The sequence below is a fragment of the Gadus morhua genome, chromosome 11 (assembly GCF_902167405.1).
Source record: "Gadus morhua chromosome 11, gadMor3.0, whole genome shotgun sequence".
NCBI lineage: Eukaryota > Metazoa > Chordata > Actinopteri > Gadiformes > Gadidae > Gadus > Gadus morhua.
Window position 1 is genome coordinate 13780722 of NC_044058.1, and position 143019 is coordinate 13923740.

The 143019-nt window shown below is 44.7% G+C and overlaps 6 protein-coding genes and 1 long non-coding RNA gene across 13 annotated transcripts in view; 5 read left to right on the forward strand and 2 right to left on the reverse strand.

The window, feature by feature from the left end:
- Positions 1–1342: 1342 nt before the first annotated feature.
- On the forward strand, positions 1343–2949 carry LOC115554567 (uncharacterized). Its single transcript, XR_003978615.1, has 3 exons — positions 1343–1420; positions 2140–2646; positions 2774–2949. It is a non-coding gene; the product is annotated as an uncharacterized LOC115554567 (long non-coding RNA).
- Positions 2950–10573: 7624 nt separating this feature from the next.
- On the forward strand, positions 10574–61026 carry ncalda (neurocalcin delta a). Of its 4 annotated transcripts, XM_030369790.1 has the most exons (6): positions 10578–10735; positions 23301–23370; positions 49776–50173; positions 55653–55758; positions 57624–57743; positions 58367–58504. In XM_030369790.1, exons 3-5 carry the CDS (start codon positions 49796–49798, stop codon positions 57719–57721), a joined length of 582 nt encoding a protein of 193 aa, XP_030225650.1. In that variant the 5' UTR covers positions 10578–10735; positions 23301–23370; positions 49776–49795; the 3' UTR covers positions 57722–57743; positions 58367–58504. The 4 variants fall into 4 exon arrangements, with proteins under 4 accessions (XP_030225654.1, XP_030225650.1, XP_030225653.1 ...); XM_030369794.1 differs by lacking the exon at positions 23301–23370 and having other exon boundaries at positions 10574–10735; XM_030369793.1 differs by lacking the exons at positions 10578–10735; positions 23301–23370 and adding an exon at positions 30405–30765.
- On the reverse strand, positions 60677–70472 carry LOC115553488 (grainyhead-like protein 2 homolog). 2 transcript variants are annotated; one of them, XM_030369789.1, is made up of 15 exons: positions 70162–70472; positions 69402–69588; positions 68607–69116; positions 68375–68430; positions 67775–68009; positions 67427–67538; positions 66552–66646; positions 63996–64154; positions 63747–63804; positions 63311–63450; positions 63160–63197; positions 62643–62731; positions 62438–62523; positions 62221–62285; positions 60677–62107 (listed from the first exon to the last, which is right to left on the reverse strand). In XM_030369789.1, exons 1-15 carry the CDS (start codon positions 70173–70175, stop codon positions 61993–61995), a joined length of 1959 nt encoding a protein of 652 aa, XP_030225649.1. In that variant the 5' UTR covers positions 70176–70472; the 3' UTR covers positions 60677–61992. The 2 variants fall into 2 exon arrangements, with proteins under 2 accessions (XP_030225649.1, XP_030225648.1); XM_030369788.1 differs by having other exon boundaries at positions 62643–62734; positions 70162–70471.
- A 2853-nt stretch (positions 70473–73325) lies between these two features.
- On the forward strand, positions 73326–80880 carry LOC115554286 (14-3-3 protein beta/alpha-A). 2 transcript variants are annotated; one of them, XM_030370949.1, is made up of 6 exons: positions 73326–73609; positions 75352–75695; positions 77944–78067; positions 78935–79098; positions 79406–79501; positions 79622–80880. In XM_030370949.1, the coding sequence occupies exons 2-6, from the start codon at positions 75381–75383 to the stop codon at positions 79676–79678; spliced, it is 756 nt and encodes a 251-aa protein (XP_030226809.1). In that variant the 5' UTR covers positions 73326–73609; positions 75352–75380; the 3' UTR covers positions 79679–80880. The 2 variants fall into 2 exon arrangements, with proteins under 2 accessions (XP_030226809.1, XP_030226808.1); XM_030370948.1 differs by lacking the exon at positions 73326–73609 and adding an exon at positions 73776–73832.
- A 1055-nt stretch (positions 80881–81935) lies between these two features.
- LOC115553815 (polyadenylate-binding protein 1) lies at positions 81936–87994 on the forward strand. Its single transcript, XM_030370342.1, has 15 exons — positions 81936–82745; positions 83095–83288; positions 83436–83551; positions 83824–83963; positions 84337–84437; positions 84825–84962; positions 85071–85166; positions 85349–85621; positions 85723–85813; positions 85936–86049; positions 86386–86531; positions 86711–86795; positions 86932–87062; positions 87464–87556; positions 87647–87994. Exons 1-14 carry the CDS (start codon positions 82553–82555, stop codon positions 87551–87553), a joined length of 1908 nt encoding a protein of 635 aa, XP_030226202.1. The 5' UTR covers positions 81936–82552; the 3' UTR covers positions 87554–87556; positions 87647–87994.
- Positions 87995–90604: 2610 nt separating this feature from the next.
- Positions 90605–118234, forward strand: LOC115553609 (E3 ubiquitin-protein ligase RNF19A). 2 transcript variants are annotated; one of them, XM_030370012.1, is made up of 10 exons: positions 90605–90728; positions 102551–103512; positions 109424–109632; positions 110417–110561; positions 111632–111794; positions 112820–112934; positions 113460–113621; positions 114317–114530; positions 114890–115033; positions 115256–118234. In XM_030370012.1, the coding sequence occupies exons 2-10, from the start codon at positions 102833–102835 to the stop codon at positions 116130–116132; spliced, it is 2709 nt and encodes a 902-aa protein (XP_030225872.1). In that variant the 5' UTR covers positions 90605–90728; positions 102551–102832; the 3' UTR covers positions 116133–118234. The 2 variants fall into 2 exon arrangements, with proteins under 2 accessions (XP_030225872.1, XP_030225871.1); XM_030370011.1 differs by having other exon boundaries at positions 90617–90834.
- A 55-nt stretch (positions 118235–118289) lies between these two features.
- The window catches only part of LOC115553608 (sperm-associated antigen 1), a 25326-nt gene continuing 596 nt past the window's right edge, over positions 118290–143019 (reverse strand). The window contains exons 2-18 of the mRNA XM_030370010.1: positions 142963–143019; positions 142745–142867; positions 142583–142653; positions 142259–142371; positions 142033–142138; positions 141613–141743; positions 140955–141061; positions 140602–140719; positions 138475–138924; positions 135791–135890; positions 134988–135140; positions 132337–132494; positions 127125–127266; positions 125618–125744; positions 123357–123509; positions 122130–122447; positions 118290–120436 (exon numbers count right to left, since the gene is read on the reverse strand). The exon at positions 142963–143019 is cut by the window's right edge and continues 103 nt beyond it. Of these exons, the coding sequence (XP_030225870.1) occupies positions 120305–120436; positions 122130–122447; positions 123357–123509; positions 125618–125744; positions 127125–127266; positions 132337–132494; positions 134988–135140; positions 135791–135890; positions 138475–138924; positions 140602–140719; positions 140955–141061; positions 141613–141743; positions 142033–142138; positions 142259–142371; positions 142583–142653; positions 142745–142867; positions 142963–143019 (2559 nt within the window). The 3' untranslated portion in view covers positions 118290–120304. The remainder of the gene's footprint in view (positions 120437–122129; positions 122448–123356; positions 123510–125617; positions 125745–127124; positions 127267–132336; positions 132495–134987; positions 135141–135790; positions 135891–138474; positions 138925–140601; positions 140720–140954; positions 141062–141612; positions 141744–142032; positions 142139–142258; positions 142372–142582; positions 142654–142744; positions 142868–142962) is intronic.

The following is a 143019-nucleotide window of genomic DNA, read 5'->3' on the forward strand; positions in this document are numbered from 1 at the left end:
TTTTGGATTAATAAACTGTCTTTGTTCAAGACAATAAAGGGGGGGGAAAGTGTGCTTGAGAAAGCAGTTTTCTCCTCACGCTCACGGCTCCATTGTGGAGATTTCTGAAGAGAAGAAATGTAAGAATTGAAGACGGCATAGCAGACAGACAGCACAATTTCAGCTTGTATTAAAGATATGTGTGTGTCTGTGTGTGTGTGTTTTCAGTGTTTCTTTGCTTGTGTGGGTAAGAGTGTGTGTGTGTGTTTGCGTGTGTTGGTGTATGCGTGCTTTTTCAGTGTCTCTATGCCTATGAGTGTACGAGTGTGTGTGTGTGTGTGTGTGTGTCTGTGTGTGCTTTTGTGGGTTGGAGTGTTTGTGTGTGTGCGTGTACGTCTGTGGGTTTCAGTGCTTGTGTCTTTGTATGTGTCTGTGCGGGTGTGGGAGTGTGTCTGTCTGTCCCATACTGATGAGTCTTAGGAAAATGGATGCAAAGAACAATAGATTAAAATCTATTAGTTAAGTAATGAGAAGGTCCGATACAGTCGCCGTATGGTAATTTGGTCTCCGAAATGAAATATGTAAATATGGTAGGGGAGAGGGGGGTGTGGGATTTAGGGAGTTTGGGGCTGAGATGTGAATGAGTATGAGAAACTAGGAGGACTCTTAACTTATCTAAAGAGATTTTTCGTTTCCCAGTGCACTGAGCAATCGGTACTGTGGGAGCTGCACTGGGCAAAGTTCAACAAACAATTTGTTCTGTTGGTCGTAAATGTAGAAACCTTGGGATGACAGCGGAGTTAGGTGCTCCGATAAGAAATGGATGATGGGGAGATGCACTTTGGAGTTGCTTCTCCGCCTCTGCACTTGTCGTTTAAGAGCAGAAAAAGGGTAGCTCATGAAAAATTCCAATATCAATATAAGTCAAATAATGTATCATTAATATTATTTGATTCATTAATAATTTCATCATGCTTTCTTATCCTCACTGTGTTGTTTAAATCTCGGATTGAAAAAAACGACATTTCTTATTCATGGTATTTCCTCTTTTTATGGTGGAAGAGGGGATGCAATTTCAACACAGGGGAAAAAGATTATATATGGTTTATTTTTCCCCCAAACTGATCTTTCTCTCGACACTCCCTAATTCCCTCATCTCCTCTGCCCTGCCTTCCAGCTAACACTTTCCATCCCTCTCTCCAACTCCCTCTCTTTCTCTCACTCTCTCTATCTCACTCACTCTTTTTGTCTCTCTTTGTTACTCTCTCTCTCTCTCTCTCTCTCTCTCTCTCTCTCTCTCTCTCTCTCTCTCTCTCTCTCTCTCTCTCTCTCTCTTTCTCCATCTCTCTCTCTGTCCTCCATCACAGACACTTCTGAGGAAGATGGCTCTCATACTCCAGGGCTGTTTTCCAATTACTGCACAGCCTTTCTTCATGGCCAGGTCATTATAATTAGAGCCCCATTTAGCTTTTCTCTGAGAGTGTTTGCTTGTGTGTGTGTGTGTGTGTGTGTGTGTGTGTGTGTGTGTGTGTGTGTGTGTTTGCTTGTGTGTGTGTGTGTGTGTGTGTGTGTGTGTGTGTGTGTGTGTGTGTGTGTGTGTGTGTGTGTGTGTGTGTGCGTGGGTGCGTGTGTATGTGTGTGTGTGTGTGTGTGTGTGTGTGTGTGTGTGTGTGTGCGTGGGTGCGTGTATACGTGTGTGTGTGTGTGTGTGTGTGTGTGTGTGTGTGTGCGTGCAGGCGCGCACGCGTGTTTGATTGGGTGTGTGTCTGTGCGTATATATACTGTATATATTTATTTATTTTGTTTCCTCCATTTATTGTGGTGCATTGGAAAAATAATAAATAAGTGAGGAAGGGCACTGTGGAGAGTGGCTCCATTATGACGTCTGGGTGGACTTGGGGTGGTGGGCATTAATGGCTGCAGTTGGGGGAGAGATGGGTCTTCACACATTACTGCTGCACGGATGGAGAGAGACATCTTGGAAATGGCTTTTCTAAATCGATAGCAGGGCCACTCCGTGTGTTTCTGCGTGTCTCTCCTTTGCCGGTGGATCCCTGCAGCACAAGAGGGACGTAATGAGTGCAAAGGAGGTTCACTCTGTGGTGGGTGAGGGGGGGTCTGCCTGGTGCAACTTGTTTGACGTGAACGTATTCTTCTCAGGTTTAGGGGTGGACGCTGCGGAGGAGAGTTCTGCTTTTCTCTCTCTGTGTCCGTGTAAGGCCTTCACCCGTAGGACGCCTGGGTCGATGCAGGAGGACGACGCTTTGATGCAGATGTTGTATCATGCGACGGGTAGTATGGTGTCTGGTGTGTGTACGTGTGTGTGTGGGGATGTGTGTGTCCGTTTGTCCGCATGTGTGTCCTTGTACGTTGTAAACGTCTGCATATTTCCATATCTCCATATCGCAGCTTGTGTGCCAACTTATCTTTTTGACAATGACAAACTCCTATCTGCTAACTCGCAGCCATAAATCCTGATTTCAGATATCCTCCATTGTTCCACTGACATAGGAAGTAGGGCTGCTCGACATACAGTACATCCACCTTAACATTATACTCCCTCTCTCTTTTTCTCTTTCTCTCTCTCTCGCCCTCTCTCTCCACGCTAGAAACAGATGGCTGGGGACGATCTTCCAATGTGGTAGAAAACCAACTAATTGCTTTGAGGTAAATCGATACGGTGCTTGCAGCGAAACCCCTCCTCTTCCCTCACAGTCCATCAGTTTCGCTCTGCAATTACCCCATTGATTGGCCGGCGTTAATTGCGGGTCTCATTATTGCCTCCTGCAACCAGTTGCCACAGTCGCTGCTGCTGTGAAAGACGTGAGGGCGGAAGAGTGGGAGAGGAGGACCTACTGGATCTGCAGCCATCACGCCTTCCCTAGCTTGAAACAGTGGTTCATAGAATAAGTTTGGAAAAATGTGAAATGCTAGCACATAACCTCTCCATGTACTGTAGATTGCCCTATGATTCAAAATGATTGTAATTCTATTAATATGAAGAATAAATGATAATAGAGTTTTCTGTTTGATGAGAGTCAGCTTCACTCTTATCAAACTGTCTCATCAGTTTTTTTGTAATACCTGTATGGGTCTTTGTAGAGGAGAGCGAAGAGAGGCAGGGGGGTGTGTTGATGAGGAGAGGGTAGGACTGAGACGTGAGTCTCTCCAAGACTTATCCCCAACATGGTGAACGGCGCCACTGTGCCAACACTCTCATTCCCTGAGTTGAATTCATACAAAAATATGTTCTTTTTTAAAGTCGGACAGCCTTGTATTCCTTACAACAAGAAGCAAAGGCACATAAACGCTACTGGCATTTACTGGCTGTCATACTACGCATGGCTGTTTCATAGTATGTACGCAGACAACTGGAAGCATAACATGCAGGATGTGTTATTATGATATTATGGCTTGTAGTTATGGTATATTACACTTCTCATTTTAAGCATACAGCTACAGTAAAGGTGTGTTCTTTTACAGCAATGTGTGTGCTTGAGTGGAACACAGGGATGTAAAATAAATGCACCAAATAGGGGGAGAAGGGTTGCTTGTTAAACCCAAGTCTGGAGAACACAAAGACACCAGCTTGAGCACATACCAGCTAGCTGATTAATGAACAACCTATTGACCAGACAAGACATAAGACATAAGACACAAGACGCAAGATGTAAGACAAGATACTTAAGGCACCAGGCAGCAGGCACAAGACACAAGACACAAGACACAAGACACAAGACACAAGACACAAGACATAAGACGTAATAAGGAAGGGCAGGTGTATTTCTATCGCAGCATCTAAACACCAAGCCATTTATAGTGCTTTCAAAAGGAAGCAATCACATGAAAAACATTAAATGGGACAATCATTAAAGGATCACAGTAATATAAAAAAAGGAGAAAAATAAGACATAAGAGCTCCTTTCCATCAGAAGGGTTGCATTTAGATTAAAGCATTTAAAGACTGAAATCTGAACATAATTATATATGAATATATATTGAAAGTCTAGTTTAAGATTTCATGGATGATGGAATAGAAAAGTTTTGCATGATAATTTTCTTATGGAACCTTCAAAACAATAATGACTTTGTTCTTTTTCTTTTCATCTCTGCTTTCTGACGTTCATCAGCCTAAAGTTAAGACCAAGAATCAAACTAAATGAGCCAACCAGGCTGTCTGACTATCATCCACCCACCACCTCTCTTTCTCTTCCCTAAAACAAACTAAACAAACAAAATAAAAAGTTCCAAATGGGAAAGGACGTTCCACTTTCCGGAGGAAGAAAAATAATTTGGTGGAAATGATTGATGATCGTGTATTTACAAAAATACACACAGAAAGCCTCAAAAACACGCACAGACACACACACACACAGATTCACACACACACACACACACACACACACACACACACACACACACACACACACACACACACACACACACACACACACACACACACACACACACACAAACACACCCACACGCACAGATACACACACGTGCACATACACACACATGCACGCACACATGCATGCTCACAAACACCCTCTGTCCCATGGGGTCTCTGTTAAAATTGACCTTTCCTCGTCTTTCATCAGAGGAAAATATCACCCTCAGAGAATAATGAGGACGCCAGACACATTCATTAGAGAGCATCTATCTGGATAAACTAAGACGTAGGGGTTGCTATTAAAATGTTTCTCTAAATGTTGCCGTGTAAAATTCTTTACAATGCCGATTATAATTACGATTTGAATAATAAATATCTGAAGATATTAGCAACAATATCTCATCTGCGGGGGCCTATGTTGGGCTCATCTCAATGCAGTTTCTCAGGTTCGATGTTCCATTTTTTGTCATTATTTCAAGTCACTTCCCTCAATAAAATGATGAACAGGCTACAGAGCATATATACGCCGTGAAGTAACTAAGGATTCAGATATCCAATTCGTTGACGCCTTCCACATTTTACCAAATCAATGATGTTAATCCAATACAATCCATCAATTAAAAATTGTCCAGAATTAGAAATGTATCCTTATTTCTGTGACTATTTCACCCAGGCTTCTGATCTGCCCTGGTTTCCGTGGCGCCAGGTTCACACATCTCCATGCCTCCTGTGCAGTTGATTGGGTCGGGCCCACAGCTGGGGGTGAGTCTGACGGAAATGATGTTAATTAAGAATCTGACAGTTCTGAAGACGGACGCGGTGCACGCCTCTCTCCACTCGTCTGTAGAGGTGGTGTGTGTGTGTGTGTGTGTGTGTGTGTGTGTGTGTGTGTGTGTGTGTGGGTGGGTGGGTGGTGAGTAGGTGTGCTTTTGAATTAAAGCGCATGCATACACACGTCTGTGCATTATTGAATAAGTGTGGTGCGTGCGTGTGCGTGCATGGGTGCTTGCGTGCACGTGTGTGTTAGAGTGTGTGAGTGTGTGTGTTTGTGCGTGCGTGCCTTGCATGGTGTGTGTGCTCTCTCAGAAGTCACCTCATGGTGTGACCCTGTGCAAATAGGATTGTGTGATATATCTGGTCTCAGTCAGAACAGTTGGAAGCTGACTATGGCTCAATCAGTCCCGGTGATTGGTGTTGTTGGTGCCACACCTGTCCTTCCCCTTTAAATGTAATGTCCTGTCCCTTTAAATGTAATGTACTGTGTACAAAGACAGAGGAGCTAGAACAGAAAACACACAGATACACACAGGAACACACACACTTCCCAAGGCAAGCGTAGTCGCCTGCCCACGTCTCATTTGCCTTTGTTTTACTTAATGTTTAAACTCTGTGTTGATTTTGCATCCAGCAAATTTGCTTACAGTTACAATAAAGGGGAATTCCATTGTAGATGCAAAATGAAGCTGAACAAAAGGAAAAACATTTTTAGTGTACGATTCCAAGCCTGGGCCCATTCACAGATTCAACAACAAAACACACAGCATACTATTCAGACTGGTGAATACAGAGTGCTTCTGAGCTAGTGTTGACCTTATGGGCAAGGTGAAGGCTGCAAGTGTTCTATTATTTATGATTATTTATTATTTCTTGTCTATTTCTTGCCTGCCAGTATAAAGAATGTTCTCAAATAACATATATTTAAATGTTTAATTGGTCAAAATAATTGTATTTATTAGTTTTAGATACTTGCATTATCCATCCCTTAAAGATAAATAATGTAACCAAAATTAAATTTCTAAAGAGTGACAGAGTGAGCAGGCTTTCTGACAAGAGTTGTTCTCCAAAATGAATAAACGCCTCTAGAAACACCCTTTGACCTGTGCCTCTGCTGTATTTCATTTCAGACACACTGTGAATACAGTCTGGTCCCATATATGTTTGCTCTAATGGTGGTTAGCCATCAGAATGATCCCCGTCTATGGATATATACACAAACGTTAGTATTTCAATGTGTGTGTATGTGCGGGTGTGTGTCTGTGCGTTTGCGTGCATGTGTTTGTGCGTGTGTGAGTGTGTGCGTGTCTGAGACAGAGAGAGAGAGTGAGACAGAGAGAAAGTGTGTGTGTGTGTTTGAGTGGATTAGACTGAGTCAGTGTGCGCACGAGTGAGTAAGCGTGTGCAGGGGGGCGGGTGCTTGCAGTGAGGTGTGTGGGAGGAGGGGGCAACATGGTTGCCAAGGTGACGGAAGATTCCATCCTTTCCGTTCTGTTTCAGCCTCCCGGGAGACAGCAGGCAGCCTCCATCAACTTTGGGTGACCCCTCCCATCACCCCCACCCCAACCGCCCAGAAACACAGGTGCAACATTGTCCCTCTATATATTTATTTATTTGTTGGTACATCCCTTTGACACACACCAGCCACATGTAAACAAATGCACACAAAGACCCCCATTCCACACACACACACACACACACACACACACACACACACACACACACACACACACACACATACACACACTCAACACTCAAACACCATTTTTACGTATCACCCCGGGCAGCACCTTGACAAGCTGAATTAGCCCTTTGACATCTGCAGCGCTATTAGGTGACGCCGGGTGCTCGAAGGGGTGAGGGGGATGGAAGGTTGGGAGAGGGAGGGAGGCGGAAAGAGGGACAGAATATGATTAAAACAGAAAATGGAAACGGAGGAATATGACACTGAGACATTTGGCTTTTAAGGAATTAAAACCGAAGGCTACAATGTGTATCAAGGATGGTAATGTGTTGTTATAGGAATCATATATAAGAATACATCATGGGATTTTTTGATGGCGATGGCCATATTGAGAGGACTGAAATCCAAAAACCAACGTAAATCTAAGCCTTCTGTAACCGAGGCTATTGAGAACTTAATTTTTGCCACTTCTCGCATTAGAAATGCTGGTTCAGTTTCAAACACAGCGATGACTTTTCATAATGACTAATCCTTTTACGATTATTTCATAAACAATGACCAAAACACCATTAGGCCTACTACAAACATAGCAACCATTATTCCAGTGCTCCTATGCTTTCAGAAAACGTTGGGGCATAAAAGCCCTATAGGCTGAACTGTAAAGTGCTTTGACCCTCACTCGGACAGTGAACTATCATACAGCTAAATTTGCTGCTGGCCTGGCATTCGTTTTTTTATTGATATAACAAAGGAACAACAACAGGGGAGAGATCTTTGTATAAGCGGTGTCCTCTTCAGAGTGGAATTTGATTCAGAAGCCCCCGGATGGGATGAGGAATGATAGGCTGACATGTCACATTGCATTTATAATAAGACCTTTCCGGTTGCCACCTATCACGTCTGATACCTTCCGCCTGTGACAAAAACACAAGTTAGATAGGCGTCACCTTGTAAATGTCACATGCGCCTGACAGACAGAAAGGGCCAATCTGAGATGGATGCAAAATGACAAAAGAATAACAAAATGGGAGAAGGAATAGAGAGAAAAAAACAGTTCATGAAAAATGACACATTGTGATGTGAGAACGGCTACATAGATAAGAGGAAGTTAGCACACTCCATTTCTCTTCCTGGTCTCGATCTCTTCCGCAGGAAGTCGCTGAATGTTTAACGCGCTGCCCTCAGGTTTGGACCTTTTCTTGGCTCGGTGCCTCATGAGTGTAATTTGGATGAGTGCAGTTCGCTTGCCTTTGGGCTCATTAACAACCACATAAACAGTAATTACTGTGATCGGCTAATTAATTCATTTAAAAATGCTGCACGGTTTAAAAGGCATGAGCAATTCTTTTCTGGAGATAACAATTTTACGGAATCATTGTTGACATAATTAGCAATTTCATGTTCCAAAATACAACTAGAATAATTTAAAACATATTTTCTTCTGACTTAATTTCATTTGTTCACTCTTTTATTCATTTTTTTCCACCACATTCCCTGTGTCTTGCCTTTTTTTCTATTTCTATGACAGCTTTCTCTCAATGATCCTTCGTTCTGAGGCCGACTCTCTCTGTATAGCAGCTCGGCTGTCCTCCTTATTAATGTAATTTTGTCCCCTGGATGCATCCTTTTGTTGGTTGGCCCTTGCAACACTCTGCCCTGGTCCTCAAGCCCATAATAGAATGCTCTGGCATCATCCAGTGTGTTTTGTGAAGGTAAAGAATGGTAACTTGGAACCCGATTCTCCATTAATCATATCAAACAGGTCAGGTAATTGGAATTAAGGACAATAAAGATGCATCAGAACACTACTACTATGGCTAATACTACTACTACAATATTGTAGAATATAATAATACAGAACAACAACAACAAATTAGTATATACAATAATGATGAGATAATAATAAAAATAATAATAACAATAATATTATTGCCAATATGATAATACTAAATATAATATACAATTTAAAAAAATACTATAATACTTATAATAGTAGTAATAATATAATACCAGTACTTATGGGGATTTTCTGCAGCACATTAAATGTATCCATTGCTGATTTTCTCTCAAAGGAGGTTTGATTAGATACGTTGGAGTATGCAGTCAATAAAGTGTCTATCTATCTATCTATCTGTCTGTCTGTCTGTCTGTCTGTCTGTCTGTCTGTCTGTCTGTCTGTCTGTCTGTCTGTCTGTCTGTCTGTCTGTCTGTCTATCTATCTATCTATCTATCTGTACTTTTACCCAGTTGTTAATGTGATAAGGGTATCCACCGGTTCACTAAAGCCTACAATATAGGTCTGCATAAGGTGCATTAACTATAGAGATGGAAAATTGACAGATTTGAGGACTATTGGGTAGCATATGACAGTATGTTTTATGTCCCAGGCTTGGCTCCCTGACCCTCTAACACCCCAATTAGTATTCCTGCAGAATTTATGACCACGTCAAGCATCACTTCTGGTTGATTGCCCCTCTTCTTATTAAAGTGTGGATAAATTTATGGATGGGATGACAAGCATGGAGTAGGTTGAAGGGATTTCATTTTGATCCGCTGTCATTCTGGGGTGTTTACAAAGATACTGAACATCCTAGGTTTATTACTATGATCATATTAAGAATAATAACATTCTATATTAATATAGTGACACACTAATCACCATGAACCATAGAGAAGAAGAACTCCATCCTTGTGAAACTCTATCATAGTAAAGTTACACACACACACACACACACACACACACACACACACACACACACACACACACACACACACACACACACACACACACACACACACACACACAAGTGTTTTTATGAATATGCATAGTGGTAAGATGGCTTACTAACTCTCGATAATATAAAATAGCTAGAGAGGTAGTGTGTATAGCGCATGTACAGAATTCATAATGGACTTTCTTGTTAGCAATTCTCCGCCATCTTGTGATGACTTGATAGAGTTGTAGTACAGTGTTCCTTAATAAATATAAATATACCGTAAGCTAGGCTAAACCAAACTTTGTTTTGCCACATTTCTAATGAGAAAAGCTGTGGTTGCTATAAACACAACAACGTCACCCCATAATGACAAATAATCGCAAGATTAATTTCTAAATGATTACCAAATCACAATTAATACCAATGACATTCCAATGCTCCCCAACTTCCCAAATGGCAGAGGTTATTGTGATGTGACGTCACGATGTTAAAGCCATTCTGTACTCAGGTGCCCAGTCTTTAATCGGTAGTTGCTGATATTATAACTCTGGCTGAGCATGTTCGTCATCTAGCGGCCATCACGTGTATGACTACATCAAAAACGGTTCAACCATAGACTGTAAAAAGCTCCAAACAGACAGACGGACCTACAAATAGTCAGACAGATGTATAAATATATATACTATTATTATCCTTATAGGCCTACCTATATTTGTGGAAATAATAATCATAGAATGAACCTCACTTTTTGATGCCACTTTTCCTGTTTCTTATTATTTGCCACAAGGTGGCGCGGAACCTCTTCTTATGAACTTTATAGGCTATGATCACAGATTCCATTTTGTTTGATATCGGCTTTATCTAACGAGATGATGATTGTTAATAATTATTTGTTGTACTTGGCAATGATTCTGCGTTTAGAAGGTTGGACCATTTTTAAATGTTCAGTTAATTGTTTAGCAGAGAGAAGGACGTGCTTGCCGGATCCCCGGTCCCTTCTGTACCATGACGCTCCTCCCTCAGTGTTATGTTTACTTTACATTTGACAGCGTACACCGGTAATGAAGCATCCACCTTCCCACAAACACTGAGACCTTATGGTGGTGATACATGTGCTCAACTTCCCCGACAAGAACAGGGGCCAGCGACCGGTGGTTGAAAACCCATCACTGCTGTTGGCGTAGTTGTGTGAGTTTCCAAATACTTTTGAATTAAATTTGGAGTTGAATGTAATACCTTGGTTCCTCCCATCGAGGATAACCTGTCAGGACAAGAAGCGTGTATATGTTGTTAGGACCTTTGTCATATGATTTGATTTATCTTCTGAATGCAATGTATTTATGTGTTACGGGGTTAGTCTAACTTAGTTAGAGTTAGTTAGTTAATAATAATAGTAAAATTGGAACCGGCCATTGGTTCCCTCTAGCCTGGGCCTAATCAACACCAAGTACCAAGTACCCATATGTTAGAAAAAACGATATTAATGTGATGAACCTTGTCCCCATGCGTTCTCGTCACGCCTGGAACGGGATGCTCCCAATTATCGTTATTGAAGAGAGGGTGGCGGTTCTTTCAGTTACATCGACTAGCGACGAGCGAGAGGGAATCCTATAAAGGGATATCCGTTTCCGTTACATGTTTAGGATATTGCTCATTCAGAAGTTTCGTCAAAACACAATATTTCCCTCCTTTTCGTTGTTGTTGTTGTTGTTCTTCTTCTACTTGTAGTGTTGTTATTCTGCTGGCTCCAAAGACTGTTAACGGGTTTACACAGTTCAAAATAAGTTTGAGACCGGATATAGATCGAAATAACGCTCCAATCCAGGATCCTCTCGCAGCCTACTAATAGATAATGTTATACCGTTGGCAACTTACACTGCGGCATAATATAGCTCAGTAGGTGTATGCCCCAACATTAATGATGTGTAGTACCCTGATAGCTGACTGTTATAACGTCTTAACCGGCCTAGTTCAACTCCTTAACCAAGTTTCTCAGACGCTAACTACAGCCCTGTGAGCTAGTCATTGGATAAGCTACATAGTAGCTAACTATAACAGCCGTTTGCAATCTCGTTTTGTTTACACAGTCTTTATGCACTCCTGTTACCCAGCAGACTGAGTGCTAGACTGGAGGAGCCAACTCATTGGGAAAATAATTTTCTACACACTTGGAACATTTCTCACCTTGTCTACTTGTTGTGTTACTTGTACAAAGACAGACGAGGCAACATCTGGAGAAGGTCACACATCATCAGGCAAAGTGATGCTCCTGTCAAATCTAGTCAGTGTCAACAGGCCTGGTAGGCTTTTACACTTGAATCGTTTTACTACTGGTAAGAGTCTTCTGAAACATGCCACTCGATGACAATGGCAAAACTCTATTTCCTTAATGAAAGCATTTATAATTAAATAAATAGGTAATTTCATTACTTCACACTATTCACAGTAAAGCAATCCAATGATGGGATTTGCACTTACTTGCTAACATTACCTAGAATTTCCATGTGTCCTGTTTTCTACTTCTCAGCTTGTATTGTAGACTTCTCTTTGAAGAGGCTTATAAATCCATATCTTTTTGTTGACAGGGACAATGAGATTCAACATTGGTCAAATTTTTGTGAATAGCCCTCGCATGCAGCAGTAGGAACCGTTTTAACCTTTCACAAACCTTTGGTGTTGCTCATGTCATCAGACAAATGAATATGGTCTTCAGCTGATGAATCACTACTCAGCATTGGAGTAGAACTGACTGCTGGGATGAGTGATCATTGTATGTTACGGGCAGCCATGTCGTTATTCTGGCCCTTCTTTGGTCGGTGACTCAGCCGTCAGTGTTTTAATAGTTTTTCAAAGATTTGACTTATACTATTATACTTTTGTTCAGTTCAACAGCCTACAACTTCAAATAATGTACTTTATCCATCCATTTTTCTCCAGTCCTTTGGGAACTCTGTGCACTGGGCTTGATTCTGCAGCAAACATCACTAGAGTGTACAGAAGCCTCAACAGCTGGTTGAACCACATAACATGGTTCAGCTTTAGCATTGGCACAAGTTGTCCTGGAATGGCTCAGAGCTTTTTTTGGGCCATGTGCTAAGAGAATCATTGTAACACCAGAGCCTTCCATAAGATCAGGGGGGCACTGATCCTGAGGGGCACTCAAGGAGTTTACAAATGGATTGAAACAGCCTTACTTAATCACTGGCCTTTAGAAACCAAGATACATAAGATAACAGATGCAAAGAGACACAAAGAGGAATGTTGTTCTAAAGGTCTGTTGTAGGCCATGTTAAAAGGCTGCTGCAGCCAGGTGGCTAATGCTTTATGGTTATCATTATTTGCATAGTTATTCATATAAGTAAAGTCATACATACTCCATATGAGCGTCCATATAATTGTACTGATACTACCGATTTTTTGTGTCACATTAATGTGTCACATTTTTTGAATCCTAAAAACAAAAAGCCTGACAGGAAGCATTATGTGAGGCATGAAATATAGTCTTTACAGGTAATACTACCATTTTCCCAAATGTATTGTTGCCATCTAAAATTGTTTATTGTGAGTGAGCAGAGCAATATTCTAGTCCTGTGTTATATTGGTGATTATAGTACAATGTCTACACCCATCTGTTCTAGGTGGCGTTCAAATTAAGGTAGGCCTTAACAGCCCATCATTTCCATATCCAAATAATTCCATCATTTTGGATTTTAAGCTTTAAAACTACGTGCAGACGACCGTAAGGGGCTTGTGAAGTGAAGTCACTTCTCAACGTGTCAAGCTGCTACTCTCATCTTTTTTCTGGACTTTGTCTCAACAATGTGTATAGTAACGATGACGCATTGGGGTGTGCCTTGCAAGAAAGAATGGAGGCGTGTGTTTTTACAGTAAAAAATAAATAAATAAATCCCTTTACAGTAAAGCAAAGAGACCCCAGCTTAAGCGGAGAGATGCATCTATTTAACACCACAGAGCGATCAACCTGCAGGTGTCCTGCTACATGCTCAGTGAATGGAGCTCATGGGAAATTCATGAGCTTTTTTTTTTTTAAACCCTCTTGTAGGGGCTTCAATAAAAAACACACAATGTATTGGATTTGTATGTCAGCACAATCGTGTCGTAATTGACTGAAATTAAACTGCAAAATGGGACAGCTGCGTTTCAGTTTATGTATGAAACCCAAAACCCATGACGTAATTGGAATTCAAAAGCCCTGAATATTATTATTCAAGTTTAAATAAAAGTGCATTGTCTTCTACCTGTAAAATGGAAGTGTAATTGCCATGCTTTCAATGGCACAAGCATTTAAATAATTGTTATAAAATGCTGAAATTGTTTGAAACTGCACGCTCTTTGTAACTGTATGTACAGTGACACAAATAGAATGCTAATTCGGTTGGGCATTATTTCGCTTATTTCACTTCAATGATTCTTTGACCTTTGGCTGACAGGCTTTCAGTTACCCTGACAGAGTTTAAAGTCTTAAATTTTTTTTGAGCACACAGCAGCTAAATCAACAAATCAGCAAGCTAAGGGTGAATGTGTCTGTTGTGATTTAACAATAAGTTGCTTCATAATGGTGGTGTGACTACAGCCTTCTTTTCCGCTAGTCTGTGTGTTACTCAATATGCTGTTGCTATTAATATGCCAAAGCAACAGCTGATAATGGTTGCTAAATATCAGTAATTGTGGTAAGCAAGATAATGCAATTGATGGATCAGCTGAATCTATTTTAATTCAGCAAAAATGCAAACATTCAAATGCTATTGACTGCAAATGCAATGCAAGAGGTCACTGTATCCTAGTTATATTTTAATAGTAATTATGATGAAACTAAATCAGCACTGAATACTGATTTAGGCCCCGTCCACACGGAGCCAATTTTTGGTGAAACCACATAGTCTTGTGCGTTTGGGCCGACCCTCCACGGATCCAGCGGATCCAGTGCCCGAAAACGCACTTTTCTGACACCAGGTCCCAGGGTGGATTCAAATGTAAACGCGACGTTAGGGATGCGTTGACTTTTTTGTATTATTTTTGCAGCTTTAAATACTGACCCTTGGTACATTTAATTACTAACTTTACTTTATAAAGTATTTCTGCTTGATTTAAAGGTTTAATCTCCTCCTCGACTGAATGTTTGTATACAGCGCGCAGGCTGGATGCGTGCAGGCTTGATGCGCTCCACTTTTTGTTGTGGAGAACAAGCGCCTTGAATATTTACTACAGCATTTCTACAGCTCGATGCGTTTTCGCAATGAGTCCGTCTTTACGGAGATATTCCCTGAAACGCATCAAAAGAAAACGGAGGGCAAAGATCTTTTTCGTCCGTGTGGACAGGGCCTCAGTTTCAGAATAGAGTACTGTGCTCTATTGGCTGCCTGGCTGTACGGTGAAATTAAAAGTATGCTAGCATGTTATGTTAGCTATCACCAGCAGAGGTGTTGATGGTAGATGATTTCACACTGATTGGAGCTGTGTGTGAGGTAATATGGACATCCTATCATTGATGTCTGCCTTTTTCATTCAAACTATTCAGTCGTTATTATTATTTTCGTCATATATTTCTAGAAGGATTCGATTACTTTTGAAGATGCTGTAGGTAAGATGATATTCAAGAGCTTTAATTGAGGGTAATTTCACAGAAATACCATAGCCATCCATCGGCTATTAGTGAGTTAAGTCCTCGGTGAGAAATTAAAATACGAATTCTGCTATTTTCTGCTCACTCTTTGCAACTCAAACCACAGTTGCTTTAATGAATGAATGAATGATAAAGCAAAGCATGCAGTACCATCTATTGTTTTTATCCTGCAACTTTACCATCATCTATTTTAGGGAACTAAAAAAAAACATGCTCCAATCCAAACGATACCTTCAGCATTCTAAAAACAGACCTCACACGAGGTTACCCCCTGGGGGTTGACCACCCTGTTCCCCGCTTCCACCACCCCACCCCAGCCCTCTCAGCTCAGAGTGAACTCCGAGACTTGGATCAAACGGGATCATCAGCTGTCAGCCTCATGCTTCCCCCGATGGAGACGTACGCCGCTTCCCCCCACCCACTCACACACAGCCATTGATGGCACATGTGAGCCTCGTATAGTGCACGCACACGCACGCACACGTATCACACTACTCTGTTTCCCCCATGTTTTTATATCAGCAAGTCCAACAGATATCTCCCTCATTTTAAACCTGCATGACAGAATGTGTCCCACTTCTGTATTTTGTTGTTTTCAATGCGGTCATTCATTCAGTGTGTAATTTTTGAGCTGTGGACTCACACTTGCACGCAGGCAAGTACACTTTTAGAATTTAGAAAAACGGCTGTTGGAAAACAAGCCCTAACCCTAGTTGAATTGCCTCAGAGCTGAAGGTGGTCAGAGAACCAAGAGGAGTATAAATGGGTGGAGGATTAGACAAAGATTAGACGACACGTGTGCGCTTCTCCTGTAACATGTTGTGGACTTGGTCTTTTTTTGAGGTTGACATACTCTATCATATAGGGTTTAAGCTGACTGTGTCAAACCTGCATTTATTAGGCGGGTAATATTATGGTTAGAGCTGAGGCCGGCCTTTATGTTATACTGATAGAATGGATTATGCAAGACATATTTTAAAATAGAAGTGTGTACCAGGTCTTTATCGTAAACGAGATCATGCAATACAAAAATCTGGATTATAGTGTGACAAAATGTTTTAGCAAAAGTTAATAACTATCAACGTGTGTTAAGCAAGCTTCTGTTGCATTCTAGGTCATAGTAAACTAATAGCACACCTGTCATTTTGCATATGGGGTTAGGTTACCCATCTGTGGCTTTGCTCCATCAGGAGGTATCAGCCTGTTTTTCCATGTGCTGACCATGTGCATGTCCCTTCATCCCACATGAGCAGCTACTTCTCACGCGCCTCGTTCCATATGTCGGGAATGGATGAGGAACAGAGGCAGCGCCAGGAAGGGGCTTGGGTTCCTGTAGCTAGTAGCTACCTCTAGGATAGCCATAGCAACCCCCTGGCACCCCCCATAAATAAATACATAAATAAACCAGCAATTTAGACTAACATGGGCTGATATGGGCTGACTTGTGAACCTTACATCAAAATATACCATGAGCTGATTATCTGACTTGTGTTTAACACAGAAGGGCATTGCAACTGTCGTGGAGCGGCCCGCTGGAACTGCGTATGTGTAAGTGTGTATGCTCGCGTGAATGCTCCCGTGTGTGTACGCGTGTGTGCACTTGGGCCAGGATGTTGCAGTAGAAATTACACATATGGCAACTGCCACATTAATGGGAAACCCTACATTTCAGAGCACCCTCACTGAAAAAGTCTAGCAACCACAAAGCACCAACAGAAAAAGATCTGCTGCCTCCCCTGAACAAGGGAGTAGAGGACTGTCTGTCTCTCTGTCTGTCTGTCTGTCTGTCTGTCTGTCTGTCTGTCTGTCTGTCTGTCTGTCTAGCGATCTATCTGTCTGTCTAGCGATCTATCTGTCTGTCTGTCTGTCTGTCTCCCTTGTTTTCTTTCTCCGTCTTCATTTGTTTGTCTCCATTAATGTTTTTAGATGTCTGCCTTTAAGAAAAGATGAGATGTTCTTTATTAATCCCAGATTGAAAAGGTCTAGTTGAACATTTTTAAAACTCAAATCTCAGTGAACGGGCTAGATCCACCTGTCCATGTGATTAGTCAGACTCTATTCTTCTACCCATGAGTCATGATGGCAACATGTTTCTGACCAATCAGCCACCAGGCTTTGTCATCGGTCTATAAACCTGTCCAAGAAATCAAGTTGGAACTCCTTGCACTCCAGCTAGGGCGCTGAGTGTGTTTAGCAATCTTAGGGCCATGTACAGCATAACGTCCTGTCTTGTTTATGGCATACAACCATATGAGGAACACTATTGAAATGAGCTCCTTTGGTGTGTTGGTTGTTTGATATACAGGGGTGTATTCTAAGCCTTTTCTTGACGATCAAGTCTTCAAATAGCAGTCACAATTTAGCAGTTTCACAGTCAGGACTGGGCCTCTCCACTAATTCCATGCTGTGTTCTGCCACTTTGTGTTTACCAGACAGGGTATTTGTATTGTAAAGTAAAATAGATGGAGAAAGTCCATTGATGCTATGCGTGCTAAACTGCACGGCGCGCCACACTGCTAGTAGGCCTGAAAACCCACATCCTCACTGTGGCCTAGTAGGATGCTTAAACTCAAGTTCATGTTGGTGTGGGTAGGCATTTGCGTGTGTGTGTGTGGGTGTGTGTGTGTGGGTGTGTGTGGGTGTGTGCGTGCGTGCGCGCGCATGTGCGCGCGCACACGCACATGAACTAGCTCTCTGGGATGACTTTCCACTTTTCCCAGAAGGTCAGAGAGAGACCAACTGCCAGTGTTTGACAGCTAAGCTTCATGGTCCGATACTAAAAAGAGTCATCATCATACGGCTAGGCATCGGGTTGAGTTCTCTGCTGCCTCAAGCAGTGGCGCTCAAAGTCTTAACGTTTCATGACAAAGTCGATTCAGAGTTAAAGATGATTCAGAGAATTGTGCCGAGCAACAGATTAGCTTATGCACCAGAAAGGGATTTTCTTTATTAAAAGGAAAAAAAAGGAATAACCCACTCTACCAAAAGTCGCATACACTGGGTGATGGGCTGTGGAAGTGAACTATGAAAGTACCCTGTGACTGCTGGCGTCACGGACACCTCTGTCAACATCGGTCAGGTGCCAAAAGACATTATGGAACATCTACCCTTGGGACAAAGATTCCACTGTCGTTGTTTCCTTTTTATCTTCAAAGGGGGTCGGAGAGGGGCACACAACCATCTATATATAAAGCCAAACCGCCCTTTTAACGTCAGTGTTTCCCATCAAAAGGGGGATCAGTGTACTGTGCAGTGTGCAGTATAGAATAGCCTAATGAAATTTTGATTACACATTCCTCCTGGCGTCCATGGTAAAGCGGGTTTAAAGAGAATGTTTCAGCTCATTCCCCCTATAGTGCAAATCACTGTGCACTACAGTCATTTGAACTACTAAAGAAATTTGCGATCCTGCCTCACAGTTAGAAGCCATTCTGCCGACCCAGTCCCGTTTTGCCTACCAGCTACTTGGTATGAAAGACCTAACTGAAGCTTGTCGAGTATGTCCGCAATCAACAAATGCCGCCAGTGTGATTAAGTAAATATCAGCAGCAGTTGTTTTCGCTGGCTGCTGTTGCTAATGTCCGATATGTGAGTCATTTTGTATAACAGCTGCTGGGCACAGTGTGAGGCCTGTTTGGTCCGCACCCAATCCCAACAGAATCTCCAGTCCAGACATAGGTGTTCACTAACACAGAACATGAACATACGCGACACACACACACACACACACACACACACACACACACACACACACACACACACACACACACACACACACACACACACACACACACACACCCCTAGTTGTCGCCTCACACAAAGATGGTCAACAATGTTTTTCTGGATCATCATACAAAGATAGTTTGAACACATGCATGAATAAATACCACCATATCATATAGAATTGCCCTTTTCTATTCTGGCAGTATGGTAATAACATATTTATTGAATGGCCCATAAGTGATTGGAAGAAAAAATTGTTTAGGTACTCACCTCTAGCCTTTGAGCAGCCCCTGCCTAACCGAGGGCCTAAAGCCGGCTAAACACACAGCTGGGTTAGAGTAGACTATGTAATGTTTTGGAATTTTCAAAGTTAAAGCAAACCTGATCCCCATACGAAGTAAGTGGCAAAATACAGTCCCGCTACGTTAGCACTCCTTATACTTTGCTCCTTTTACAACGATATGATTATATTTTATTTTATTTCAGGTTCGTGATACTATACAAAGCGGAATCTACGCCATGTGTGCGTTGGGCTTAACCTTCAGAGATGTCGGCGTGTAAAGCAACAGTAGGGGTGTTGGGGAGCTAAGAGGACGAACTAAGCTGCTATGACAGGCATCGTCTTCACACCCTTTCCGAGCGATGCAGGACATGAGTCCACAACTATGTCCTGATTTAGCCCAGGGCTTCCCCAGTGTGGGGAATGCTTGCTTGGCTGCAGCAAGGCCTGGTGCCTCTTTCCTATATGGAAAGTTCATCACAGAGAACGTATGTTACAGAGCGTTACCTTGCCTCTTATATTCAGGTACCGGTAATAGAATCCTCAATTAGCATCCAATCATAGTAAGTAATTGAGCCTGTTGGCAGAAATAGCGAGGGCTCAATGAAAGCAGTCCAATATGGAACGAGTTAAATGGCAACAATAACTACTGTCATTGAAATGCAATCGCTACAAATATGTACTGAGTGGCTTTTAAAGAGTGCTTTGGAAGTGGTTGAAAATTACACACACTGAAGTTCTCCGGAGCTATGCACTTGATCCCTAACCTTAACCACATGTAAATGTACTTTTAAAAGTCCATTCTACGGAGATGCAAAGACATGCAGTGCATTGTTTATTATAGAAGACAGAGTTATATTATTGAATTCAAACACCCAGGGCGATTCACTCGGAATATCTGCAACAACCCAACTCTAAATCATTAAGTTTGATGTTAAAAACAACTTGAAAGCCAATATAATTCCATTTTTTTTACTATTAAAATGCTCTGTATACCAGAGAAAAATAACATCATATTTTTACATTCCGGAGGTGAATGGAGAAGACCGCACACACGTGCGTGCATCTGTTACACCTACACTCTGCTTTTTATATAATGCTCCAGTTTGTCACCTGGCGAACGGCTGAAGAGAGGCGGGATGAAAGCATCTCGGAGTGACGTCTGCATCGGCGGTGTGCTGATGAGTGGGCATGGAATCGTGACAGCCGGTGTACCGCGAGGAGGAGAGATAAAACACAAGGACGGAGAGAACGAGGAGGTGGGGAAGGCTGTTGCATGCAGAGTTAAGGATGCAGTAGGCGGGCCCACGTTGAAGAGGCACGTGTGAATGTCGGTGCTGGAGTTAGTGTCTCTTGTAGGGGTTTAGTTCTGTTGGGAGCAATGGTGACTTGGAAATGTCTTCTCAAGGACTAATTGAATCCACTGGCCAGTTCTAACAGAGGCTTTGGGGAGGCTGGTTCTATGTGAGATAAGATGTGTTTTTTGAGACTTCTGTGTGAACGAATATATCAATATGATTATAAAATGATACTGTGGTTTGATTTATTGTTTATTGAAAAAACTCAAAGAGCAGTCCCTACACTGAGGATGAAAGGGTTTTATGTCTCTCTAAAATCCAACTTAAAATGTTTCAATTCCCCAATAGTAAGAATATGAATATATGAATTCCCCTCCATGATTGGACTGTGTTTGGTAATCTGATGGTGGGCCTGATCCAAGAGCTGAAACTTTTAAATTAGCCTTCTATAGGGAACAGTTTTTCTCACGCAAATCACGGAAATATTACTGCTATATAATAATAATATTGCTTTTTGTGTATTTCTGATTGCATAAATGCAGTGTCCAATGGAAAAGGTTTAGGGTTGAATAGTTCCTGGTGGACTTTTAGAATCTTTGCTTTCCAGACCCAGTGGAAGAGTTTCTACTGGCTTTCTATTTGCATCCCTTTTCAATTGTGGTCAGCTCAGTGAAACGTATTTGAGATCCTAACTCACTTTCCCTACATGGTGGCCCATACTAGGGCCCGACCGATTCATTGGCCTGCCGATTTAATCGGCTGATTATAGCCTTTTTGAAAATAATCAACATCTGCCAAAAAGACACCGATTACAACCGATTTTTATTTCTTTTTTTAGAAATGTTAGCGCGCTTAGTATCCTGCAGATTGCGCTCCTACTCGCCTTGCTAACTAACAACTTTAGCTGGAGTAAAAAAGAGGAGATTGAATTTTACCGTACAACATGAAAGCACGCTCGCTCAGGCAGCTGCGCACTCACCTCACCAATGTACACAAGATGCGTTGTTTGAGCATGTTGTGCCTGTTTTTCTTTAGGTCCCAGATCATGTTAATTTGTTATACTGTAGACTCTAACGGTGAGACCATACTGCTCAGCACGCACGTGTTAGTCACTGCTCACGAGCGCAGCACATTGGGAGTAAGTTATTTATTTTACATTTTACATTACACTCATTTTTGACTGTAAATGTATTCTAAAACACTCAAAGGTTCTGCATTCAATTCACATATTCTTCAAAAATGTTTAAAGTATATTTAAGGTGTCAAAAACTACGTTTTATGTGCTTTTTTTTGTTTTGTTTTTAATCGGCCGATTAAATCGTAATCGTAATTTTTCTCTGAAAATAATCAGCATCGGCACTCAAAAATCAATATCGGTCGGGCCCTAGCCCATACTATAAGATAAACTGACTACTAGTCTTACAGTAACAGATAATATGGGCAGGGTAATGTAATACCTGGGCCCCAGTTACTGAGGTCAAGCCTTATAAACATTAGAGTGACTGTGAGTGTTTTACAATACAGCCAAAGGTTACACTCCATATTGGGATGTGAAACTAGGAGACTTCCCATAAAAAGGGTGTTAAATATGGTTAAGCCAAGGATTTGCAAAAGCTGTATATACATGCAAGCGGTACTGCACAGCCTCGTCTCATGCTAGTAACTACAAGCCAATCTAGGGAAACCATTGCCAATCGGCCAACGTAGTTGGTGCAGCTGAATTCAGGGTTGGAATTGCATTTGTCAGAATTTACTTTTAAACTAATTACTTTTTTACCTAAAGTTAAATTGGTGCAACAGGCTGTAGAGATCCCACGAGGGAGCAGGGTAGTGATGGAGCGCAACAGAGGTAGGGCACAGGAACAGATACCTTTGCTGCTAAGTCTTTAGAACAGGAAAAATAAGACATTACTGATATTAATGTGTACATTAATGTGTAATGTGCATTACTGAATTGGTTGTAATGGATGGGCGGTAAGGGGACCTGTATTCCCACTGCATTCAGAAGAGAGCCTAATGACATGGTGAGTCATTGTTAACGGCTCGGGCAAGGATAGGCTTGAAGAGGTAGTGTGAGTCCTGGAATCAGGTTGGTTTATTGTCAACAGGCATTTGTTTGCGAAACAAAAAGTGTGTTCTCCTGTGCAGCCATTGTAGATGTGTAGTGTACGTCAAATGTGATTTCTTCCCTATTTGCAGTGTTAACAGTTTCATTACCTTAAAATGTTACTCAGAAGCAGCACACTCACATGATTGAGTTGACCCGGCAAAATCCAAAAACGTATTTTCCGTTGGTTTGGATTCACCAACTGTTCTTCAGCAGTGCATTTTAATTATTTTGTAATGTCTTTATCACATTGATATTTCAACATAGGGGGTACATGGATACAGGGATATGCAGAGCTGTGAATTCAGCCTCTAAGTGTCAAGGGGCTTGACTCTGGATCTAGGCCCTGACCCACCTAACTGCTGCTGATGAGCTGCTTGTCACATGATGGTTTGGCACTGATGTGTGAGCCGTGTGTGCATGTGCGTCTGCTTGCAGGCACACACGTGTAATGGAAAGTGTCACTAGAATTTCCTAAATGCAGTCCCTTTAGTTGCCATTCAATCGTGGATCAACTATTGAAAGTTGTGAAAATGTGAGCTCAAATGTACAGTGGCTTACAAGTAATACATCAATCAAAGTAAATCACATGGTTGGAATAGATTTCAATCGTTTTGGCAATAATGATTCACTGCATTGACAAAATCACTTACGAATGAAAAGTATTTAATTTCATCATTTTATTCTTTCCTTTTTTCCAGTTCACATTGCCGATCTGAAAGCATAGAAATTGGTCCTCCTTTCAAGAAGCAGCCGTAGTTCAACCTACAGGTTGGTGACCGGAATCCTATTCATTTTAATACTGCGTATAATTCTTCTATTACATTGCTGCATTTACCTGAACAGGGAATTCATCTAATCCAGTAAAAATATAGTTTTATTGTCTGATCGAGCATTACTGTTGTATATTTATACAACACATAGTTGTAACTGCCTATTCAGCTGAAGCCTGCGAGTTCTCAACTCTCCTGGGGACATCTACTTTTTCCATTTCAGCAAAGTCAATTTGACCCTCTTTGCGAATACAGGCCAGAGTGTGTAGGAGTTGCTCGGGATGTGTGCTACTGAGATAGAGAGAGTTACTCCTTGGAATTTCTGTAGCCTGGCTGTGACTTTGGAGAAAGTTGAACTTAGCACACTCTTCCCAGGCTCTCTGGGTCTCATAAGCATAGCAAATACACACATACATCGACCCTCCCAGCCCCAAACCAAGCAAGTCCACAGAGCCACACACGCATGGTCCTGCAGTACTTGGTACTGCATTACTTGGGCTGATGCTTCAGGAGTTTCTCTGAATGTGCAGTTCACCTCCTGTGTCTGAATAAGGAACAAATGGCAGCCCACACACACACACACACACACACACACACACACACACACACACACACACACACACACACACACACACACACACACACACACACACACACACACACACACACGTATTATATTTTATTCCGTTAAATATTGGATAAGATTATACCATTATACAATTTTTCTGTGTTTTTTCAACTTGGGACCAAAAAGTCTTTCCCAGACGTCAGTCTGAGCACTCTGGGACTGGTGAGCCCTTCGTGTTCTAGATGCTGTAAGGCCGCAACCCACCTCCATTAAAGCTTTGGTGCTTCACAAGGGTTTAGAATAAGTCTTGTGCCAACCAATACTTCTGAACAGATCTTTAGTATGTTTCCTTGGACTTGTCTATTGGCTCTCTGTCTGTTCATTTGTTTCTCCATCTTTCTTAAGATTCCGGTTTTCTTTCTTTCTAAGAACTGTAATTGACGGGAGACACAAAATGAAAACAAACAAATAAGGACTCAAAATAATAGAGTGCTTCAGTTTAATCTAGGTGAAACTGTTAATGCATCCTTTGCATATTGGTTTTTTATGCTGTTGAATAATATAATTGTCGTTTTGGTAAAATGCAATTGTCCCAATGATGCATTCATGGCCTTGTTACCTTTTTTCGAAATAATAATAAGGATGTGATTTAAAAGGGACATTTATATTTTATGTCTCAGCAGAGGGTCTTTAAACATCTTTCTTCTCATCATTTAATATATCTCCATAAAAAATAAGTGCAAAGTGACGGCGGATGAGTGTTAATTTGACCGGCACAGAATGCGATGTATGAGACTCTCTGACCGGTCAGCCAATGATCTGTCAACCGTCCAACTCAGGTCACCGGCCGATATATCGGCCCATCTATACTCCCTTCCTCTGACAGGCTGCAGGGATTCACAATTGTAAAGTCTGCTGTTCCCCGGGTGTTTTTTGAGGGGATAAAGAGCTGGAATGGCACCTTTTCTCAAGTAGTGAGCAGTGGAAAAATCCTCCTCCATTCTATTTTAAGTGCCATTAAGTTTTTTGCTTTTACTATCACGATTAAGTCATTAAGCAGCTGGTTTGATCCAGCGATTTTATTAAATTACAGATACACTGCAGGAAATGAACCACCACAATCACCTTTAGCTACCATGTCTCACTCTGGCTCAGTTAAGGTTACAGTTTGCAAATAGACAACGATATCGAAACATCGAAGGTCCTACAAGATGTAAATTGCCTACTCATTACCCAGGAGTGTATTTATTTTTTTATGAATCCATATTATCAGGTTTCCGATTCCCTTGTTTCTCAATAACTTATTACTTATTTATTAAACTTGTTCAGTGCCCATGTTTTTGCCGAACTAGAGATATGGCTACCGCCTTTCTCTGTGGTATTAGAAGAAGAAGGAAGAGGCAATGATCTGTGTGTGGTCTGTAATAGAATTTATTAATGAGCTTGTGTATATTTCACTGTGTGTGTGTGTGTGTGTGTGTGTGTGTGTGTGTGTGTGTGTGTGTGTGTGTGTGTGTGTGTGTGTGTGTGTGTGTGTGTGTGTGTGTGTGTGTGTGTGTGTGTGTGTGTGTGTGTGTGTGTGTGGTTGGTTTAGAAGAAGGAACAGGCCACCATGACTCATCGATGGGGTCTTTCGCTCCATCTCCCAATCTGCTCCTTGTGATAAGGGAGACACTGAGACGGTTGGCCGTGGCTAATCCTTGCTCCACATTGGACCTGTTGCCGAACACCGAGACAGACACAGTGAAGTGTGATGGGGTGAGGGGGGGGGGGGGCTCATCCTTCTGCCTTGGCATCTGTTCATAACTTCTGAATCATGGAGGGAAATCGCGAAAGCCACCGAGACAATCTTGAGACCTTTAATAAAATACACAGAACCCCTTTCATGGGCTTCATTTCCGAAAAATCCCAAAATACATCACTGCCGCCATGGAAACATTTGTTAAGTAAATATGGTGCTCAGGCAAGACAACAGGAACCTATGAACCCGTAAACAGTTCACCGTTGCATACTTTATATGGGTCTGTGTTCACCGTTGTCGTGGTTCGGTCCATTTTCCACAACGACAATGAAAACATAGAGCTACTTTTTTAGCAATTGGAAGGATTTAGCTTGTTTATATTTTCAACCGTCATCCACATCTAACTGTTGCCTCTGCCAGAGGAGTATAGTTTGTTTCTAGAATGATAATCGATCTTCCCGCTGGTTGGCATTATGTGTGGCAGCCCTCATCATGTCAAACCAGTCGGAGCCACAGTGTTGTTGTGTTGTTGTGGGAGTTGTTTGATGTGGAAGAATCTCCACTGTGCACCTGTTCCAACCATATGGACTGCAGTGTTGCCGATCTCACACACACACACACACACACACACACAAACACAAACACAAACACAAACAAAATCAAAGGGATCTTTGGCCACTGCATGATACATTCGATCAGCGTTCTTGGCCGCTCGTGCAATATTCATCTACCTTATGAATTGCAAAAGCACAATACACAGCAGGCCAGAGATTTCATCGTTACTTGGTCTACTATTTTGAGAAACGAATGAGTCAACCGAGTGCAATAATGAACGTTTGGAGATTTGATGGCACCATGTGTGTGAATTTATATCCTAGTGAAAAATGGCTACAGCAGTGAGCCTGAGAACAGAGATCAGTCATGATACATTTCTGTTCTTTGTAGCATACATGGTAGGCTTGAGGTTTCCTAAAGCATGTGAATGAGCCAATAACAGCGTGTGTGGGTAAATGACCATGCACTCTTGTGATGTGATTTAATGTGGCCATTTGCATACTGTGCAACTTTCTCTCTCTCTTGCTCTGGCTCTCACTCTAGTTCTGGCTCTCACCCTCACTCTTTCTCTCCTCTTCTCACGGGCCCTCTGGGCAGAACATTGGTTACCATACGGCGTGTGGGTGGTGAATTTAATTCTCTGTCTGCCTGCCATCTTCCTGCTGATTCTGTGCATGCAGTCAGACATTACATTGCACTCCCCTGCCTAATTGTTTAGCACTGCATCACACGCACTGAGAGGGACTATCGTGCAGTGTCTAGACAGTGTTCCACATGCTGCATTTGAAGCATTGCAGCAGCAGAGGACATCAACCTGTCTGTCTGTGCACATTGTTTGTGCACTACACTAAAGTCCTGGTCGATGCCTCATGGTGTGTGTGTGTGTGTGTGTGTGTGTGTGTGTGTGTGTGTGTGTGTGTGTGTGTGTGTGTGTGTGTGTGTGTGTGTGTGTGTGTGTGTGTGTGTGTGTGTGATTGTGTAGCTGCAATGGTTAGGGGATAATGAAAGTCCCTGTGGAAGTGTATTACCTCCAAGCCTATAATCTATTATTATCTAATACATCACTCCAGACCCACATAGAAGCTCTTTGAAGTGAGGGAAACCTCAGAGCTCTGCGGTCTGATCCTGTATTCGACTACAGCTGCACACATTCGTAAACAAAGCTGTTGAATTGTTAATGTTGCCAGCAGAACATGATCCATTGGCTTTACAGCAAGTGTTAATAACGTAAATGATGAATGGTTCGCCGACTAAATCATTAAATATTTTTGAGATAGGGCTACGCTGACACACACACACACATACACACACACATACACATACACATACACACACACACACACTTCATTGTGTTGATTAGGCCTTCTTTCAATACAGTGTTGTTTACATGATAAATTAATTTTACCTCGATAGAATCAGTTGAACAGAGTTCAAAGACAATGACCAGAGAAGACCTTACTGTGTGGCCCGCTGTTTATTCCTCTTTGAATGTGCCACACTGTGTTCTAGTAGTTTGTTTGTCGCCAAAAATATTTTAGGGTGTGGTTTTTCATGAATAATTTGCATAATTGTGCACAGAATTAAACATTAATCCATCAAAATACCTCCCCTGGTATATTGTACTTTTTCTGTAGTTTATTATTAAGCTGCTGTTAAGGAGCATTGTAAAACCTACCGTCGCTAGTGATTAAACAGGTTTTCTGTGTTCACCACCGTACTTGCAGGCAAAATGTTGAGTAACTTCCACTCCAAACTATTTATACGAATACCTACTTCACCTGTTCTAACCTCACAAATATACTTTACAATCTGCATTCGGAAATACATCTCATAGCTGAACCATCCACTGGCTGTTCTCTAGGAATGCAGCTGGATATGATTAGTTCTGTGTCTAGACGGAACTTTACAAATCTAAACCAAATCCTGGAATGTTTTGATGTGTCGTAGTGTCTTGGCTGAGCCTTTGCGAATTAAGCCATGTGATGTATTCAAATGTGACTTAATATTGCCCGTAACAGAAGTGCAGGCAACAAGTCAAGTACCAAATGTACACACAGAATGGAAGGTATTTCCTTTTCAAGAAGGAATGATGACAACTCTAAACAGCTTTATTGCCTGGGAAAGCAGACCTTGTTTTCTCATCTGAGTTTTCAGCAGAAAACAGCCGTTTCCCGCAGTGCCTGTTGCAGATCCTCCCCTCCAGTCTCTGTATACCACACCTACACATACATGCACCCCGCACACATGTGTATGAGCACCCAGGCACACCCAAATACACTGGAACCCTCGCGAGGCGGTATGAAAGCCAGCTGTTTTTCCGAGCCTAATGTCATAGACTAAATTATTTACTTTTCATCTAACCATCCGGCAGGCAGTAGCTACTCTGTCCAACTTGTTCTCTTACAGAGCTCTAGGCCCTGAACTGGGTCCCTGGCATCTCTGCACCTTGAGTTGTGTTCTTTGCTTGTCAATAGGAATCATGGTCTGCCAGTATTTCGACACTTTAGCTCCTTGTTAAATTCCTTCACCCACGGCAGTGTGTCTTTCACCTGTTTTCCTGCTTCTCCAAGACTTTCGGCTTTGAATTTTTGAAACCCTCTTTAGTCTCTTTCGCTGTTCCTCTTTCCTTGGGTAGTTATTTCATGATGTCCTCAACTGCCCTTCCCCCCCCCCCCCCTCCCTGCATCAATCCAGCCGTAATAGCTCTAGTGAAAGGGGCTCGACCACCTCTTTCACTTGAATCCTCCCCTTTTCCTTTCCTCAGCCTTATTCTTCTACTTCTCTTCTTCTCTGGGCTCCACCCTACCCCACCCTGTGGTGTTCAGCCCCCCTCCGGCCCCACCATTTATCGGGGGCCAGCCCACGATATTCAAATGGCCGTGTTGAGTTTGAAGTTGGACATACTTCCAGCTTCAGTTAGCGGGGGATGGAACACTGGAGCCCCCACCCCGGCCCCCTCTGCACAAAACAAAATGGTTCCCTTCCTCCATGAACCCCCACCCCCTCCCTGTTGAGTCTTCTTGTATGCTGTTGGGCAGGAAGAATGGTTATGTTTCCTTTCAACATCTGAGCTTGTAGAATAGGGCCAAACTGCGCTGCCCAGCCTTTGTGGGTGTGTTAACACAGACAAGCGCATCTGGATAACTGAGAGGGAACCCATCAGTGGCTGTCAAACAGTGTGAACATTAAGATAGTTAGTTAGCTTTGGGTTTGAGGAGATCTGTCCCATCTCAACTTGAGGGGCACCCAGTGTGTTCCTCTCGTAATTTGGGTGGCAGCAATGAGAGCGGGGACACATTATCAAGATCTCATTTGTGTCAGATTCTTTAGTCCCTCGCCTGCGTGTAGATTATAGATTATAGCGTCTGCTCCTTCTTAGATCTGAATCTAATCTTCTGTGCGTTTGGAGTCATCAACTCAGATGTCCCCAAGTTGTAATGCTCAGACAGAACATCTTGTACCATCAAAGTCATCTTAAAGTCTAATTTGAGTTTTGACACTCGGTGGCCTGCTCCATGCTGTTTGTGTGGCTGTTGTGTAACTCTGCTCTATAGCCGCTAATTAGACCCGGGAAGAAGCTTGGTCTAGTCATAGTTTCTTGAGGCTATTTGAATAGAGGTATGGATACTAGTCAGGCCAGTATACTGGACATACATTGGTCCTATATAATATTGAATTTAGCCTCTGTGAGAAGGGTCATGGAATAGAACCGAAACGGGTTGCTCATTTTGTTTGTGCATGTTATTTTCTTTACTTTCTCACATTCATTCATTGTCTGTAGCCCTAAGCTCTCAAGCTTGTATTGAACAAGTAATGCTTGTGTGTGTGTGTGTGTGGGTATGTTTGAGTGAATGTGTTTGTGTGCGTGCACGCAAATGCTCTCGCATGAGTGTCTCTGTGTGTCAGATGACCTATTGAAAATAATTTCGGCGCAGTGTGGCCGTTTCCAAGGCAACGTAGGCTTCACTCTCTTTTCGTCTCTACTTCTCTCCCCCTCGTTCATTCTCTATCTCTCGCACACAAACACACACACACACACGCTCACACTCACTGGCTCTCTGTCTCCGCTACCCTCCCCTCCGTTGCCGGAGAGAGGTCATGTGACTGTGCTGACGTCAAGCCGGGGAGGCGGCTGGGGGGAGTGGGTTAGTTTGTTACTCAGCAGCTGAGAGCAAAAACCTCCTCGTTGGCTGGGAGTCGCCGGGAGTAGCTCAGTCTCTGCTCGCTTCTGCCTGAACCAGTCGTTCAGCCAGTCAGTCAATCCAGTGCCTGTTGCTTCCTTTCTTATCTCATCTCCTGCTGGGGTTTTCCCTCTTGTTCCCTCCCTCCCTCTCTCTCTCCCTCTCTCTCTCTCTCTCTTTCTCTCTCTCGCTCTCTTTTCTCTTTTCTCTCTCTCTCTCCTCCTTCATCGGTTGCTGCTGCGTCTGAGCCGTTGCTCGCCTGTTGCTTGTCACGTTGGTGCTCAGACTTTAGAGGGAGCGAGTGTCGGGTGATGGGCTGCTGAGACTCCTATTAGACAGAGCCAACAAGTAAGGTAAGCTCTCTCTCTCTCTCTCTCTCTCTCTCTCTCTCTCTCTCTCTCTCTCTCTCTCTCTCTCTCTCTCTCTCTCTCTCTCTCTCTCTCTCTCTCTCTCTCTCTCTCTCTCTCTCTCTCTCTCTCTCTCTCTCTCTCTCTCTCTCTCTCTCTCTCTCATATATGCTCGTTTTCCTGTTGTGCACTGGGGCTGTAGCTGTTAGGTTTCTCGTGCTGCCGTTTCTCTGTGAGCTTTCGCCTTCTGCTGCTTTTCCTTTCACATTGTTGCGAGAGTCACCGGCTTGTGCCAAAGGGAAGTGGGGTCCGTGCAAGATTCCGTGACTTGTGTGTGTGTGTGTCCTGGTAAGGTCAGGGGAAAAGTGAACACTAATGACTTTATTGATTCACAGCAATGACAACAAGAAGCTAATACAAGCAGTCTCATCTACCTTTTGCTACCCTTTTCACAGAAGAAAAACACACGTTTAGTTCTTGACATTAATTATGGGTCTGTTAATTATTGGCTGAATTGGATGCAGTGCATCCAACTAGTCGCGCAAATATACATATATATGACCATGATAATGCTGTGACATTCATGAATAAAAGCGACCATATGTTAAAATGACAGAAACAGCAAGTAACTTTCCCCTAATGATGACCTGTGGAAGGGGTCCATCACAGACTCATCTAAGTTAAATGTCCTCACCGTGTGAAGTAGGTGAACGCTAAGAGAGATCTTGAGATAGAGCAGGCACTGTAGACAGTGTAGGCTTGCTTAAGGGGGAGTGTTGTGTGGGTGTTGGAGTGATGGGCAGCTCTGCATCCACACAGCCCCGAACACACACATACTCACATAGCCAAAAGCATTGGTAATGTGTGGGGTGGAGTTGTGGGTTAGGTTTGGTGGTGGTGTTGGTAATGTTAGGGTGGAGGTGTGGGTTATGTTGGGGTGGTGTTGTGGGGTAATGTAGGTGTTGTCGTGTGGGTTATGTTAGGATGGAGGTGTGGGTTATGTTTGGAGAGTTGGTGGTGTTGGTTAAGTAGGGGTGGTGGAGGTGTAGCTGGACAAAGCAAAGCCACAGCAGTTGATAAGACGTCTAAGACGATGGAGTGATGACTGCATATATGAGTGGGAGGGAGCATGGGGTCAGAGAGTGTGGGTGTTTTACTGGTGGTGGCTTTGGAAGATGGAGTGGGCTGGACCTCCCCCCTCGCGTCCTGCATGCGTCAGACAGTATGCTATTCCACATATGTGCCAAGCATTGTGGAGGCTATGCTTTGGGTTCTGAAATATTAATCAAATATCTTTGTCTGTTTCTCTGTCTCTGTCTGTCAATCTTCTCTCTCCGTCATCTCTCTCTGGCTCTGTCTTCTTTCTCTTTCTCTCTTTCTCTCTCTCTCCCTCTTTGTATATTTCCCTAGCTATCTCTGTATCCCTGAGGGCTCTCCTTCCCCCTCTAACTTAATGATGCTCAGACCAGCCAAGAGCCTGGTCCCTATCATGACAGCCCATTACTTTTTTATTGCCTGCTAGTTACTTTGTACTACAGAGCAACCAACCATCCTAGCAGTAGTGGTAATGTACTGTATCAGTCAGTTGGTCTCAAGGCCAGATTACTTGCTTGTTTATTATTGAGTTTCCAGTGGTGCGTCAACGCATCATCACAGACCTTTTAAAATCATGTAAACACCGGGTCAGATACAAAGGTCAGGAAGTTATGTAATGCAAGAAGCCAAGAAAGTTTCTCATCAGTGGTCATTAACGTTACCCATGTGTGGAGTGACCGTTGTAAATAGTGCTTTGGCACGGTACATATTCTGCCGGTTACACATGAGCCCCGAAGTATTAAACGCTTAAAGTGCATCTCCCAGGTTTTTATGCTCCTGTCAACCCATCTATTAGCCGAAGCTACAGAAGAAAGCAATTGAGTTGTGTGTATCTAAAGGAATGGCATGCTTCCTGTTGGGAAATGACTTGCATACAAACCACAAAAGGCTATTTTGGTAAAAGAGAAAGGGTGGAGCATTATAGAGCTTATGTCTGTCTTTCCTTTTTATATAAATTAAACTGGATATGCATTATATGCATCTACGTTTTGCTTGTATTTCTCTGTTTTTGTGTGAGGATTAACGTGTGTGTTTATGTGTCCATACTCACCAGTGACCATATCCCTAGCTCCTTGTTTTTGTCACTGTGGACCGGCTGTGTACAGACACCATCTGCTGTGAGGAACACAGCTCTCCGACGTTACAGCTCATCCAATAACCGAGCATACAGCACTTTTGTCCATGTTTGTGTTTCTTGTCCACTTCTAAAGTTGTTTTGTTTGGTCCGGGCCGAGTCTGATACGGAGAGGAGTAGCATTTAAACCAAGCTTTGGTTGCTGTTGACCTCTCACTCTTCTGCTTTCATACTGACATTTTTCCTTGATCAGGCGTGCAGTTTGGTTTGCAGCATTCCATCAGTGTTGCATAAGTCTCTGTGAATGGTGGCGTTGAAATGCGTGTTTTTACCAGGATTAATTCATTTAACTCGAATCCAGATGGTGACTAATCCTGGCCTATCAGCAATAATCCTTGTTAGTTATTAGTGTTACTGTAGTGTATACGACGTCATGCCCACATTTTATGAATACAACTTCTAAAATGTTGGCTCCAACCATAGCTAGCGATTGGCTATACACTCCAAAACATGTCTTGTGTTTGGTCTGGGGCCGATGCGTCTGCATTGACATTTAAAATCAAACCAGGTGTGAAACCAACGCTTTGCATCCGAACCCTTGGGCGGCAATTGTCGTTGCTAGAGGAGTCTGATTTGCAGCGTTCACACCGGCCCTCACAAAAACAGATCACAACCAAACTATGCCGTGTTTGTGTGTGTGTTTGTGTGTTCTGATACTGATGGTGATGTGTGTGTTTTCTGTGTATTTCCCCATGTAATGTGTTTTCTGATACTGGTTGTAGGTTATGTGTTCTGCTGGTAACGGTAAGTGTGTGTGTGTGTGTGTGTGTGTGTGTGTCTGTGTGTGTTATTCTCATGGTGTGTGTTCTGGTTCTGGTGATAGTGTGTGTGTGTGTGCTTGTGTTATTCTCATGGTGTGTGTTCTGGTTCTGGTGATTGTGTGTGTGTGTGTGTGTGTGTGTGTGTGTGTGTGTGTGTGTGTGTGTGTGTGTGTGTGTGTGTGTGTGTGTGTGTGTGTGTGTGTGTGTGTGTGTGTGTGTGTGTGTGCTTGTGTTATTCTCATGGTGTGTGTTCTGGTGGTAGTGTTTGTGTGTGTGTCCAGGCAGGAGCGGATCAGCCAGTAGTGAAAGAGCGCTGTAGCAGCGTGTGTGTGGGTGGGAGGTGATTAGCTGTGCTGTGCTGCTGCCATTGTGTTTTATCTGCTCTGCTCTTAGTACAGAGAAAAAAAAACGCTGCTTGTAGATCAGCTCTGTTCAGACGGTACTCGTGCACGCATGTGCATATATGTGTGTGTTTGTGTGTTGGATAGAAATCTTGTGTGTGTATATGTGTATGCCAAGTCTCAAGGTGGGCGGACGGGTGGGTGGCACAAGTGCGTGAGTGTGTGCTTTTCTATGTGGGCACAGTACTGAATGTGTGTGTCCCTGGGATATTTTTTCATATCTATACAGCAATAGGACATTTAGTAATGAGTGGGTTTGAATACCTTTAAAGCCAATTTACTGAGTCAACGTTCTTGCAGATTTTGAATTAGGAGTTCACATGTTGACGTATTATCGGCAGTGTATCAGGGAAGGGACGCTGAAACGGCTTCATCTTAAGATTGTGCTGTGCCTCTGCATGTGTGTGACAACGTCAGCTCCAGCATCTGTACGTTCTACTGCCAATCACACACAGACACCTAAGCAACTGAGTCCGGGTTTGCTGTATCAATGATAAGCATACTCTGGTATGTACCAGCAGCGTTCCCTGGTAGGTACCAGCAGCGTACCCTGCTGTGTACTAGGGTTGGGAAATTTTAATTTTAAAATTATTGAATTTATCTTCAGTGTGTATTGGCCAATCTGATTTGTCTTGACACGATTGAGATTCAGCCTACGTATAACATGCGCGCAAACTCACAGCCAGACACAAAAACTCCTTCTAATTCAAGAGCAGCTTTTCCTTTAATGACATAGAAAAGAAAGATTAGAAAGAAAATAAAACTGAAACCTATATTTCGCATGCTTCCATATTGTGTTATAATGCAAGCTGCATTGATTATTGCATTGTTCATAGAAAGTCATATTTGTGACAAAAGCTTTCTCTCTTATGAAATATTAGATAAGTTAATTCATCTGTTGATGTCTTTAATGATCATTACAAAAGTAGGAAGTGATTAGCAAACTCTGAGTAGCAAACCCAGATCTAAACCCAAAAAATCACGCATGGAAATGTACATAAAAAAATTGTTGCATCGATAATCGCTTCAGAATCGAATCGTTGACCTCATAATCGGAATCAAATCGAATCGTGAGGTGCCAAGAGATTCCCACCCGTACTGTGTACCAATACATATCCTGGTAGGTACAAGCAGCGCACCCTGGTATGCACCAGCAGTGAACCCTGGTGTGTACCAGCAACATACTCTGATATGTACCAGCAGCATGTGTGTACCAGCAGCGTACCCAGGTCATCATGGTCCTTTAACATCCTGTGCTATTCTGTGTTATGAGAGTCTCATGGAACCCCAATGGAAAATGAACTGAAGGCAGTTTATGTAACTCCTGATTGATGACATTACTTTCAGGGGATTGCTGGTACAAAATGAGGAGGGAGAAAGCAATGTTCTTTTTTAGGTTCTGACTGTGGAAACTTATTTTATCAGGTGCAAATAGCTGCCCTTCCTTCTGTTACATTTTCAGTGCCTGCTAATCTATATCAAGGGGAGAGTGTTGTCCATCTCCCTTTGATGTAAAGGATTCTTCTTTTTTTTTCAGAACTATTTGTATTACAGTTCAAACAACATAGAATACAGTCCGTCTCGCTCATACAGTATGAAGTACAATCTTACATTAATGCAATGAATCAGAATCAGAATCTGAAAGGATTTAATTGCCAAGAAGGGTTTTACACCAACCAGGAATTTGGCTTGGTGAATAAGGTGCATACATTAAGACAATAACAATGAACAATGAACAAACAGTGATATATATATATATATATATATATATATATATATATATATATATATATATATATATATATATATATATATATATATAAACGAGCAGGGATATAAGTAATCAATTAAAAATAGGATAAAATAGAATTTTACAATTACTTACTTGATCCTCTGTTAAATCTTTAACATAGTTCATGACCAGTCTCCAGATATTTTCAAATTGTTTCTGTTTAGCTTTCAATATGTAAGTTATCCTTTCTAAAGGGAGGCATGACAACGTCCGTCTGATCCATTGAGTTGTTTGGTTTATTAACCTTTTTCCATAACATTGCAATACATGTTTTGGCATACAGCAAGCCGAGGTCTATGAATGCTCGTTCATTTTTACTATAGTTGTGTTTTTCTGGGTAGAAACCTAACAGAAAAAGCTTAGGGTCTAGTCAATTTTGTTTTGAAATGATCTTCTCAAGTATTTCTCGTACCTCTTCCCAGAACGTTTTGATCTTTCTGCATTGCCATATACAATGAAACAATGTTCCTTCAAATTCCATTAAAATCAACAGGTGTCACATATGTCCATTTATACTGTATCAGTTTAAGACGTACATTTATAGACTTAATGTGAGCACCAGCACAAGCTACAATCCGATCTTGATCGGAAAGATGCAAAAATCCCCCCCCAGGCATTCAACTTATACTGTGAACTTTCAGGTGAGTAAGATATCATCAATTTGTGATACTCTGATATAATACCCTTTTTCAAACTGTCTTTTGTCTTATTTTTTGCCAAATCTGTGTGTAGGGGTCTAGTAAGTGCAATGTCTTGATTTACTTTAACAAAGCTTCTTAGTTGTTGGTACTTGAGAAAGTGTTTTCTATCAAGATTAAATTTAGACCTCAACTCATCAAAAGACGTCATGACACCGACTCTGTCAAATAAAGATCTTTTATCGTTTTGAGTCCCTTAGAGTTCCATAATTGAAATGTTGCATCGGATCTAGCTCGTATAAAGAACTGGTAACCCCATATTGGACTATATAATGATAATGATTTTGGTTCTTTTAAATATTTTTTTACATCATACCATATCATATGTTTTACAATTGGATTTTTTTGTTTGTTCTGTAGTTTTTTTCTGTGTCTGAGTATATGTATAAGGGAACAGGTACTTTTAGACCTTCGGATTCCATTTTCGCTCCAATGAGGGGTATCATTTGTTGAAAAATAGAGCATAATAGACCTCAGCTGCACAGCCCAGTAGTACCATAGTACCCCTCGATCAAATGTTAAATATAACAAAGACAAACAAAGTCTTGCCCTTCTATTGTTCCATATGAATCCAACAAATATTTGTTAAATCTTTGAAAAAATCCAAGATCTTGTCCTCCAGCGTTTTATTTTGTGACTCGAGCGTGTGCACTTTAGCTTGCAAGTCAACGACATCATCCTCAGCACTTGATATACGCAGCTCAACCTGCAACACCCGTTCGGTACAGTCACTTATCTCCTTCATCATATTTTCTATCGCCTTCAAAACTGCATCAAATCTTGACGAAAACTAATTTTTAATAGAGCTTAAAACACTCCGTACTGCGCCTTCATTTTCTCCAACAAGTTCACCTTCTCCGCTGGCCTCCTCCGCCGCCATGTTGTCTTTGTTAGCTTGCTTTGCTTCGCTACGAACACGGTAGTCCGTTAATTTTGGCTGCGTAGGAGACACTTGGCCCATGTTTTTGTCACCCCTCGGCATCGCGGCATACACTTCAACACTGTTCGATAAAATGTTGTTGCAATGAGAGAGGTTTCAGTAGAAATTATAGTAGCAAAAGCAGAGCACTGTGAAACGCATCTTCCTACATGGCTGCCATAACCGGGGGTCCGATGTAAAGGATTCTACTCTGTATTTTATACAAACCTATTAATTCCATATACATAATTTCTGCACCGGCTCTCCACACATAGTGGCCCACTGCAGACACATTTGGGTTGGTTTTAAGTTGGAAGATGTGTTAGCTGAGGGGCTCTAGTCTCTAGAACATATATCCGTCGTTGAAGGCTAAGGGCTCTTTAAACAAATGTTTAAGTCGTGCTTCAGGAGGTGATTAACAGTGTGACTCTATGGACCTCGAGTTGTGAGGTAGAGTGTGAGGAGTGGAAGGCTCGGAGGGAGCAGGACCAGGATCTATCATTACACAAACAGCTATCCACCAGATGACCGTTACCTGGAGTTGAAGTGAAGCACCCGACCGGTCTGCACCGGGGTTCAGAAGGCTTTGCTCGCTCGGGTTCAGGACAGTCACCACAGGGGGTTGTGATTGCTGTTTTTGAGAACCACAATGGGATTTCCTTTTTTGGGTAGTCATAACAACGTCTTAGTTGCTGCGTTAGTATCGGGAATTTTGCATTCATTCAACATGAGAGCCTGTCTTGATTGTGGGGGAAACGGTTGAATGACTGAATGATTTCTGAGGTTATAAACGGCGCTCAAGCAGCAGCAGCAGCAGTGTCTGAGAGGTCGGGCCCCACGTGGCTCTCGCTGATGTGAAGCAGAGCGGAGCCCCGCATGGCGCACAAAGACATTAGCCCTGTTTCAGAAGAAATACGTCAGACATAATTCTTGACTGGACATTGAACACATTGTACAGCTGCCCTTTTACCCTGTTTAAATCAGAGTTAACACGCCTTCACGTGACCCTGGACCAGGAGTGTTCCCTGCCTGGTGGCGTGCGGTTTATGCAGATGGATAGATGGGACTTGCGCTGGTTCTTCAAACTATATTTTACTCAAACCTTTATTTCCTGTGTGCCGGAATAAATTGAGAGGCAGGAGAGATGTTTGTCGGTATGCATAGACGAGGTCCAGGCCAGAAGAGTGGGGCGGTGCCTCGGTCTGGGGGGATAAGCCCAGCTAGGGAGCGATTCGCAGGGCCTGTCATTGGCAGGGCCTGTCACTGGCAGTTTGAGTGGACAGCTGGTCGGCCAGACTCATTGTCATCCCCCCATTGGCCATTTCTATGTGAGGGTCAAAGGTCCCCCAACTCAGCCCCAACCCCACCGGGGTGAACCGGACTCTTAAAGGATTGCCTCTATTGTGACTATAGGGTTTCATAAATAGTAGGGCACACACACACACACACACACACACACACACACACACACACACACACACACACACACACACACACACACACACACACACACACACACACACACACACACACACACACACACACACACACATTGGGCAGCGTTGTGAGGAGCAGCTCCCATGCATTGGTTTGGGAAGCAGTGGGAAACAGATGTTTTATTTTTAGCCTACACAGAGGAATGCACTTTCGCAGTGATGTCATGGAGCTTTTATGTGCCCTGGACTATGAACCCACAGAATGTTCAAAATGAAATATAATATCGGACAAAGAAAAATTGTTTATTGGTGCATCCCATGAAAATGACAAACAAAGTTATTATCATGAGCAATATATAACAGAAACGTGGATGGCTAATGTGAGTTGCCTTTCTCGCCAGTAGGAATTATGCTCTGTTACTAATTCCCATGAATTCGCATGTATTTTTTATGTTTTTGGGATACATACAGATGTGGTGATAAAAAAGGGTAAAAAGCATCAAATCCAAACATTGTTTTCAGCAGTTATAGTCTGAATACCGTATTCAATATACCTGTAGCAGTGTGTTTGAGGAATACACCAGCTCTGCAGGTATGCTAACTTCATCACTTAACACTCCTTAATAACCTGCTCATATGGGCCCAGAGGGATTTCCTATTCGGATTTTAATCTTCAGATTGTAAGGGGCGGTTAACTATTTGTAGTAGCATATATATTTTAGCACTTTTTTTTCCATCATTCTCTTCATCACTTTTTTATTCAGTGGCAAATGAATATCTTGTTACTAATGTGTGTGTGTGTGTGTGTGTGTGTGTGTGTGTGTGTATCGGTGAATGCATGTTTTTTTGTTCGGTTGCATCTTTCAAAGCTATGTTGCTCTCCATTTAGGGAACACTGATCTCGTTTATCTTTGCGTATTTCCGTAAGGAAATCGTACTTGTTACGTTTTCATCAGTATTCATTCAAACTACAAAACTATTTATAAATTCCTGCCTTCCTGCAGTTTCCCTTACTCTCGATTCAAGCATAAATATCCTTCTTTTTATGTTTCTCCTAAGAAAAAACACATGGCAGCTATCACCACGCTTGCTGCGACCAGAGCATCTCTTATAGTGTGGGTTCAGCTTTGAACCGGTCCTCTGAAGCTGTCCTGAGAGCTGTCGTTAATGAAGAGGGTATCTGCGGGAGAACAAGTGCTGTGTCTCATACCTCCAAGTTTTGCCGTTGTTGTGCTCTCTTGTGGTACTGTACTTGCTGTGCGCTGGGGATCCATGCATAGAGCCGCCCGTGATGTGGGCTTTAAATAGCTCTGCTGGCTGGGTTTGCAATGATGCAGGCGGATGGAGAATAATGTAGGCATGCTTTACACAAACAAAAATAAAAGCGTGTACATGCTCGTACAAGGCAGCATATGAGATGTAAGTGTAATACTCCTACGAGCGTATGCTTCAATACTGCCACCCTCCCGTTTCCTCCCCCCAGACGCGCCTCATCCACAACTTTTTTTTAATTACGATTTATTTTTGCATATTTATGCTTTATTATAGAGTGAGATTGAGAGGAAGGGATGGGAGATAAAGGGGAGGACATGCAGCAAATGGCCACGGGCAGGACTCGAACCCGGGTCGCTGCGTTCAAGACTGAGCCTATATGGAACGCGATCTACCCGGGGAGCCACCGGAGCGCACACATCCACAACTTTTTAACTGTTGGAATCAGGATTTCTTAACCCTGCTTGGCAGTTGGTAGACGATACGTTCGTCAGACCAATGCCATGTCAGTTTCGCTTGTGTTGCCATGTGTTCCAAATGTGATGCAACTAAGGTTAAACTTGGTCAGCTGATTTGTATGGTTCACCTTTTGACACCCCCGTAAAATCACAGTTTCATAAAACATTGCGGAGAAGCAGCATCCATGCATGCCAAAAAAACATATATTCTTTTCTAAGAAAAACAAACTGAAGGGACTGAATGTGAAGAGTGTGAAGGATGATGAAAGTTATATAGTGTTTCCTCTCTCACTCACTCTCTCTCTCTGTAATGTTACCATCATCACGTGAATACAGAACGCATCGTACATGAGCCTGGCTTGCTAACAACTATGGTTTGAAGAAAACAAACCTGAATGTATGAGTGCAGCCGTGAGCACTCTATCTGGAAACACGACCCAAGTTCTCATGAAGACAGAATGCTTTGATCATAAAACGTTGAGCTTAAATTAAATTGCATCGCAGCACTAGCTTAGTTCAAGAGCATACGAATAAAAGCAATATTCTGGATGTCGTGATCACCAGAAATGAAAAGAATCAGTCGTTATCAGTAGGTAACCTGTTTGTACCAGTGGGGGATCACGGCAATGTTGTTTGTGTAAGAATTTGCGATTTTGGTCGCGAATTATCACTTTTGTCCACACTCGTATAAAGACCATACTTTGTCTGATAAATGTGTATAAAGCCTGCGGTCTGTACTTGGGTAATTACGGTAATATCTCTCTGGGGTGGGTTCGGAGTCGCGGAGGGGGGAGCGGATCATCACCTCGTCTCTCATATTCACCCCGGCTAGGGATGTGCTGTCGCAACGCCCGGGGGGCCAAGAGACGGTTCTGACGTGGGAGAGACGCTGGGATTACTTGAATTGAGAGTGCGGGGGATGGGGGAGAAACTGTAGGAAAACAGCAATAAAGCTACTGAAGGAGAGGAAAGATGAATGGCTGGCAGATGGAGGTGAGAGAGGGGGAGGATGTGAGAGGGATGGAAGTGTGAGGAGTATGCACGGTTACAGAGGCTGTAATCAGCCAGTTAAGTGAGACTTCTACACACTAATGAGGTGTCATCGCTCTCCTACAGAGAAACAACGAAACGCATCCAAAGTGTGTGTGTGCGTGTGTAATGTGTGCGTGTATAATGTGTGTGTGTGTATGTGTGTGTGTGTGTGTGTGTGTGCAACTAATATATTCTTGCTACGTCGGCAACATTTCTGGGATATTGAAGACAAGACCAGGGTCTTCATGCAGCACATCTAATCGGAAAAATCTAGAAAATCCTACTGTGGTCGATGATGATTTTGTTTGTCACTCTCCACCTGCACATGGGACAGTTTCACGTTGAGCACTGGAGGGCAGCTTGGGGGTTCACCATGTAAGTCCCCACGTTTCAAAACCCTCGATTCCATCCTGTGGTCATTTGCCTCATGTCATTCCCCCTCTCAACCCACTGTGCATCTAAGCATTTCTGTCCATGAGGGCAAAAAAAACACACATTAATTCCCCTCACAAGTTTCATCATAGAACCAGGTTGCTTGTCGAGGGTGATCAGCAGAATGACAAGTGACAACTTGTTCCTTTTTGTTGTTTGTTCCAGTATGCCATTTCCTGTTTCTAAATGTCTCTCTGGCCACAGGATGCAGAGTTGGTTTGTGCACATCCCCTGGGGCTCTACTTACGTCTTTGAAACTATCTGGAGTCTGCCCTGAAACTTATTTTTTTATTCAGTATTCCACTTTATCTCTTTCTCACACTATTATTACTGGCTTCCTGACTGTTATCCTATATTGCTATATTTAATTCTCTGTAAGCTACCATCGGTGCTCCCTGCAAAAATGTGTTCAGCCCACAGGAAGCTCTGGTCTAGGTATCAGACGTAATGATGTCATCTTCCTAGTAACCCGAGTTTACGGAACACTCGATTTCCTTCATTTGGAGCCAGGTCGGCACGTCAGTTTGGCAAAAGAGTTGTAAGTGATCATGCTGATGCTGATAACTTCAACAAGCAACGGCTACAACAACAGACCCAGATATATGTCTCCTTCCTCCTGTGCAGTTCTATTTTACACTGCCTGGCCCCGGGTAGTGTGTGTGTGTGTGTGTGTGTGTGTGTGGTGGGTGGTTAGCCGTCCGTCCAATTAGCGTGGTCCAATGATACGATTCCAGGCCGGCAGAGGCTCCACCCACCCAGGAGCAAGACAGACGGGGAGCCAAACAAATTTGTCACGACCCAGGAGTACAAACCCGGGGTCACATCCTGTTGGACAGAGAGAGAGGGAGGGGAAGAAGAGCAGAGACTCCACACAGGAATGCACCCAGGGCCTGGTTCTCACATACATCCACCAAAATAGCTGTCGCATTTGCATCGGTTGAATGGAAAAAATAACATACAGAGCGTTTATCGGAAATTACGACTTCAAGGGGATTAATGGCCCTTCTCTGCTCCCTGAGCCTCATGCATTGGATGATTAACAGTTAGGTTGGATTATACAACTGCTGCACCGATAACGCAAAACTTTGGTCGGGGAGAGCCAAGCCTTTGGTGGCTTGGTCTGACAACTCGTAGCCTTTTTCTTGCGGGGGATTTTGATGGTTTGTTGGTCTCGAAGGATCGTCATGCACGGCTACGGCCCTCATCCTATCGGCTCTGTTTCCATGGTAACCTAACGAAGCGATACGCCGGGCGGTTATAAAAAACCCTGCATGCGCTTAATATGTAAGATAGATTTATACTGCTACCACGGCCATGGCAGAGGCTCGTCTGTCGCAAGAAGCAGACAATAACATAATAAATAACTACAAAACACCCTCTAGTGGACGTTTCTATGGAAACGTGCTACTCTGCGTATTTTACTTCATCTTGTTAGTCTATTGGGAACGGCTTAAAAGGTTGATGTAAAAAAGGGTCTGGGAGATGAATGACGGAGCACTGGAGCAGTGTCCTGTCGGGCGGCCTGTGGTCTGCAGGCTGTCAATGTGGTACCGCATGTGGATCCGTTTAGAAGCTCGGACCAGGGAGAATCAGCACGGTCGTTGTGCATTCATAACATCTCACCTCTTTTATGTCTATTATGTCAGGGCTTTCTTTCTTTATTGTTGCTCTCATGCACAAACTCCTTCCTCGGTCCACTACTCCGTTTTTGCTCCTCTTTTGTTGTCCCTGGGCTCCATTGTTCTAGAGACAATAGACACCAGCCAAGCTGCGCCACACAAAGAATACTAATAGGAGGACGGATTCCTCACGCACAGAGAGGAGAAGAACACGGCACAAACCCTTAGGTTACCCTCACATACTTAAAACTGGTGTTATTTGTGCCCGGTGCAACTTCCACCATGGCCCCTGATCCAATCCACTTAAACATTTTTGCTTCAATTTCTTGTATTGCAACGTCGAGAAGCAATGCGCCACACAATGACAAACGCTAGGCTATTTTTAGCATTCATTGGAGAGCCAAGGCTGTCCTCCTCAGTCTCATGTCAGTGAGGAGGAAGGATCTTGTCCCACATCTGGAGCAGCCCACAGCCCTGCAGGAGTGTTCAGCACTGTGCTAATGACAGAGGGCCGGCCCAAGCACTGGTGTGTTGCCCTCTAAGCCGGGTTACTGCTCATGGTTCATCACCAAGGGGAGCCCGGTTGGTCAGGGGCCAGTAAGAAGTCACTGTCCCGATCGGGCTGGCGCTTAAACATTTTATATATATTTAAAAACGAAAAAAATGTGCATGATAAAATCAAAGACCTCCAGTGTTCATCCATTGGAACAAAGCCTGTGCCAATGATGGCTTGTCATTGGCACGTGCCATAATATTGTGACACAGGCAGCTACAGAGATGGCTGTCAGCATGGGAGAGAGTCTGTCGTGTTGGTTTGAATAATGATTAAACATATCAGTCAAAAAGTATTTGGTTTTGTGTTCTGACGCTGATAAGAATTACTTTGAACGGTGTCAGTCAAAATGGTGGTCACATTTTTTACTAAGATCCCTGCTACCCATCAATGCCTGGGGCTTGGAAACAGGGAACCATTCTCTGGTACAGCACAACTGTAGTCACCACAGAGGGGTTTTGAACCCTTGCTGGATTAGCTGTGCTGGCTGTGATGTTTCTTCATCACAAAGAAAGGACTATTGGATAGATCCTGCCTTGCCCATAGAGAAATACACTAGAGGCTAGAGGAGGGGAGGAAACCCGTCTGGGGTGGGGATCCTTCCCCAGAAAATGTTGCGTGTAAGATTTTGATTCTTCTTTCCAATCCGCAACCACTGCCGTGTCTCTGTGGGCATCACAAGTGTTCACAGGTGTTGGAGCTCTTGATGCTATTTCTTCCAGTAGAAATACGGGAGGATTATTTACTTCATTATAATGAATGATCACAATGATAGTTATGCAGTGCATATGTATAGGGTTTATATTTATTTATATATATATATATATATATGTGTGTGTATATATATGTATATGTGTATATATATATATATATATATATTAGAGCTGTCAAGCGATTAAAATATTTAATCGTGATTAATCGCATTAATGTCATAGTTAACTATAATTAATCGCGATTAATCGCAAATTATTTTTCTATGCAAGGCAAGGCAAGGCAACTTTATTTATATAGCACTTTTCATACACAAGGCAGACTCAAAGTGCTTCACATATAAACATTGTTATACAATAAAATAAAATAAAATAATAGATAAGTAAAAGAAAAACATATGCAAAGAAATGGTTAATATAGAAAAAGGCATTTTAGTATTAAAAAAAAAATGCTAAATGCTAAATATCCCTTGATTTTTTTGTCCCATAATTCTTCATTTTAATTCTCTTATCAACATGGTGAAGTGCATCGGCTTGCCTTGTGCAAATGATTTCTTATTGATAACAACATTGGCATATACACTGATCAAAACAGGACGATACAAAAAAAGAGCCTATAGTGCAATTAAACGACTGCTTTGAACAAATGTCATTTGAACATAGCAGTCAGGCTACTGCTTCTTTGTTTTGAGCCAAAGAAAAAAAATAATAATAATTGCGTTAATCGCGCGATAAAAAATTTAACGCCATTAAATTTGGTTTGCGTTAACGCCGTTAATAACGCGTTTAACTGATAGCTCTAATATATATATATATATATATATATATATATATATATATATATATATATATATATATATATATATATATATATATATAAAAAAAAAATCACAAGAAAACGAGACAGTGGGCTGTTCATCCACAGGTATACATGTGTTCAATGTACAATGTTCTCTGAAGAGTGCATTCACACGCGTTTGTGAGTGCTCGCAAACAGACAAGCTCATCAATGGACCAGAGAGTCTTTGCAGGCGGTTTCCATGGTAACTCTCGTTTCAATGTCCTGACTTGAGACTGAATTGGTTGTCAGTGGGTGCTGCAGGAGGAATGGGGAGGGAAGGTTGAAGGAAAATGTAGAAAAAAAAAAAAAGCATACAGGGTATAATTTAGGTTGGCCTTGGTTTGTTGATTTGGCAAATTATGATGCAGAAGGAAGCCGGTATCTTGAAATAAATACAAGAAGCAAGAGGAAGTGTTAAGCCTTGGCGCCGACGTGTGTGTGTGTGTGTGTGTGTGTGTGTGTGTGTGTGTGTGTGTGTGTGTGTGTGTGTGTGTGTGTGTGTGTGTGTGTGTGTGTGTGTGTGTGTGTGTGTGTGTTACAAATAACTGACTTAAAGCTCATTTTCTATTGTAATTTCTATTGCTGAGATAAGGTAGGTGTTTGTGTGGGTGTATTCTGTGCAGAGGACAGCTTCATGTTAAAGGTTTAAAATGCTTGGCTGGTGTTGAAAGGACTCATGGAAATACAAATCGGTCACTGGGATTGGACAGCTTCAGCATCGACGGGACAGTGGTCCAGTCTGAACAACATTGTACAGCGGGTCTCTTTGGTTAACAGATTTATGAATCGACCATGACGCTTCCAAATAGGCAACCAGTTCTGTGATTTACTTTCGGTCATGATTTCATGTTCAGGATTGAAAAAAAAAATAGCCATATATTAAGATATGTATGTGTATGTGTGTGTATATATATATTGATAGATGTATTTATTTTTAGGATTTTGTTTCCCGTATCTCATGTTCGTTATTGAAGATCGTGAAACTGTTGGAAAAGTAGAGGCTTGTTGCGTGGGGATATTTGAGAACCAATACTTCTACCTTATTGCCTCTTCTCAAGAACTGAAGTGCCTTAGGGGCTCCGTTATTATGTGTCTACCATTCCTCTGCCGACGGTTGAGCAAGCTGTGCCTACGCAGCTCAACTTAATGAACCCATTTCTTCGTCTTCTCATCCTCACTTTATTGGCCCTGGAATGAAGGTTGCCCGCAGATTAAAAGCTTTCACGTCTCATGTTCTCGGCAGCTTTTCAAAGAATCCAAACCGTCCCAAATCTAGAATCTGTCCTCTCATCTCATTTCGGGCCCCGTAGTTAATATTTGATATCGTCATATCTCCTCAGAATGTTTCCACAGACAATTGGCAGCAATGTGGCTTTTATGTTTAGTTTACGCAGATAAAGACAAGGCCGTTCATCGTTCTTGGATAGGAGATAGCGGCCTATAATTTGATCCAAATAAACAAAATAAGAAGGATTCCTCCCATTCGTCCTGTGAGTGTATACAGACAGTACCCTCCCCTCCTCGCAGTGACGCTGATCCTCCACGTGGTTGCACTCAGGGCTTCCTCTGTTACCATTGTTTACCAGGGCTAAAAATGGACCGGTCATGTGGCATTAAGCTCAGCTGCCTGCTATGTGTTTTGTGTCTCTCAGGTTTTTCTGTACTGATTTCAGATGCAACCCCATTGATAAGCTGTAGCGGGTCCTCTGATCACTGCAGGGTGTCTGTCGTCTCTCTTTCCAGTGGCTGCCTTGATGGAATCTAGAGAACGAGAGGACCTGATCCTATCTCGTCTTTCTTTCTTCTCTTTTTTTTTTTACCTGCCGTTATGTTTCCTGTTTTTTTTCTATGTTAAAGCTGCAGTGTGTAAGATTCAGGAGTTGTAAAAAGAGAGTCGAAAAAGGGCTTTGGAGAAGGGATTTTGGGACTCAAAGCTGAAGGCGATGCATAGGGAAGAGGCTCCAGTGTATAGAGAAAACTAGAATATACATCTGAAATGATACACAGAGCCAGCAGAACTCATGCAGCATAATACATCCATTTATTTTTTTCCTCTAAATCACCTTGAAGAAGAAGGAATGCTTAATACACAATGATTTCAACGATTCATATTATATTCTACTATACTTGTTATTTGAGCCATACTGTATAGAGCAGTGATGTACAGAGAGAGCACATGTTTTGCACACAATGGCAAGATAAGCTGTTCTACGAGAAAGAGTAATGGGATTATGCTACCGAGAGCAAAGGTGCTCTCGCTCTCTCTCACGCTCTCGCTTTCTCTTTCTTTCTTACAGGTAATTTGCACATACACGGCCTTAAGAAGCTGGTTAGCAATGGTGCCCAAGAATCCCCCAAAATTCCCAGAGCTCATTAGTTGTCACATTGAAATGCCCGAAACAACCAGTCTGCCCTTTCACAAGTGTCAACTGTTCCACGTGTGTGTATTAACCATCCCATAGCAACTTACAAACATCAATGTGTTATTGCAGGACATGAAGACAGTTTTCTGTGCTGTTTTGCAACCCGGGTCATTAAACCATGTCTTCATCAAACCATGTCTTTGATACAGCTGATAACAGTGCCCAGAAACACCTCTGACCGCCCCTAAAAGAGAGGCTTATCTTGACAGCTGGTTAATAGGCTGGTGAAGCCAGACTTCTTGTTTTGTTGGGGGTTTTATGGGATCTGAACGGTTATACTGTCATAGAATATACATTTACGTAGGTACTTTATGCGTCTAACGCAGTCAGTGTTGCTATTTAACCTGAAATATTCATCCGTTTTTCACACATGAGAGATTCACCCACCTTCTTCCGGTTTATATACTGGAACACCACATTCATTGTTACGATGATTGTCTAAAAAGTGGTTCAAAGATTTAACATTTTCTGAGGGTTTGTTCATGAATATAAAAAGGAATACCACACTTTTTCCAGCCTGACAGCAAGCAATTCATCTAAAACTTGTGAGAGTGTACGGAAGTGTTTTCATAGACCACTTAAATCCATGGGTGCCATATGGTGTGAAGTGCACTGCATCTGCCACTTCCATGGAACATGGAAATCAGACAGGTTTTTAATTGAGTCTCGTAAATTTGTTGAGGAAACGTTTGAGAAGGAAAGTTGTGTACATCCTTTATCCATACAATGGAACATCTGTTGACGTTACGAAGACTTTTAAAGATGTTAAATATAGGCTGTTCGGTTGGAGTATACTTATGAAAAGTATGGGTGTATAATGACTGATAATCATTTTGAATTTTGAAGGATGTTCAGAGTCCACCTCGACTCTGCATAGCCACCCTCCCCCTTCTGGCCACCATTGTACATTGTATTGTATTGTGTTGTATTGTATTATAGTACTTAACTGTGTAGCAACTGCAGTAGTTGCTACCATTGCTGTAATCACAGGGAATTGGTTAGCCTAGCGATTGTTGTACTTGCACTTGGTTCTATGAACATCCTTACTGTACCGACAGCGATATATTGTTGCACTTCTTATGACAAATGTACTTATTGTAAGTCGCTTTGGATAAAAGCATCTGCTAAATGCCCTAAATGTAAATGTAAATGGATAAAGTATCTAAACCGGCAGCATGAACGTATTCTCATTAGCAGCCTCTAGGGGCTTGAGTTGTAGCTACAGTTATGGTAACATTTTCCCTCCATAAAACAATTAATAGAGGAACATTCCCTGGATGGGCACCTTTTAATCCTTGAGGAACTTTCCAGTTCCTTTATTGATTTAATGGAACAAACACCTGCAGTCGAAAGGTGCAACTAACCCCTTAGCGATGAATTGTTTTCCGTCTCCCGCTAACACAACTAATCCTCTCCTCCTCCTTCCCCCTCCAGCTGCCAGCCGAGCGACCGTCATGGGGAAGCAGAACAGCAAGCTCCGGCCCGAGGTGATGCAGGACCTGCTGGAGAGCACGGACTTCACCGAGCACGAGATCCAGGAGTGGTACAAGGGCTTCCTGCGGGACTGCCCCAGCGGCAATCTGTCCATGGAGGAGTTCAAGAAGATCTACGGCAACTTCTTCCCGTACGGCGACGCCTCCAAGTTCGCCGAGCACGTGTTCCGCACCTTCGATGCCAACGGCGACGGCACGATAGACTTCCGGGAGTTCATCATAGCGCTGAGTGTGACGTCGCGTGGCAAGCTGGAGCAGAAGCTCAAGTGGGCGTTCAGCATGTACGACCTGGACGGGAACGGGTACATCAGCAAGGCGGAGATGCTGGAGATCGTGCAGGTGAGGGAGTGGGGCTGGGGGGGGTTGATCTCTGTTGAAGTACTGTTTATCAGTCGGTAGGGACGGGAGTGGGCCGGGGGCTCACAACGCCATATTGCGATTTGTGAAGACTAGGGTATTGTGATATTCTAAATGTTCAGATTCTGTTAATATTCTTTATTTGATTTTTAAGATTTCTTTTGTTGGATATCTTTTTTTGGTAACGTTGTACGTCAGGGACCACCATTGTTCTTCTACAAAATTTGCTGAACCAAATAGAACATAGTTAATGCGAATCAACCATAGGAAAATATAGTATGGAAAATCTCTCACAACAATGTATGTGCACATACATGAGTTGATGTCCTCAACTCATCACATTAAGGTGTAAGCATAGTGATCTCTTATTGTAGAAGTTTGGCATCATATCAAGCAGGTAGTAAAGTACAAGTTTTGTCAATCCGATGAACAAAACACCTTTTGGTTGTACAGAGTAATAGACTACTTATTTGGTGAGTGCACTTAATGGGTAGGGGGCTTGACTATATTTTAGAATGACCAACAGAGTCAAACGTCTCAAAAACCCTCAGATCACGTGATGTGTTGTACATGTTTGACTTCCTTGGTTGCAAGCTATTGATAGAGACAAAGGCCAGGATGGTGCTTGTGGGTGAGAACTTCATTATAGGCTTCATTCAATTATTGTTAAAAAACTATTCGGGGGGGGGGGAAGTTGCCTTTTAATGATAATTTCTGACACTGCAGTTCTGATTATGAGGGAGTTTCCCATGACTGAACCATGAAAGTAGCTAAGAATAAGCTCTATGGGTCTTGTGATGAATGCAGTGTTGTACCTACTGGGGTAGCCCTGAGTCATTTCTATTAGATCACACACACACACACACATACACATACACATACACATACACACACACACACACACACACACACACAGTCCCACAGAAGTCTGTACCGACGTCCATGCAAGAATTTATGAGACACTGGCATATAAACAGTATTGAAACTGTATCCATAACACCCTTTATGAGACGATGTGCCAGCCTTTAGCACAGAACCAGGAAGATGAACTAGAGAGTCATGGAGCGTTGTGAGTGTTCCTGGTTAATAAAAGGGACTAGTGCAGCATGATGGAGGGTTTTGATTGTGTCTGGATATTGCAGTGCGCCAGACTGATGCTTAAATGCCTGCAGTGTGGAAAGATTGACTTTTCTCTTGGGTTTGATATGAATACTATTGTTTAAACGCCAAAAGCATTACAGACATCCTGGAAATAATCCAGTCTTAATCCCCCAATCATTTTGGATGAACAGATATTGAATGGAGAACAGTACGTTTTTCATTCAATACCGATTTTTGAATAATTTAGGGTTTTCTAGTATCTAAATGCACAGTGAGTCTCCTTAGGTTGCTCTCCTGCAGTAGGCTCACCTGCGGCAGTTTAACCCCTGCAGTAGACTCAATTCCAGCAGGCTCACCAGCAGTAGACTCACCTGTGGCAGTCCAACCAGCAGTAGACTCACCTGTAGTCTCACGTGCGTGAGGCTAACATGCGGTACATTCAGCTGCAGTAGCAGTAAGGTTAGATAGCTGAGGGGAGGGACAGGGGGGGGTTTGCTATTTGAACGGGATGATGGAGTCCAAGTCCCCCCTGAAAGAGAGAACGCTGGAGGGATCGGGCTTGGTAAAGTGGCATTTCCTATGATGTTGTGCTTCATGTAAACACTATCATATTCCTCTGTGCGTGTGTTTTTTCATTCCCTTTCATTAAATTTCTGTCTTAGGCTGAAACAGTTAGTTTGTCCCAATTCAGCTCCAGCCTTTTCTCTGGTTAATCAGAGAGAAGGGTGGCTCAAGTTAGCCTCCTTCAACAGCACCCGGCCCCCCTCTAGGGGGCCGGGCCTGGGAGGAACCGTCCGCTGGGAGGACCGGAGGTCGGATAGAACTAGAGGAGTGTTTCCTGTACAGGGGAAAGTAGGAAATTGCATGCAGGGAAGGAAGGAAGAAAACTAAAAAGGAAAGAGCATTTGTGGAGGAGGAAGAGGGCGTGTGCCGCATGGCTGGATAGGGGGAAGCGTGCGTGCGTGTCTGTGTGCGTGTGTGTGTGCGTGTGTGTGTGTGTGCGTGTGTGCGTGTGTGTGGCTGGGTTTGCACACATGCGCCTAAACATGGGAGTGCTCAACAGTGGTGTATGTTTTGCCAGCAACAAAGAGAAGCCAAGAAAAACCCCAAAGCAGGTCCCTACTCCCCTGGGGACAGTAACAACAAGTGATAAACTAAAATAGTCAGGAGGAAACCCCTCTGTGAGTCAGCAGTCCAGCAGTACATTGAGAACTGGACCATTGTCCCAGTAAAACATAACGGTACAGAAATCCATCCTTTTTTGGCAGAACATGCACTTTGGAACGGTTGCAGCTCAGCCCTCTCCAAACCATTACAGTGAAGGGAGGAGAAGAAGATCCAGGATAATGTCCGCATTCACCATGTTCCATGTGTCCTAAACCAGAAGACTGCAAGGCGTATAAGCTTGGTGCTGGAGGCTCCTCCATTATTCAGCATGATGCTCAACTCAGACAGTTCCACTGGCCCATTTATTCAGATTCAAATCAGGACATTAATCAATTTCACCGGGAACGTGCTGGAAAACCAATGCCATAATGCTGCGGAAACACACAGAGGCCACATTACCCAGCATGCATTTTTGCTTATTATAAATGTATAACTCAAAGGACAAACTCGCGGCACTTTTGTTCCGCAAACCATTGACAGCTGGCAAGCAAGCAATCGGCAGAGCCACTCAACGGTGTGTCTCATTCAGCTGGCACAGCGAGCCCGCAGCCCTCCCAGGTAGCCGTGATTCAGTGCCTGGCCTTTCACTGCCCTCCACTGATGCAGGCAGCCGACACGTCTCTGTCCGTTGACAAAAGCAAGGGAAAGAGGGAAAGAGACTGCGGAGCAGGGTTGTCAACAGGGCTTATTGTGATTCAAGTGGATAAAGGGATAAGAGGACACTACAGAGGTGGATTTGTTCCATAATGAGGACAGCGTGTTTATCAATGTAGGGGGTCTGTGTCTATCTATCTGACTGAATGACTGTCTGTCTGTCTGTCTGTCTCTCTCTCTTTCTGCCTGTCTGTCTGCCAGTCGGCCAGTGCATTGTGGTGGAAATTCGGTTTTGGCAACGTTACCCAGAATGAACTTTGTTTATTTAAGAAAAGAGTATAAATTGTGTCAAAGAAAAGTTGTCTCTGCGCAGAGAGGCCACTCCGGTGTTAAAGCAGGGAAAGGTCCTTGAGGGCACGGTTGCAGATAGGGATGCCACTACTCCCCTCTGCCATCCAAGGATGGAGCTCGTGGTATAGCTGTGAATAAGCCAGGCTGACTCAGTAGCCGCCCAAGGCCGATAAGCGCCGTGCAACTTTGAAATGGTCTCTATAGATAATGAGAGCTTACATTGTCTTATTGCTTGAGAAAATCACCATTACACCGTATGTCTGTGTATTTGTTTGTTCAGGTGTGTGTGTGTGCATGCTTGTGGTCTCTCTTTACATCTGTGTTTGTATTTGTGTGTGTGTGTTTCAAAATGGGTAATTCTTTCTTTGCAGGAGGTAAACTAGGCTAGGCTAATAAGCTCTTGAATGTCTGCTAATTCAATATCTACAGGCCATCCCAGCTGCAGCTTTAAGGCTGCTCGAGCCGGTCAATGCTCGACTTTCACTGAAGCGCGAAATTGGCCAGATGCTTTTAAAAACCCTTTGGCAAAATATATTTGCTTCTGCTTGTTGGTGTGTGGATGTCACAGTGAGAAAGAAAACAGAGATGGAAATGAAGAGAGGGAGAGAGAGCGTGGGAGGGAGAGCGAGAGAGAGGGAGCAAACAAGGGGAAAGGTGACAAAAAGCCTGCTGTGCTGAAAGCAATGACTTTCAAAATTCCTGTGGGAGACGGTGAGATTAAAGCGAGCGAGCGACCGGAGCAGCGGGGGGCGGGGTCCTGGGAGGGAAGAGACAGAGTGGTGACTGGTACGAGCCTCGTCCAGCACGGAGGACCAAACAAAACCGCGGGTGGTGGCGCGTGGAAGGTAAGCATGCGTGCGGGATAATGTGCGGCCTGACATTTGGAAGGTGGCCTGGTAAAGTGGCAGCAGCGTGGACCACCTTAATGTCACGCCGACCCTCCGGAGACACGGCGTCTCTCGCCGTCTCACCTTCTTGTTCGGATGCTTTATTTGAGGGTTTTCTCCCGAGAACACCGGGGGAAGAATGTAGTAGCGTAACGTAATGTCAAGAGGAAGAGGGGCGCGGTCCACGGTGTGAAAGAGGTCTCAGAGGACTGAAGGACGATGTGTACCATTTAAACTACTTGAACTATGGACTATCGATGCACACTGCAGACACACACACACACCGAAGCACACGCACAAGCACACGCGTACAATCACACACTCATTCAAACGCTCACTCATTCAAACACTCATTCATTCAAACACACACACACACGCACGCACGCACGCACGCACGCACACACACACACACACACAGGCTCACGCACGCACACCCTCACACAAACATTGAAACACAAGCATTGAAACACATTCAAACACACACACACACTCGCACACACTCATTCTAATGCACACTCATCAAACACAAACACACTCATTCAAACACACGCACACACACATACACACACTCATAAATCCACACACATACACGCCCACACTCACCTCACAAAGTTCAATATTGCTTATCAGTACATGCACAGTATAAAAAGGTGGGACTGTTGCGTGTCATGCACACTTTCTCCCAGAAAGGGGGCCCCAGAGTCTTTTCCCCTACTCAGGTGTAACAAGGGTCATCCACTTATCCAAATATAAAATACAGAAACACAATCTTGCATAATATTATTATTTTATTATTATTATTATTGGGTGTCAAGCAACTATGTTGCGAGACAATTATTATTATTATTACCAGCAAAAAGCTTCAATTCAAACGTATTTGCAGAATATTTCTGTTTCCAAGAAAGCACCTGATGTGTGCGCGTGACAGAGCAGAGATATTTTTGGAACACTTAGTCCGCAAATGAGTGACATCTGGCGAAGCCTCGGGGAGGTGGAACAGGTTCTTCATCCGGCCTAATGATCCAAATGACGGCGTAATAATGGCGATGCACTGGAGCACAATGGAGCGTCCAAATCCATTCTCTCTGCCGCTGTTTGCAACATGGTTTAAGAGGGAAGGATGGGATGGGGATTATGGTGTAACTGGCTAGCCTACAGGTGTGTGTGTGTGTGTGTGTGTGTGTGTGTGTGTGTGTGTGTGTGTGTGTGTGTGTGTGTGTGTGTGTGTGTGTGTGTGTGTGTGTGTGTGTGTGTGTGTGTGTGTGTGCGCGCGCGTGCGTGCGTGCGTGCGTGCGTGCGTGCGTGCGTGCGTGCGTGCGTGCGTGCTTAACGGTACCTGTTCTTGTGTGTCACCCCTGCAGGCCATTTATAAAATGGTTTCGTCCGTCATGAAGATGCCTGACGACGAGTCGACGCCAGAGAAGCGAACGGAGAAGATCTTTCGGCAGATGGACACCAACAGAGATGGTAGAGGTCCCACGGCCGCGGATATATATTATACAGGAAGTCATTCGTTGAACATTGTTTATATAGCCCGGAAAAATGGTTCCTATTAAATGTGGGTGGGGAACAGTACAGACTGTTCCCTATCTGTAGCTGTTCCCTCATCATATCTGTAACAGATCTGTGTTCTTGTCACCTGGCCTGCCTTGTATGGAGGTTATTAAATGAATCAATGGGGGTCATTTTCCTTTTCGTTAATGGGACTAATGTGGTGTACGAAAAATATATTTGATGGAGAAAATTGGTTGATGGATTCAAAGGAGGATAATCAGGGGTATGATGTCCATGAAGCACTGGGGAGCCGGAGAACTGTGTCCAAACAGACGGTGAAGGCTTCCCTGTGTTGCCCATCCTTGAGGGCCACAAATACATACATGATGTGAATGTAGCCACGGATAATCAAACACACGCCAAAACAGATGCATACCTGGAATACTGCATAGGTCCCAGGTATGCAATCCTACTTCAAAAAACGTGGAATTTCATTTCGGCTGGCCGACATCTAAGAAGACTGTTTTCATGCCAGACCTGGTTTCGGTTCGGTCACTGAGCGTTCCACTGGTTAAGACCAGCGGAGTATCCATGGAGACGGGGGTAATCAGATCAACTATCTATCACCACCGCCTTGCTTTTCGGGTCAAACACACACAATGTTTGCATTACCGACAACCGCAGAGATTCAGGCAAGGTATAACATTTTGGGAGTGCGTCACATGATTTAGTCCACATGACCGGACCTTGCTGTGCTTCTCTTCCACGTGAATAATGCTGAGAGCTTTACCCTGAGGGGAGATTGAGTATGAAGAAGAGGTCAAAGAGGTGTAGAGGCAGGGAGGGAGGTCTGGAGGGCTGGGCCAGACCAGAGTGGATATTGAAGCACTACATCATATCGACCCGCACTGAGCTGCTGTGGAAACAAGCTTCCCTTTGAGGAACGCCACGGATTTGAGTCACGAGTACAGTATGGGGGTCTGGGTGAGGGGGTGGGTGGGTGTGTGTGTTGGCAGGATATATTCCTGGCTTCGTTATACATCGCTTTGTGAGATTGAGTCCCATCTCTCTGTCTCTCTCTCTTTACTGCCATCTGTTGGTGAGGAACAGATCTTAAAAAATGTATACACTAGTCTACTTTCGTTTTTTAAAAACACAAGACTTACTTTGAGCATACATTTCCTATGCCTTTTCACTATTTCAGCAGTAAAGCAAAATACATATGGCAGATTCCTACCAACAAAATATCCTGTGTGTTACCTTTACCCTTTATCCTATGTTTTAGCTTTAGCCTCAGATGGCTATTCTAGAGCAAAGAGCAGAGGCTGTCTCTCATGCTGTCCCCTGTCTGTCTCTCGTGCTGGTGTTGGTGTCTGTCTCTCTTGATGTCCCATGTGGCTGTCTGTCTCTCATGCTGTCCCCTGTCTGTCTCTCATGCTGTCCCCTGTCTGTCTCTCATGCTGGTGTTGGTGTCTGTCTCTCATGATGTCCCATGTGGCTGTCTGTCTCTCATGCTGTCCCCTGTCTGTCTCTCATGCTGTCCCCTATCTGTCTCTTATGCTGTCCCCTGTGGCTGTCTGTCTCTCATGCTGTCCCCTGTCTGTCTCTCATGCTGTCCCCTGTGGGTGTCTGTCTCTCATGCTGTCCCCTGTCTGTCTCTCATGCTGTCCCCCCTGGGTGTCTGTCTCTCATGCTGTCCCCTCTGGGTGTCTGTCTCTCATGCTGTCCCCTGTCTGTCTCTCATGCTGTCCCCTGTCTGTCTCTCATGCTGTCCCCTGTCTGTCTCTCATGCTGTCCCCTGTCTGTCTCTCATGCTGTCCCCTGTCGGTGTGTTTCAGGCAAGCTGTCCCTGGAGGAGTTCATCAAGGGAGCCAAGAGCGACCCCTCCATCGTCCGTCTGCTGCAGTGTGACCCCAGCAGCGCTGGACAGTTCTAGACCGTGCCTGTCCACTCTTTATGTAAGGCTCCTCTATCTGCTCCTCTATCTGCTCCTCTCTCTGCTCCTCTCTCTGCTCCTGGTTCCCGTCCACTCTTTATTTACGACTCCTCTCTCTGCTCCTTGTTCCTGTACGCTCCCAAACTAATGCGAACCGGGGGGTGTTTAGACTGAAAACAAAAAGCTGGATCTCACACAAACAGTTGCAAGATGGCACTAACCGGGTCTTCGGAAAGGGTAGACAGAAATGTACGTTAGAGTTACTTATAGAAACGACGTAGAAGTTACTGATAGATACTGTATGTACGTAAGAGTTACTGATAGTAATGTACGTAGATCTTACTGATAGAGATGTATGGAAAAGTTACTTATAGAAATGTATGAAAAGTTACTGATAGAAATGTACACATGTAGCCTCAAAACCTATAGTCTATAAAGCCTATAGTAGGAGATACCATAACCCAGACGGGATTAAGTCATAACATATAGCATCTTCCATTGCTTTGAATTGTATTTTACAACAACGTGTTGTCTCTGGGTCTGCGTCAAAAAGGTCACAAGGCCTGTAGGTCAAACGATAACTAGTGAAACGAGGAGCCTTCGTCAAAACCGACCATTCGGGGTGTCTCTCCCTCCTCTCTGCAGTGCGTGTACGGGGACCCCTTCTCCCTCCACCCTACGAGGAAGACGGACGGCGAGGAATATTTACAAAACAAACACACAGAACAAGGTGATGATGAGGAAGAGCGGCCTTCAAACACCTGCCGGGGACGACGAAGAGAGGGGCCGAAGGGGGCCAGGCCTTCACAGCTTCACCCGGTCCCCGGCCCGTTGTCCCACAGAACACCGTCTGGACCCGTCGGCCCGAGGCAGCACCCCAACGCCCGCCTCAGTGCCCGGTCGACGAGGATATCCTCTGTTGTTTTCAATAGGCATGTCATACGGTTTGTGTTGTTTATATATATATTTATATATATTTGGACTCTGTATCGGTGTTCCTTAGTGCCCCGTACGGCCCCCTGGAGGGTCAGCCCACCAACTGTGTATGATGGACAGAACCTGTGTGTGATAGACACTCTGTTTGTGATAGACAGCCTGTTTGTGATAGACAGTCTGTTTGTGATAGACAGTCTGTGTGTGATAGACAGTCTGTTTGTGATAGACAGTCTGTTTGTATAGACAGTCTGTTTGTGATAGACAGTCTGTTTGTGATAGACAGTCTGTTTGTGATAGACAGTCTGTTTGTGATAGACAGTCTGTTTGTATAGACAGTCTGTGTGTGATAGACTGTGCATGAAAAAGAAATGGAATGCAAGAAAGAGGATGATATTTTCAAATAAAGTTGGTAAAGTGAGGTTGGTTATCTTGAGGCAAGGGGTTATACTGTAGTGGATATTATTTCATCTGGAGAGAAGACTTCAGATTTTTGTCCTTCAGAGAAAAGAATAGAGACTTGCGTTTTAGCTGTTTTGGTTTTTTTTTATACTGTGAGAATGGATGTGTTTGTGTGTTTTTTAAATTCTTTGTCAATACATTTCCTCCTCCGTGTGTGATGTCACGTCATGAGGAGAGTGTGGTCCTATGCACGTCGGTCTCCACTAACGCCTGTGAGGTAGAACAAGCATCACAGAGGATCAGATGTATTCCACTATTTTTTCATCCTGGATTTTTGATGTCATTGAGATATTTTGCAGTTTAAGTTGCTACAATATGTCATACATAAAAGAAAAGAAAGCCTGAAATGGTTGTTTATCCCAGTCATAGCTGGTTATGACTGTAGTGTAGACTGAACTACGCCTACATTTGTAAAGCACGGTTCCAGTATATCAAAAGTGCAGTTTAGAATTTGTTTTTATGAAATGTGTTTTCGTATATCAAGCATGCCAATTATTTCTCTCTTTGACATTCATCGTGTAAAGAACAAAACCACTCTTCTTTACGTTCTGTGTAAGACATTTGAAATGCTGCATGTTGAAACCATGGACTCCACACGTTTTTCTTCAGTCAATTAACGGGTGTGGAGAACTAAGTCAGACTGTTTGTATGGGGGCCTTTGCCTGCGCTGTGTGTGTGTGTGTGTGTGTGTGTGTGTGTGTGTGTGTGTGTGTGTGTGTGTGTGTGTGTGTGTGTGTGTGTGTGTGTGTGTGTGTGTGTGTGTGTGTGTGTGTGTTGGTTCCTGCATGTGTGTGGGTGTGTGTGTGTGTGTGTGTGCGTGCTTATCAGTGGCCACCGCTTGATGGCTCAGCCTGCCTGCGTGTACGGGCGTCTGTACATCAACATCACCTGCGTGTTACTCTCTCGCCAAAACTAGCGACTGACGGTTGCATTTACAATACTTCACCACACAACACCACTGAATAGCTTTAAAATGAGAAAAGCACATCTAGTACTACAATGTGTACACACTGATGACACAAGCACATGTCAACGTGTACATCTTAAAATAGGCGGGGGGTATGTTATGGTTTTTACATGTGTGGTGTTAAATATCTGAGTCGTGGTCCATCCTATATCTCCCCATCGTCCCTCTCCTCACTGTAGGTGATTTAGCCATAACCTGCCCTCCTCCACAAGCACAACTACGACTCTGCCTTCCCGTGACTTGCTCTGTGCACTTAACCGTCCCAAATGAATACACCAGATCGTTTGGGCGTAGTATTACGTACATTCAGTCAGCAGGAGTCAAAACATATTGTGTGTCCTCGTAGCCCATAGTACTGTGGTTTCTAATGCCTACGACCAGTTGCTGTTGTTAAGCTAAGTCACTCAATCTCCCCTTTGATCTATTTCACTAGTCTTGCTAAAACACGGTCTTCTATGAAAGGAACAAAATAAAGTCTCTCCCCGAATGAAAGCAACCCAGGATCTCTTGACTATGACTGGGCACGTCATACCTGAGCGGATACCAGTTTGTTTTAGTCCTTTAAAATGCTGTTTATTAACTGCTGTTTTGTAATGACAAAAAAAAAAAAAGTTTGTTGACACAACGAAGGATTACAACTACTGTAACAATATTGTCGGACAGCAATGCTTTCATTGTTTTTGTTTTCTACCTTTAAAGCGTCCGGTGTAACATTACTGTTAAACACAATAGAATCTTGTGGTCAAGTGCCAAACGATGATAAAATCGGTATTGTATAAATTTATACTGTAAAATTGTTATGTTGAACAAAATGTTTGTAATTGTTGCATTTTGTAGGTTTTGTATAGTATCTTGTATGTAGTGATTGTAGTTTTTTAACACATGTTTGTTTTTTTTGTCAACTTTAAAGGGCAAGGAATAAATCTGCAACTTTTGTGCGCTAGCACTTTGTCTTATTTTAAAACAAAAACATTATTTATGCATGTTTAATTTACATCTTAGAGTGGGTTGAAAAAATCCTTGGTCTATTGTATCGTAAATGTTATACAAAATGCTACATCGTTATCTAAAATAGACAGCTGAGAACTTAGGTTGAGACATAAATAAAGTCAGTCCTACACCTTGTTTTAAATGGTTTGAACAATGTTGAATCCCAATCAGCCGATAAGCTTGGCATGTAAGGACCAACTAAATGGCCCCTGATTTTACAGCAGTCCTCCATCCACTAGAGCCACGTTTTGCACCGCAGGAACCAGAGTTCTACCTCATCCAAGTGAACCCACATGACCAATTAACACAAACAAATTGATAAAACTTCATTTAATTTAACCCTGTGAACATATACGTGTACAAAACCACAAGCTCAAACAACTGCATATAAAACTATTTAGTTTCTTAAAAGAGAAGAAATGAAAGGTGACAACGCTAAGGCACTTGAGGTTTAGTAGCAGGGATCAAGGAAACAGGAAGTAGCTACATCCCTTGAGCCTCAGCGCTGGGCAATGTAAACCATCCATTTCTTGGAAGATCAAAAAATAAGAAAAACAGCGCTAAAAAATAAGACTTGCATACAAAACCAAAAGGCCAGTACCAAAGTCAGTGAGTGCCGACCACATTATCAACCGTCCCATCACAAACCGGAGGGTTCTCCAGATCAACACCTGACAGGTAAAATCAGCAAGAACCAAATATTACAAATTCAAAATGGATCCAACTTTCCATTTCATCCTCAACTTTCCTGAGCAGTTGCTCGTCCCCAAATACATTATATTGCTGCGAAGTTGAAGAATCCTGCTGAGGAATCGATGGATTTCTCCAAATGAAATGTGAGAATCGCCACTAGATGCTTGGTTGTGTGGTGTGTTTTTAGGGGGGGGGGGGGGTTGCAGTCCAATTCCTCTGTGCCCTGTTAGATCTCTGACAGAGTGACTTGCAAGGAGTTAGCTGAGCTTTCGATGGCCAGGATGAAGGTGTCCTCATTGGAGTAATTCTGGATGATGTTGTTGTCCATGTTGACCAAGATCCTGATTAAAGAAACCGATAGAAAGCCAGTGAGCTAGTGAGCATACCTCCACCATTTGGTCTCTCATCAAGATTTGCATCGATTTAACACGGGACTGTGTCGATCTTTCCTCACCCTTTTTTGCTCTTTTTGTAAACTTTGGCCATCTTGTCCAAAGGCAGTGCATATTTCTCAGATATCTGGAAGGATTACAACGGCAAAGGTTAGGATGCAGCCTTGACGTGGGTATGGGTCAAGACCAATCACTGGGCAGTTTAAGCTTTTGAGTCAGGAGATAAAGTGGTAATTTAGTAGGAGGGAGTAGCTGTCTGCCACTCCACACCAGACTCACAGCTTCCATCAAGGCCTGCAGCGTTGGGGAGCGCAGCATCAGGGCATCGAATACCTCGTCACACTCCTTCCTCACATACAGCAGGACTAACGAAACAAGGGGAGACGCGTTCACTGTGCAGTAATGACAAATTTTGGACAAGTGACAAGTAACACAAATTACAGGGAGATGAGAAATATATTTTTTAACCAAACTCTGGTAAAACCTTTTCTTTCAGGTTCCACCTTGGCCGTCTTAGTGGCTGGCGGGTGAAAGTCTTCTTCGGCGGGACACAGGGGCCTCTTCAGTGAAACGCTGCTGGTAATGGAAGAGGGAACGCAGTGAATATCCTGAATAGTGAACGTTCACTGTGATGAAGCCAACGCAGCAAGTTGTGTGACTATATACTGTGTATTGTACAGATCTCAAGTGTTTGGTTTACATTGATCTCGACATTATCAATTCTGTCTAACAGCAGCTTCTACATCACAGGTTATTTTTAATTGCAACATCAAATATGCCACCCACATCAAGTCCTACGGTGGAATGATCAAGGTACAGCCTAATCTGCATGGAACCACATCAAGGCCTGAAGAGAGTTTGAGGAGCCATTACATGATGCTAAACATGTATCAGTGCGTGAGCGGCGCATGATTTGTCTGGCTACACACTCATCAGGAACATTTTAAACAGACACTTCTGGGTCCACCAGAGACTTTGAAATGTTCAGAATATATCCTCACCCTTCTTTGCCCATCTCCTCGGATTTGAAGGCAAAGACCTGCACACGAAAAGGAACAATAAGCTCATCTTAAAAAGTGTGTTCGCATGTAGTATGCAGGGAGAACTGTTGTGTGTTCGTCCAGGTGTATAGCTCAGTATGTTCAGCTTCACCTGTCCGGCTCTCTGCAGGTTACCAAAGTGGACGTCAGGGATGAACAGGACGGGCTGGGAGTCCAAGTCTTTCAACACTTTAAACAGCGTGCTGTCAGCCTTCCTCATTGGGAGAGCCGCACATGGGTTGCCATTTTTGCCTGAGCCGGAGAAAAAGAGACGGTTCATGTGATGTTGTCATGTCAACCATGTGTTCATCGCCACCGGTCAATCGGATTTGGTTTTGGATTTGAAAAATGGGTTTCAATTAATCAACTGATATTAATTTAAAAAGGTATGGGAGATAGAGGGGAGGACATGCAGCAAATGACCAAGGTCAGGATTCGAACCCGGGTCGCTGCGCTCAGGACTGAGCTTATATGGTACACGTTCTGCACACAGAGCCACCCCATGGTTGGTTGTTTATTTCTGTTGTGTGAGTGGATTACTGGCTCACCTTTTATCTTCTTTCTGAGCTGTTTCTTCTCCTCATCACGGATCTTCCTCTCCGCCCCCTGAGACAAACAGACAGACAGACAACGGACAGTGTCTTAACGGCGATGAGCTGCATGAGGCTGCGCTCAACGAGCCTTGTGCAGCCTCCCTTTCCTCCATGTACTTAAACAGTGCTTTGGGGATCGGTAGGCTTCTCTTATAATGCCTGACGTTTCCTGTGAATGTTCTACCTGGCTCATGATCCACCCACCTTGTCGCAGAACACCTTGATGTGGGCGGAGGCGCGGTGGATGGGCCGGCTGCTGGAGCACTGGTAGCTGTAGGTGTCGATCTGGATCCTCAGAGGGGTCCCCTTCACCCCCTTCTGGGGGGAGAAGTCTGTGCTCAGGCTGTTCACCGAGATAAAGACCTAGGAGAGTTTAAAGAGGCACGGCAGTGTTTAGAGTCCAAACAGAGTGAGGAATGGAGAGAGATAACACATTAGGGAGGAGATCCAAGTGCTGCCAAATTTGTGACTAATCTGGGTGATTCCAACTTAAACTTGTTTCGTTTTTTTGTGCTCACTTTGAGGTCGAAATCTATGGAACCTAGGAGGTTGAAAGCAGACTGTCGCCAGGAGTCTGGACCAGAGCAATGAACACCAGTCAAGTACGCACGTTGAAATCAGCAGGAACCAGTTTCCCACGTTAGTGCTTTCTTGCTCATTGAAATAACTAGTCTCTCAACATTGGGAAAGGGTTTAAATTAATTAAATGAGCTACTGTAGTTCCCCTTTTAAAACTTTAATGGAGGAACTGGCTAGAGGCTTGTTGTATCGCTTCAGGACCGTTGGTGTTAATGACGACATGAAATGAAAGAAGCAGGATATGAGCGTGGGACAACATGTGGGAGGAATGTGAACTGAATCTTTGGGATTTGATTGGCTCGTTGGAGAGTGACAAAACACATACCCTTGCTCGCCAGCTCACTGTTTACTGTAGAAGGGTTAAAAATGAGGATGAAGGCAATGTTCGGCTTGCCAGCAGAGACATGTTAACCTAATCCACAGTGCAGTTTATGATTAGACTTGGATGTAAAATGACTAATAAACAGGATACTTTATTGTAGAAGAACAATCTGCCGGGAGGCTGAGGTAACAAGAAGGAAAATTGGATTTTCATCTAGTTCTTTCTTTGAATGTCTGCTAGACTATTCCCCCAATTAGTGTGATTCATTGCAGCTACATCATGCCCAAATAGCAACTTTCCTTCGGTCCGATACCGTCCTGAAAGTTGGATATAGTAGTAGAACAACACTATTGAGCATAAGCCCAGTAGTGTGTGAGGCATACATCTCTCTCTCTTTACGTAGTATATAATGGAATATGTACAGCCTCATGGTAGGCATATGAGATCTTTACACTTAATGTGCTCACGCGCACACACACACACACACACACACACACACACACACACACACACACACACACACACACACACACACACACACACACACACACACACACACACACACACACACACACACACACACACACACACACCAGGCTTTCCAGTTGAACAGGAAGAACTGGGTGAGTGGGGGCTGTGTGGCGGTGATAACGGTTGATCCGTCGCTCTGCAGAGCTGGATGCATCGTGTCTCAGCCTGCAGCCGTCATGGCTCATACCTGCCAACCAGCCTCCCACACACCCCCCAGCACACACACTCCTACGGACACACCTCCGCGTACACACCTCCACATCCCCTTGCCGCTCCACACTGACCCTTCATAGTGGTGCGTTTGAGTGTATGTGTGTGCGTGTGTGATACCATTGCACCCCTATTTATCTGAGTAGCAGAGGTCTACACAAACCATCAGTTAAAAGGTAGCACAAAACAAACAAATTAACTAAACAAACACACGCACACACACACACACACACACACACACCAAACAGTCAGATCAGCAGAGCCCTCCTCCTCCACCTTTAGGATTACAAAAAACCCAAACACACACCAACAGGCGCAATCCTTTTTCTCCCTCCAGCAAGGATAATGACGGTGGTGGTGGTAATGACGGTTGCCGGGCAACTGCAGTGGCCTGACAAAAATCATTACCACTAAGTATGTTTTAGTGGTAATGATGGGGGGGGGGGACTCTTCAGAAACGGAATGGAGTGAGAGACGCATACACAGAAGAGAGTGAGACACAGAGACAGCAGAGAGTGAGACACAGACACAGCAAACAGTGAGACGCAGACACAGCAGAGAGTGAGACGCAGACACAGCAGAGAGTGAGACACAGACACAGCAGAGAGTGAGACGCAGACGCAGCAGAGAGTGAGACACAGACACAGCAGAGAGTGAGACACAGACACAGCAGAGAGTGAGACACAGACACAGCAGAGAGTGAGACGCAGACACAGCAGAGAGTGAGAAGCAAAACAAGAGTGAAATAAGTGCTACATTTGGCGGACAGCGTCTGCAGCGCCTAAATAAGACGTGTGCCGAGAAATAGAAAAGGGATCGAGACCAGAGAGGGCTATAATTTCCTCGAGAACGAGACTAGACAAACATCAGTTTGACTTCTTTCTTTTCCTCTACTCCATTTTGTGTATCTTCGTCACAAAATGCAACTGTGCTAACCCTAATAAAAGCCAAATGAACACATCCAATGCCTTCTTAGCCAAATTGCTCCACTCTATTCAAATAAGAACGGCACCCATTATTCTCCCTAGGCTTAAGGGAGCCGTGTGGTTTGGGTTAGGTTCATTATGTCTAGCCTCGGCTCATATCAAAGAACCATCTTTACTTTGGTTCCTCTTTACCTTTGCTTCTTCGGTGAGGTCCCATGTAAAGGAAACTGCATTGTAGGCGATTTCCTCTACATTCCCGATGGTGTTGAAGCTCTCTTTGTAGTCGGCTAAAAAAGAAGACAGAAATCACAAGTCGTCGTCAGTAGGCGTTTGATTTAATAAAAAAAGAATACATCAAATACATTTGATACGCTGAATGGTGTCAACATCCGACCAATCGATTTGAAAAGCTTGGAATCAAAACATGCTTTCCTTTAGTTTTTCCTCTTGCTCTAGATAATACACACATGCCTACTTCATGTGTGAATTATCTACACCCTCTCATTAAAGTTGTACGAAAATAAATACAGACCGCCATTGCCTCCTATCTGTGATGTTTTAAAGGCGTCATTTCCGCCCAGCGACGTCAGCCCATCGTCTTGGCACTGCCACCCATAATGCGTGTTCGACACCCCTCGCTTCATTCCGAGTCGTTATCACCACAAGTTGAGGCCCGTCTCTCCCTCTCTTTCCCCTTAAGTCTTACGGCACTTGGTCCCCGCCCGTTTCTCTTGTCAACGTCTATTCAAATACACAACCTGGTTCCTTCCCCAGGGCCGCTGTGGGAACCAGGAACAAACCGTTATTTAAATGGGCTCCCCTGTGTCAGGTTTCACCCAAAGAGCCTCATTCGCCTCTTTGAACTTTCTTCCCGTTTTGCCGCCTGCTACGGTCGACGTATGGAACGTTTACGGCTGATATTCAACACCTGAGGGCGTTTTGAGTCTTGAGAGCTTTACGTTTCATTACAAGCAAATTGGTCACCGTCGAATATCCTAAAAGGGAGGAGTTCTTAATGTTGCGCCATTAAAATTCACAGCAGAGTGAGGATGACTTGGTGATCTCACCGATGTCCAGGACCCTCTGTTTGGCCGTGTGCTGGCGAGAGTGCCAATACTTCCAGTTATTCAGCTGCTCGTCTCTGCACTTGTCCTCCCCGAAAACCACCATGACGACACTCTAATGTGGAGAAAGAACCACCAAGATATGAATCACACCGGTAAAACAGACCCCAAGGATACATCACAATGCTGCAAGGGAATCTGCCCCCAAATACGTCCACATTAATCCACGCCGCGAATTACCAAAACACTATGGTTGTTGTTGTTGCTTATACGGCACAGAACAGCCTGTTCCAAACGCACACTGTTTTAGAGTGAGTCCATCTCCTCCATCACACCCTCGGCTCCCCTCACCTGAACAATAGTCTGCTGCGGCAGCTCTGCGCCCCCCGCGGTGCCTTGCCGCCCGCGGGCCGGCTGGGGTCCACTTGGCCGGGCCTTGGCCCCGGGCTGGCGGAGGCAGGAGCTGAGGCCCGACTGGCGCAGTGTGATGGCGTAGAACTGGCCGCGGTTCAGGTAAACCATGGGGCCCTCGCCCTGGCGTTGGCGTAGAGACATGCCGGCCTCCAGGGTGTACTGGAAGGAGTCCCTGCAGAGAGATTCACACACATGTGGGACCTGCTGTGAAAATGAGTGGCTGATGGGGGTCCTTTGTAGCAGCTCCTATTTGTGCTGTCAATACAGGACAGTGGATAACAGTGGAGTGTTATCCAGGCGAATGTAATCTAGGAGACTGAATGATATTATATTCTGTTGATGAATTGACAGGCTTGAATTGCTACGTGTGCGTGTGTGTATTGGACCATGCGAGAGGAAAGACTAATCAAAATAAAACACTTTCTTTGTGTGACCTAAGAAAACCGTCTCAGCAAGACAGCGAGCAGCGTGCGGTCCAGTTGATCCTTGGTTTTGTAAATTGTTTTTTTAATTGGAATCTAAATGACACTGACTTACATTGGTTGGCTGTAGCAGATTTCTGCCACTGCTTGAAAAGGTCTGGACTCGTAACTCTGTAACAAAAAAATAGAGAATGAAATACAAACTCACTGAATTTATTAAAGACAATCCACAGTTGGTCATGCCTTTTTAAAAAACAATGTTTTGCATTCCTGATTGGAGCTCACCAACATTTCAATAAAAGCTCCACATATATAAAGTATAGAGTATAGAGATGGGGGACTGGCACCTCTTTGTCGTCACAACAAGAGTCGTCGTACGTGCTGTCCGGGGGGCTCCTCTCGTCCTCCTTAAGGTGGGCCAGGTAGCTCAGATCACACCTGCTCTGTTGGTTGTAATCCATCCTGATCAGCTCACTGGGGTCCGCTTTGTACGAGCCTCCGCAGCAGGACTTCAGGAGCTCTGTGTTTGACATCTGACTCTCGCTTTTGACCAGCGCTAGAGGAGCCATGCCCACGCCTCCATCCCAGCCCCCACTGCTGCACACACCGCCCCGGACTTCTGCTGAGGCCGACCCCATGGAGCCGCACTTGGAGCCCAGGTGTTCCGCCGACCCAGAAGGGGTGGTGTTGTTGGCGGTGGTTGTGCTAGAGTTCATTGAAAGATTGACGGGCATGGAACGTAGAACCTGGAGATGGTTCTCCAGCAGCTCCAGGTTGGAGGAACTGTCCCTCGTCGCTGTGGCGGACAGATCGGTGGGTTTGACAGCACTGGCGATGTTTCTCCTCTCCCTGGGAACCTGAGAGGATTCCAGCCATGAGATAAAACGGTGAGCGTGTGAGTGTGTGTGGATGATGGGTGATTTAAGCGGCCTCACCTGGCCGACTCCAATCACACTCGGACACCAGGTGAGGCTGCTAAAACCACCCATCATCAGTACATCTGTCAGGTTTCACCCCTAGATGCTATTGATTTGACAAGGATCGAGTCTGAGTACAAGATAAATGAATGAAAGGCTCTGATGAATATAAAGCTAGTGGGGACCACTCATGTCTTACTACTAGCTGTCCAGCCTCTGCCATACCTTGTAGTAGTCATAGAGCAGACTGAGGGCCGCAGCGCTGTCCTCGTCCCCGTTGATGCTCATCATGGCCTTGGTGGCCGCTGTGAGGGGGTTCTCCAGGTAGCTCTTCCACGCTTCATCCTCATTGTTGTAGGCTTTTCGCTGAGGAATGGAGGCCTCATTTGGCACCACCACCAGCAGCCTTTTACTGGTGACAGAGACAGTAGTCCGGACGGAATGAATTACTTAGCCCACTTGTCAATGGCAGGCATGTCTTCCAAGCCACCAGATCTGCCTCGGGCGGTTTCTCACCGAACTCGAATATAATAAAATATGTCCTGCACCTTTTGTTTATCTAATAGGTTATATACAGGACATTAAGAAGCTTTTCAGTAAAACATTTAACAAGACTAAAAAAATATATATAAATCAATAGCATATAAAAAAATCTAAATTTAATAGAACGTATATGTCTGGTTATAGCCAACATTCGGTAAGATAATGTCATGATCAAAAGATGCTATCCACCAAATTCCTTCTTGAAGTCCTTTAAGAAGGAACCTTAAATATGGATAGTTTCCAATATGTGTAGCTTAGATAGTAAGGGTAAATAGTCTGTATATTATTGCTGAAAAATCACACATTAGTTTTAAATAACTTTTGCTTCAACATTATTGAGTTGCACGTTTTAACAGTGTAATTAGGCAAACAAAGTAACAAAAACAGTCCAAACATGATGAAGTCTAAATAATATGCGATCAACCTAATTTGTGTCACTTACCTATCCATATCCATGTTGTCCTCGGATCTCTCAAGCTTCGTTTGAGAAACTTGCCTTTCTAGTTTGCGCAGGTGAATTTATGAGTGAGCCTGACGGAGATGACAGAGAATATCCAGTGGTTTGCGCAACGCGTTATCCAAACTCCAACAATTGATTAAACTATTTTAAGTAACCCCCACCATATACAATGACCTTAAGTTACAAGCCACGAATATGACGACTGCCGCCGATCCCAGATTTAGTAACCTCGTTCCCAGGCGTTAACGTCACGAAGCAACGCCACGAACGGGATGCTCTAAATCGGCGTTATTGGCAAGAGAGGGGGCGGGACTTTGGGATACATGGGTTTTAGAGAGAGCGAGAGAGCGAGAGAGAGCGAGAGAGCGAGAGCGAGAGCGAGAGCGATAGAGAGACAGAGGGTGGGACTTTGATAGAGATCCGTTTCCGTTATATGTTCGGTTAATGATTCTTTGTCAAATTATTCGTCAAAACTCAATCTTTATTCTCTTTGTCGTTTTGTTTTTTCTTCGTCTTCTTTATATGATTACGTTCCTTCTAGCTCCGGGGTACTTGGTTACACAGATAATAGGAAGTAAATTATCTGATATTGCGCTGCGGTAGACCGGGAAAACGCCACAATCCGGATCCTAGCTCAGCCTACAGGTTTGGCGTAAAATCGAGGAACATTTCGTGCGCCTAGGGAGAATGTAAACAAGGAAACGATTATCTCGCTATTGATTGGATAGACATTCGTTGACACATTTGGGGCAGGTCCGTCTTTGAATTACATCGATGAGTAGATTCCAATATAAAGTTACATTCAATGGATTCAGTTCTAAATTAAAATTTGAAGCATAAAGTGTCCTGCTCTTTTCATGATAATGTTTGAAATCCCTGATATGTGACGTGCAGTGAAGGAATATAGCCCCAATTGGGGCCGAGTGGGAATAGCTCAATATATCATGGCAACATGAAACTAATGTAATGTTCATTGGAATATTTCAAGGCAAAAAAATGGTATGGAAAAATTCCCCTGCCGTATGTTATTAAAAAATATTGAATTGTGTAGGCCTATATAAAAATGTAAACACAATTTAATTCAGAAAATTGAAATATTATAGGCTTTGCCAAAGTTCAATTGGCAGATAGTCGAAAAACGATATACTATACAATATTTATAAGTTAAACAGAAAAAACGAGTTTCTGCAAAATAATCCCATTTTAAAACTTAAGCAAAATATATGTTATTATTCTGATTTAGTTCAAAAGGCTACATATTAATGTAACATATCCTTTGAAAATAAGGTGGCTAATTGTCTCAATTAGAATAGCAGAACACAACCCTACTACACAGCTAGACTAGAGCCGCGAGACGTTGTGCTTTTCGTCTTGTCTACACTGACACCTTGAGGCATGATTGATTTAACTATAACAGAATGATGAGGTAGTTTGAACTTTCTTTTGAACAGTAAACAATGGAGGTGCGTGGGTGTTCATATTCTTCTGTATATTTGCTGTTGTTACATCCAAACAAAGCCATGCAGCACTTTTTGTCAGACGAGATGAGTCTAACCCTAACCTAAAGTACCCACATGCTGACATGCGTAGGCCTACTGGAGCTTTTACGGTGGTCCTCAACACCAATTTGCCAGGACCGGGCCAGGACCCGCGGGTTATGCTTTAACTGTTGTGTTTCTATGAAAATATAGCTTATTAGCAGCTTGCTAGTGTTGCAATCCTGACTGTAGCCTGGACCACAGCTTCCTATGGTTTTGATGAGACGGACTATGCGGTATCAAGGGCGTATAGGTTTCTTTGGAACATTGGGGCGGGGGCGTCGCCCTCTTCAACATTATTTTTTTTGGTCTCTCATGCATTCGGTATTGGTTTAAAAAGTTGATTCTCCTGCATTAACTCATTAACTTTTCTTTTTAAATATTATTCAAAAATAAAAATTCTCTGCCTCTTCCATGTTTTTATTGTGTGTCTGGGTTTTTTTTGTTTTGTTTTGTTTTTGGAGGGGGGGGGGCAACATTTAAATGTGATGGTACGCGTATAATTTCCATTTATATCTATTTTATCTATATATTTTGTATTTGAACCCCTGTTCATAGCCTACACATTTCTTCTTCTTGTCTTTTTATTGTGAATAGAAAAGTTAAATGTGCAATGGTGTGTTATAGATTAAAGCAACAGCTTGTCTTTGATATCATTGCATACATTATCATTACTGTCTATTTCCAGCTGTGGGACTTTGCATTAACTTGTTAGCAACTCTTATTATGTCAAGTGAAAAGTGGACTGTATTAAATTCCCTTAGGTGCAACCGTTTGCATCCATTTATTATCTTCATGTGATTAAAATATAGAATTTGTAGTAACACAATTTCCTATGTTGAACTTACTGTCATAACCAGTAATGCACAATGTAATCGCTAAATAATAATGATAACTGACACTTATTTTTTCGACTGCATTCCCCCACACAATGTTATGTAGCACCGTGTGATTTAATATATGAACTGTGTTGCAGTTGCACTTCTTCATGACCCATATAAACCATTAATTTATTATAATGCTTTTATAGAACATAAAATAATATTTCTCTGCTGCTAACATAATTCAAGTCTCCTCAATTTGGTTTTAAGACAAATGAATAGAGATAGTTCAATAAATCAAAATGTATAGCCTACCTGTGGCTTCATCTTATAAATGGCATAATTGTCAGCATCTTAATTTAAATGGTTACATTATGGGAACTGTCTATCAAACAGGTCTGCATTTTTGCAAGCAATCTCCGATCTACCACTAAAGAGGTTATTGGCTTGGAATCTGGCCTTAGGGGGAATCATGTGACAGAGCAAGAAATAGCCTCACTTTTTCCCTTGGAAACCAACGACACTACCGAAATAGGATTTCCTATTAGGCAAGACGGCACTGTGTCCCGCTCTACTTAAGCTGCGGTGCTCTCCTCGTCCCCTCAGATTGAAGAACAATTCAGCAACAACCTCAACTTGTCATTGATGTGCAGATTTTCGTTTTTTTTTTGTTTAGTCAAAAAAATTACCTGTGATTGTACTAGAAGACGTATCATTTAACTGACAAGACGTTGTGTTTTACATATTTATTAAATGGTGAACATAATATAGTACTTTATTGATCTTAAACGGGAAATTTGTGAAATGCCTGGTTCTGACACCGAATATAACTTCCCTGGTACTATTCGGCGCTGTCTACCTGGACCACAGCAAGGTGATACAAAGAAAAACTACAACACCCATAGGGTTGTGTGCTCCGTTGCCGTGGAAACGTCCAACGTCAGGCTCTTCCCCTGTTTTGCAATGCTGTGATTGGACGGAGACGCAGCGGCTTGTAGTCACAGAGAGACAGGCAGTGAGGGAGTCAGCTGTACTGCTCGACTGAGATTACTACCGTCTCCTCCTACCCAGGTAAGAAGACCTTTATTTCCCAGATCTGCCATCGCGAGTAAATCTAAAACGTTGCGCTGTTCTTCACTTATGTTAGGAAGTGTGGGGGGTTATTATGTTGGGTTTGCTGTTTTACCAGCGTTGCTGGCGACGGACATCCTAAAAGAACAATAGACATTTTACACCGTGGGCTCGTCTAATGGCTGGCACCACATGAACGTACCAGACGGAGAAGGCGTGTCAGGTGGATGAATGTTCAAGCTTTAACACTAACGTGGTATTTGTGATACAGAATTGTTTTGATAGGTAATTTTCTATGGTTTCAAACTCATTGTAAAAAACGTAATTTTGATCAACATGGTTTTGTCAATGATTGGATAGCGTCGGGCAAAAAAAAATTGCAATACTGTGTTCGTCGTTACTATGTAGTTGGCTTGGCAGGCACTAGGTTTGCTTTCGTTACAGTGATGTAACTGGCAGTAGAAGATCATCAGCGTTCATCTGTTAACTATCAAAAATGAAACACACACACACACACACACACACACACACACACACACACACACACACACACACACACAGTAAAGCATTGCGTAAACACTGCCACAACCATTCCTATGGCTGTCATGCATGAGAAGGTTTGGCTTGGGCAAGTAACCAGCGACATCGTGGAAGGGGTCGTCACCAAGGCCACGGTTGAGGCTTCCTGATGAATGTAATAAATAGAAACATGTATGTGGCTAACTAAATGCCAAGCACTTTGCACCCGAGAGCCTCATAGTACTTTAAACGGATCGTGCCCATCTTTGCTAACTAGTTCAGCATTGCAACAGGTAGACCTACAGATGGGTGTGGTGGGTTTAAACAAATGCACACATTCCTCTGTGTCTTGGCATTGACATGACACACATTGTTATGGATATAGAGGAAAAAAATACTTTGCATGTTGAACTATTAATGTACCACTTTAAAATACATTTGTTTGGTCTAAGTACTTTTCTTGAAATTTTCTTAAAGATGTTGGCATTCTCGCTCTTTATTTCCCTCGGCCTGGATTTGATATAGCTCCTGAAAATGGTTGTAGTTTTGTTAGGTTATCCACTAATGCATTAACCCATTATGTGGCCAATTTCTCACACAAGCCCTCTGATTAAAACCATCAATTTCCACATTAAAGGGTTCTTTGTAAACGTGTAATTTATTGACCCATGTTAATGGTTGGACGTTTTGGAATCACAGCTTCGGCTATACATTTCCTAACTAGAGTACTGTAGATAGTTTAAGCCTGATATAAGCAGACAAGATAGAAGATAATTTGTTATTGTCAGCAAATTCTGATGAAGGAGTTGTACTTCAATATCTGCTTTAAAAAACATATCCAAACTTTTGTTAAGAAACAAGGCGAAAAGAACAGTACTGTTGGTAAATGTCAGATCTGGAATACACTTGACACCCGTCCTCTGAAATGGAAAATTTGTGATTGATTGACTGAAAGCCTGCTGGCTATGTGACACCCGCCACAATGCATCATGGTGTGAAGTGTACGGCTCGGTCTGGATCAAGCAGAGCTGCCCGACTCTTACCCATAAAGGTTTCCCAACCTCACTATAAATGTTCCTAGAGACACTCTGAGACGCTATCTTCCTTTTTCCACTATTCCATCTGTTTAATAGTGAACTGCCAAGTCGTCTTTGTGTGACTGTGATATCGTGGTCTATACTGACACCAGTCCTGTCTCCTGGCTGCTCTCCCTCCTCCGTCAGCGAACCCCCCCCCCCAGCGAGCAGCCGCCATGGAGAAGAGCGACGAGGTGGAGCAGACGCTGGTGCAGAAGGCCAAGCTCTCGGAGCAGGCGGAGCGCTACGACGACATGGCCGCCGCCATGAAGACGTTGACGGAGCAGGGGGCCGAGACCGAGCTCACCAGCGAGGAGCGCAACCTGCTGTCAGTGGCCTACAAGAACGTGGTGGGGGCCCGGCGCTCGTCATGGAGGGTGGTGTCCAGCATCGAACAGAAGGCGGAGGGCAATGAGAACAGGCTGGTCATAGTCAAGGCGTACAGGGAGAACATCGAGAAGGAGCTCAAGGAGATCTGCAACGCAGTGCTGGTGAGAGGATCAAGTCGTTTTTGTGGTATTTCATTAGACAAAAGGATTTACATGATTCAGGCTCCCAGCATGAGCATATCTGACTTTCTGATCAGAAAGGATCAAAGGAGGAGGATTTTGCATTACAATGTTTTGTAAATATTGAATGTTTTAGTTTGGGATTCCGAGGTTTGTGTGACAAAAAGCATCAGTCAATATTCAAGTACTATATATAGTCAAAATAGCGTGTTGTGGTCAACGTAAGGTGTAGGACCTGTTTTAAGTAGTGGGTTAAGTAAGGACGTCTTTAACGGAGACCAAAACTCTGGCTAGTCAGGATTGTCTCGATAAAATAACAAAACGTACTTAAAAAGTGTATCATAACAGCATTTTAATCGCCATGTTAATTTAACAGAGAGTACAGTTTAATGTTGGTAAACTTAAACAGAAAACGATAGCTTCCCCTGAATTCTGACATACCATATCCGGTTAACCTGGAATTCCCGCTTCTTGAATCAGGACCATGTTTGTCTCACCTCCTTGCTGCAACACCTGTTCTACCCCCACCACATAAATATGCTGTTATCACCTCAAGCCGACGCAGATGGTTATCACATTCCACGTCCCGTTAGTCCTCCTAATGACTTTTATAGACCGGTCGTTCCTAAGGACCTGTAGCTAGTCCCAGTGGGGGTAAGTGTGGTGGGGGGGGGGGAGGGGGTCAGGTTAAGGACTTGTTGTTGACACAACACATTGAATGTTCTGGAAGAAACCCCCGTCCTGGTTGGCAATTTCAAAGGACATTAATTTGTGCGTGGCTTGAAAATTTGTCCTCTCAAGAAAGATGAGGGGCTTGATCAATTTATATAATGCCCTAGCATAAACGTCCCCATTTTGAGCAACATGGACGGGCAGGTGATTTTAATTCATAGCTTATCACAGCGTGGTGATTGGTCAAAATGCCCTTGATCCGGTTCTGAATTTCTGAATCTGTTCAGACAAAATGTGGCGAACTAAAGCTCCAACGTAGGCTGGAGAAACAAATGGTGCAGACCACCCACCCGTCATGGGAGACTATTGTAGATGTCACACAACCCGTATAAAACAAGAATAGCAGGTTTATGATTTTTTTTTTACTTTGATTGATTGATGGCCACCAATTATGTGTCTACCTGTGGTCCCCCTTTTTATCTTTGACTCAGAATAGACATGTTCTCCCTGATCGTTGAAAGGCGGTTTGGTCTGCTCCATGCATTCCTGTCATGCTGATCCGCAGCCGTCAGTCCTGGCCCTCTCACTGCGCCAATTCCTCAACAAGCTCTTAAAGCCACTGGCTCATCCACATTGTGTAGACGCCATGTTTACCTTGGGTTTAGCACCCCCACCTCTACTTGGGCTACTGTGAAGAGTGCTGCATTTGGAAACCTATATTTTATCGTCAGACTCATCCGAATCCACAGTATCTGGTGGGTTATGGTGAAAATATGTTGTTAAGAAAAGGGTTGCATGTACTCATATTTGCGATCCGGTCGCTTCATAAGAATGCAAAGTACCTATTTTTCAAGACTGCCTTTTCCTTAGATTCATAGTTGGATTTTAGGCCTAAAGCAGTGGTTTGATGCTATATTCTGTGACGTCTGGGCATGTGTGGGTGTGGCTGTGTGAGTAAGTAAAGACCCAGGGCTGACTATGTGACCTACTTCCATTAGGGAAAGCTCATTGGTAGATCAACTGGCTGGATTTTTTCTGCACCTTATGCCCTCCCCAATGTCCTTCACCCAAGCTCCTGTCCACATTAAAATCCCCCAGGCCTCACCTGTCAGTCTGTTGGACGTTCCTCGCCTTGCTAGTATGAGTTAGATTTCCTAAAGGTTAAGAAATTGCATTTTTGGATTGAGGGGGATTAATGAGCAAAAGACAACCTAACCACTTTGATGAAAAAAGATTTGAGATTTTTTCAGATTACTGGTTTCAAACTTGAATCATAACTTTGGAGCTCATGTTTTAGACTCCTAAATGTTAAATGCTGCCTTTCAGCTGCTCTAATAGGAGGGGCCTCCTGCTACCGCAACACACACCTTCATGTGAGCTGTGTTTATCAGTTAATAGTCCCTGGAGCAAGAAGAAGGGGAGGAGGAGAAGAACTACAACAACGAAAAGGATAATAAATCAGCATTTCGTTGAAGAATTTCACAATGCCATATTCAAAGCATTAAACGGAAACAAATACCGTATCTCCTCCTTTTTTGTTTGTGCTCCTCATCACCAGGGCCTCCTCGATAAATTCCTCATCCCCAACTCGACTCAGGATGAGAGCAAGGTGTTCTACATGAAGATGAAAGGAGACTATTACCGCTACCTCGCTGAGGTGGCTGTTGGAGAGGAGAAAGACAGTAAGTGTGTGTCTGTAAACACGGTCTTAGGATATTTCATTTATTTCTTTGAAATCATGTTCTAGATATCAATATGCTATTGAACTGCCCACCTCAAGCTGCCGATTTGGTTACAACTTGACCTGTGACCTCTTCAATATTTATACTATGCTGATGGGAGAGACATTCTTTGTGGTGAACTACTCTCATGATGTTGGAAAACCGACTTCTTCAACATACCCCAGTGACATCCCTCCTAGAAATGTATGAATACATAATATATATAAATAAATATATGCAGAACCTAAAAGGGCTGAAACCCAAATATCCCGGGCCAAGATGCGCTCACTTGAATGTTCGGTGACTTTAGAATAACTCTTTATGTTGACTTATATTAAGTGAAAATTATTTAATTATTTTCCTCTAAATATAAATGCAGGTTCCTAGAGGGGATTAAAACTAATATAAAATGCTCGCTGGATGAAAAGAGTCTACAACTCTTCAACATTACCTGTAGCTCACAGCTTGTATTTCTCCCAAATACTTTACATATGATGTAGTTTAGTACAGGGGTTGAGTATCTGAACAACCCATTATGTAAATTTGAGTGCAGAGGAGTGGCTCCTACTCCGGAGAGTACTGGCAAAGAAATGGGTGTGGTCCTTGGCATGGCTACCTGTGTGCAGTAGCATGGCTACAATAGTTCATGGCTATGGACAGTGCCTTTAATGAAGCCACATGTGGGATAACCAGAAAACGTGTTAAGCATATTAGTATTGGATCTGTTACAATGTTTAGATTTTTTTAGATAATGTTCAAGGTTTGAGTGAGAGAGAGAGAACGAGAGAGAGAGAGAGATATTAATGAGATCTGATCTTCTGTCCTCAGCAATCGTGACTTCCTCTCAGAAATCCTATTCCGAGGCCATGGATCTCGGAAAAGAGAAGATGCAGCCGCTGCACCCCATCCGCCTTGGCCTGGCCCTCAACTTCTCTGTCTTCTACTACGAGATCCTCAACTCTCCTGAAATGGCCTGCAAGCTGGCCAAGAACGTAAGCACACACCAGTCACCAGTAGGGAGTTTCTCAACTTTTGACAAATCAAAGGAATTGCCTGTTTTTAAACACAGAATGTCAATGACATTAAACAATTCCCCAACAACTAGGAGATTCATACATTTATCCTAAAGTTAACAGGCCATTTGGTAAAGGCAGCCACAATAACTACTAAAAGAAAAATATATTTCTTCAACTTCAGACCACTTTGTAAAGGACCTCAGAATTAACCTTTTCAACACACAAACAACAGCCCTGATTAAGCATACTTTTTAACAGCCTCCATGTGTTCTGACGTGTGCAGGCCTTCGATGAAGCCATTACAGAGCTTGACTCCCTGAAGGAGGACTCGTACAAGGACAGCACGTTGATCATGCAGCTACTGAGAGACAACCTGACAGTAAGTGTTTGAGCTTACACTCCAAATGCTCTAGATAGTAGGCTGGCGAGCAAACAAGTGGAAGTAACCAAACATTTAATTGTGTTTTCCTTCTCTCCTCATTATCTGTTTTCTGCATAGCTGTGGGCCGCAGACAGCCAGGGTGACACAGAGGACGTGGAGGAACCCCAGGACTGAGGTGTACCCCTTTATTCAACCACAGCCTCTCATAGACCCTCTCTTCACCATCGTCTTCATCCTCATTCATACTCTATGATCACACCGTTGTCATTGTTTGTGTGCACCTCTTTCTCTGCTCTCCCCCTCTCTCTCTCCCCCCCTCTCTCCACATTCATTGTTTAATTCTCTTTCTGGTAGAAATTGAGAAAGGGTAAGGTTAGGTGTTGATTAACAAGGTCCAATGGTTTACTACGAGGAGTGTTTGAGGGTGGTTTGATGCAGACTTGTTTATGTGTGCAGGCGAAACGGGGGCAGTGTGTTACCTGCATGTTGGATGAGGGTGAGACTCTTGGCTCAGGCCAAGTCAGTACTTTAACGCAGCGGGAAACCCGGTTTGGCAAGGTAACTAGGTTACGGTCGTGATCCAGTTGAGGGATTAGCATACCATTGTCCAGTTTTACATGCCACTACGGTGACTGGGTTACAGAAGCAAGTTGAAGAAGTGACCGGCAAACTTTATCCAATGACGGGTATCAAATTTGAAGGGCACAACAATTGTTCACGCTCTGTAATAACGCCATCCGGGTACAATCAGGGCTCCAAGTCACGATGGGTCTTACACCCTTTACTGCTGGGACCTGATCAGGGATCTCTTCTTTACGAAAAGCCGGATCAGGGTGCGGACAGGGTATTTCCTCTTTATGTAAACGTACTGACTGGCAAGTTGGTAATGTTATCATACTTGGGTTGCTGGTGGGAGGTGAATGAAAGTAGATGTGATTAGAGTTGGGAACCATCTGGCAGGATTTGATTGATCTGAAGACACAGGGCTCACATTCCTGTCACAATCTGAACTTCATCTATTATGTTTTACTGAGTGACCATCATTTGTATTTCTATATCAACGACGAGGGTAAAGAAAAACTTGTAAGAACAAAAAACAAAGCACACGCTTTTTACCTTACTTTTGTTTTTTGGTTGTCTATGTTTTATAATGTTAACCCTCCCTATGGTTGGCTATCTAGTTCCTGCTTTTTTGTACTGATTATGTACTGATTTTCTTTTATACTTGCCTAATTTGACCTTGTGGCTATAAAAAAGGTTAAGGGAGGGTTGGCTTGCATGTCTTTGAACTTTTCATAGAGAACCTGAGCATTACTGTTATTTGGAGATTAATATGTAATTTCATGTATGTGTAATAAAACAAGAATAATCCAAAAGGTTTGTGGTCTGTTTTCATCCAGGGTTTGCTCTGCAGATTACATGATGGCACATGTCTTGATGGAAACCATGAAACAAAACTGCATACATGCCTTGCATTTTGGGAACCATTGTGTTTGATGTGACTTCTTACTGTTTTACAGTTTGCATGCCAAAATAAAATAAAAAGTTATGTGTATGGATTATTAAGGTAACATAACCAACAAATATCGTCCACAAAAAAAATGATGTCCCTGACAAACGACACTTAAAATGTAATGTGTTTATTCATGTCATGACTTGAAGGTTTTTGATAAATATGATTCAGGCCATTAACATAACCGATATAACGTAATTATCCGTTAAAAGCTTCCATCAAAAATGATCTTTAATTGTACTCTTTCTTATTACCAAAACTGGTGGCATGCATATTTCTGCGGCCAACCTAGCCAATTCAATGCGCTACCTGGTAGAACGAGACGCGAAACCCCTTTTTCTTGTCCATTTAGAGACTCCGTACTTCGGAGTTATGCAATGAATTTAAAAAATGTATGGCTGTTAGTGGCAGTACGTTGGGTGCACTTATTTTATACTGTGTGGTTGCACTACCTTGCACCAACCTCAATAGATTTGGGGTTTTCCAGCCACACTTGGGAAACAAATTATAATATATAGGCCTAGATATATATATAGTTATAGAGTACATCGTTTGTAAAGGTATTGATTGTAAGAATTATTTTATATATATATTTTTTTTTAACAGCCCTATTTAGGCAGGATTTATTTTCCAATTTATAAACGTACTTGATACGTTACATGAAACGATTATTCCCAGTATCATCTCAAAACCAATCATTTAAATAACTTCTCTGGTCTGTGTTCATACATAGTTCACGTGGGTTGCGTGTATCAAAATGCAAACGTTACATGGTAGGCGACTGATAATGGAACCATCCTTCCACGGGGGATCAAATTAATTCAGACAGCAATGCGGAGGTATTTCCATTTACCTTGATCGAATCACCCGTACGAGTTGTGACGTCACAGGCAGTCGTCTCTGGTTTCGGTCGCCGATCAGCGCGTGTTTCCTTTCCTTCCTATAACTCGTCTGCGTAGGGTGTGCTCTGGAGCTAGTCTCGGCACACATTTTATTATTATGAAACAAACCAAAAGCTAGAGTACAAACGCAGACATATTTTTATAAGAAAAAAAAAATCGGTGAAGCAGGATTTGATTTGAAGACCAAGAAACGACAAGAAGACGCAGGATTTTGAAAGCGACGCAACGAGAGGAACGCTAGCAGGCTAATCAGTTAGCATTATTGTTGAAAGCGTGGGTGACTAACGAAAGCCATTATATTGTTAACCTCAATTTTTTTTCACTCTAAGGACATTGGCATTCCATTATTATAACATTTATTGCTTATATTGGCTACGCATATTGTAACTTAAGCAGTGTAACGTTTGGATTCCAGTATTAATTGTCGAGCTAACTCGGGCCACACTCCGACCCAGTTCACCAAGCTAGCCAGCCCACGTTGGTAAGGTAGCGGTGTGCTTGTCGAAATACAGAATCGAGCAAGGGAGTGCGGCAAGAAAGAAATTGATCCATATCAAGGACAATTGCAATCGTATAGTCGGCAGTAGATATTTTACCCCGTTTTTTGGCAACTGAGAAGGCACATCATCAGTCATGAATCCCAGCGCGCCCAGTTACCCCATGGCCTCGCTGTACGTGGGAGACTTGCACCAGGACGTCACGGAGGCCATGCTGTACGAGAAATTCAGCCCGGCCGGGCCTATCCTCTCAATCAGAGTATGCAGGGACATGATCACTCGGCGTTCCCTTGGTTATGCGTACGTCAACTTCCAGCAGCCGGCCGATGGTACGTTTTTCTTCGTCTAAACGTTGCTTTGAAATTATGTGCACATGGACATATGCTACATGATCTGACTCCATTTTGTCGATTTGCAGCTCTGTGACTAAATTGTTTGCGTGTTGGTTGAAATGAAGTGTTACCATTCAAGCAGACAATTAATTTGCATGATTCAGTTCGATAATTAGATTTTCGTTCGATCTAAACGGAACGTTTTCGTAAGTAGCCGGTTTAATGTCGACGGGTAACTTACAGTAAGGTCTTTATTCTAGTCATTATTAACATATGTTATGCCTATATAGGTGCCGTAGGGCTGATTATTTCAAAGGCCGCAACCCTGTATTTCTTCTATCTTCAGCCGAGCGTGCCCTGGACACCATGAACTTTGATGTGATCAAGGGTAGACCCCTTCGCATTATGTGGTCCCAGCGTGATCCCTCGCTGAGAAAGAGCGGGGTGGGCAACATCTTCATCAAGAACCTGGACAAGTCCATTGACAACAAGGCTCTTTACGATACATTCTCTGCCTTCGGCAATATCCTGTCCTGTAAGGTAAGGAGGTTACCCGGAACTAATTGCGTACTGCATGTTTCAACATTGCACTTGTGTGGATCAGGTGGTTTTAAGTTAGTTAAATGGAGTTGAGTTTGGTTGCATGTTTGTTTTGTTGCTCATGTGCTCCAATGTCCTTTTCCCAAGGTGGTATGTGATGAAAATGGCTCAAAGGGTTACGGCTTTGTGCACTTTGAGACCCATGAGGCGGCAGAGCGTGCCATTGAGAAAATGAATGGCATGTTACTTAATGACAGAAAAGTGTAAGTGGGTCTACATTCACCCTTATACACATGTTTTTGCCCGTTTGATTAACCATACTCACACTTTGGTATAACTGCCCACTGTTTTTAGCCAAATTTAACTGCATCTTGTGATTTTTTCCCTTTTTTAGCGTTAAATTTAATCTGACTTGAGTTTGATTTTAATAACAACCAAAATACTTTGACTCATAACCACAGAAAATTAGTCACGGCTGCATAGATTATTATGCACATATGTGCCACCTCCTTATTTGTGCGTGTCTGGTAAACAGGTTTGTCGGACGATTCAAATCCCGAAAAGAGAGGGAGGCTGAGCTGGGAGCACGCGCTAGAGAGTTCACAAATGTTTACATCAAGAACTTTGGAGAGGACATGGACGACGAGAAGCTGAGGGAGATGTTTAACGCATATGGTAAGACAAATACCTGTCTATAACAAGTACAATGGCATAGTTTCCAATTGGCTGGCACTTAGAAATAGTACTTGACATTGTGTAGCATCTTATCCTAGCGATTGTAGAGGCTTAGCACTTAACTGTACAGACAGCGATACGTTTTTTCTTCTGACAAATTATATTATGGTAAGTCGCTTAAGTAGATAAAAGCGTCTGCTAAATGTATTGATTACTGCCTACTCTTCCATGTATCACTGAACCAAACATTGTGCAGTTCATGGTATTTGTGTGTAGTCGTTAAGACTACTCGCTGCTTAGTAATGTGATATTTGATACGGTTTACTTCCACGGCTCCAAGGTTAATACTCTTCTTTTTTTTTCGTGTCTACATGCGCTGGACCGGCCCTCAGCATCCGGGTTATGACCGACGACGGAGGGAAGTCCAAAGGATTTGGCTTCATCAGCTTTGAAAGGCATGAGGATGCACAGAAGGTGGGGAACGCCTGCTGTTACAGATTTACGTTGATTTTTTTACATTTTTAATCTATATTGTAGGTTAGGCGTGCATACATTCTCAATCGTTTAATTTAGAACCAAGTATTCAATTCACACAGGCCTATACACAAATAGGCTGAACCATTGGGTTATTTTGTATATTGAATCGTATTAAATTACAAGATCGTCCAGTCATAGAAATGTCTTATTCTGCCATCTAGGGGTATACATTCCAATTACGGTTTAGGGTTATTACAATGTTTTCATTGATCCTTAAGCCTTGTACGTGAAGCACTCAAATGTTTATTGCACTTTTCCCTTCTGCACGACTAAACATGTTTTTGGTGGTTTGGTTTTTAATCGTGCTTTTGTTGTGTCTTGCAGGCTGTGGATGACATGAACGGCAAAGAGCTCAATGGTAGACAGGTTTACGTGGGTCGTGCGCAGAAGAAGGGCGAACGTCAGAATGAACTCAAACGCAAGTTTGAGCAGATGAAGCAGGACCGCATGACCAGATACCAGGTCAGTCTGCTTTATGAAGCCTTGCCTGGCAGTCATGCAAACATTGTCCTCATTAGATAATGTTGAGATGTTAAACTTCAATAACTTCTCTATTTTTTTTTGAACCAGGGTGTCAATCTCTACGTCAAAAATCTGGATGACGGTCTGGATGATGAGCGTCTGCGCAAAGAGTTCTCTCCCTTTGGAACCATAACCAGTGCCAAGGTACACGCCCAAGTCTGAAGTCTAACGGACTGGACCATGTAACCATTTATCTTTATCAAAGCTGACATTATCACTTTGAGTTAGGCTGTAAAGTGTCGCTTTAAGTGCTTTCCCAGAGGGTCCTGGTCGTGCGCAGCTTATTGACACCATGCTGAGCTGACTGACCCAGTCTTTCCTCCCAGGTGATGATGGAAGGTGGCCGCAGCAAGGGCTTCGGCTTCGTCTGCTTCTCCTCCCCGGAGGAGGCCACCAAGGCCGTCACGGAGATGAACGGTCGCATCGTGGCCACCAAGCCACTGTATGTGGCTCTGGCCCAACGCAAGGAGGAGCGCCAGGCCCACCTCACCAACCAGTACATGCAGCGCATGGCCACCGTCCGCGCCGTGCCCAACCCCGTGCTCAACCCCTACCAGCCAGCCCCGCCCTCGGGCTACTTCATGGCCGCTATCCCCCAGGTTAGAGATTCACCGGCTTTAACGACTCGTCGATCCGAATGAGGCGGACATGTTTGCTTTAGCTTCTCATTTTGCATGTTTTAACAATACGTGTCCTCCAGGCTCAGAACCGTGCTGCTTACTATTCTGCCAACCAGCTGGCCCAGCTCCGCCCCAGCCCCCGCTGGGCAACGCAGGGTGTGCGTCCCCAACGTGAGTAGACCCAAACAATGCACGCATTTGATACACCCGTTAAAGACGGAGTTATGGCTGTGTGCACCTGTGTTGACTGGGTCCCGTTTGTTCACACTCTCTCCGATTGCTTTCTTCCCCAGACTTCCAGAACATGCCCAACGCCATGCGCCCGTCCGCCCCCAGGCCCCAGACGTTCAACGCCATGCGGCCCACCACGGCCCAGGTCCCACGCATGATGACCTCTCAGCGCATGCGTGAGTGTTTCCCTTCTCCCCTCCACACGTATAGGAAGCACTCTGATTGGGACCAGAATGTAGGTGGCATTAGTCAACATTCAGGCAGTAAGCCATTAGAGGCTGTGGTTAACACTGTAAATCAAGGCCTCAAGTGTCCTTTTTTTAACTCTTAATGGAGACTACATGGTTGAATTTCAAATAAACACGGTAACATAACATTTATTGAAAACATAACGTTATTCTTCCGCCAAGCAGTATAGTACCTCAAGACTGCGAAATTGTTGCCAAGCATCACGGAATACTTGATGCCTGGAAGTATCTGTTTTATAAGGAGTGTTTCCTTTCTGTCCCCAGCCACCCAGGCCCTCGGCCAGCGCCCTGCCGGTGCTTCAGCAGCAGGGGCCGCCCCGGTGCGGGCCATGCCCCAGTACAAGTACGCCCCCGGGGTGCGTAACCCCCAGCAGCACATGGCCTCCCAGCCGCAGATCCCCATGCAGCAGGTAAGGAGGGTTCAGCAAACCCTTTATTGTAGACACATTAACCAAACATGCATCATCCCAAACAAACAAATAAAGAGTAACCGTTTGCGGTTGTGGAGAACTTTGTTTTCTGCCTTGGTGATGGTATCTCATCAACTTGAGAGGTAGATTTGAATGTGTTCTTTTTCTCTCCCCATCAGCCTGCTGTACATGTGCAGGGACAGGAGCCACTGACTGCCTCCATGCTGGCCGCTGCCCCGCCTCAGGAACAGAAGCAGATGCTTGGTGGGTGTTCCAACAATCAATGCAGAGACGATACAATACATGGGACACTTGGGAGTGTAATGGCCCTTCTTCTGCTTGGTACGTTACTGAGGGAGTGCCCACCACTGACCCTCCTGTGTTTCTCCTTCTCCTGCAGGTGAGCGTCTGTTCCCTCTGATCCAGAACATGCACCCCAGCCTGGCTGGCAAGATCACCGGCATGCTGCTGGAAATCGACAACTCTGAGTTGCTCCACATGCTGGAGTCCCCCGAGTCCCTGCGCTCAAAGGTCAGTAGCGAGTGTTGGGAGGCAGCCGTGGAGCTCTGTTGGTGGGCCCGCTGTATTGGCTGAGGCAGGGGTCACCAACCTTTTTGAACCCGAGAGCTACTTCATGGGCACTCAGTCATACGAAGGGCACCCAGTTCTATACACTCTTCTGAAATAACAAATTTGCTCAGTTTGCCTTTAGTTATGCATTACTATTAATGATACTCATCTATGTGAAGACATGTTAATTAATTAAGTCATGTTAATGATTTCTCACAATAATTATCAACAATGACTTAAAAATGTGGGAAATGGTTGTGGTCCTTGCGGGTGCCATGGTGCCCGTGGGCACTGTGTTGGTGACCCCTGGGCTGAGGTGTCTCGGGGAGGATCAGGTGGTTTAACTCGATGTCTCTTTGTAGGTGGACGAAGCTGTGGCTGTGCTCCAGGCACACCAGGCTAAGGAAGCTGCCCAGAAGTCCACAACCCCGGCTGGGGTACCCAGCGCCTAAAAGGTAGGTGGAGAGAAGCATACTGTCACTGCTTGAATAGTTTTTACTTTATGACTTCCTCAACTAACCCGACCTTGTCTTTGTTCTTTACAGATTGCTCATTTTGAAACCTGCTTCACCGATGAAAAAGATAGAAAAAAAAATTAAACATTGAAAAACCTAAAACTCTGAAAACATCGAAAAATGATAAATTATTTCTTAAAAAAGAACACAATTGACTTCGCCGGGTCTAGGAATGGTTTGACTAGACCTTGATAATAAAAAAGTTTAAAAAATAGCAAAATATAGAAAAGCTGAGATAACACATTTTGAATGCATTCCTGTTTTATGTCATTTTACTGTGCCAGTGCTCAGAATATCATGCGTGTAAAATGATAGCTGGGCACTCTGAAAGGTAAATTGTTTCGTAAAGTACTGGCTGTAATAAAGTCTCGAACAGTATCCCTGCCTTGTTTCGTCTATGGCTTTTTGCAAATCTGGTATTTCTTTGTAAGTGCTGCATTTTCTTTGATTAGACCGGTATAAATCAGATTAGGGTACTTTTGGACGACATTTTTTCAATTGCTCTTCAGATTATCGACTCACTTTAGTTGAAATGATATTGCAAGTTTACTGCTGGATTATACATCGCTACCACTAGATGTCGCTAAAAGGTAAAAGTTGAAGCATGTTTGCCCTACTTTGCTTTATTAAAACACTAACCTGGTGAACTACATATCGGTGTATGAAATACATATGCCGTACAGATGCACATGATTGGTGCTTATCAATGTTGCATTACAATTTGTTCTTTGCTCTTAAGGAACCGTTCTATTGAACTGAGTCCACCCATCAGAGTTTTACAACTTTGCTACATGAGAGAATAGGCCTATTGCATCCTGTTGCTAGCACATTTTTTACTCCAGTCTGGTTACTGTTGATTTCTTGTTCTTTGAAATCAGCTGCTTTTTTGTTTAATCCAGCACTCGAATTCATAGATGCCAATGTTGATGGACATGATGCAATTGCATCCCAATTAACTCCTTAATGCCCTTCCAATCTAAATCCTGCGCATAGATTACAAGACTAGCTTTAAAGGAGAGTTTTAGAAGAATAATGCATCACTAGAGTGTGTATGTAGACTATCCTGAGCCGACTGGAGTGATGTTTACCAAAATGCTTGCTTACCCAAGGTTACTTTTATTTATTTTTATTCTGAAGTGCATGTTAGTGCATCTTGAATGTCGCATACATAATGAACTTGAATGTGTACTTGAGTAGCCTTGCGTCTCTGAAGGAGACACGCAGCCGCTTTGTTTCATGAAATGTTATGAGGAACAGTAAGACCCACTGTCATTTGTAAATTAAATAAATTGCAACCATTCCACATTGAACAAGCATTTTTTGTGTAAAAAAATATTTTTTGTCAAGATTTTTGTGCTGTTAATAGTACCCGGTAATAGGGCTCTTCTTTCAGAGAGCGGACTGTTAATTGCATTACTGTCGTGGAAATATTAATCATAACTAATATACAATTATAAACATTACATTAACCTTGTTTTTATAATTACTAATAAATCTAAAAGCAACAGTTTACATTCTCCTTGGACCTAAAGATGCCTCCCTTCCTCTCAGAGAGGTTAAGAGATAGTTCACATTTGCATTCCCATAGACAGGAAGTCTGATACTCAGGCCATGCCAATCGACTGACTTCTTTGTTGTGTAGATTCCTTTAATAGGGTTTCTGCCTTGCTTGCAGATTTGCAGACATGTCCACTTCCCCCACGGTATATTGCAGTTTAATTTGCTCTCTCCAGCCAATCCTAATCTCTCCACGATGGTCACTCCCACTCACCTTAGTTACACTACCCATAATTCAAACGTTTCCCTGTAAGAATCTTGTTCACTCACTGAATGTATCCTTGGTAACTTGCTGCTTGTACTTTCCCGTGATCATGCTCTAATATTAAATCAAATATTTTGCTGACGTGTCCTGAAAATAAGTTTCTCTTCATTACTATCCTCATTCCACAAAATCTGTCACGTTTTGGGGTTACAGGCCCTGTTTAAAGTCGAAATTAAAGTCTTATTTAATTTCGTATAAGTGATGTATAAGTGATGCGTTTTCAATATTAATACAACGTGACCAAACCAAAACACCTTTTGGACTTCATGAGATTATCCATGTTACATTTTTATTGGAGGGAGGTATATCAGCAAAAAAAAATTCATTCTCTGTTTGGTCATGGCCAATCAAGCAAAGTTCTCCTTCAATTGTTGATGTAATAAAATAGCCTACCCTTGCTGTCACTGCCCTTTATCAGTGACTCTGTAAATATAAATGTAATGGATTATAATGTTGACTAAATGAAAATGTTTTTGAATTATCTAACGTATAGGCCTACATAATTACATGTTAAGGCATCTACTATTTAAAATATTTAGGCATTTAAATTATATGACGTAGGCCTATAGGCCTTCATAATTACATGCTTAAGATATTTTTGTTTCGGATTTCTTTATACGTTTTTATAACTCCATTTAAATATTATATTATTGATTATATTTTGACTGGATAAGTAAAGCAAAAATTACAGTAAGCTTTGCAGTTTGTTCTGATAATACATACAAATATAAATGGCTTGTTTGATAACCTAATGGCACGAAAATGTGGTTGGGATAATCTTGTGAAGTTTTCCGTCGCTTAGATCTCGCGATTTATTTTGAATTCAACTCCAAACCTCGTTCCCAGGCGTTCTCAGCTCAAGACGAAACTCCGGGAACAGGATGCCTTAAATAAGCGTTATTGGCGAGAGAGGGTGGGACTTTCAGTAACATTGGTTTAGCATCAATAGGCAAGATAAAGGGTGGACTTCCGATAGAGGGATATCCCGTTTCCCTTACATGTTTCGTTGAATGCAAACTGTTCGTAAAAACGTAAAATGTATTGCCCTGGATGTTCACCTTCTCGTCATATTTATATTCGTCTCGCTCCGGGGACTGACAACTTGCATACTCCGGCGGTCATAGGAAATAAGATACCGGAAATGATGTTGCTGTGAACCGGGATAACACTGTCTGCATATAGACAACCTAACAACAGAACCAAGAAGGAGCTGATATCGTTCAGAACGCTACGGAAAGGTGGGACCGACTACTGAAGAAAATAACTCCTGTCCACCGCTGGAAACTGAATGTAACTATATAGCACGCCTATAGGAAGGATTTATCCCACTCGGATTGGAAAGTGAATACATTGTTATGTTGATGACGTACTGAACGAGTGTCATTAGCAACAGACGGTACGTTCTCATCGTTTTTAGCTCCTCTAGCTAGCCGCTAACGACCACTGTCTTTGCTAACGTTAGCTGCCTAATATCTTGATTACTATGTTAAATGTAAACTCTGTTTTTGTGAAAATGTGAAAATGTTTTATTGTGAATGCCTCCTTTATCCGACATTTCTTGACCTCGTATTGTATTCCTATCCAATGTTAAATGAGGGCACACAGAGCGAACTTATTATCTTAAACAAGAGACAACATGAATATAGTGATAGCCTATTGAGCTAGGAGAGACATCTAAACTATAAACGTGTTTGGATTTATTCGCAACCCAATGCCGTATTCAATCGCTTTGACTGCTGATTCACTTGGATTGCATTTCCGTCCTCTGTGAAGACCCCACATGTCAAATAGTTGTGTGCACGACACGTAGGTTTCCCGGCATACGTGGGCCAGCTTTCACAGACAGTATCAACAATATTTGTCCCCTCTCGATTGTGCACATCATTATGGCTTGGTAGATAATGACCAACTGCAACTCGTCATACATTCTACGCCAGATAAGCAGGTTTCTTTATTGCCAGCAGCTCAAGGACGGGTGTTAGAATTCAACGGTCCCAACCTAGTCTCCGTGACCTATAACTTTTGGCGCATAGATGTGAGACATTCCTGTAGGTGTATTTATGTCGTAACGAACGGATGATTCCCGGGGCATGTGAACCCTCTGAAACATCTGTAAGCTGTGCAATATGGGCAGCCGTAAACCTGGAGCGTGTATGAATCCGGCAGGCCTTATTTTGACACGTGATTTATGAAGTTGTGCAAGGGGTCAGGATAAACAGGATGTACAATGATGTGATCATAATTTAACTAATGTCAGCATTTAATCATCATGAATTACAATAAACACTTGGCTCATGTCATTAAGAATCGTATCACCATGATGTGCTTTAGTCACGGGACTGGTTATTTCTACTGGGGACCGTTCAAGGAAAGACTACAGGATTATCTGTTAGAATCTCCAGCATAGATCTGGTCATGGTAAGGTAGCTGGCTCTATAGTTGTGTTTTATTTAACTGAATGTTAATCTATTAGGTTCTTTGTTTAGATGGGAATGCCATGTGCCAGGCCATTCACAGTTTTCAAATGTATAACTGCTAAGTTTCTTTCTGTGTGTGTTTGGAGTGTAGACATGTTTTGTATATGCCTTGCTCATTGTTTTGGGTATCCTAGGGATACACAGTTACCTTGTGGGTCAAGATGAACTCTGGCAGCCATTTTTGCCAAGTAAATGCACAGACCTTGTGCAGCAGAGCGGCAAGTGTGTCCCACTTCTCTAGTAGCCCTCAAGCGTTGTCCTTTCTCTTGGCTCCATCCCCCATGTTCAGACTCTGTACCCTTGGCTGAGAAAACACTGAAGGACGCTTGATACGTAGCCCGTATTTTATCCATCTCAAGTAATGTAACGGGGTAACAATTAGTTTGAAATGTTATCTTTCGGTAATGGACCACTTCTGTGTTGCTGATGATGCATACAATGCAGATAGTTTTTTTTAACCTTCCTCCATTGCCACCTAACGCCTATAGACCATTTGTGTACTTTCAAAGGAAAGTTCATTGGCCTAGTATGAAGACCTGGTCTGTGCTCTCCTTCTCTCCCCTTCTGTCTGTTTGTCAGTGCCTGTGTGTGACCTCTCTTCCTTCCCTAGGTAAACACAGCTGCACGGCTGGTGGGCAGTCATCTGGCCATCCCCACAGGGGGCCATCATTGATGACCAGCAAGCAAATTCGGTCACCTATCCTATTCTGTCCATGGCTCAATTTGTCCCTCCCTATCTTATTCTTTCTTTGTTCCATTCGGCGGGTAAACAATGAATTGGATTCCTGATCATGGTCTCAAGGTGTCACTGCTTGTTTTGAATAGGCTCTGCATCTGCCTGTTTCTTGTGTTTCAGCCATTTGGAGGTTTCAACAGACTTCAATTCACTTTGTTATCTAGCAGCCAGCAAGCATTGAATACATTAGCTATTTAGGGTAATTTGGTCAGTATACAATGCTAGCTTTTTTTTGCTACACATGCTTCTCCTCTATATTCCTTATATTGGTAATTAAGGCAGGTTTCAAATTAGGAAGTGAGGGGAAGCTAGAGCTTTTGCTACTTTCTCTGTGAGGGTGTGTCTCACAGGAGCTCCCCTCCAGCCCTGGTGGAGGCAGCGGGGTAGCTTAAGCTCTCTCGCCCTATGTGGTCTACCTTAAAACCTGCTTCTTCTTGTGCTCGTGGTGTAGCCCCTCTTTGCTCACGCATCTTCCTCTGTCTCTATCTCCTCAGCTGAGCATAGAATGCCAGGGTGCTTACCTCATTTCCGTCCCTCCTGAGAGAAGAGGAGGGAGGGAGTGCTTGCCACTGCAGAGTACTGTACTGGCTTTGTTGAGCTTGGAAACTTTTCCTTTCTTCCCCCGTCTTGCCTCCCTTTGTGCCTCCAACAACAGCTCCCCTGTTACAGCTGCGGCAGCCACTGTTGTTTTTGCATTCTATTTTATTTATTCATTCATTTAGATCCTAGCTATTGTACTCTAAAACACATGCATGGTTTCAGACATTTATTTGTCTGATTTCAGCAGCACTGTATGGATATCCGGTTATGTGACTAATCTTGAGTCTTTGGTACCTACTACCAGGTTACTGGTGAAGTTTAAACGACATTTATATTTAACTGGTGTGGAATTTGTCTTCCAACCTGCAACCAGGGAGTTTAAAGTGAGTAGAGGCATGAATGGCAACATCCAACATTTCGGATAGCGATATTAGGAATGATTTTCGAACGTTAACTGTAATTCATAAGGCATCGATGCATATTTGTATCAACAGGTTGTTGATCAATAGGTTGTTTATTCAATTGTCAAGCAGGTGCTTTTCACCAAAGGAGTTTGAAATGTGCATGTTCATAGTGAGTCTTCTATCGCATGCCTTAAATGTCATCGATTGATGGTGTTACTTCTGCTGGGTAGGAGGATCGTGTGTGTCACAACAATTCATTTTCGATTGTTGAGTATCTTGAGAGAATTACAGTGACTACTTTTGAGCAAATGATTCTGCTTGTATCCTGTGGAATGTTTGTGTTTGCGTGAATTACAGAGTCATTCTGACACTTGGCATTTACAGGAACTGAGAGCCATTGCTCTGTTGATACCGCTCACACCAAAACCTGTTTTAAAAAGGTTGAACTAGATGACTAGAAGATGACCTATAACTCGCTGCTAAAAGAGTTTGTAAATCTGCCATTGTGGCTGAGGTATTGTGGAACCTTACCAGTGACCACACCCACAGCTGGATGCCTGCTCCACATTTATGTGAAAACCCCCCTGACTCAGGACGGAGACATCCTTCTTGTGGCTCAGTTAACATGAACACAAAGTAACGGTTTTCGCTTGTAAGGACGTGCTTAATGAATTGATATTTTGCTTCACAAATCCTATTACACTTCTCATTCATAGCAAGTAACCAAATCCACTGTATGGTATCAATGCTTGGTTTTAGACCTCACCCGGTTCAATGTTAACACTTTTTACAAGTATAGCTGAACAAAACACTGCTAAAAGTGTTATGGAACATGAGCTGTTTCCTACATTGTTGACATAGATTTGGACGCACCAACCACACGCCCCATTATTCTAGCATATAGGAAGATGATCCCAACTAGGATATCTGGGCTGTTTTAGCCTTGTGTTGTGCATGGGACCAAACAGATGTCGAAAGGATGGTCCATCCTGTTTCAATGCATCATTTGAGACATTCAGTTTACTGGAAGCTGCAACTCCTTGCTTTTCGAATATCCAGAGCTTGAGCTAGGCATGACTCATTCAAGTTTCCAAGAGGAACGTCAAGAGCTCCAGATGGCTGCTAATTAACTTTAAATCTTTGCTTGCTTATGATTTTGGATGAATCACAGGATTCAAGTCAAACATGGCAATACTCCCAGCATCTTTTATTATCTTCTACTTGTAAACCTGAACAAATCAGTACTGCACTTCAAAGCTACAAAAGGGTGTCTCATGTAATCAGAGCCAGAAACAAATTACACAATGGTTTGGAATCCTGTGACTGTATTTAGTGAGCTAATATGTGATCTTTCTTAAAATCTTTGAAGGCAGAAGTTAATTGGCATTCAGAATTTGAAAGTATTGGAAAAACTGTGGAAGTCAACCATTTTGCCCTCATTGGTAGATGCTAGATTTGTGAAAACGCAGCACAATTTAACTTGGCTTTGTGGTCATAAAATCCATTGGTCACTTGCGTGTGTGTGTGTGTGTGTGGATTTGTGTGTGCTCATGCACTCCAGTGGAAACATTGATGCATTGACTGTCCGCAGTTGCACAGAAGCCCAGGAATGTGCAGAGAAGCAACATTTCATAGGAGCCCAGCCTGACAAGAATGCAGGTGGCAGGCAGCGGCCACTGACCACTGACACTCTAGGGCAGGCCTATTCAACTAGCGGCCCGTGGGCCAAATGCGGCCCCTCCTAATTTCTTTCTGGCACGCAAGAGGTTGCATGCAAAAAATAAATAAATAAAGGAGAAACATAGTTGCATGCAAATCAGGTTTCTGTGTGTAGGCGGTGATACTAGCCAGTATCAGTACCCCACAATCAGGAACTGGCATCACTTATTCTGACAATGTTTGAGTCTAGCTTTTCTCATATGAATGCCGTCAGAACAAGGGGACGTTGCTCGATGACCTATGAGAAGCTGCATGAGTGTCTCAGGATGAGCCAAACTAGGCAAACAAGGCAGTGCAATCTTTCTCACTGACTCACTGGCTCAAAATGTCTCATATGTACAGTAGTTCTGTTTTGTGATGATTCCAACAACATTGTGGAATTCTAAATACGTGTCCAAAATATGTGAGAACGAAATCTTTTATAATGATACGATTAAAAGTGAAGAAGGAAGGAATGCGTCTGACAAGTTTATTCCATGTAATAGTACTATATATATTAAGTTAACACTACTTTAAGTACGATTTATTTTTAGCGATTCATTGACGTAGTTTTACTCTGTGTGGCCCATGAACCCCCAGTGGTTTTCCTTTTCGGCCCACTTGTTAAGGAGGTTGAATAGCCCTGCTCTAGGGGCTCAACCCAACCCTCTCACTGTTCTCATCTGCCTGTCTGCCCAGTCCCTCAACATTATTCAGAATCTGTTTACCAATAAAACGCCTGTTGGTTCAAGCAAACGTGTCTTTCTTTTTTTTTTCTTTCTTTCGTTTTGCGAAGGCCTATCTAAGCTCCGGTCATGTTGGTGGTCTTGGCTGGTTGTTCATTCAGCTTCTTCTTTACCACCACGACCAAGGCTGGCCAAACGTCCCTACATGGATATACAAGACGTAAGCCACTGTGGTGTCTGTCGCTGGGTTCTGTAGCATAAACATATCCCCACACACACCCGTCCCTGTGTTCTTCTTTTAGATGCCCAGCCCGCTAGTGTGTGTGTTCCGCCAGCTAAGATTAGACCCTGACTACTACCACTAGTCTAATTATCAGCAGGATGGAAATATCAGGCCTGCCTGCTGTGGAGTATCCCAGGGTGGTCCCCTCTTTTCTCAGTCTTTTAGGAAAGGGTTAGTGCTGTAGCAGGGAACTATTGCCATTTTTAAATGTATCTGCAGCCACGTGTTTGTCTGACCGTGCCATATGGTTAACCTTGGTGTCAACATGACAAGAAAATATCTAAGTAGGGAGCTTAAAAGGTCCTCTAATCCATTGTTTGTTTTGGGGGTGTGTGTGTGTGTGTGTGTGTGTGTCGCGCCCGCCCGCCCACCCGCCCACCGCCTGGGAATGAGTTGAGTAGTACTTTGGTCTTGTGCTGTGGGAAGGCTTTTGAAATTCTCCAGTACTTTCAAGATGAGGTGGGACAAAAAAGACAACATTGGAAAGGTTAACGATGTGTGGAAACCGAGTGTATATTTTATGAGGGAAGTGTTTGTCAAAGGACAATTGTACGTACCTTCCCCTTGGTTTTAATGTATGTTTCAGCTAAATAAACATGTGTGGTCCGATTTGCTTTTCCTACAACCAAGGTGCGAGTGCTGACAAAAAAGTGGTAAACAAAATCATGGACATGGAAAGTGTCGTCAGTGCTCTCCAATCTGAAGGCTGAGGCCCATTCTGTGAGGAGTTTTGAGTATCCACTGGCCAGTGCTTTGTTCGCTCTCTGAAGGGCTTTTGTTTGAGAGCATTGTGCAGCGAGAGCCCAGTCCGGCACTGTCCCAGAACCGGCCAGGTCATCCAAGGTCAACCACGCTCATGTGACTCCCATCCCGAGCTATTGCAAGAACACATGGAAGCTATGGCATTTTGACCATCGCAGACCTTTAATGCCCCTCCCTCTCTTGAAAGTGTGTCCCTTAAATAAAACTCTCCTGATGGTTAATTTTCCGTCTTCCCCCCCATCATCCCCCCATGACTAATTCGTGGAACAGCCACCAAGCCTACACAGATCAGCAATGATTTCCAAGGGATAGTCTAGTGATTATGATGGCACATTAATGGCGAGGTTCCTTTATATTTATTTTAGAACGCCACCCACAGCCTAGCCTTTCGGTTCCCACAGATTATAATATTTATTGGCCCACCATTCTGTTTTCCACCGAGCCGATGTTGTGAGCCATAAACCTTCTCATGTGGTGCTCTCTAAGTGCTTTTGGACGGTTCTGTGGAGCGGCTAATGACTCCTCGTCAAATGGGCCTGCTGTATCTTGTGCTGGATGAACCCCTACCTCACATTGACCTTTTTGTGTGTGCATGATGATGTGCGTCAACGGGGAGAACCATGGCCGCTCTGAGAAGCCGGGCTTGATTATTGGGTACTGGTCTGGTGTGTCAAACGGCTTTCCCCTGCTTCATACTATTCTGTGTTTATCCAGGGCCAGGCTCTGTATTTAAAAGCTCAGTTCATTACATTGCTTATAGCGTAGTACACGCTTGTTTCTGCAACATTTTATACTATCTTTTTTTATTATTTTGAGTCCAGAAGGGTAAATGGTTTTCAGACGGAGGGGAATAAACAGTGGAAGAACTTAAAATCCCTATAATGCAACAACAAGATATATTGTGCAGAAATGGACAACTCGCACCATGCTGGGGTCACACTTCACTCACCTAAGCCCGTTTGTCAGAATGCTGGCAAATTAACAAATGTCCCCCATGTGTGTACACTAGGGATGGGCAAAATGATTCTTTTCCGGGAACTAGTTCTTTCAGTTCAGTTCACTACAACAATTTGTTTGATTTGTTTGTTTTGATTCGTTCGTTACGTCAGATTACGTAATTTGGTGTCTGCCACCCCCCCCCCCGTGAGACGGCCGTGAGCATAATTTAAACGACTTCTAGGCTCTAACCCCCGTGAAAATCGAGAAGATATAATGTATAGTATAACCGAACGTCCCACCAATATTTATACCACTTGCTTACTCTCTACATTTCATTCATGGTTTTAGATTTATAATTTTATTTTACTTTACATTTAATTCTTCATTATTCAGGCATTACAGAACTTTCATTGTCATAAATAAAAAATACGAACTGCAGTTTAATTTCTTTGTTTGTTCTTAAATTGACGTAGAATGGAGCAAAGACTCCTGGGATTGGGAAATGCGTTTATCCAATAAACAGATGGAGGTCAAGATTGTTTTTTAAAAAATGTAGGGGGATATATGAGTGGCCCCACGTCGAATGGTATGACCCAAGATACGTCAGACAGAGAAAGCGCGCATATTCGACGGTACCGCCTAGTCATTTGTTTACCCAGGTGCCATTACAACACCATTGCTACCTCTCATTGGCTGAATCTTTGAGAACGTTGTAGACTCAATCAATATAAGTCGCGGGGAGACAAAGCTCTGTTCGTTTGTATATTTTATTTACGTGACCATATTTTTGGTTTTTGTTAAAAAAAAAAGAATCAAAGGACCAGTTCTTCTTGTTTTGGGGAACCAGTTCTTGACGTTCACGTTCGGGATTCGTTCGTTGTGAACGAATCGGTCGCGACCGACTCATCCCTAGTGTACACGCCTAGCGAAAAGGGGTCGTGTGGATGTTTGAGAGGGCTCTATTATTTTCCCCTTATTCTGCTGCTCTCTCTTCCCTTCTCCCCTCAGCAGTGTGCCTCTCCCCTTCCCTCCTGGGCTCCAGATGCCTCAACACAATCTCAGTTCAATGGGAACAATTCAAGTTTTGTTTTTGTATTTTCGTATAATGCACAACAGTGTATATTTTCCAAACTCCCTGTCATGATTGAAAATAGCGGTTTCCTGTTGACATCGACCCAGTGCCAAATTCGCTGACTAACATTACATTTTACCTCTCTCCCCAAGTACTGAGTTGGACCCCTCACCTATTTCTAGGGGCTCAGACTCTCTTTCAGACACTGAGATCCGCTCGGTCGATAAAACGATTCAGCAAATATACTCTTATTCCGGACAGTTCTTTGCGTAATGTACACTTTTTGTGAAATGTACACTTCTAATTTATAATTGATTGACTGTAAGGTTATGGTTTATATTGTTCAACCTTATTTATACTGGCATGGCAAACCTTCCAAAGTTTACTGGGTTTTCTTTCCATAATTCCTAACATTTGAGATAGATTAAATAAGATGGATGTTATTAATTCCCACACTGCGGAAATGTACTTGTTGCAACAGATTAAATATTCTATTGACTCGAATCGATATTTATGGTGATACAGATATTGCCATAATAGATAATTACACACATACTTAATAGTTAAGAAATTGTAGGTTCCTCTGGTTTCCAGATAGAATCTATACACTGTGGAACATCTCCTCCAGAATGAAAGGTCCATACTTCTTCTCTTTAGTCCCCAGTGTAGTCAGTCCGCCTGACGGCTGACACCACACACCACATATCACAGCTTCCTGTTTTCAGGGATGGCCCAGAGTTCGGGAAGAGAGGGAAGGAGCTCGGTTCATAAGCGAGGGGAGATCTGCCTCTCCCCTTCAGAGTTTGTGTGGGAAAGTTAGTCAGGGATTTCACGTGGGAGTGTGTCAGAGCTGCATGTGTTGCAGGAGGGCCAAGGAGGGACTGCGGTGGTGTTGTTGGGCCACCACGAGCGAGGGAGGGAGCCTTTATTCAGCGGTCAGCCCGTAGCTCCAGGGGAGCCAACTCGAGGGCTTTGATTCGTTTTTCCTGATCCTGTAATTACGGGTGTTGTAGTTGAAATGTCAGCAAATTGCAGCTAATTGGAAGATGTGCTGAGGAGCTCTCTTGCGTTTCCATGTTGCACATGCGTGGTTGCTTGTGCGTCTGTTGAGCAGGGCCAGTGTGTTTTTCGTTAGTGTGGTGGTGAACTGGTTTGTGGGCGTGCCCTTGGCACTCGTGACACCATTTTGTGTGTTTACCCAGCACAAACTCACGCACACAAGGACGCACACACCTCTCAGCAGGCTTCTGTTTCACCAAAGCAAGAATGGACTTAAGGAACTTGAACATAATGTCAACAGTTTTTTTAACAAGAATGTATCTGTATTTTCATAAACTGCAGTATGCTTCTTTGAAAACTGATACACACCATGACATGGTCACTTCCTCTTAATTATTACACAAAGTTTAGCTGCTCACAAATGAGAATTGCAATGCTACATATTATCCCTTCCGTATCTGACCATCGAGGGGTGGGGCACATTGTTCTCAAGCTCTGGAGACTTTCCGATGAGCATTTTTCTTTTGCATGAGAGAGGCATGGGACAATATGCGTTGTCAAACTGGGTTTACGTAGCAAAGTACAATATAAATAATGAAAGTCCTCCTGTCCGTTTACCAACCTCCTTGTCAGGACGCAAGATAAGCTATGCACACCCAAGAAACTCCAGGGTGGGTTCTGTTTGTCCGACTATTATAATAAAAATCGTTGTACAACTTTGAATTGAATATGTATTATTACTATGTATTAATTCACAATCAATAATCTCGCATGCACAATGGCTCGCAAATTGTGTTCTGGGGCCTGGTAAACATGTCAGTTCTTTGTTGGATGACTTGGCATTTCTAAATCAAGGTTCTGACTCGTACCCGCTAGGGAAATTGTTTTGTCATGGTGGATTGCAGCTTCTCCAAGTTTCTTGTTTTATTTTTTTTGTTTTTTGTTTTATTCATTAACTAACTCCTTCATGCCTGTTCTATTATGAGCATTGGGAACACAACAGAAGGGTGCAATAATGTATGAATCCTTTTCTTCTCTGTATCTCCCCTTGATGCCCATATATTTAATGCACATTGCTGCACTCCTTCAAACTTTACTCCAGAGAGGATTTAGACGGGATTAGTGTGTGATGGATATTCTTTCTAGGGATGCAAATTATCGAGTAATTCATTAATCGATAGTTGTTTCATCTTATCGATCGATGATCGATTAATTGATAAGCGGCAATTCTTCTGAGAAGCTGAATTTCCTTCTGAATGTGACACATTTAGGTGGTAATTCAACGAAGTCGTTTAGTTGTTGTACTTTAAAATACTTCCACATATTGTGCATTTGGCGTCTTTGTCGTCATTAACCAACTTAAAGTGGCTCCATACTGCACTCCGTTTTGCCCTCTTCATCGTGTCAGTGTCCCGCTTTTCGTTTGTCTTGTCCTGCCGTGTTCCAATACCCGTACTGTCCGTACTACTTACTAGCCAAAATTTGAGTACGCAGTACTCCAATTCAGATCCGGCGAAAAGAAGTATACTTCAAGGACCCGGATGCCGTACTCAAAACGGGCTAATCGTGAAGTGTGGATCGAAGGACACTCCCCGTACTCAACGGCAGCCTTCTTAGCTACGTAGCAGAAGAGGCGGAGCCAGGCTGAGCCAAAGTCGGCGCATTTTCCACATAGCCTGCATTAATAGTCATTTTGTAGTTTTTATAGCTTTTTATAGCTGCTAGGCGTAAAGAGTTCACCGTTCAAAGCGGGATGTTTATTGCGGGGGAGGAGCCACGGCGGCAGTCGTGATCGTAATTTCCGGTTAGTGCACCACGGAGTACTCGATTGGGAACAGCACTCACATCTGAAAAATTAACGTAGTAGCCATTGCGGATAGTATACTTCCTTTAAGTATACTCATGGAAGTACGGGTATTGGAACACGGCCCTGCTTTGCTTGTGTTCCCGCTTGTGTTCCCGCGTGTGCGTCAAGTACGTCTGGCGTCAAGTGCGCCCTCACGTGGACGGTTGGGGAATTATGGGTTAAAATGCGATTAATTGCAAGTAATTTATTTTAATCGAGTAATCTCTTATCGACAATTAATCGATAATCGATTAATTGTTTGCATCCCTAATTCTTTCCTATTTTAATTCAGCCTCATCCATTTTGGTTTTGCTTCCTCCCTGCTCCGATCTCCTCCTCTCCAACAGCTTTTTAGACGTAGAGGAGGCCATGGTCAAACTGCAATGAGTAATGTTCTGTCTCTTCTGAGCTCTGAGGAATCTTTTAAGTCATCTGGGCCCTTTCTTCACTCTTGATGTGAACATGATAAGGACATTGTTCCTTGGAGGCGAGTTGAATTTCCACTTCCCTGTAAGATAAACATTGCTTTTATCATTTGAAGAATGTTTTAGTGTGTCTGAAAGACGGATGAATCAAGTGGTCATCCTTTGCCTGCCATTGACGCCCACACAGACACAGACACAGACACACAGAGTCTTGATCTTTCTACTTTTCTCTGTCCCCATTCTAGGTTCAGTTGTATGCTATTGGTTCCGGCCAGTGAGGTCCCGACCCCTTCGCCAAAATCCGGCTGTTAGATGTGACCACGAGGCTGATCAGGAGAAGCCACCATGTCTTAAACGGAGACGGGCCCTCGGGAGCCCTGTCCCCCCACCCGGGCTCCCCCTCGCCCATTCACCACCTGCCCCTCACCCCCGGCCCGGCCCCGCTCCCGGACCTCCCGCCCCATGTCAGGGACCGGCTCCCCGGCTCGGGCTCCCCCCTGGTCCCCGGCTCCCCGCCCTACGGGGCCATGAGCCAGCAGAAGCACCGGCACCTGGGCGCAGGGGTGATGGGCTCGGACCGGGACATCCAGTCCACAGCCTCCTCGGTCTCCCTTCCCTCGGTGAAGAAAGCCCCCAAGAAGAAGCGGCGCCTCTCCTTGGCCTCGCTGTTCCGGAGGCGAGGCCGGGAGTCCAAGGCCACGCGGCACCGGTCCCGGGAGATCCAGCTTCACGGCCACGGGGGGCTCAGCGGCGTGGACGGCATCGCAAGCATCGAGAGCATCCACTCTGAGATGTGTAGCGACAAGAGCTCGGCCTTGTCCGCCGCCCCCGCCATCGCCTCCACCTCGGCTGCCTCCGGGCCCGGCTCCGCCTCCTCCTCCACCTCCAACGCCGCGGGCGGGTCCGGGGCGACGGAGCTGTTGGAATGCCCCCTGTGCCTTCTGCGCCACGCCCGGGACAGCTTCCCCGACATCATGACATGCCACCACCGCTCCTGCGCAGACTGCCTGCGCCAGTACCTGCGCATCGAGATCTCCGAGTCCCGCGTCAACATCAGCTGCCCCGAGTGCTCGGAGCGCTTCAACCCCCACGACATCCGCATCATCCTGGGCGACCGCGCCCTCATGGAGAAGTACGAGGAGTTCATGCTGAGGAGGTGGCTGGTGGCCGACCCGGACTGTCGCTGGTGTCCTGCACCGGACTGCGGGTAAGACCCTCCTTTTTGAGATATTAATTCAGCTCCCCGTTAAGAATAACTACAGAACGAAAGTGATAAGGCTTTCATGTGGAGTACACAGCTCTTGTAGTGTACAGTGACTACCACTAGCACACACAAAAGCACTTAGTAGGCAGAATACACAAGCATTTGTAGGCCCAATGCACAGGGACTTTTAGGCAAAATTCGGAAGTACTTGTGAGGTCGACATGATTTGAGACTTGGTAAAACATGCCTCATTTTATGGGTTGTGTCATTCACCAGTGCAGTCTTGTATTTAGAATGTGCAGGAATATATGGGACACCTAGGTTCTAGATCAACAATTTCCCCCCGGGATCAATAAAGTTTTTCTGATTCTGATTAGATCTACTTGACAACTAGGTTTCATCAACGGGCTAAATGGCGATTTACGATTTGTTTAGAGATGGAATCTTAAGAATCACATGACTGCATGACCTCGGTGCCCTGTGATTCCAGAGTGCAGAGATATACAATTACACTAGGCATGAGTGGATATAGTGGTCTCATGCAATTTATATTTAGCTAAAACCCAGCTAGATGGAAATAGCGGCACATTGTTTTCTGAACTATTTAGAGTTTGTCTAGCAACAGTAACTTAAGTCGCTGAAAGGAAGCCTGCAAATGGAGCCATCAGGCTTCAAATAACTTGACGCTAATCAAAGCTGACGTGCTGGCCATACTAGGCGCGTTTGAGAAGAAAAGTTAGAATTACAGTGGCGGCGCTGAGCAAGAGTCCCACTGAGATCAACGCGAGTGGTGAAGGTTAAGTGTTCAGTTGATGGCATAAACGGAGTGAAGTGAGAATACGCTGAATGGATGAAAGACTGAAGGGATGCACAGAGAGAGAAAGTGTCAGAGTGCATGGCTGTACCAGGGAGGGATGACGTCGGACACAATGGACTTCTCTTTGTTAACTGGATACATGTTACCGGCCGTTGGCGTAGAACGTAGCCGGTTGCCACAACTAGCCGTGATGCACCAAAATCGTATCATTCCCATTTTCCTCTTGTATTTTGAAATGCAATGGCATGGTACTAGGTGTCGTGTATACATAACCTTTTAATGCGATTTTCCATAAACTCTTCTTAATGACACAAGGCGATCAAGGCGTGCCATCCCCTTGATTACATCACTCTGTGAATACATCCATTGTGGTCAGAACGTCAGAGTGCGGCAGATCTTCTGTGAGATTGGATGCTAAATCAAGTCCTTTTTAAATGCAGCACATCGGATAACCTCTGAAGAACATAACGGCCTTGGCTTGGAAGAGGAAAATGTGTGCTAGTAGGAATAGGAAAATGTTTTGGCTGGATTTCGGCTTCTGTCCACAATGCAGATGTCTCATTGTGTTGATTGTGTTATTGCAGGCTGTGTTCACTGTCTACATTCAATGAACTCGAGACTAAACATTGATCTTCCATTTTTAAGAACTGAAGTAGGTGATGGTATAATTGAAGAGTGGTATACAAGTCTGTATCTACAGCTTGTGTTGTTGTGTTACATCCTAAAGCATAGACGTATGTCATTCAATTATGCACACCCTTGACCTGTTTAACAAAGTGACCAGTAAATGAACGTCAACAGCTTCTAACCAGAGCCCACCTTCCCAGAAATATTGAGGGGGGGGGGGGGGGCTTTCTTGGAAAGGGAAATGTGTCTGAGACAAAGGTGGAGTCTCCTGCTCACGCTGTTATGGTGTGGTGCTGTTATCACAAGAAGGTCCCCCTTCACTACACGTTGTATATGGACCATGGCTGAACTGTCGCGCACGCTCTGTTACTTGTGCCCTGCAGGTGGTTTACCTGGTGGCACGGACCCACAGGGGCTTCAACTTGTCCCATGTCTGACTGCTTCACCTGCTTTTTATCCCTCTATTGCTTTTTATACACTTCTTGTGTTCCATTGGCTGTCTTTAGTCCTTAGCTCTCACCCTCCCCTCCCCCTCTTTCTCTCGCCTTTGCTCCGTGTCCTTTTTACCTGTCGTCTCGGCTGTAATCCAGCTGTCACGCCTTACCGTGTAAAGCCGTTCAATCCGCTGCCTAAGTGATGGCTGGCTGGCTGCCCCATCACGCTCACAGCCTAATGGGTGTTGGGTTCCCGTGTCAGGCCACCATACAACCGCACAACACGGGCCTCCCGCTGGGACCGGTTATGGGTTACAGTGGATCAAAAGTGCTTTCATGAGAACTCTCCCACTGCCGGCTAATCATATCGCACGCCATATAGACCGTGCTGTTGAGCCCTGAATATCTGCACACACCCACTCAGCATTACCGAGTGCTCGCTCAGCCAGATTAGTCCCCCAGCCGGGTCCAACATTAGGTAGGATTGGATGAGTTTCATCCCAGCTGCAGCAGCAACCCAATAACCCCCCCCCCCTCTGCCCCCGCCCCTTGCCATTCACAACATATTCATTGATTTATACTGGGTTCTGCAGAAAATTACCCTCTATTCATTGGTTCTCTTTCCTCAGTGGGCTATGGTGAGTTATTCTGAGGAAGTGTGTGCTTCTCCTTCCCTTCAATTAACACTAGCATCAGGGTTTGGAAACAAAATGAAGATAACTGGTGGTACACCGCCTAATTTTAAAAGTACACTGTATACATAGTATGTTAAAATAACAGGCAAATCTTAGCAAGAACAAATCTTCACTGATATAATGGTTTGGCATACCACCCTTCACCTACCCCAAGAGCTTTGATGAGCTTTGTTTGTATCCCACTAATAGTACACTTGCACACTTTCTCTCTAAGCACTCTTCATACGTATCTTTCTCAAGGCCATTTCCTTTCCTTCCATGAATTGTTTGTCCAGCCCTAACATACCGATGTGTATTTTGGGTCATAGTCATTTAGTCAGATAAATACTCAGTAAATGGGGTTAGTCGAGTTGAATGTCGTGTGTAAGAGCAGACTTGTATATCTCGAGGTCATTTTTGGCAAGGTCTGTTCTTAATCATCAGAGACGGGCTAAAGAACAGAACCAGGTGACGCCTGGGAGGGCTCACTCAGTACTTCTCGTGTTTGTTTTTCTATGCCTAGATGTTTTCCTATGATAGATTCTGTCCTCACCACCACAACAAACCCACACCCCCCTGACTGCGAGTGTTTACAGCGTTCAAGCACCACACTGATTCCATTATTGGATCCAACGGACCCGGTTGAAAAACCATCCGTGACGCTGCTTCTTCTCGTCGTAGTTGACGTCGCCTGCCTCTGTGGCGGAGGGTTCTCCCAGAGCAGGGGTCCTGCAGTGTGACTCAGCATGCTGTGCACCTCGGCTGAGAGGCACAGGACGCCACCGGATGAGCAACATCATGTAATCTCTTCAAGTATAGACCACGACTCTGTAATTACCGTATTGCTCTCTGCTGACAAACTCTAGAGGGGCCATGAGGAAGGACACCTGCTTATTTTACCATCATAAATCAATCGATTGTAGGCATTGATTGCAGTGTTTGGAAAATAAACCTGCATGTTTAACATAAGGCTGTCTGGAATCATGGCATGAAAGGGGTTTCAATGCGACGCCAGAGCGAGTGTAGGAGGACGGTATTTAAGGAAGTTGCTAATACCTGACCTCGAGCAGCCCTACTCTACGGTTCTGGCTGCTCCAGACCACGGTTCAGTCGTCAACAAGTCTGTTGGTCTCCAGGGTCGGCACCTTACATCTTATATATCAGGGTCGTTGACATTTGATCTTTCTAGTTAATTAACATGTGCTGCAACACCACTTTTTGCCCCATGGTCAAATATGATGGCTTATTTTATTCCCTTTTAAGGGGACGCTGTCGGTTTCTAGGTTACTGATTGTCTTTTCCTTGAACTAAATATTTACTCAAGTTAATCAGTGACATTGTAAGATAATACTGGTACCATAATAAATCTGTGTTTGTGTGTGCATAGCACACAGCCTGAAGAGAAAGTTGTGAGGGGAGGAGTACATTTGAGTATTCACTAAAATGGCATTATTCTCTGTACATGTCTCTGTAGAACATGTTTTAACATGCTTTTCCCTCTCATAGCAGTCTTGGGAAGGACAGGTTGGAACAGGGAAAGTACTCTATGATTAGAACCATCTGTTGCACAATTCTAATAAATAGTATGCAGTTGGACTGGGTTTTAGGGGGTTTTGTAAGTATGCCGGAGCAGCCGGACTGTTCATCATAGATCTCGTTAGTGCCAGTAGTGGAAGGCGGGTCCTTTTTTGGGAATTTGTTGTGCAGGAGCTTTTATTTTCTTTTGGGTGTATTTTATTTTAAGAACATTTTTCAGCGAACTTCACTACAAACGCACCTCATACGAACATAACTACCGGGTAGTCTTGCCAGTTTTCATTCTGATTCTTGGTTTTTCTCATGTAGAATCCCCCATTAGCATTTGAGTTCTAACGGCCACATCTTTTCTCGTTGGTGGTGACGATGAGGGGGGACCGGTAAGGGGCCTTTCTCCCAGGTCACACTGTCCCCTGGGCCAGTCAGAGGATAACAGACTGGGACCCACACAAGCATGCACGTGTTTACGCACACGCACACAACATAGGGCTGAAGAGCGCAGTATACTTAAAATATGAGCGGCAAATGCCGCTCATATTTTAAGGCGCCGCTTAAATAAAATCTAAATCTGTTGTTTTCAGTGCAGACAAATTGCATGCATTGAGACTAAATCAAAGCATTTGCCGCACTGCATGCAGAGTACTTGGCCTAACTGATGCAACTTTTCCCACATGCCTCCCAATATGCTGCTGCCTTCAATTGGTCAGCAGTTCTTTGTGAATGATTTTGTCTTTCGTCCTGTCTACTCCAACAGGGATGTTCGTCCCTATACGAACATCCCATAAACTATAAATATATACAGACTATATCATACACTGTTGAAATCGCTTTGTTTAATTGTGAATTTATGTGAAGTATCCCGGGGCCATAACAAATATCTGTATTGGGCATAATATGATCGTTGGCTAACTCAATTGATCAAAGCCGATTGGAATGGGGAAAAGGGCCTGAGGTGGTGGTGTTAAACCCTGCACACACAGTTCTGATCTCAAGGAATGGAGTTTGTGTGTTGGGTTTCCTCCAAAGCCTCTGCATAACTTCTTTGCCGATTCTCTCATGGATACACAGGAGCACGCACACTCTAGCACAGCAAGCGGGCGGTGTGTCTGCAGAGTGATTAAGGACGAACACAGCTCCATCAGCCAGTCGGTATCCTATAGATGGATTATAATGCCAGTGGACAAGCCCCATTATAAATGGTTGAAGGGATCTGAGCTTGAGCCGGAAGCTATTTCCTGACCACGGCGCACGTCTTTAGTGCTCAGGATCCCTCCAAGGGCTCCTGCATTGCATGTGGTTTAAACCTATTGATCACTGGCCACAGTGTCCTCTACAACGTCTCCTCCTCTTCTAACCAGACCAATCTCTGCCTGATGTTTACATTCAAACAAACAGGACAGTGCCTCTAATGCAGACTTGAATTTTCTACTTGGTTTTTGAGAATTAGGACCACAAACTTTGTGTACTCCATTAGCTACCTTTTGACTCGTCGTAGTTATACAGCGAAATGTTAGAAAGGGCGACAGTGGCTCAGGAGGTAGAGAGTTGGTCGACGGGCAACTGGAAGGTCGCCAAGCCCGTCCACAGCTCCACCTAGCTGGGTGTCCCTGAGCACGACGCTTAACCCTGACTGCTCCCGACCAGCTGGCTGTTGCCTCGCATGGCTGCCGCCGCCGTCGGCGTGCAAACGTCTGCACGAATGGGTGAACGTTGGGCAATAATTGGTGAGCGGCTTGAGTGGCAACTGGTTTCGAGAATGCGGTCCATTCGGGGAATGTTCACCCCCCCCCCCCCCCCCCCGCGCGTGTGTTTGTGTTTGGCCCCAGGTACGCGGTAATCGCTTTCGGCTGCGCCAGCTGCCCCAAGATCACGTGCGGCCGCGAGGGCTGCGGCACGGAGTTCTGCTACCACTGCAAGCAGCTGTGGCACCCCAACCAGACCTGCGACGCGGCGCGCCAGCAGCGGGCCCAGAGCCTGCGGCTCAGGACGGTGCGGTCGTCCTCGCTCAGCTACAGCCAGGAGAGCGGCGCCGTAGGTCAGTCTCACACGCACGCACACCGACATGCATGACCCGCACACATGTGCCGTCGGACACAGGTAGCCGCCGGAAGCCACGTGTGTGGGTACCACACACACACACACACACACACACACACACACACACACACACACACACACACACACACACACACACACACACACACACACACACACACACACACACACACACACACACACACACACACGTACGTGTCTGTATCTCCCCAAATCCAAGCCCTATCCAACCTCTGCGGGTGTCATGTGACTGCGTACTTGCACACCTAGCCCCACGGCCCAGGAGGGGCTCCATCACTCAGCGGATCATTTGAAATCCTGGTTATGGAAATCTGCCAGCCGCCCGGTTCGTCCGCCTCCTTCCCTGAGGGGGACTTAAAAGGCTCTCATCAGTTATGAGGCCACTTTGGATCCAGCTGAGCCATTCCCTCCATTGATTTCCCCTTTTAGAAATGAGCTCTCCACTCGTGCAGTGATTAATCACCTGGCCACCTGCAAATGTCACTTATTCAATCGTTGACATAGGCAAGGTCCTACATACAGCTTGACCTGAGCTCTCTTCCCTCTTATCACTCGCTATCGCTGTCTCTCTATCACTCAAACACTCTTTCACTTTCTCTCACTCTTTATCATAATTCTCTCTCTCTCTCTCTCTCTCTCTCTCTCTCTCTCTCTCTCTCTCTCTCTCTCTCTCTCTCTCTCTCTCTCTCTCTCTCTCTCTCTCTCTCTCTCTCTCTCTCTCTCTCTCTCTCTCTCTCTCTCAGCTGACGACATCAAGCCGTGCCCGCGCTGCGCCGCCTACATCATCAAGATGAACGACGGCAGCTGTAATCACATGACCTGCGCCGTCTGCGGCTGTGAGTTCTGCTGGCTGTGCATGAAGGAGATCTCTGACCTGCACTACCTGAGGTCAGTTCCTACGCACACGCCCATAGGCTGTCTCACACACGTCACACCGCCCACACTGTTGACGTAGTGATACTGTGTTGTCTGTAGCACGATCCGTTCCTCGGTCTAGTGGTGTTTAATGGGCCCTAACCCGTCTGCATGTCAGACATGCAGAAACACTTCATGAGAGACTTTGCCCTTACCTTGGAAGCAGGATCATAACAGGAAGCCATGATTCAGTGACTGAGTTTTAGTTGGTACATAATGTTTTTTATTACTTATGTTGTGTTTGATTCTCCAACAAAACTTCTGTCAATCGACTACTATTATTGGCAGCTGATGTCGTAACTTTTAAACATTTAGCACATGTCACTTGCTTACATCTGTTCTGCCCTTTTTTTTTTTTTTCATGGGTGTTCACCTGAGCAGTGGAGCCTGCTGGTACACACCGATGCCTCCAACACATACCCATTGTACTAGGTGTGGAGGTGTTGCCCCCCCCCCCCCCCCCCCCCCCCCCGACCGGTCAAAACACTGATGGCTAAGGGATGTAGATGATAGAATGAAATCAACATAATACGCAATAATACGCTACAGACATAGTCGCATTATCTTGAAGTCTGTCAGATAAGTGACTCAATGGCCAAAGCTTTCCCTTCTGAGGTCCTGCTGATTCGGTTAAATTAATTAACCAAATGGTTTATTGCTGTTCATGGATTGGAACTTGGAGTGACATGGCCTAGTAGACTGCTAATGTTTCCCATTGCAGGGAGTTGTATTTGTATTTGGCAACACATGCATGCTATCACAATGATGTCTTTTATATAACGTAAAATACCCTTTTCATTCAATGTTGGTCTGTATCGTTTACGTCACATTGGTCATTTCAACAATCGCTTAGTTTCCTAAGATCTTAACTCAAACTAAAACACGATTGATTGATATTCAATTGGTGTTGTCGATACAATTCCACGTCTGTACACCACGGGAGAAAGTAAAACGGCTATGCTTGTGCCGCATGCACGCTTGGCAAAACCAAAGTTACTCAAACCCCGTGCCCCCTCCCTCCTCCCCCCCCTCTCGCTGCCCAGTCCGTCAGGCTGTACGTTCTGGGGCAAGAAGCCGTGGAGCAGGAAGAAGAAGATCCTCTGGCAGCTGGGCACGCTGGTGGGGGCCCCGGTGGGCATCGCCCTCATCGCCGGCATCGCCATCCCAGCCATGATCATCGGCATCCCTGTGTACGTGGGGAGGAAGGTATGCTCGCTCTCTCACTCACGCTCTCTGCCGCCCGCGCCCTCTCTCGCTCGCCCTCTCTCGCTCACCCTCTCTTGCTCGCCGGCTCTCACTCGCGCTCTCACTCGCACTCTCACTCGCACTCTCACTCGCGCTCTCACTAGCGCTCTGTCTCACGCTCTCTGACGCTCTCTCTCTCTCTTCTCCCTCTTTGTTTCTGTTCCCAGTCTGTCTTTCTGTCTCTCTCCCTCTATGTTTCTGTCCCATCTCTCTATCTCTTTGAGTGACTCATCCTCTCTCTCTGTGCCTCTGTCTCTGTGTCTCGTCTCTCTCGGTCTCTGTCTGTCTCTCTCTCTCTCTCTGTCGCTCTGTCGCTCTGTCTCTGTCTCTGTCTCTGTCTCTGTCTCTGTCTCATCGTCTCTTTCTTTCTTTCTTTTTTCTTTCTTTCTTTCTTTCTTTCTTTCTTTCTTTCTTTCTTTCTTTCTTTCTTTCTTTCTTTCTTTCTTTCTTTCTTTCTTTCTTTTGGTCTCTGTCTCTCTGTCACTCACATTTTACAGCTCACTTTAACCCTGACAGAATATCTTACTGAATCTTCTGCCAAAACCGTTGAGTGTTATTGTTTGGCAGCCTACCAGTTCTGAGAAGGTTGGGGAGTTTTCAGAATTCCCCCTAATAGCTTTAGGGTGCTATGACTCATGTGGTCCGATTGTGGACCAATCAGCTTCTCGATGGGGCTAGAAGAGGATGCGTGTGCATTTCGGTGGCGTATGCGTCATCTCGGCACGACTTGGCATGTGTCTCAGTCGCATTGTAACACAGGGACGTTCATTTCACTTGTCACACCTTTTGTATTAAACCGCTCAACCGACTGATGAAATTAGTTTTAGATGAAAAAATAAAAACGCTCAACACTATCATAGTGATTGTCAGGATGACGTTAATAACTTCCGCTTAACGATGTGAAATCAAAAGGATTTTGTTTGGTAGGGTGATGAAATGGACTGATTGGTCTAGTCTGTTCAACTTGTGACATTGTCTCTTGTCAGATCCATAACCGCTACGAAGGCAAAGACATCTCCAACCACAAGAGGAACCTGGTGATAGCGGGTGGCGTGACCCTGTCCGTCATCGTGTCTCCGGTGGTGGCAGCCGTCACTGTTGGTCAGTCATCTCCCCTTCATCCTTCTACCTCTGCCCTCTCTTCCCTCTCCCTGGCCTTCTTCCAGGGGAGGAGGACAGAAAAGACAGAAAAGACAGAAAAAGAACTGAGTGTGACCAGAGTTTTGGGGGTGGGGCATCTCCCTTCAAGCTCTGATGCTTTTCTGATACACTCTGCCCTGTTCCTGGTTGTTCATAAGAGTCGTGACCCTTAACTCCCTGCCCTCTGGCCCGGCTCCTGCTCTGACTGGCAGACAGAGGTTCTACATCTGATCCCTCTTTGGTGGTGGGCCCAGTGTTGGATTACTCTTGTTTAACTCTGAAGGCCACGGGATCTCGCACTCGCTCTCTCTAACCCACACAGACACAGAAACTGACACACACAGACACACAGTTCTGATCTCAAGTCTTGACTGTTGTTTCCTTGCTTTTAGTGAAGTATGATGAAGGAGCACTTCAACCTGTCTGGAAGCGCAGTGGCCTCTGCTGGTGTTGATGTGTGTGTGTGTGTGTTCTCGCCCCCTGCAGGCATCGGCGTGCCCATCATGCTGGCCTACGTCTACGGCGTGGTGCCTATCTCTCTGTGCCGCAGCGGGGGTTGCGGCGTCTCCGCCGGGAACGGCAAGGGCGTCCGCATCGAGTTTGATGACGAGAACGAGATGAACGCCGGGAGCGGTGCAGTCGCGACCGGTAAGAGCTGAGCACCAGGCACACTGTGTTGTTCCCTCAACACACACACACACACACACACACACACACACACACACACACACACACACACACACACACACACACACACACACACACACACACACACACACACACACACACACACACACACACACACACACACACACACACACACACCAGCCATATCCCAAACCCTGACCTTGTGTGGGATTTTAGAGGCAGTCAGCACAGTGGAAACACCAGCACGGGGTGTTTTGTTTTGTTGTGCGGTGCAGGGATGTCCCCGCTCGTGCATGACATCTGCCCCTGCTCGCTAATGAGCTAACTGTTTTTCTATGGGTCCTGTGGGAGCAGCAGGCCGGCGTGCTGATTGGTGTTTTTTCTTTTTAATCTTAAGTGTTTTTTCTTCATTCCCTGAGCGCTAGAACACATCAAGCAACAATACATTACCCCGATACTAGCACTAGCCCACATGAAACAAAACTGTTACCACAATTGTAGCACTAGCTGACATGAAACGGCAATATAACCACAATACTAGCACAAGCGCATATGAATAAACTATTTACCACCACAATTACACTAGTCGACATGAAGCCACGCTAACAGTGATACTACCGTCAGCCCAGATGAACATCATTCTGTAAGCTCCACGGTTCTGATGGCCGAGCCTCTCTTTCCTACCTTCGCTCCAGACACAACGTCGGTGGCCGACACCCGTAACAACCCCAGTATCGGCGAGGGCAGCGTGGGGGGTCTCACGGGGAGCCTGAGCGCCAGCGGCAGCCACATGGACCGCTTGGGCGCCATCCGGGACAACCTGAGTGAGACGGCGTCCACCATGGCCCTGGCCGGCGCCAGCATCACCGGCAGCCTGTCTGGCAGCGCCATGGTCAGCTACCTGAACAGGTATGAACAGGTGCTATTCACAGAGGAACCACGTCGTCATCACATCTTCAGTGATTCTGGAACCAATCATAACTTCTGAAACTCTTTAGTCTCGGGTTTGCCTTTTTGTGCATTATTGTGAACAGTTCATGTATCTTTTTCAAGTATAAAATCATCATCTTTGGCACGTTATTTTGCTTGACCGGAGTAGATCCTGAAATTAGCACCTCTAAGGGTTGAATAGAGAATTTATTTTGAATTGGGAATCGAGAATCGATGAAGGCCGCAAGAATCGTAATAAAAAAATTAATGGGGTTCCAAAGTAGCTTCATCAGAAAATGTTTCTTTGGTAACCTTGTGTTGTTGGACGTGGGGGACAGGCTGGAGGTGCAGGCGGATGTGCAGAAGGAGCGCTGCAGCCTGAGCGGCGAGTCGGGCACGGTCAGCCTGGGGACAATCAGCGACAACGCTAGCACCAAAGCAATGGCTGGATCCATTCTCAACGCCTACATGCCCCTGGACAGGTGAGACCCCCTCCATCGCCCGAGTGAGGCTAGCCCTGGTTACATCAAGTAGGTCGTGTGTGTGTGTGTGTGTGTGTGTGTGTGTGTGTGTGTGTGTGTGTGTGTGTGTGTGTGTGTGTGTGTGTGTGTGTGTGTGTGTGTGTGTGTGTGTGTGTGTGTGTGTGTGTGTGTGAGGTTCTGAGACGGTAGACGTGACCCCTCTTGTCGGCTCCGTGTGCGCAGAGACTGCAACAGCATGGAGGTGCAGGTGGACATCGAGTCCAAGCCCGGGAAGCTGCGGCACCACAGCGGCAGCAGCAGCGTGGACGACGGCGGCGGCGGCGGCAGCGGGGGCCACGGTGGCCGCTGCGGCTGGACCTGCCCGTCGGCCGCCTGCGCCGCCTCCTTCTCCTTCTCCGAGGGTAAGGGGGCCCGGGAGGCCAACGGCTCCTCCTGCTCCTCGTCCACCGGCTCAGGCGGTAAGAAGAGCAAGGGCAAGCTCCGCAAGAAGGCGGGTGGCCCCAAGATCAGCGAGACGCGCGAGGACATGGACTCCCACCTGCTGGAGCAGCGCAGCACCAACTCCTCGGAGCTGGACTCGCCGTCGCTGAGCGGCAGCTTGCCCTCCGTGGCCGACTCCCACTCCAGCCACTTCTCGGAGTTCAGCTGCTCGGACCTGGAGAGCATGAAGACGTCCTGCAGCCACGGCTCGGGGGGCGGCGGCGGGGAGCACCACGCCCTGCGCTTCGCCACCGTCAGCCCGCTGCCCGAGGTGGAGAACGACCGGCTGGAGACGTACCCCGCTGCGGCGGGGTCCCCTTCTCCGCCCCTGTTCCACCACCCCCCCGCCTTCCCCACGGCCCCCTCGTCCCTGGGGCCCGGGCCAGAGCCCTCCCCACTGTGCCTCATCGCCGAGGAGCACGTCGGCCTGGGGTGCCCCGCCCGGCCAATCGGAGAGCGGCTGAAAGAAACCGCCAACAACCAGGAGGAGGATGAGGAGCAGGAGGAGGAAGAAGAAGAAGAGGAGGAGGAGGAGGGGGAGGAGGATGGCCAGCAAGCACAGCAGCAACCCCCCACCCAACAGCAGCCTAAGAACTCCTGTATCCAGACTGAGATCTAAGGCCTCAAGTGCTGCAAAGACGCCACGCTTTTTGACTAATCTTTTCTCCTCCTCTCGAATTAAACCCTGCAGCTTCTACAGGCGGAGCTGTTGTTCCCAGTTTCACGTTTGTTCTCCTCTCCTGGAATAACGAGGCATCCCCTTTTGACAGAGTACAAAGTACGTTCTGTGTTCACTGACAGAGAGGTCGAGAGGTGAGTTACAAGTAGACGGTTCAAAAGCAAAGGGGCAGGTGGTTGTTGAACGAGGCGTCGAAGGGGATCCAAGTTGGGTTTTGTTGGTTAGTTATTTTTACCACAGATGACCTGTGTTGCTCCTCAGCATCCTGAGAGCCGCTGGTGACGGTGGCCCACCTCTCAGCGCGCCGGTGACCCGTCGACGGTGGCAGCCACGTTGTGATCCGCGTAGGCTCACTCAAACGACCCACTGTGTCTTGAAGGGAACCGGCCCAAAGGGGACCAGGCGGCCTGTGATTCGCAATTTTTGTTTCTTCTCGTATTCGAAAGGACAGCCTTCCGCTCTAAACTGGACCAGGCTTGATCGTAACGCCCTTAATGCAATTCACCAGAGAAATGAGAAAAGACCTATTTAAAAGTCCCCAAGAAAAAAAAAAAGCACAGGTATCCTCAGACCAATGTTAAAGGGTTACACTATGAAAGACGAAATCTGCAAAGACTTTATTCAAACCGGCACCAAGTATTGTTGTATTCCTCCGTAATACCCCCTTTTATTTTCCGAATCTCTTTCCCCTTCGGGCCCTGTGTTTTGGTTCCATCGATAGTGTTGTGAGTTCATGTTAAAATAAGAAGGTGCAACCGGGGCCAACGCCTCTGGATTCTAGTGTAGAAAAACCGCTGCTCTCTGGCAGAGATGTAGGCTATGGGAAGGTCTCTGGAAGGCCATTGAATAAGGAGATGGCTTACCTTGTAGGAAGATAATGATGAAAGTCATTATGATACTATAAGCCAATGGGTTGCTTCAATTCTGTGATATTGTATGAAGACAAAGCAAAGTTTCTTGTTTTTTTTGGTTTCTTGTTTTGTTTCTTTCTCCTGTTTAAAGGTGTTTATTCAGGCCGGGGGTGCGGTCCTCGCCTGATCAGAGAGAACCTTGAGGATCTCCGCTATCTTTGTCGATTCATGGTGCCTTCAACATGCTGTTTCCTTTTTAAAAGATCTGTTTCTCTCCACTGTGTCTTTAAGACTTTTTCATTATAAGAATGTCTATGGAGGTTCGGACGCTATAATATCAATATACAAATATAAATATATATATATAGGGTGTTCATAACTCTTACACATAAAACAACGCAGTACCCACAGACTGTGGACCACACGGTAAATGAAGACTTTTCAATTGCCTACCAAAGACAGCACTCAGGCTCTTGTTAAATCCTTACAGTCAATGTTTCTGTTCCAACGGGAGACAGAGTTTTTGTGCGTCCTTTTGGCACCATAGGAGATGAGTGAAGACCGGAACCAACACACACACACTTACACCACCACACGTAAAGACTGCTGTTTTGTACATGCTTTACAAAATGCTACGCAAATAAACAAGGCCACCAAAAGGCCCACGGCACCTGCACTGTTAACTGTTGTTTCCTTCCATTCATAACCTGAGATGCACACAAAAATGAAAAGTTGTGCGTGTTTGTGGGGTTTGACGTTTTACGGTTTCTCATTCCCTCTGTTGTTTTGCTCGGTTAATCCAGATCACCTAATCAATCGGTGCTGCTGCACGGACCAGAAGTCCCAACATGTGTTGGCTGGACTGAGTGTTCAATGCAGTTAATCAGTTAAAACATTTCAAGATCACTAGTTTGCCTGAGTTCGTCCATCACCAGATATTTGAGGGCATATCTACCAGTATTCTCACCCAAGGTTTGGTTTGGTGGGTCGGGCCCTGCCCGTTTAAAAGCGTAGTTCAGAGTGTCTACTTCCTGGTTGTTTGTCTTCCTCCTAATCATAACACTAGTGCCAGATATTATTTGTTATTTGTTCATAACGGCATAAGGTATTTGTATATTTTTGTTCGCTAATTTGCTTTACAATATGCGTGTTGATGCATATCTGGGGAAAAATTAAAAACATTGTAAGACATGTGTGTTTTGGTCCTCATTCTCCAAAGCCCGACCCACAAGAAGGAAACGTGAGCTCAATTTCTTGTTCATGTTTTATTATTCAATATGTCACTTTTCCATAACATAATATTTATTAGATATTCACAAAAAAATGTACATCTATAATAGAGAAATAAGTTTATCTTTGCCTGTTTATTGCAAAATAACAATTTGAATGCTCTCCAAAATAACTTATTTTTTTAACAGCACTAATAACCATGTCCTGCCAGCCTGTGAGTTGTATAACATGTACAGGTGATCATTGTCTGCTTCATTAGGAGCTGTTTAACATGTACAGCTGATTACTGCTCTGCCTCATAGAGAGCTGTATAACATGTACAGGTTATTACTGTCTCTGCCTCATAGCTCAGCTCCTCTCCTCGACCACAGTACATTCGTGTGGATAGAAAACTACAGTAAACAAAAATGGTAGCCAAACTTCAGTAATGTCGAATAAGCCATTTAGGTTATGGCCAGATGATGGATTAGCATGTTTTCATTAAATAAAAAGTTTGTCCAAAGAACCCTTAACATGAAGCCTGACCACCCACCTCCACCAAACCTCCCTGTTACAAATTAAACCCTGCTGAACGATGGCGTAATGATAGTGCACATGGATCCCTGCCGTTTAAGCTGCAGAACTATTTAACCGTACACATGTTAACAGAATCGGAACTACACACCCACACAAAAAGAAAAGATATCCAATTTCCAACCCCTCAATTGACATCTGAAGGCACACATCTCAAGAAGATGCCTCATCTGGCCAGTTCCAGCATGCCGACTGGAGCGCTGTGCTGGCGCCTACAGTACAGCGGGAGGCTAGCATGCGATACTAGGAGTGGACCAGCAGGCTTCCTGCACTAATCTGCGGCCTCACTTAATTTCCTGATCATTTCTAGATAGTCTATGAGGGAGTTTGAACCTAAATTGATTTGATGTTTGACTTCACCCGGATTCGATTTTATGCTAATTAATTTATACATATATATATATCTAAAAAAATTATACTTGTTTCAACTTTAATCATTGACCGCATGAGTTAACATCTAAGTAGTGCATCCGAGATAGCAGTGCAAAGCCATGTTCTATCTTTGAAGGTTGTATATGCATAGAGAAACATGGATGATCCAACGTGGCTCTCTCCCTCCACTGTATCCCATAGACTCGCCCGCCCTTAATATTCAGCATGCGTAACGTCCGATAAGCAACAACAGGGTGGTCTCGGGGGCGTAGTCCCCAACCCGAGAACAGTGGACCAGTCAGGTCCCCAAGACCACTCTGTTGTGGACCAGTCAGGTCCCCAAGACCACTCTGTTGTGGACCGATCTGGTCCGGTGTCTTAACGTCTCCACTCAAAACCTCAGGTAAAGTCTTAGCGAGAAGTCAAGGACACAAGGAGCCATATTTGGTGGAGCGTGCTCTTGAGGAAACGTGCCCAGAGCCTTCTCTCTGCAGGTCACCCTTTAGTTATTAGTTATTAATAATAATAATATTAATAATAATAATAATAATAATAGCCTAGCACGCTAGACGCTGCTACGTCCCTGTGTGGGTCAGAGCCAGTGTTTGCAACAAGCGGTTCGTAGGACAGTACAAAATAATATCTGAAGAACAAAAGGTTTTGTGGAGGAAATAAGAAAATAAAATATATATATCCTTTCATTGCTTACTGGAACATAGTGTTAGCAGATCCCCCCCACCATACAGATAAAGCAAAGATGCGTCTCCGTGGCAACAGCTGTGGCACCCCTGTATTGAACCAGCCTTCGTTCCACCAGTATTTGACTTATTTTTCCCCCTCTCTGGTGGTTCACTTGTGCCCTTGTTTTTTTTTTTGTTTTTTTTGCATAGATCCGTAGTTAAATGTTGGAGGCAGAGCTCATGCAGGGGAAAGAGAGGCTACGAAGGAGAGGCTTAATAGGAGCGGCCGGTCAGGGAGGCTAGATAAGAGAGGCTAGGTGGGAGAGGCTAGGTAGGGGAGGGTAGGTAGAGGAGGCTAGGTAGGAGAGGGGGGGTAGAGGAGGATAGGTAGGAGGGGCTAGGTGACTCAGATGATGTATATGTTTGCCATGTTCTGCACGTCGTCCTTTGTGAAGTCGTCGCTCTGCACGGAGGACAGGTGCTCAAACAGCTGCGTCACGCGCCGCCGCTCGGCCGTCTCCAGCAACATCAGCACCACCTGCACGTAGGAGGACGAGAGAGAGAGTGGGGGAGACATGGAGGACGAGAGAGAGTGGGGGAGACATGGAGGACGAGAGAGAGAGAGTGGGGGAGACATGGAGGACGAGAGAGAGAGAGGGGGGGGAGACATGGAGGACGAGAGAGAGAGAGGGGGGAGACATGGAGGACGAGAGAGAGAGGGGGGGAGACATGGAGGACGAGAGAGAGAGGGGGGGAGACATGGAGGACGAGAGAGAGAGAGAGGGGGGGAGACATGGAGGACGAGAGAGAGAGAGAGTGGGGGAGACATGGAGGACGAGAGAGAGAGGGGGGAGACATGGAGGACGAGAGAGAGAGAGGGAGGGAGACATGGAGGACGAGAGAGAGAGAGAGGGGAGGAGACATGGAGGACGAGAGTGAGGGGGGGTGAGACACGGAGGAGTAGAGGGAGCCAAGTGGATGGAGGGGGAGAGAGAGAGGGAAAGGGGGAGAGAGAGATGGAGGGGGAGAGAGAGAGGGGGAGAGTGACGGAGGGGGGAGAGAGAGAGACACAGGGGTAGACAGGAGTTGGTCAGAGGAGAAGGGCGGTGCTTTTGAATACATTAAACAACCAAACATTCTCAATGCAGGTATGGCAGCCATGATAATGCAGTCAGGTCAAACTGGACTGCCACAAAGACGGTAGTGACTACTCCAACTGGGTCGTCTGGATTCCAGTCAACTGCCTGCATGTCTATGTAAACTACATTGACATGTAAATGTGAAAGTAGACGACCCAGGGGAATGCGGCCAAACAGCAACTACCCAGGGCTAGAATGGAGGGGAGAACAAGAGTCTTTTAACACTCTTGGGGCACTTAATGCAGGATTCTGCTTTGCCAGTTGTCTTGCCTGCTTTATGCGAGCCAGATTGGGATCATTGCACATCAGGGCTGGTTCTAGTGACAATGAACAGTAGGGGGTATGTAGCCACTGCTGATTATGCGGCTAGATCCTTCCTCCTAGTGTTGAGGTGTCGTGGGTGACTGGGTGTCGTATTAATGATCTGCTAGTGAGAAAGTGACTCTACGAGACACTGCTGAATGCAGCATCCTCACCAGGGCTTACGGTTTGGAGACAATGTGGTGGACATAGAACATCAAAAAACGTAACCCTATCGTGAAAGCATACTGAATGTCCGTGTTCAAAACAAACAATGGGACAAATGGGACATTGTGTGTGTAAATCCGAAGGCCTGTGTGGTATTACATTGTAGGGAGATGCTTTGACCAAACATCTTAAACAGATACAGGTTAATAACAGGAGCGGTGTGATAGCATTGACATTTGCAAAAGCCTGACGTCGCCAGACCAATTTGCAAATGTGTACGGGAACCTAGATACCTTTGGACGCAAATGGATAGACCTTCAACAAATCAGAACAACAAAATGTGATACATCAGCGGCAGCCATCTTGGTTGTTTATGAAAATGCCTCAACGGGGCTCCTCTGTACTGTCATCAAATCAAACCCGGCCCCATGGTAGATAAACGGTTGTGACTTGTCCGACCAGGGGGTGGTCTGCAGGAAATCAGTCTGTCTGTACGTGAAGGGGGTCAGCCTGTCTGCCAGAGCAAATAAAACGTGACCATTCCAAATTCTTCTAAGGTGAAGGATGCAGCTCTGGATCAGTGACTGTGACGCATTAACACAATAAAAGCGCGTGGCGCCTCACCGTGAAGCGCTCGGCGGTGTGCAGGCTCTGCAGGAGCCGGTACACCCGGCCGGGGTCCCTGGCCAGCAAGTGTTCGTCCAGGGCCTCCAACACGAAGGCCATCACGTGCCCGTCCAGCTGGTTGCTAAGCAACCGGGGCAGCCGCTCCGGGTCGACCGAGGACAGCAGGTCGGCGCAGGCGGCCGCGTCGCCACGGGAACGAGCCGCGTTCAGGGACTGTCCGAACTCGTAGGCGTCGGCCGGCTGCATGTTGATGGCCCCGCCCTCCTGGGGCCGTGGGGCGGAGTCCGCCACGCTCCTGTCCTGGTCCCCGTCCACCTGGGGGGCACAGGGGGTCAGGGGTTACTGTCTGGGGGGATATGTTAGGACGGCCAAGGAAATGATCTCTCTTATCTGCCTTTTAACCCCGAGTTATGTTACAGCAATTCTATCATGGTTTATTAGATTTTCATCGCTGTTGTTTATTTATCGTTTTATTGATATATTTTTGGTCCCATCGGTGTTGTTTTAATTTTTCATTGTGTAGCACTTTGGGCTGCATGATTGTATAAAAGCTTTTACATAAATGAAGTCGAGTTGGGTTGTTTTCGGTTTAATGATCACCATGGGAACTGGTAGGCAGAAGCTGGACGGGTTATGTTCCACCTATGTGAGCCGTGGGTAAATGCGTCTGTGCGGTGTAGACAACATGAGCTCTTAGATTAGGGCTTACATTGAGTCAATGAGGGTATTTAGTAAGATGATCCATTCTTCGGTCTATCGCTTGGATACAGAGCGTCTACGGGACCTAATCTTTCTTTTATGAATAGAGCCGTTGCTTGCATGTACTTGGCGTGAGTCTTGTTTACTTTAGCCGACTGTGATATTTAGAATCTTCTCTCGACATTTGCAGAACAATGCATAGACCACAAAGCACGAAAACTGCCCCTATTAGCACCTACTTAGTCCTAGAAGGAAAAGGGAAATCGGGCAATGGAATTAGGTTATTAATTTCTCTGGGCTTTACCCATTTGAATACTAATATATTTTTGGTTGAGCTGTTTAGGAATCTATTTTAAGGATATAGTTATCGGACTTTGGACAAAACAATTGTCTGTATGTGTGCATGTGTGTGTGTGGCGTGGCATTGTGTGGTGTGTGTATGTGTGCGTGTCTATGGGTTTGTGTGTGCGTGTATGGGCGTGTCTGTGTCTGTGTGCGTGTCCATGCTTGTGTGAGTGTGTGTACCTCTGTGATGGGAACCTTCTTCCTGGGGGAGGCGCCGCTGGCCAGGCTCTGGCGGAGCAACGCCGTCACTTCCTCCAGCTCCTTCTCAGCTTCCTGTACGCCTGGGTCCTGCTGGAGCACTTCCTGCAGGTCCGAGCTGCTCGCCAGGTAGTCCTGGTCGTGGGCCCAGACGGAGTCATACGTGTTTAAAGAGGTTGTTATGTTATCTGTTCTCAGGGGTAGGGCTGGGAGAACCAGAGGAACAGCCGGGGGAGGCGTGCATCCTTATGGTGCGTTCCAGATGCCTCGTAAACCACCCGGACAAGTTGCAAAGTGGGAGATCTCTCAGCTTTCTTGCAGCATTTCCCAGAGGCACGCCCCCTTCTGGTTAGTCCCAATCGGGGTCGAGTGTCAGTGAGATTGACCGTACGGCTCGACAAACAAACATGGCTGCGCCCATAGTGAGATGTTTTTCTTTGTATTTTGTTTTATTTTGGTCATTTTAATGTTGAATTTTAAATGCTCTTAGGGATGGGCACGAGTAGTAAATTCCAAACTCGAGTGATCGAAGGAATTCCTCGAGGATCAATCGAGTACTCGTTAAATCGAATCTATTTTTAGAATGCAACGCATCTGCCGCAGGAATAGGCCTGATGATGAACGGCAATATTACCAACCAAACATGTAATGCTTATTCTCCATCAAAACAGTCAGAGTTATCAGAGTATTCATTATATATTTTTGCAAACGTTCAAAACACATTTTCCTTACAAAAATAAATATGCGTCTCACAATTTAAATCACGTCGAACCAAGGCCTGTAACAGTTTAAAAAAAACAAAAACGAAACAAGTAGCCGCCTAACCATTGGAAATAATTTAAAGCTGCAAATAAAACGGCAGCAAATGGACTATGGAAATACTCAGCGTTGTGATCTTCACTACACGCCCGGGATTACAGCTGCGTCTTGCGGCGGTGAAAATAGCAGACACACTTTCACTTTCACCGTTGCTGCGGGTCTGCTTTCCCGAACTCACCGTTGTGTTTCAGGAGCATATGTTGCCGCATAGTACTTTCTGGTAGCTCGATTTCGCTTGGCATATTTTACATTTCACCTTATGATCTCCTATTTCTTTAAAGTATTTCAATTCTTCGCTGCGCTTTGCTTTAACCGCCATCTCTTAACTTATTGAATTCTGGCGTGCCTGCACACGGCACGGAACGCGCCATAGAAATGGATGCATTTAATTTACTTTGTGCCCACGGCATGCGTTAGTGGCGCCAACAGAAAATTGATACATTTGCTACATTTGCAGAAAACTTTGTTTGTGTGTATATGCAAACTCGAGTTTGCCTGTCCACCAACCGAGTTCATTTGTAACGAGGAGTACTCGAGTAATCGATTCCTCACGCCCATCCCTAGCTCTTACACACTTTATTACATTGCTGCTTTAATCCGGTCATCAATATATGCATTGCACGGTCTTACTGTGCATGCAATACAACGTTAAGTTGTGATGTTTGGGTTCGAGCTGGTTTGCTAAAGAGGCTTGTGTAGCTAACAACAACAATGACTAGCCAATGATGCCATGATGCCCATAAAGACAAACGGGAACGCTATACGTGCTACAAACCTGGAAATTATGTCACAAGAGCAACTGGTGCGGTTGGTGCACGACTCACGAGGCATCTCGAACACACCACTACAACACACAGCCGCCACCTTCTCTGAGCTGGGAGGAGGAGGCGGGGTAATAGGTGGTCAAAACAGATGTGGTGGAATGGGACTCGCTGCAGTGGAGCTGCAGTAGCTTAACAGCGCGCTATAAAGTGCGGACGAAGGAAGCGCCTAGAATGGGGCGGATTCAACACATCCTTACAGGGAATGACAACGCTGAAATACACCCCGCCTGCATTCACATTCCTCGTCGCGCTATATCTGCAATCGCTCTGAAATATCTTATGAAGGATATATGAAAATATGAAGGATCATATTTTCACAAACTAACATGTGACCTGATACATGGCAGGCTTTGCATGAGCAAGGAAAGAATAGTAAAGGCCTCTTTATCCCCTTGGGGTGAATAAAGAGACACATGGATCTTCCTTCTCTAGCTATTTCATTTGAAGTGCACGCCATATTCTAATGCTTGACTTCATCCCGTGCCAGATCTGCTTTGACGAGAATGTATTGAATGTGTGTGTGTGTGTGTGTGTGTGTTCGGTGTGTGTGCGTGTGTGTGTGTGTGTGTGTTGTTGTCTTGTCTGTTCAGGGCTGCTCACCTTTAGGCCCTTGTTGGCCAGAGCTCGTCTGTAGAAGGCTTTCTTATTGGTCGGCTCCAGGCCGAGTGCAGCGTCACAGTCCTGCTTGGCTTCAGCAAACTTTTCCACCTTCAGGTAGCACAGTGCCCTGGACACAAACACACACAAACGTCACTAATGTATTCCATTCACATAATGCGTTTACATACAGCTAAAGGTCCAACGGTAGGCTCAGCTGTGCACTTCTTTTTCACAATGTAATCTAAAAAATGAACACGCTTTTATCATTGAGATGACACGTAAGGTGAACCATTCGTAAAGGCTGCCTTATCGACTTGTATGATATATTCAGCTAGTGTCTATGTCTGTTGGCTCACAAGGATTACCGGTCGGATGGGAGCTGACTTTGCATGGTGCAAAGTCAGTTTAGTTATGAACGCGAGCTCTTTCAGACGCTCTGTACAACCTCCACATCGACAGCACAGAAACACATCCACACACACACATACGTACATGCACACACAAGCATGTAGGCAATCTCACACACACACACACACACACACATGCACAGACACACCCACATACAAAGACACACATGCACAGACACACCCACACAAACACGCACGCACATGCACACACACACACAGGAAAAAACAACACACATACAATAGGGGGAGAATGAATCACGTCGGCGTTGCAGTGTTTTCCTTTCCCTGCCAAGCGGTGAACAATCAGAGCGCTCACATGAAGAGAAGCGGGAACACAGGGAGCTGACAATGCGGGTGGTCAGAAGCAGTAGATGGACGACAGACATGACAGAAAGAGACTTATCTCTGTGCGTATGGGCAGGTGGGAGTAGAGGGGGATTAGAGGGGGACGCAGACCGGCAGCTGTTTCCTGGACTGCAGCCACCGGGTTACACCATGCCAACAATGCTCACTAATTTGACCCCGGCAGCGTTCGCGTCATGGGTGGAATCTGAAAGCCCTGGGCGGCTGATGACTCACGGAGTCCCTACAATGACTCTTATGTTCCTCTCTACATGTATCCTACGATCTTTTTTTTTTTATTTGTGTACATGCGTTGCACATGATCCGTGCTCAACTCATTGATTAATGACCCCTGATTGTAATGCATCCCAACTATAATTAGAGGAGTCTCTGTATGTATGTATGTATGATGAATGTTGGATGAATATTCTGGACAACTGTTCTTCGATCGACTTCCCACTTTGTATGGTGTATTGCGTAGGACCCAAGGAAGTGCAGTGTCAGGGTGAGGTTGTTTGGAAGAGCGGTTCTCGAGGAAAGCGGCAAGCAGCCATACTGGAGGCAAGGCAATCGGGCAATGTGAGTTTGAGAGAGTGTGTCTGTGTGTGTGTGTGTGTGTGTGTGGGTGACCGAGAGAGCGTTTGAGTCTGTGTGTGTGTGTGTGTGTGTGTGTGTGTGTGTGTGTGTGTGTGTGTGTGTGTGTACGTATATATGTACGTATGTATGCGTGTGTACATCATGCGTGAAGGAACACTGACCGGTTAGTGTAGACGGTACATTCCTCAGGCTTCAGTTTAAGGCATTCTGTGTATTTCCCCAGCGCGTCCTGGAACTGGCCCTTCTTTACGAACTCATTCCCCTCCTGCTTCAGAGCCGTGAAGCGCAGCTCCGACCGCCTCGCTGTAACGACACGCAGGACACAGAGTTACACAGTGGAGATGCCTCTTCATTCCAATTCATCAGCGTCGCTTTTACACATGCCATGTTTTAACATCTTAGAGGCTGCAGTTATAGTACCATGTGCGTAGAGGGAATAATAAGCTACGACACGGTAAACGAGCGTTCACATTGACAATGGGGAGAGCTCTGGAATCTATCTGCCTGCTGCTGCTCTGCTGCAGTGCTGAGTGAGGCACCCTGGGGTGAACATTAGGCCCGAGGGAGCTTGCAGCTAAAGGTCCAGCCAGCCATCATTCAGGCTGAGGAGTGATGCCTGCTGATCGATTCTTGCTGGATCTGCATTTTCCCGGGTAGAGCGGACGCTCAGCAGCCCTCCTTCTCCTCCTCCTTCAACCCCCCCCACCCCACACACACACCCCACCCGGTAGTTCTTCTAATAGTCCAGGCTTTAAAAATAGCAGCTGCACTGCAGCAGTGAGACAGACCTGAGGCTGCAGGAGGAGGAGGAGGAAGAGGAAGAAGAGGAAGAGGAGGAGGACGAGGAGGAAGGTGAAGATGAGGAGGACGAGGAGGACGAGGAGGAGGAAGGGGAAGAGGAGGAGGATGAGGAGGATGGGAAGATGACGAGGAGGAGCAAGAGGATGAGGAAGGGGAAGATGAGGCGGAGCAGCAAGAGGATGAGGAAAGGGAGGTACAGGAGGAGGAAGAGGAGGAGGAGGTGGAGGAAGGAGAAGGTGATGGTTAAGGTCTGCACCTTTAAGCATTAGGACTTTTACACCTCCTGCTCCTCCTCCTCTTCCTCCTCCTCAGAGTGTTTGTGTGTGTGTGCGTGTGCGTATGCGTGTGCGTGTGTGTGTGTGTGTGTGTGTGTGTGTGTGTGTGTGTGTGTGTGTGTGTGTGTGTGTGTGTGTGTGTGTGTGTGTGTGTGTGTGTGTGTGTGTGTGTTTGTGTGTGTGGGAGTGCCTTGCCGAAATTTGTGCCGCAGTGGCAATGAATAAGCCCTGAAGGTTATTTCTTCGGTTTGGGGCGGTGATTTGTGCCTTACGAGGCGAGGCGGGATCCGGCCTATCCCTGCTGTTCTGTGTTCTAAGGACACACACACTGCTTTTGTGATAGATCAGACACGCATGGGCCGCAGGGAGAACATGCTGGTGGTGGTCAGAGAGACGCAGGTTGCCTTCCTGTTGCTCTTCCTCACTATGGAGGGCAAGCGCTTTCACACAGCAACACCCTCTGCATACACACGCATGTGTATGTGCTTGTGTAAGTAGCAATAAACTGACTGCGCTACCATTTATTGAAGTCGATCTCAGGGCAGAGAGAGAGAGAGAGAGAGAGAGAGAGAGAGAGAGAGAGAGAGAGAGAGAGAGAGAGAGAGAGAGAGAGAGAGAGAGAGAGAGAGAGAGAGAGAGAGAGAGATGGTCTTGAAGTCTCCAGAGTGGAGTCATTAACTTGCCAAGAAAACATGTCTCTATGCAGTCAGTGAAAATACCTGACCTCAGTCCCCTGTGGAAACGATGAAGTTTGAACTGCACTGACCAACTTATCAACATAAGGCACGCTCCCGTCCTGGCTGGCAGATACTTAAACTTTGGCCAATGCCAGCCTCCCATCGGACAGGAAGAGCTTTCACCTGAACCCTAGGAGGCAGAAGAAAGTTGTAGTTGTAGCGTGTGTGAAGTTAGCAATTAGAAAGGAAACATGGACTGCAGAGGGGTGGGAAAGAGATTGTCGGCAAGACAGACACCAAGACAATGGTAGACGCAGTTGGAAAAAGAGACAGTGAGTGAGAGGCGCAGAGTGAGAGAGCGAGAGAGAGAGGGAGAGACAGAGAGAGAGAGAGAGAGAGAGAGAGAGAGAGAGAGAGAGAGAGAGAGAGAGAGAGAGAGAGAGAGAGAGAGAGAGAGAGAGAGAGAGAGAGGGAGAGAGAGAGAGAGAGAGAGAGAGAGAGCGAGAGAAAGAGAGAGAGAGAGAGAGAGAGAGAGAGAGCGAGAGAAAGAGAGAGAGAGAGAGAGAGAGAGAGAGAGAGAGAGAGAGAGAGAGAGGTTGGCGGATAGCAACACATGATATGCAGGTATACGCCGCATACCTGCATAGTTTCGTATACCCACTATAAATTAAAAAGGATACCTAACAATATAGTATTGTTCATTTCAGCAAATTGTTTAAGGTCGAGAGATGGGACAGCAAACCAAATCCAAACCCAGACCAAACGTTGACCCACCTGCAGAGGGGAATAGGCCAGTGTCTAATGAGTTGTGTAGTGAGTGTGTGCCGGTTGAGTGAGGTACAGAGAGCGAGAAGCAGTGAGGGGGACAGATGCCAGTGGAGTAGGGATGGGACAGAATATTTGATTATTTGTTCCCGAGGGTCAAAATCGTTTTTTAACATTTGGACCGTTAACATTTTTTCCCATCCAAATATAACGTTTTTCACAAGCCATAACTTTGTTTCCCTGGTAACGCCTGAGGGTTTGACTAATACCTGGAACAATCATTACCTTCCCGTAAGGTTCTTATGCAACGGAAACGTTGTTCACTCCTCCAGTAAATAGGACGGACCTTAGCTACGACTTGGCAACGGGAGGTATCTAGTCCGCTCAGCTATGAGCCAGAGAGCTAACGTTATGCATTCTACATATTATAATTCGAAATTCTTCCCAGCCTTTATACATCAGATACTCTAGGGTCTAGAGCATATAACCGCGTTGTCTGATTGCAGTTTAATTAATTGTTCACAATTTACCAGCTCTCGTTTTGAAGACAGAATCAACACGCCATTCGTTTCAATGGGATTCGCGACGGTCTATACTTTCAACACAAAGTGTACATATTTATAATTTGAAATTCGTCTCAGCCTTTATATCACAGATACTTTAGGGTCTATAGCATAGAACCGCGTTTTCTGATAACAGTTTCATGCATTTTTCAGAACAGACAATTTGACTGGAAATACTTAGCAGGTAGTTGTTCTTTTGCGTTTAAGATATGAAGTGATTTCTTGCCGATGATCCATGGCTGCCTTTGTGAATGTCTGCCCACATCGAATAATCGATCCATACCGCCCACTGATTATTCGACCGTGAAAGATTTGAGTTTTTCACATCTCTACAGCAGAGCCGAAGAAAAGGTGAGCAGTGAGGTTGTCATTCTGACAGCGTATGTATCAGATACAGGTCCATACTATATCAGGGGTTAATCTAAACCGGGAAAGAGGGGCGCTGCGCCTCCTTGTTTCAACCCAGCGCCTCCTTGTCGAAAATTTTAAATTACTTAAAATCTCCCGGAATGGAGAGCGAGCGAGCAAGAACGCGCACAGGAGACAGACGTGCTCCTAACCGCGTTCGCATCTGTGTAGCGAGCGCGCAGCACAACAGAGAGGGATCTAGAAACTGCGCATGATGCAGTGTGCACGTGAGCCTCAGGCGCCTCCTGATTGGCCTGGATCGGTAAGTCAACCAATCAGTTTACAGTGTAGGCGGGCTTTTATCTCTTCTCCCGAACCAAATTTATCAGTTCAGTGAATCTGAGAGTGTCTGAGAAGAAAGAAAATATAGCGTTTGGTGACTTAGTTTACAGTGTTTTTAAAATGTCGTGCCGCGGGGTGAAGAAAAGCAAGGATTGTCTTGCAAATTTTCAAAAGCTCCGCACCGCGGAAGGGGGGGGAACTCCCCCCCCCCGTCAACAATCGCTCCATCCCCCCCCCCCCCCCATCAACAATCCTCTGCCTAGGGCCCCCACACTCCCTAGAATCGCCCCTGCCCTCGCCATTGATGTTTTCCCCCTTGTGAATTTTTTATAGAAAAACCCCTGCTATATGGACATGTAGCATTCAGCCGAAGGGCAACTCTTAAAGAAGATCTTGGTCAAAAGAAATGTGGGGCTTCGGCTACTGGTGTAGAACCAAGGCTACTGGTGTAGGGTCAAGCCTACTGGTGTAGAACCTAGCCTACTGGTGTAATAACTAGGCTACTTGTGTAGAATCTAGGCTACTGGATAGGAGCCTCGGCTAATGGTGTGGGGCCTAGCCTACTGGTATGGGGCATAGCATACTGGTATGGGGCATAGCCTACTGGTTTGAGGCCTAGCCTACTGGTGTGGGGCATAGCCTACTGGTGTGGGGCCTAGCCTACTGGTGTGGGGCATAGCCTTCTGGTGTGGGGCCTAGCCTACTGGTGTGGGGCCTAGCCTACTGGTGTGAGGCCTAGCCTACTGGTTTGGGTCCTAGCCTACTGGTGTAAGGCCTAGCCTACTGGTGTGGGGCCTAGCCTACTGGTATGGGGCATAGCATACTGGTATGGGGCATAGCCTACTGGTGTGAGGCCTAGCCTACCTAGCCTACTGGTGTGGGGCCTAGCCTACTGGTATGGGGCATAGCATACTGGTATGGGGCATAGCCTACTGGTGTGAGGCCTAGCCTACTGGTGTGGGGCCTAGCCTACTGGTGTGGGGCCTAGCCTACTGGTGTGGGGGCTAGCCTACTGGTGTGAGGCCTAGCCTACTGGTGTGGGGCCTAGCCTACTGGTGTAAGGCCTAGCCTACATGTGTGAGGCCTAGCCTACTGGTGTGGGGACTAGCCTACTGGTGTGGGGCCTAGCCTACTGGTGTGAGGCCTAGCCTACATGTGTGAGGCCTAGCCTGCTGGTCTGGGGCCTAGCCTTCTGGTGTGGGGCCTAGCCTGCTGGTGTGTCCTAGCCTACTGGTGTGGGGCCTAGCCTACTGGTGTGGGGCATAGCCTACTGGTGTGGGGCCTAGCCTACTGGTGTGGGGCCTAGCCTTCTGGTGTGGGGCCTAGCCTACTGGTGTGGGGCCTAGCCTACTGGTGTGAGGCCTAGCCTACTGGTGTTGGGCCTAGCCTACTGGTGTGGGGCCTAGCCTACTGGTGTGGGGCCTAGCCTACTGGTCATAGTACTTGTTGGGATAAGATGTCCGACAACAAACAGTCGTGGGACACATGCACCTTTCAAAGTCCATCATTGCAGACCCTTAACCTGCAGAAGCAGTCAGAGTCACTGGGGGGGGGGGGGGGGGTCATGATCACACACTTCAATAACCTAGTCATCCACTGTACCTGTGTCCTGGGCAGCCTTCTCAGCGCGGGCCTGCAGGACCTCCGGGGTGGGGGTCTCCTCCCTGCGGTGCTGCTGGGCCGCCATGGGAACCAGGGGGATGTCAGGGAGCTTCTCCCTCCACTCGGGCCCGTCCTGCTCTATCAGGAGCCTGGTGATCCTGGGACAGGAGGGAAGGGTCAGCTAGCACGCTCTCATTTGATTCACACAAATAAGATGTGCAACTGTTTGTATTAAAATAAGGAAATGACGGTCTAGCAGTCACAGCAACAATTACTTTCATAAAATAAATACACTGTTAATCCATATCCATATTCCATATTGTTAGGGATTAACTCATACACACATCGTTACAACAGACCAGCTTATTCATGTATTCACTCACTCACTTGCATCAATCAGAGGCATAGAAGCACAAGGACAGAGGATACAGATCACGCATACTAAGAAACATGAATAAATCATGATAATGAGTATAGTATTGCGATGGGGACCTATTAATAGCACTGTATCGATTCTCTGAACATCAACATCGAAGGCTATTTAACTCAGAGTTAATAATGCTGTAGCATATTAGAAGTTAAACGCAGCCTCCTCCGTGGTATTCCAGCATTGATGGACTGAAGTTATAATTAATCTGACCATTTTTCATTTGCATCACATCTAAATATATCTGTAGTCATACTATTGCCGTGTATAATACATTACATGGAATGGAATGGTGTGACGCTCTATTTTGATCATATATTGAAAATAATGCATTCAAACATATACATATATCAATATTTATACAACGGGGGACCTAAATCCTGTGATCTGATTGGTTCCCAACTGTTGTATAATGAGCGTATACATAACTGCTATGACGCCTGATCATTTTGTGAAAGTTTGCATATCACTCCGCGCCTGAAAGTAGAAACAGTTACAAAGTAAAACATGTTGGATGATGGAGAGGGTGTAAATGTTGTTACTCCGGGAGTGAGCAAGGCGATGTAGAGACTAACGAAAGCTTAGGCACACGGCGAGTGAACTGCTCCATAGGATAAATTGCCGGCGAACCGCTCTAGCCGAGCCTTCTCTCGGAGGGACGCTAAAGTGTGCGACCGTCCTTCAATTTTGAAGGCAGCCAGGAGGGACTACTTTTTTGTATTCTTTAATAAAACGGCTACTTTGACTTTCTTGGTTTCTTTTTAAATGTAGTGTGTCTATGACTTTCGTTTCGCCATAACAGTAACCGTTGTATAAAAGCAATAGATCACTTCAGTCAGTAGCATGTGCTCATTATACCACTGTGAAGGGGTCGCCGGCCCTCCGCTGCGCGTCGGGGCCGGACAACGCCCCTTAACAGTGGTATAATGAGCACATACCACAGCCTGTCGTGATCTATTGCTTAAATATATTTATTGATATATTATTGATATATTTATTGCACCTTTATTTTAGTACTAAGTGTTGATCAATGTGTGGGGTCTCTTTGTTTAAGTGCGTGTGTTTAAAAGCCTAGTGTAGGACCTTTACATGTATGGAAATACGGTATGTGAAATGGAATATATTAGTGATGTGCATGTGTTTGCGTGTGTGTGTGTATGTGTGTGTATGTGTGTGTGTGTGTGTGTGTGTGTGTGTGTGTGTGTGTGTGTGTATGACTCTCCTCTGGACGCTGAGGGGACGAGATTTACAGGTGAGGCTCCTCGTTACGTAAAACTCAGCCTGGTGGCCATAAATACCCGGTGACGAGGGTGGCTTGTCATCACGGTCTAAATCTGCTCCAACCACTAATTAGATAAAATGTGGGCGGGGTGGTGGCTCAGATACAGTTGAGTGAACTAAAGTCCCCTCATTCATTTAATAACCCTCTCTCTGAAGCCCATGGGACATGTCTCTCTCCCCTTCTATTCCTCTCTTTCACTCCCTTCCTCTCTCTCTCTCTCACTCTCTCCTTCTCTCTCTCTCTCTCTCTCTTCTTCTCCCACTCTCTCTCTCGCTCTCTCTTCCCCTCTCACCCACTTCTCTCTATCTCTCTCTCTCTCTCTCTCTCTCTCTCTCTCTCTCTCTCTCTCTCTCTCTCTCTCTCTCTCTCTCTCTCTCTCTCTCTCTCTCTCTCTCTCTCTCTCTATGTTGATGTGGAACTTCAGTGCATATGGTAATGTGCGGTAACCTTTACTGGAATAGAACAACACCTGTAGAAGACAAGTGGCTGATATACTAGGTGGTGTGTGGACCGCCGGCTGCTTCCTCTTCAGCCACATTAGTTGGGTTGGGTGGCGATGGATGATCTCTCTAATTTTACAACCACTCTTGACTCATACATTAGCCTGGAAATTAGCCATATTATTTTATAGAATACATGACACTCATTTATTCCCATTTTTCAGAGTAGCAAGACCAAAGTGGAAAGTGACACAATAGAGAGAGAGCGATAGATAGATAGAAAGAGGGACTGTCATACAGACAGAAACAAGATAGTCAGCCAGCCATCCAGGTACATAGACAGCCGGACAGACACACTGAGCCAGCTGGCCAGACAGCCAGCCAGAAAGACACACAGCCAGACAGATGCACAGACACACAAATCCAGCCAGACAGACACAAAGACTGACTGAAACACACACAGACAGCCAACCAGAAAGACAAACAGGCAGACAACTCCTACCTGTTAACGCTGGAGTGCGCTGCCTGCACGCTGTTGTCCACCTGCAGGACGGTCTTGTAGTCGGCGTAGGCCGGCCTGTAGCGCTCCATGGAGTCGTAGGCCGTGGCCCGCCGCAGGAGGGGCTTGAGGGAAAAGGGCTGCAGCTCCAGGGCTCTGTAGGGTGGGATTAGACCGACATTCAGATGGGGGACAGGTTGGAGTCAGGCCCTCAACCCCCAACCCACCCTGTCGCAAAGGTTACAGTACGGCCAGTAAAGATGACACTGGTGGGAGAGTGTGTGTGTGTATGTGTGTGTGTGTGTGTGTGTGTGTGTGTGTGTGTGTGTGTGTGTGTGTGTGTGTGTGTGTGTGTGTACAAAGTCCCCATTGATAAAACAAAAAGCCTGACATCATCCCACACATTTTTTAGATTCATACATCCAGTTAACATTTAGATTGTGTTCTCTCTAAAAACTAAAAAATCTTTGAAAACAGGAGTTGAAGTCAGTGCAAGATTCTATGCGTCAAATACACATGCTTTCATTATCATAGCATTGTGAGGTTGTTTGCCTTGCTTTAGGATGAAACCTTCTTCACAATGAAAAGGCAACCAACTGAGATGATGCATGCTAAATTGGGCCCATGTTGGGGAAGTTGCTGTTAGCTGTACATTCTCACTTGCTGCAGTCCTGTATGCATTCTTGACTGTTAGCTGTTCACTCTCACTTGCTGCAGTCCTGTCTGCATTCTTGACTGTTAGCTGTACACTCTTTTACCGGCTGTAGTCCTGTATGCATTCTTGACTGTTAGCTGTAGCGCCTTACTTGCTGCAGTCCTGTATGCATTCTTGACTGTTGCCATCCTTCAGGTAGCAGGCTGCCCGGTTGGAGTACAATATACAAAGATCCTCTGGACTGTCGATTCCTGTCAACAGCCACAACAACAACAAGAACAAAACAGAAGCGTTACCACCCACAAGGAACATGCTGGAGTTTTACTCTAGATAGATGTGTGACGTCATCTTCAATGACCGAGGGCTGCTGTCTGACAAGCCCTGCATGTTTAAACAAGTTGCTTCATTGTGATTCACTTGCTAAGTATTGTGTGTGGGTGTATGTGTGTCGGTGTGTCTGTGTGTGTTTGTGCGAGAGTGTGTGTGTGTGTTTATCCCCCACATTTGTCCTTTGGTCTAGTTTAATGCATTTGAGATTTGTTCAAATGAGCAGCCTTCTCCTTGGACCTTGGAGTCCTTTAAAGCTTCCTTGCTATTGAATTGCACATGCGTTATCATCACATTCCCCATTACGTCCCCAGAAAAGGCCATATCTGGCGTCTAACTTCCTTCTGCAGCAGATGTAGAGATAGCTCATACCTGGTGACTTGAGTAAAACAGGATTAGAGGATTAGACCTGAGATTGAAGTACTTGAGTATTAAATCTTTCTTTGATATTAACCGTAACCCATCTGCCAATATACCTTTACTGATATGCTGTCAACAGAGAGGAGAAGAACTATGTGTTCAGATAAACTGTGTTGTTACGTAACATAACGTTACATAATTTCAGAGGGACGTCTGCTCAGAGAAAGTCTGGTTTAAAGGTGGGAAATGACGATTCTTCATTGGCCAAGAGGTGATCATTACAAGGACATGCCCAACAACTTCTGAAGTCATTCATTCAATTTGAGTTTCTCCTCCTGAACGTCTATGTACAACTTGTTAATACATGTTTTTTTGATACCAAACTCAGGCGTTGGTCGGCAGAAGATGTTGAGACATTTACTCTCATTTAAAGTACAGCTGAAACAGGGCTTGCTACCAGCTAGACAAGTGTGGTCTTTGTTTGTGCGGTGATGGACTTCCTCTACGCAGTCACTTTAGCGGCACACTTTATCACATCAAATCAGATTATGGGTGATGCCACAGGGATCCAGTGACGGTAATGCGTCCATTTCTCTGCCCCTGCCCACACACACACACACACACACACACACACACACACACACACACACACACACACACACACACACACACACACACACACACACACACACACACACACAAGCACAAGCACACACAGTGAGTGTGTCAGAGTCAGCCTGTGTGAACAGTGTCTTGTCATGTGGGGTCCACGTGGGGTGGTGGCGGTGCAGACAGCCCAACAGGATTCCCAACTGCGACTAAATCAGCTTAGACCAGATCCATACGATTACACTGATCCACGGGCCGAATGTAGTCTTACTATGCAGGGCTGAATTGGGGTCGGATGCTAATGTCTACAATGGCAGGATGTGTACAAATGCAAAGCGTTTTTGAAGGCCATTGGTAAAACAATGGCGATTTGAATCTCACGTTTTTAAATTCCCTATTCAAGCTTTTCTTTCCAGAGCAGCAGTGACTTATGATGATGAGGCGTAATGGATGTGACAGGGTCCGCTGAGAAGCCCGCTACATAATGGACTGGAATGAAGTGAGAGGGGAGGGACGAGCGAGCACTAGAACTAGAGAGAGGAGTGAGGGTAGGAGATGGGATTTGTATGGGATATATCACTCTCTCTATCCCTCGCTCTCGTTCTCTCACAGCATCGTTCATTCACTCGCTCACTCTCACTCTGTCCCTCTCTGCAGGATTTACAGCTGTGGTACCTTGCAGATTCAATTTCACAGTGAGTGGTTTCCAGAGTCATGTGACCCAGGCAGACCCGGGCCGAGGGGCTTAGAGCTGGGTCGGACAGACACACAGCTCGTCTGTCTGTACACACACACAGACGCAGACACACAGACACACGCAACCTAACTCAAACACACACACACACACATAACCTCACACACACACACACGCACACACAAACAAACACACGTCCCCACTGACTCGCGACCTAACACAAACACTTACGCAATCACACTCACACACAAACACACCTACATATAAACACAAACACACACACAACCACACGTGCGCTACAGTACAGGGACACAGCTGTGACGCATCCCCCTGTGCATCTAGCTACATTTCAGTACATTCACACCAAGATACATATCACTGATTTGCGCCTGGCTCATCCTTTTACTCATTTGCGTTAGCATCACAGCAAACTCGACACCTTATTCTGGGAAAACATGTGATCCCAGTTCTATAGTTATTTGCACTGTTATTGTGTTATGGCAATCACAAAATAACTGCAAGGTCATGACCTTTGATGAACAAATGCATTGGCTAAAAGAGGGAATATGCTCCAGGTTGTTTGTGGTCAAATAAACTAATGTAAAGCTGTGGTCATCATGAAAGACCTACACAGCACTGGCGGCATGTGACATCACACTAGTGGACTACCTATAGTAGAGGGGCACTGAGGTTGTTGTCATATTCCAGTGACGCTGAGGCTTACAGTAATGAGGAAGTGGATATTCTTAGCAACCATCTATCAGATGACATTGCTCAATACAACTCAACCGGCATCCAGACCAACACCATACCAACGCACCGACAAAACGCCGGCCGTGGCTCACCTGATTCCGTGAAGCCGGCGATGGCTTGCGAGTACTTCCCCAGTGCGTCTGAAAACTGTCCGTTCTTAAACAGCAGGTTGCCCTCGTTCTTCAGCCGGGCCAGAGGGGGGGGCAAGGCACCGCAGGGGGCGTCCAGGTCCACCCCCGCGGGCCTCCCTCCCTTGGCGGCGCCGGGCTCTGAGGCGGTGGAGCCTCTCTTCCCTGTGCCGTTGGCAGCCTTGCCGGGCCCCGGCGATTCGTGCGCGGCTGCTTTGTGTTTGTCCCAGCTGCCGCCGCGGCCTCTGCGGTGGTGTCCGTGGGAGCCGTTGCTGGCGTCGCTGTGCGGCGAGGCCCCGTCCCCCCGGCCGCCACCGTACGGCTTCTTCTGAGCGTTGCCCATGTCTCCCCTCTCGACGGGAGAAACAACGCTGTCCACCCCTCCCACAGGCTGCCTGGGATCAACCGGACGAGCTGGAAAGCAGAGCGGGGAGGGAGAGAGGGAGGGACGGCAGCGGGGAGGGGGAGGCAGGGCGAGAGACACAGAGAGAGAGAGAGAAAGAAAGAGAGAGAGACAGACAGAGAGAGAGAGAGAGAGAGAGGGGGAGGGTTAGTGAAGGGTAGACACACCCACAGGATGCAGTCTGTGCTTACATCACAGTGGGGGGAGGGTTGGACCACACACACACACACACACACACACACACACACACACACACACACACACACACACACACACACACACACACAGGCACGCACACACACAAACACACACACACAAACACACACACCCACACCAGAGAGCGGCTTGGAAGGAGGAGTTCCAGGAAGCACAGCCATGTGAAAGAACTGAGTGGGGGATGGTTGAGGAACACACTACTCACTCACACACACAGAAACTCAGAGACGTAACACGAAACGTCATGTGACTTCCATTTCACAAGGGGGGTTTCCTCTCTTGGCAATATGGGAAATACTGGCGGGACTCGCCGGCATAAAAATGTATTCTTCGCTAACTGAATTTAATGTCAGAGTAACACACACATACGTCACACATACGTTTCCTCTGCTGGAGAACAAGCCACCATCTTAGATTTTTAGGAAGCTACATGCTGGTGTGTCAGTTAAATTCACTATATGATTAGTAGATACAGAGTGATATCAGGGCTTGTAGGTACATGCGTGTTGGCTTGAGAATTCAGGAAGGCTTCACGCCCTATGTGTCTGTTGCGCTTTAAGGTGTCAAACACATGAATGCACTTACACAAACACAAACTAGTTTTACGATTAGGAACACATTAGCCTAGCCTTCGGTTGGCGGTCTGGTAAGGCAGTGCTGAATTGCTGCAATACAACACACAATAGTACTGTTTTTGGAGGAGATAATTATTTGTTGAGTTTGTATTTTGCTTTGGTAAAATGTTTTTGGTGAAAAGAAATGTGCAGGAAATTCTTCGAAATAAGTTAGAATAAGCTATATTACTGGGATATCTTATCTTTATATGACATTATACCACAGGATTGTTAAAAGCGATTCTGCGATCAATAATGTTTCAACGTTCCAAAAAACTATAAAAACGTATAGATGGTTTATTACGCAGTGGAATAAATCACTCCGGGGTGTCTCGTTATTGAAAAATAATTTCCTTTGCAGGTGGTAAGTGCATTATTTGTACAATAATTTGTCATAACGAGACTCTGTCGTGGTTTATTTCTTACTCATTGGATTTTATAAGGATGGCAGACATATGAGTAATTGTGTGGGTAATTGTGTGTGTGTGTTTATGTATCTTAAAAGAGGATGGATCAGAAAAAAAAAAGGCTTGTCTCCACCTGATGTCCAACAGTTTAGCAAGAGGCCAATTTGGTGAAGAGGTAATGGCAAGGCGGGGCTGGTGAACCTTTAAGTTATTAAGAGTTAGGAGTCGAGGTTAGAGGTAGGAGTGGTTACGTGGTTAGGAGTAGATGGCCTCAGCCGGTCTCTCTGTTACACTGAGCCATCAGTACTTCAGGTATCAACAACAAGGTTTGGCTTCAATAGGAAATCAATAACACTATGGATGCTATGTTTAGTCAGGGTGGAATAGGGGTGTCGATAAGAATTCCCTCAACATCACAGGTGTGTTGAAAGCAGACATTAAAAAGACGCACCATGCTCCTCTGCCTCCTCCTCGTCTTCCTCTATGTCTTGGATGAGGATTTTCCTGCCTTTAATTGGCAGTTCCGGCTGGCCCTCCCTTATCTTCTTGTCCACTTCAGTCAGATGTTTCTAAACAAAAGAAGGGAATTAAAAGAAAGAAAAAATTAAGTCAACAAGGGTAAGATTACAAAAGAATGTAAAAAAAAAGCAGGAAAGCAGAGCACCAAACTGATTACAACAAAGCTGCCAACTTCAACAGAAAAAACACATACAGTTGGACACAATACATGGATTCTCTTACAAAGCAATTCAACCAGTCCCACCGACAATATTAGTGAGCCTCTATGGTCTTAAGTGAACTTACAGCAGCAGCGGTGTTGTGGGGCTCTACACGTAGCACAGCCCTCAGGTCTTCTGCCGCCAGGGGCAAGCTGCCCTGGTGCTGGAACACTGTAGCCCGGCGCAGCAATGCTGGGGACCAGACACACGGCCCATCAAACCTTAGAAAATAGCTTCCTATGCTTCAGATTTCAACTAGCTTGAACCTCAAAATGACCAGGCAATATACTTTAATCAATGCTAATCGATAAGGATTTTGATGATGTTATCAATAAAATCACATCCTATAACTTATTCTGCAAATATAAAATGCTAGCCAACCTGTTTGTTTACATGCCAGGATGCCATGTTTCGCCACCATGTTTCTGCAGTAGCCCAGAACTGAAGAACTGCTCTAGAGAATAAGCTATCTTATCTTATCTTATCTTGGGATAACAACCTTACTTGAAAGCTATAACCTATAGTTGTTGTACAGACTTAATATATCCAGTTGGTTCTATCTGCAACCTCACCGCTAAATGCCCCTAAATCCTACACACTTCACCTCTAACATCTCTCTGCAATGCAGGAATGGAATGACAATATGACAACATCTCCATATGAGAACCGGTAACATCACTGTGTTGCCTTGCTGTAAACACTAATATTAGGTCAGCCTTATCATGGGCATCTTTTAAAAGCACCTTTCAGGTTGATGGGCTCCAGCTCCAGGACTCTCTGGCAGTCTTGTAGGGCCCGGTGCCAGCGCTGGAGTTTGATCTCTGCCTGGGCTCTGTTGTTGAACACAGCCACCGTGGGGACAATAGAGAGGCTCCTACATATCATGGACAATGTTTAAATATAAGTAAATGAATGCTCCGTAACAGTTCCGTGTGGTAAATGGCCCAACAAACACGGAATTTGACCATTGTACCTTAACATGTTATACTTTATGCAAATGTTATACTATAAACTGCAGTGGGACTAGACCTAAACTCTGTCTTTCCTATTTTTTTTAATGGAAAATAAGAAAGAGAGAGAAAGTATAAATATGAGGTACTATGCAAATCGCAATTGACCACTCCCTGTGGGAATGGAAGCACATCAAATAAGAAGCCTCTGACCTGGTGTAGTACGCAACAGCCTCCTCATAGCCTTTGGCCCTGAATGCCTCGTTGCCTTTGTCTTTCTCACGGCTTGCCATGAGGAGCTTCTCCTTCTCAGTCAGGGCTAGAAGGTGGTTTAATAGGGGTCACGAATTAAACACACACAGAGACACATAAGTGATGCCAAAAATGTGGCTGTTGATCAAATAATTCGTAGGAAGAGACTCTGTAAGGGGAGTTTTACTTGTGACGTCCACTCTGGTTCTGATTTTGACGTGGCCAGAATTGATGACAGGAGCTGGATCCTTTTTGGACTCACTTCCGTCAATCATTTCACATTCTTTGTCAACATCATACCTTGGAGAAATGGAAGCACGTTTAGGTATACAGAATGGACAACTGACACACTAATAATATCATCTATTTACCAGATCTATTAAGCCACAGTGATCTTACTGTGACACGTGGTGCCTCTTTGAACACAACAAGTCTCCTGTTGGATTAGATACCGTACTGAATCCTCTCTTTTTTTAAACACACCCTTCCTGAAGAAACCGATATAACTCACTTATCCCAATCTTTGTAGTCGAGAGGAAGAGCTCGTTTTGGGGGCTTATTCTTTGCCTTGCTTGCTGGATTCTGAGAAGAAATCAGAGTATATTTATGAATCTGTATTTGTTCAGAGACCGACAAGAAGAAACAATGTGCAGAGATTGTTCTAGCATCTCACCTGGCCGAGGGGAACAGAAATGTTAGTGCCTCGTACGGGCGGTACATTTTCATTTCCTATACCGTGAAATATAGACGGTTGTAGCATCAACGCCTCCAAGTCTTTCGATTCTTCCTGCCATCGCTGTGAAGAAGACACACTTAATGAAAGGCACTATTGGAGGGACATCAGGCTGAGGAAGATCATGTATGATCCGGTCTTCTTCAGTCCTTCAGTACCTGTAGATCTTCACGGATTTGGCTCCATTCCTCTGTGGGGAGGCTGGCGGCCGTGGC

Excerpts from the sequence above, each read along its gene's own strand:
- ncalda (XM_030369794.1), top strand. The coding sequence starts at position 49,796 with ATGGGGAAGCAGAACAGCAAGCTCCGGCCCGAGGTGATGCAGGACCTG. Across the intron at positions 50,174-55,652 it reads AGATGCTGGAGATCGTGCAG|GCCATTTATAAAATGGTTTC; the intron begins GTGAGGGAGTGG and ends TCACCCCTGCAG. Across the intron at positions 55,759-57,623 it reads GATGGACACCAACAGAGATG|GCAAGCTGTCCCTGGAGGAG; the intron begins GTAGAGGTCCCA and ends GGTGTGTTTCAG.
- LOC115553488 (XM_030369788.1), bottom strand. Across the intron at positions 64,155-66,551 it reads ACCTCACCGAAGAAGCAAAG|GTCTTTATCTCGGTGAACAG; the intron begins GTAAAGAGGAAC and ends AAACTCTCCTAG. Across the intron at positions 63,805-63,995 it reads TCAAGGTGTTCTGCGACAAG|GGGGCGGAGAGGAAGATCCG; the intron begins GTGGGTGGATCA and ends TGTTTGTCTCAG.
- LOC115554286 (XM_030370948.1), top strand. The coding sequence starts at position 73,802 with ATGAACGTACCAGACGGAGAAGGCGTGTCAG. Across the intron at positions 79,099-79,405 it reads CCTGCAAGCTGGCCAAGAAC|GCCTTCGATGAAGCCATTAC; the intron begins GTAAGCACACAC and ends TGACGTGTGCAG. Across the intron at positions 79,502-79,621 it reads TACTGAGAGACAACCTGACA|CTGTGGGCCGCAGACAGCCA; the intron begins GTAAGTGTTTGA and ends TTTTCTGCATAG.
- LOC115553815 (XM_030370342.1), top strand. The coding sequence starts at position 82,553 with ATGAATCCCAGCGCGCCCAGTTACCCCATGGCCTCGCTGTACGTGGGA. Across the intron at positions 83,289-83,435 it reads GCAATATCCTGTCCTGTAAG|GTGGTATGTGATGAAAATGG; the intron begins GTAAGGAGGTTA and ends CCTTTTCCCAAG. Across the intron at positions 83,552-83,823 it reads TTACTTAATGACAGAAAAGT|GTTTGTCGGACGATTCAAAT; the intron begins GTAAGTGGGTCT and ends TCTGGTAAACAG.
- LOC115553609 (XM_030370012.1), top strand. The coding sequence starts at position 102,833 with ATGAGCCAGCAGAAGCACCGGCACCTGGGCGCAGGGGTGATGGGCTCG. Across the intron at positions 110,562-111,631 it reads TCTGACCTGCACTACCTGAG|TCCGTCAGGCTGTACGTTCT; the intron begins GTCAGTTCCTAC and ends CTCGCTGCCCAG. Across the intron at positions 115,034-115,255 it reads GCCTACATGCCCCTGGACAG|AGACTGCAACAGCATGGAGG; the intron begins GTGAGACCCCCT and ends CCGTGTGCGCAG.